Source organism: Cygnus olor, chromosome 19 (assembly GCF_009769625.2).
Source record: "Cygnus olor isolate bCygOlo1 chromosome 19, bCygOlo1.pri.v2, whole genome shotgun sequence".
Taxonomy (NCBI): Eukaryota; Metazoa; Chordata; class Aves; order Anseriformes; family Anatidae; genus Cygnus; species Cygnus olor.
The window spans coordinates 10,987,040-11,123,513 of NC_049187.1; the positions used below are offsets into that span (position 1 = coordinate 10,987,040).

Here is a 136,474-nt window from a genome sequence, read left to right on the forward strand (position 1 = left end):
CTGCATCCATTCAGAGAACCACAGCACGTTACTCCCAATATTTTGAGAGTTGTTTGTCCGCAGGCTGTCTTCTGTAACAGCACAGGGCGCTTCTGATGAAAGGGCCGGGCTCCCACGTTTTGCCACCCTGCTACAGGCAGATGGAGCAATTCAGCCCCGGGATTTAATGCAGCGCCAGAAACACACTTGGCTCTCCCTACGCACCTGGTGCAGACTGTGCAAAAACTTACGGTGTTGTCCCCTATTAACTCCCGCAGCAGCGTGGCAATCCCTTTGCCTCGCACTCTGGGCTTCACTGCCAAGTATTTAACAGGTCACCTACTGCCCCTCTCGACGGGAAAGCACAGCACGAGAATCCCACCCCACACAGCAGTTACACACTTGGCTCCACCACCGCTTGTGTAAGAATGCAGAAACAAAGCGTGCCCCTCACCCTGAACGCTGCACTGAGGGGAGCTCAAAGGGGCAGAGCTGAGGCGAGCTGAGCATTCTGCTTTGTTGTTTCACAGGCGGATACAGAAAAGCTTCTGAAAAACAGCAGATTGCAGCTACAACCCGTTAGATACGGAAGAACACAGAAGAAGTTGGACAAACTGATTTAACTGCAAAGTCGGCCTTGCTCTCAGCACAGCTGCACTGGAGACCTCCTGAGGTACCTTCTGACCTCAACCATTCTGTTTGGAACCGCACCTTGGAGAAGCGCAGCACAGAATTAACAAATTCTCAGCAATGGCTTTAGGATGTTCAGAGGTGTCAGCTGCGAGCCGCGATTCATTTTATCTGTGCAGCTTGGCCAACACGCTGAGAGTCTTCCCTGGGCATGATGCTGCTGCCCAAGCCTGTGGCTTCACCTTAGACTCTCAGTGCCTGGTACTTAAGCTTTCCCCCCCCCCTTTTTTTTTTCCCCTTTCTTTACTGAATGGTAAGCGCCATGTTACCAATCTGTAACCCAACGGCATCAGGCTCCTGGGACAGAAGTGTGCAGATCTGCATCCTCCCAGCGGTCTGCTTGTTTTTCTTCTGGAGGGCCACGCGTGCTGGGGGGAAAGCTCGTGCTTATCCCGAACAGGCTACTGCTGGCCACTGCAGGGTATTCGGAAGCAGGAAGCAAAGCATCTTGTAACGCTGCGCGTATTTAGGTAACGCGTTAGCCTACAGAAGCCACAGCTCAACGCTCCAACCTGGCAGCGTGCTTCAGCAGCCTGGCCCCTTGCAGGGCCTGGGCCAGAGCTGTCAGGCTGCGCCTCCTTCACTGCCAAGTGCATCGTGTTCAGGTCCGCACTAAGCCCTTACTGAAGCTATCACACAGCCAACATTAGCATCACTGTAAAGCTATCCCTCCTAATATCTCAATATATGGGAAATTCACTTTACCACACGTAATTAGACCTCTCTCTGGTTACAATTTGCTTGAGGCTTAAAAATCCTTCAGATCTACGCTGAGTTCAGCGAGCAGAATTAAGATCTTTTCCCTGAACAGAATCTGGATCCAATTGTGTGTGAGGACTCCCCGATGCGTAGAGAATTTCTCATGTTAGAATACATTAGCTATACTAACACAAACCATTACTACATCAATAACGCTTGGACAGCTCTGTGCAACTCTTCACTACATCAGAACCAAAAAAGGCCTTCAGAATCACGACTTTGGGTTCCAAAGAACTGCAGCAAGGGACAGAAAAAGAAATCATTTAACGGGTTCTGTGCCAGCTCCACAGATCTGTACTCATTTACCTGCTCTTCACAGAGAAAAGATAATCGCAAGCTGCAAGTTATGTTAGCATATTCATTACCAATAAAAGTTCAAACAAGTTTTCTGAGAATCCTCTGATTTCTCTCCATAAAGCTGAAGACATCTTTATATAACTGCTACTCAAAAGAACACCACTAACACCTTCCAAACAAAGTTCTATTTAATGAGACATACCCAGGCAATACAGTTAAGAACTTTCAGTACACTGCCGTTTTATGCCTTGATGGCGTATTTCCGGACAGGGTACAAACGTTCTTTTCTCTGCTGTTTTTTGGTCTTCAGATTTTCTTCATGCTTGTTTAACCTGCGCCGCATGGCACGAGTCTTCTTCGGCCGCAGATCCAGAGGCTTATACTTTTTGCCCTATTTTCAAAAACATACAACAGTTGAGTTTTAAAGACTGCAATGCAGAGATCGATGCATGAGCTCACAAAGAGCTGAGGTACCTATAAAAACATTAGCAGCAGTACTTTAGGCTTCTTTGCACTAGAACTATCATCACAGTCTAGAAGCTTACAGCATTTCTCTCCGCTGGGAAGCAGTAGTTGATACTAACTTCTGTACCAGCTCTACTAACCTTCACTCAGGTTAGAGGTAAGTAATTGATCTTATGGGTCCCAATTTCCCAAGACCTTTGGAAATTTTCTTCTCCCATTCTAACCAACCCACACCCCTAACAAGTATTATTCTAAAAACTACAGGAATGTGCTGAGCAAGAGAATTACTCACTCACCTGCAACTTAATAATTAAGATTTAGCAAGCAGAGTATCTGCATTTCTGGGAACTGCACCTTCTAAAAAATATACTAGACTTTCAGAGAAAGGGTGCTGCCCAGAAAACTCCTGGCAAAACATACTCACACTGAACTTACAGAATCCTGGTTAGTCTCTTAACGGTATTTTAAAATGAACCATGACTAGAAAGCTTTAAACTATACATACGTGAACATTTTTTTCCTTAAGTTTAAAGCTTTACAAGTAAGAATCTATAAAGCTAGAATGCTTCTAAAATTTTAGTGTGTCTGAGAATAACCAAAATTACTGTGTAGGAAGTTTGGACTTACTTTGTAAAACTTTCTCAAGTTCTCCTTCTGAGTCTGATTGATCACAGTTAAGACTCTAGCAATAGATTTGCGCACCACACGGCTGCAGGTGGGAAAAAAAAAAAAAGAGGACGTCTCAGAACGCACCAAGGGACAACCACCACGGTTTTAAACAACCAGCATCCCACGGAGAACAGATGACAGGGATACCGGACAACCACGCAGCTCGCACCGCGCCCGCTCCGCGCTGCGGCGCGGCACCACCCAGCAGGCCTCCCCTCAGCGCCTCGGAGCAGAGCCCCACGCACCGAGCCCACACGCTCCCCTCCGCCCCCCAGCGCGGGCAGCAGGGGGCGGCCGGTCCCTGCCGGTCCCTGCGCTCGGCCCCTCACGGCCCCGTTCCCGTCCCGGGCCCCGCTTACATCTTGGAGAGCTTGGAGGCGGCCCCGCCCGTCACCTTGGCCACGCGCAGCTGCGACAGCTCCACCTTGAGGTCCTCCAGCTGCTTCAGCAGCTCCTCCTTCTTCTTCCCCCGCAGGTCCCGGGCCTTGATCTTGGCCTGCGGGCGGCGGGCAGCCGGTCACGGCGCGTCAGGCGGGCGCCGCGCAGCCCCGGCACCCCCCCGCCCGCCCCCGGCCCCGGCCGCCCCCCGGCCCATCCGCCCCCCACCCCCCTCTCCCCCCCGCGGTGAGGCCGGGCCGGGCCCGCAGAGCACGGGGCCGCCGGGCCGAGGCTCGGGGTCCCGGCGCCCGCGCGGATGGCGGCGGATGCTGGCGGATGGCGGCGCGGGGCGCTCACCATGATGGCGGCGGCGGCGCGGCTCGGGCGGAAGGGCCGGAAGCGGCGCGGGCGCGGGGGGGAGGGGCCGCGGCCCGGCGCCTACCAATGGGCGGCGGCGCGGGGGGGGGAGGGCCCTGGGCCGCGCCACACCCCCGCGGGCCGCGCCGTGGTACCGGCCGCGGAGGGCGGGGGGCGGCGGCGGGGCTGGGCGCCGGTACCGGGCTGGCTGGCCGCCCCGCCGCCCCGCCTCGCTGCTGCCCCGGAGCGGAGCCGGCGGTGCGGAGCGGGCCGAGGTGCGGCGGCCTCCGCGTGGGGGCGGCGGGGACGTGACGGCGGGCGGGAGGCGGCCATCGCGGCGGGGCCGGGGCTGAGGCCGGGCGGGACGCGGGGAGGGCCGGCTCCGGTCCCGGCGCGGCGGAGCGGCGTTGGGCCGGCCCCGGGTGGCGCCGCGCCGCCTCCCCGCGCGGTGGCGCCGCCGCCCGGCTCCAGCCTCCCGCCGTGCCCGGCCCCGCGGGGGGGCGAGGCGGGCTCCCGAGTGACGTCCCGCGGGGCCAATCAGGGCGCGCCGCCCCGCCGCCGGCCCGGGCGCTCGCCCAATGGGGGCGGGGGGGCGGGGCGAGGCCGGCCCCGAGCGGCGGCAGGCGGCAGCCGCGCTCCGCGCCCCCGGACCTGGGCGGCCGCGGCCGGAGCCGAGGGGGCTGGGGGCGGAGGCGCCCGCCCGGCACCGGCAGGGGCACGGGCACGGGCACCGACAGCGGCACCGGCACCGGCACGGCCTCCAGGTGCGCGGGGCGGGGCGGGAGGGCAGGAGCGGCGGCGTGGGGCCGGGCAGGGCAGGGCCGGGCCGGCGTCCCCGCGCCCCCCGCCCGCCGCCGGTCCCCGCGGAGAGGCCCCGCCGCAGGCCGAGGACCGGCCCAGGTGAGGCGGCGGCGCCGCGGCAGGTGCGGGGCCGGCCCCGGCGGCGGGTGCGCGCCGCGGCCGTGACAGCGCCGTGACAGCGCCGCGCCCGGTGCCCGGTGCCCCGGCGCTCCCCCGGGGCCGGCGGTGGGCGCTGAGCGGTCCCCGGCCGGCACCTGCCTGCCCCCGGGCCCGGCCGCGCTCCCCCGGGGCTGTCGGTGCGTGGCGGGCTCGCCCCGCGGGAGGCGGTCGGGGTCCGTGCGGGGGGCGCGCGGGGCGGCGGGCGCTGAGAAACCGGGGGCCGGCTGGGGCCGGCCGTGCCCCCCGGGGACCCTCCGGGGACCCTCCGGGGTCCGGCTGTGCCCTCCGGGGGTCCTCCGGGGCCGGCTGGGGCTGGCTGGGGTCTGGCTGTGCCCTCCTGCCCCCAGACGTGCTGCCCATTCCTGCCCGTAAGGGCTCCAGCACCTGACGGCGGCCCCAAAAAAAGGCCGCAGACAGAGGCGGCTGTCAGCTCCCAGGCTCTGCTCCTGCGGCACGTAGAGCGGGGCTCGTTTGTGTCAGCATCTCGGCTGCGCTTTTGTGCCGTAGCGATCGGGCTCCGAGCTCGTGCCGTGTCTCAGTTTGGCAGTTCTAGCCCCCCGCCTGCAGAGCGGATCCGTTATCGTAAAAAAAATGGCCAGGTTTGGAAGAGCTGTCCAAACGCAATCCGTGGTTCTCGGCGTCTCGTCTCAGTGCGGAGCAGCGCTGTCGGACGGTGGGATGATGAAAACGCTGGGCGAAGTGAATCTCCCAGCATGCGCATGCCCTCCCACCATTCCTGCGAGCAACGAAACTGCAGTGGTGGGAGCAGCCGTGGGGATGGCAGGATGGGCCTGCCGGGGCTCTCGCCACGGAAGTTTGCGGCTGCAGTCGCTGCCTGGCGACCCGGGGCGAACCCCGTTGTGTAACGGCCGCGACTCGCCGCGCTCCGGCGGCGCAGGGAGCGGTGAAGAAGCGTGACACCTGCCCCTAAATCGTGTTCTTGCTTCTTTTTGGAGTCGGATAAGTCGGTCTCTTCTAAGATATTTTGATAAACTGGATTATGCTTGTTAAAAAAAAAAAAAAGAGCTGCTTAACGAGAAGCGAAGAATATAATTTGCCAGTCAGTCTGGGCTGCCAAAATAATACAGACAGCGTACACAAACGTGATAGCCAGGTACTTTGCTCCAGAAAATATAAAAGCGATTATTCACAGAAACCATATGTAGAGGAAAAATATATTACTGCTTTATAGAGACAATTGTCGTCATCACTTTATTTTAAAGCGTGTGTACAATGCACAGACAAAAGTCACTTGGTAATCCGTGTCCCTTATGAACGCTGGAGGTTTCTCACAAAGATGGCCGGTTGGGGTGAGCATGTAAGAACATGCTTCCGTTAAGCGTGTAAGATCCATCCAGACAGTAGCACCCTGTTCTTTGTTTGCAGTGGTCACTAGAGAAACTAGATCTACTCGTGATAAAAGGCTGAAAGTCGCCGCTGTGCTCGCCCCGTGCAGCCCGCGAACACTGCACCTTTGCATCGGTTCTACTCTGATTTAGCTTTGCTGGCTTTAAAAGGAGTTGTTGATAAACAGCAGTGTAAATGAATAACGGAGATGAATCTGATCATCTGGACGTGTTGCTTTGGCTTGTCTTTTGCCGTGTATGGTGACTTTGAGGCCAGAAGGAAGAGTTCTGGTGTGAAAGGCTGTTCTGAAGTGATGTTACAGTTAAGTCTTAGCTATTTAGGCAGTATTTGGAAGGGGAAAAAAAAAGCAGAATACAGCCATCGGTTTTATCACAGAAATCTGTGTTGGTGTCTTTTTTTCGCAGAACTCTTCATAGTTCTTTTCATAGAAATGTTTAGTTGGAGCGAGCTGTGCAGGAGGAAAACCAGGACTTGTACAAGCAATTTTTACACTCCTTTTCTTTGGTATTCTTGCCTAAGAACATTCTGCAGGCTTGGCTCTTATAGCCAGGCTGCTCTCTTTAAGCACATAAGCCCTATTCTGGATATGTAGTTTTTAAACAGGCTGGAAACAGAGTTATGGAATGGGGTATGTGTTGCAGCAGAGGAAGGCTGTTTAAAGGAGTGCACGAAGTTGTACGTGGGAGCTGCATGGAGGGTCAAATAGAGGTCTGTTTCTATAAAGTATGTGTGTTAGTTGCCAACACAAATATTACCTAGCAGTTTACATGTGCTGAGAGAGCACAGTACAGTCCTGCAACAGGAATAGAATAGAATAACCATCAGTCTGGTTCCCTCAGGATATCAGTCAAGAAAGGAAGTGTGTGATGCCAAAAAGCCTGGATGGAACAGCAGGTTTGGAGGACTCCTCGCTTGAAGGATTTTTAATTATTGCTATTATTATAATGGAACACAGACTAGAAGCTCAATTTTTTGTATAATTAAGGTAGAAATCAGCAGAGGGATTTCTCTGCCTTGTGGTAGAGTAATGGTCCAGGAGCGGTTTGTGCTCTGCAGGGTGAATTCCCGGAGTGGTGACGCTCTCCGTGCAATTCCCGTGCTTGCTGGCAGCTCACTGCCAAACACCGTCTTGGAGGGAGGAGGAGAACTGAGCTGATCAAAAAGCTTTCCCGAGCTTGCACTGCATTCTTTCTTGTCAGGGTAAGGATCCTGTTGGAAAGCAGCCATTGACACCTTGGCCAAGAATGCTAACAAGATGTAGCATGTGATGAGTCCTGCCCTCCGGGCCGGATGCTGGCCCCAACTGCCATTTGGACTGTCTAGTAAATGGCTTGCCTAAAGAGGTCTCCGAATTCTCTGCACCGCATTAACATCAAGTCCCATTGTATGGCAACCTTACCGTTTTGAATTAGGAGTGTGTATAAAGGAGTTAAAACATTGGTCGTTTTCTGAGTCAAGAAAAAAAAATATCGTGTAGCTCGGATGCTTTTCAGGAACTTGGCCGCTGTAGATGCGAGAGGCATGTGCTTTTCCACACTGCTTTAGGTGATGGCTTAGTTCAAGGGGGCCCAGCTTTGGCTCAGTCAACAGTTGTGTTGGCGTCGTGCCATCGAACGTGCATAAAATGGAGCTGACTGCAACTCCCTGCTCGCTGCAATATGGAGGGGCACCCCGCGCGTCCCGGGGCCGCGGTACGCCTTGCTGCAGGTTGTCCTGGCCGCGGGAGCTACGTGGGGATGCGCAGCCCTGCAGCGCGTGCTGCTCTGCTGTGACTCCGGAGCTGCCTTTGAGTCCCTGGGTTGTATTTTGGTGTCTTGTCATAACTGATGCATTTCAGCCCTTACTGTGCCTGTGCTTCCAAAATCCTCCTCCCTTCTCGCAGTGGCTTACGTGCTTTTCCAGATTTCCAGATGTGCGAGGTTCACGTCTCATTTACAGGCTCTTCCTGTGATTTTGTGGCTTATGCGCGTTGCCACCAAATCAAGATAAAACACAACTGGCATTTTAGCTGCTCCAAGCACATTGTGTGTAAATAAACCACTAAATAGTTGAGCTTGTGAAATGTAAATACACACAGCTCAACCCGCCGCAGCTGATGGTGTTTTTCTCTCTCTCCTCTTCCCCTCCCACCCCTGCCAAGAGTAGGCTAGCCTGATGTTCTTTTTTTCTCGTGCTCTTTCATACAAAGCAAATGACTGCTAAGCATCATGTAGGTGGTATGCAGGCACCACTGCAGAGTCACGATTTGAATTAAACGTGGACGAAAGGAAGTAGGTGCAGCCTCTTCCACGTTGCTTCTGAACCATCTTCTGGGGATTCCTGGACTCTGGCGACCCGGAGGCTCTGCATCAGCCTGACTTCGAGCTTGGGCTCATTTTAAGCTGCAAGCTGGTTAAGTCAGTACAAGAGCAGAGACCCAACTGTGATGGCGTTTTTGGGCTTTGCCCTTTGTTCATCCCGTACACAGAGGGTCGTGAACTGTAGCGAAAGAGGGATCACAGAGGGCACGGAGCGGACAAATGTGGAACGGATTGCGAGTGGCAGGAGCATAAAGAAGAGAAGCAAAAGTTTCGTGTTATGAAGTTAATTGAAAAAGGCCACATATGCATCCCGTGGTGATACTGTGTCGCTCGTATTTAAAGTGAGTCGGCCTGGAGTGAATTCAGGAGAGCCTGCTGGTAAGGCGTGACGTAGACGATCTCTTGCTGTAGCGGACGGGAAGGGCCAGCTTTCTGTTCCCAGGGCATGGTGCTGGTGGGCAGCTCCACGCTGTTCTGGGGGAACGGTGCCAAAGCTGCAGTTCCGGGTACAGGCAGGTGTGCTGGAAGCAATAAAGGGCTTGTAAAAAACGTGGTCCTATAGCCTAGGCACGTATTTGAAACTGAAATAACAAGATTGACCCTCTGTTCTGGGTATTCAAATTCATTTGCCTCCGAGCGGAGCAGAATTTGTGGCGTTGGCTGTTTCCCTGCGGGAGTCTTGAGTCAGTTCCTGCGGAGGGGCGGGAGGCAGCGCGGGGCTGGCAGCCCACGTCCCTGCGGGCTTCGGCGGCTGCTGGCGAGCCGCTGGGTGCCCGGCGGGCCGGGAACGGGCTGCGCGTTCGCGTGAAGGCAGAGCGCTGCCAGCCTGCGGTGGCTGCTGCTTGTGCACCTGTGTGCCTGCTGTCTGCCACGTCCACGTGCTGTAGCGCTGTGGGTCTGGAGACCGCTACGCGTGCGTCCTGTCTTCTCGGGCATCTTCCCTCTCCTCCGCCCCGTGTGGCAAACAAGGCTTGTGCGGTTGCAGTCGGGCCTCCTTCTGCTTCTCCCAGTAACTCTTGGGTCGCTGTCCGATGACACCAGCGTTGCGGGACGAAGGCCCTGACGGTTATCGAGCCAGTCATTTCCACACAGCATGGCGGAGCTCAAGGAGCGGGACACGTTCCGTGCGTCTGAGGGGCAGGACCGGAGGGCGGCCCGTCGGCTGACCGGTGCGCAGGGAGGCGCCGGCCTGGCCCAGCGTGGAGGGCAGCGCCACAGGACTCCTTGGCTTTGTGGCTTTGTTATTTTTTTAACATATCTCACCTCTTGCTTGATTCGCAGAGCTTGCTACTTCTGCAAGTGAGCTGTAAAGTCGGTACATTTTTAGTAGGAAAAATACTTTCCTGGAGAGTTCCCTATTGAGTAGAGCTATTTGCATCTGCAGGTGATTTTCAGTCAGCCACACTGTCGTTTTTTGACAAAATAGAAGTTTTTCACCCTCCTTGCTCGTGCTGCATTTCCCCTTAGTGCCCTTTTGAAGTAACTCAACATCCAGGCACAGAGAACGTGATCTGACCGGCGTTCCGAGCTGAACGAAATAGGTGCTTGCTTCTGTGTCTGAAGTTACATTTTAAGTTGATTGTTCTTGTGGTCAGACAAAACATGTCTCCGCAGGCCGGGCTCTGTGCAAGCCCTGTTCGTTGTGCATCCCGTGGGGGTGCTTTGCGAGCAGCGGGCGCAGCCCATGGGGAGCCTGGCCGGGTGTAGGCCGGGCCCGTCCCGCAGGCTGCAGCCCCCGGCCTGTTGGTGGCCGTGCCCCGGCGCGGGAAGAGCAGGATGGGGCCGGGGAGCTGCAGTCACCGCAGCGCGGGCGTGCCCGGGGGTCAGCAGTGGCTGGGGATGAGAAATGCCTCTGTTTGGTTCCAACTCGTACTACAAACCTTGGAATGATAAGGGAATGTATATTTTTTTTCCTCATATTTCTTTATAAAGTCGCTGTACCTGACGTGCCCGATTCCTCTGCCTGTCAGCCTGTAATGGCTGTGATGGATGCCTGCCCCTCGCCGCTCCCCCCGAAGTGCTGGCGCCAGCGAGCTGTGAAGCTTCTGGCGTGCACGTGTGAATAGGGGCACGTATTTACTGATGTGAAAAGTGGTTCTTGCACAGAACTGAGCGGCGGCTCAGGAATTTGGGGACGGTGGCTCTCAGCAGAGAATTAGGTATTTTGGCAAGAAGAATGAATTTGGGTTCTAATTAATTTTGTGTTGTCTGCAGCTCTGTCAGGACTAGCGCTCTGAGCAGAGTACGTGGAAACACACAGATGGTTTTCCCAAAACGTGCAGCGTAGCTTTGAAAGGAAACACAAGAGGCGAGTATGCCAGTCTGCAGAAGGAAGAGAGAGGCAAATAGCAAAGGTAGACGTCTTGCTTGACAGCAGCAAAAATGCTCATATTTCTCCTAGCCAATGGCAGCAGAGTGGTGCTGGTCCGTCTATTGTAGACCAGTAATTTTTTGTTTGTTTTTCCTTAAAGGATGAAATGGGAAAGAACGATGGCATAATGCAGGGGTGGGATTCTTTTTTTTCTTTTGATGGGTGCTGCTGTCATCTGCAGTGGTTCGGTTTGGTTTTTCAGAAGGAAGTTCTCAGCAGGGGAGGTGCCACAACCAGCTGCTCAGAGTAAAGCATGAGGAAGATTCTTGGCATCTGTCCTTTCTTTTTAACAGGGAGTTAGCGGGCTGTTAGGAGCCCAGCACCATATTCAGTATCATCTAGCGAGAACTTTGAAGCTTTCTGGATACAGAATGGTGCTCCGATCTGATCTGGAAGTAAGGGACAGCTAATCAGACCTTTACTGGTAGAGATTCAAGCTGTGGTGGTACCAGGCTTTGGGTATGAGTGATCAAGAGCTTAGTTTTGTCTGTTACCTATTTCTTATCAGCCGATTAATACCTACTGGGTGTCTGGCTTTATATTGCATTCTCTTTGGCAGTGATGCTGTGGGAGATGTTTCAGGATGAAAAGTGAAAAGAGAGACGCTCTCTCTGACTCAGGGTTTGAAACCTTTCAAGTCCTGACAGATTAGAATGGTTAGAAATAGAATTCCACCAATAGTTTCTGTGGAGAGCAGTTCTAATAATGCCTTAGTCTGGGGAAGTTCCTGTTTCAACAAGATAGATGTAGAAAGTTTATTTGCTTTTGCTTTTTGGTTATTACTTGCATCTCTGTGCAAGGAGTGGGAAGCATTTGAAAAGCAGTTTATATTTCTCTGCTGTGATTTCTTGATTAAAATGGTAAAACTATCCATGAAGCTGTGAATCAGGATGCAACCATAACTTACTCTTATCATTAGCTCACTTGTCTAAGCACATGATTATATTTCCTGCTCAACTCCAGCATTTGAATATTAATCAGAGCCTCAACTGTAAACCCCAGGCCATTTGTATTCGGTGCAAGCAATGAAACTCCAGATCAGCAAGAGTTTAGGACGTGCCGTTCATATGACAGTGTGCTGTTTCATGTTGCATCTGTTGCAGAAATGCAAGTTCTGATTCTCAGGCTAAGGGTTAATCAAGACAGCCAGCCCAGCCTAGCTCGCTGCTTGGTTTGCAGCCTGCTGTCATCAGTTGCGCGGGTGAAAAACGCTAGAGCAGCACTTTTGCCATAAGATGTTACTCTTCTTCTTATTCCTCTTCCCAAGACTGACCACCCCGGGTTGCCATGCTAGACTTGCATCTGCTGTCCTGTTTTGAAGCTCCTGTGGGGGTTATTTAAGGGACAGAGTCGAAACCTCAGTAATCAAAACAGCTGGAGCCTGAAATAAAATACAGATTCTTGTTCTAATTTTCACCACGAAGCTTCCCTGGGTCATATTGATCACTTTTCTGGGTTGTAATAAATGTTTCTCTGCATAGTGTGAATATTCAACGTCCAGACTTAATCTTTGAAAGGCTGAAACTCCCCGGGGATCAGTATTTGTAAGGTGCGTGAAGTCACTTGCTACACGAGCGATGTGTTCTGCTTTTAGGAAGGGCTGCTTCCGAAAGATGTGTTTGTGCCTATACTTAGGAAATATTAGGATTTTGTAATGAAAGTGATGGTTTGAAGTATAAATGCCTAAAGCTTTAGGGCTAAATTCCTCTGATTTGAAGTAAGAAAGACTGGTTGGTTATCACGTATGTGAAGTATCTGCGCTTGTGCTCAGTAATACAGACTTTAATTTCTTAAAATACAGGAGAGATGTGCAGCTAAAGGCTGTGTAATGAGATAGTGCCTCTCCTAGTACAGGATGAGAGTTTTAAGTCTAATGCTGATTGTCTAGTGAGAAGAGTTGCTTTTTCAATTGACCATTTAAATGAAGTAGATAAAGCACTGCTAATGGGCACTCTTGGCTCTTATCCCGTAAACATTTGTGTGAGGAGCTGTGCGGGCTGACTGGAAGGCAGCTGGGCTCCTGAGCCCGCTGCTGAGCAGGAGCGATGGCCTGCCAAAGGAGACATCAGGAGGTCGAGGTGCCACGTCCAGCCCACCCTGCTGGTGCAGCTCCAGGGACCTTCCCTCGTTTGGCGTGCCCGTGCTCAGCAGTTTGCCCAGGTCACGGGCACCATCCTGCTCCAGGATCGCCGCTTGTTCCGCAGCGAGTGTCAGGCGTGAGGCTGTGACCTCCCTCTTCTACCAGACAGATGAATCGCAGGTTACAGTTACCCTGGCTGAGCAATAAATCTGGCTAGGGAGACGTGCACGTAATGCCGTTGTTTAACATATCTGTGCTTGACTTCCGTTGTCAGCTTGGTTTCTGTGAACCAGGGTGTTCTTTCACCATGCACAAAGCATGCCTTGCCTTGCAAGCTTGAGCCTGAGTATAGGGCCGGTTGGGAGCGCGTACCGTTGACTCGAGCAGACTTTTTTTCCCTTCCAACCGAGCCTGGAAAACCTTAGCCAAAAGACAGCAAACCACAGGGAAGTGGAAATGTGTGTGATGTAAGTGACACATAACTTTAAAAACTACTTGCTAGCATCGTGAAGCTTTCATCCGTTTCCCACACAACCCGTCCTCCTCCTACTGCCTTTCAGCTCCAACTGCTCTGCATGGTCTTGGTGTTCTCTGGGATGCCTGTAAGCTCTTCTCTGCTATCCTCCATGCTGCAGTGGGATGCGTTTGCACAATACAACAACGTGTTGTACTGAGCAAACCTGGAATTGTGCATTCTGAGAGCGTGTTGGTAAGAACCTGGCATGTGAAGTGCTGTGTTTGGCTAGCACAATTTTTCTGCCTTGTATAGCCTGAGGAGTTGGCAAAACCTTTGAGAGAATAATAACGTCTGCTGAAAGTCACATTTTTCTGTCTTATTTTAAGTCTTAAATCAATGTTTCAGAGTCTCCTTCAGACTCTAGAGATACCTACCTACCTACCTACCTACATCCACATTTTTATATATATACATATTTTTTCCCAGCAGCATCGTTCTAAAATGTGCTACTTGAATAAAAAACAAGAAATGTGCAGAGCAGCCCAGTGGTTTCTTTTGTGTGAAAAAAAGCAAAAAACATCAAACGCAAGAACAAAAATATAAGTAGGTGATATTTCTAATATAGCCGGGCTTAGAAAACTGGGACAACTGTCTGTCTGCAGAAGAGGAGCACGGATCTGCGGGGTTACTTCTTGAATCGAGGAGGAGAGGTCTACATTGTGGATATACTACTGGTTGCATTTTATTTATTTTTGTCATTTGTAGCTCAGCAGTCCCTGAGGAAACGGCGATGTCAGTAGCTATCTTCCTCCCTTTGCTGTGCCACTTGCTGTTTCTAATAATAATTTTCTCTTCTGTCTGTGATGCTGCTGCATTACAACACAGTCTGTAAGGCAGGGAAGACCTCCTCCTTTCCTGCGCTGCTGTGATCGTAGTTCTTTCTTTGTACAGCACCAAATGCCACCCTCTCTGGTGCATGAGAAGCCAAAACCAGTGCATGAGATAACTAATTTTATTTTTCTTCTTGATTTAAAAAGGAAAAGCCAGCTTCTCCTGTCACTTAACTGCTCATTTTCCTTTTTCTGTCCATCTTCCCTTCCCATCTTCTCTTCATATTCAGGCACATGCTGTGGCTGAGTGAAACTAGGATTTAAATTGCAGCAGTACTCAGCTCGTGCCTGTAACCAAAATGTTGCTTTGAACTTGGGATCTGTGGAAAAAATTACCTTCTAGCAGCTTTTCTAAAGATACCTCACAGATGGAAATTGTCATGCTTCTTACAACTGCACTTATTTTTTCTCTGCTTCTACTTCTTTCTTGGTTGAAATCCTTATTTCTTTTTCCATTATTTTTTCCCTGGAAGGAAGGCTCTGCTTGCCCATTATGTGGCTCAGTCCGAATGTTTTGGTAACGTAACTTCTGTATGGTTGTTTTTATAATCACCGTGAAGATAGGTTTGATGCGCAGTGAGTAAGAAACGTGTCCATCCTGAGCAAGCCTCATCTTACTCCTTAAGCATCTCCTTAAGGAATTTCAGGAGGACTTTCCACTGTACCGTGTCCATCTGTAAATGCACCAGGTGGTTTAGAAGTACTCCAGTTTTCTGAATGCAAGATGTGGCAGAGCCAAAACGTGCCTTTAATTATCCTGCAAGAGAGTGAAACTCGAGCTCATCCACAGGCACCGTCCAGCGGCGATACTTGGGGCGTACTCGTTCCCTCTTCCCACGGAGGTGGTGTGTCTGTTGTGTCTGTTCTGTCCCACGGGCGATTATGTTTGCATCTTCAGGTCTTTGGTGGTTTTGTGACTGTGTGGATAACTACAGTTTTGTTTCATTCTCCTTTTAACTGCGATTTGGCTGTTTCATCATAAAATAACCTAAAACAAACAGGGCACGTTGAGACTTCTGTGTTTAATGTATTATGTACTAATGAAATAGCTTGTTATAAAGGCCTGAGTCCTACCCATTCATTCTGATGTCTTAGACCAACTGTCTTCTGGTCACCTCCCTCCCTCTAAAGCATGAGTAGAAAATGAGATAAGTTCTCGTGCTCGTCTCACGAGGTAATGATTAAGGTTGGGTGAGAGGAATACCCTCAAAATGTTCGACAAATATTAATGAAGTTAGGCTGTGCGTGTCTGAAAAGCTGGCAGATAGGATTTTTTTCCAAGTCGTTCCTAGTTTCTCACAGAGACTTCTGCCCAAAGCCCTGCAGAAGAAGCCTGCCTGCAGCCTCGGGCGCCCTGCGCCGCGGCTGGGAGGGCGGCGTGGCCACCACGCCGTGCTGCTCCGGGAGGCCGGCCGACCTACACGGCGTCTGGATCTTGTGAAACAACAAAATAACAGACTTCAGAACCAGTTTGTTGTCACGGGGGCTGAAAGGCTCTTGGGTAAGGGTGGGTGCTTTTCTGACACTAGGTGGTGGGGGCAGTGGTGGGGGTGCTGTGCTGCTGCGGGTGAGCCTGCCCCTCGCTCCTCGTCCCGGCTTCGCAGTGCCACCACTTAGTCTGGTCTCGGGCTGATGGTTGCCTCGATGCCGCCTGCGTGGCTTGGTTGCAACATGCATTTGTTTTCATTCCTGAACCCCTGTATAGAGGGGGAGAAAAAAATGTTGTGAATGTTGTAGCGGGCTGTCTCCGGGGTGTACTAGTTTTCCAGGTCTGTGTGCAGCGTCAGAGTGTGCTGGAATGCGGTTTGTTTTCTGGGCTCTTTCAGCAGGAGTCTTGGATAAGAAGACAGGTTGTTCCCTGTGCTTTCAGGCATTTTTTTCAATAAGTAGAAAAGGTGCTTTGGCCCTCTGCTTCAATAAGGAGTCCAAAGCCTTATGCCAGTAGCCTTATCATGAAGCTGAACATACAGAATATTCTCCAAAATTTTTTGTTTTCAGCTGGGGAATCTCTTCGTTTCTCCCCCTCCTCCCCCCAACTCCCCTGCAGTTCTTCTGACTTTCCACAAATTAGTTTTATGCTAAATAATTAGGAACTGGCAGGGCTTAGCATAGGCTTTCAAAGTATGTCTTAACTGTCTACAATCTGAAAAGTCTTTTTTTCCTTCCTTCATTCCCATTTTTTGTTCTCCCCCAGCTTTTTATGGTTTCTCTGCAAGTATTTTGTCTGCCGCCTGATACCTTTCAGAGCAGCAGGCAGGGAATTTGCTAGCTTGTCTTTTAGTGATTGCATAAACAGTCCTCTTTGCAGAGGGCCTGGCAACTCTAATGTGAGGACTGTGGTTGGTTTTGCTTGCCTGCTCCAGGGCTAACACAGATTCAGTTGGCCAATGTTAGCAATGGTTGGGGTAGATGAGTAGTGTAATTTAAAGGTAGCATACGATAAAACTGACTGTACCATTAAATTAAATTTGGGGAATGGTATACTGACTGTATGAAACATACTTAGCCATTTAAGCAACCCCTCGTTTTTTAGAAATCTGTCTGAAGTTGCTCTAGAGCGTCCGATCGTCCCCAGCGGAGCGCTGCAGAACCCGGGGGCCTCGCCGCAGGATTTAGGTCAAGCTTGCTGCAGAACACACGGGAGCTGGGGTATCGTCCCTCTTCCTGAAATTCTTGATTCACCTCCTGGCTGCTTCTGACATCTGCTTTTCAGCTCTCATTGTTCCCTTCGATTTCATGTGTTGGTGCTCTGAGTGCTGGCTGTTGTGTTTCATGCTGTGTGATCGCAAACGTAGGGATCTCAGACGTGGGCCGGTGCTTTGCAATATTCACATCCTGCTTTGCTGGCCTCATACCGACAGGTTTCGACATCTGGTTGGTATGTTTGAACTCTTACATGGTCTGGCACCCATACTCACCCATATCGCAGTCTCCTGACAGTGAGCAGAAACTTCCTCTTTTTCTGGAACTCTTCAACAGGCAGCTGGTGCACTGCACCCTGTGCTCTTGCAATAGTGCTCTAGTGCACTGACACGTGGGTGTACAAAACTCAGGTGAATGTGTCTGCATGTTGTCTGCCCTGGGAATCACAGAATTTCTCGGTCAGCAGTGCACACTCACGGCCATCCCCCCAAACTGGAAGGCAAATTCAGAATGTCTTTGTCCAAGTATGAAACTCAAATGTTTATGTTAAAATCCTTTTACTAGCATTTTTGTGTTTGTGAATACAGTCCTCAGTTATTTTATGACTCTTGTGCCAATTCTATTTTTAATTTTGTTCTGTTAGCTAGTGCATTGTGAAGTAATAAGTCCCATGCTTTGATTCTCAGATGTTGCTTTTAATGAGTCTTAAGAAGAGTCACCCAAGGGAGCATTGCATGCTTGTTGTCACCATCCCCGTGGAACATGCATCTAATCTGGGTGAGTTCATAGTAGCCCTCAATTGCTGAGTAATATGTCTATTTTCTTCTTCGTAGGACTGAGTTTGCCCTAAAAGAAATCATGTCATCAGGAGGAGCTGAAGATGATATTCCTCAGGCAGAGAGGAAAACAGTTACAGACTTTTGCTACTTGTTGGATAAATCTAAACAGCTCTTCAATGGCTTAAGGTTAGTGCATTGCATATTTGATAGTATTCCTTCAGAAAAGCATTGGAACACACGCTCGAGTATGTGAGTGAATGTGAAGTAAGACGTACAATTAGCGTTTTAATCTCGAAACCAGCAAGTTTGTTTAGGAGAGAGCAGCGTGCACCTGTGTAGGGGTAGTTTTGGACCATATATGTAAGAACGTCTGTAGAAGTTTGCATGGGCTGTTTGCATGTTGTTCAAGCGCAGATCACAAAGATAGCAGAGTACTTACAGCCATTCTGTCTGTTCTTTAGGGGCAGAGTTAGCGCTTTTATTGGATTACCAGATAAGAGATGTAGTTTTCATGTGCATCCGTGGTACTTTGACAAAAAGAAGCCTTCTTATCCAGACAGAAGATAGGAGGTAACCTTTGGGTGGAATTTGGGCAATAAAAAATAGAGAGATGGGCTTCAGCAGCCAGCTCTCCTGTGTGAAAATAAAAACATCCTAGAGTGGTTAGCTGCCTTTGTCCTTGCTGTAACTTGGCACAGTTAATGTAGGTGCTTCTTGCACCAAACTTCACCGCCATTTCACCTACAAGGCCTGTGATTCCTATGGCTATAGCTGGGTAAAGCAGCGTTCAGGTATCTCGTCTGTTAATGCTTATTCTCTTCTGGATAGTTCACCTGGAAGGGACTTGGCAAGTATCCTGATTCTTAGTCCAGTTGCTTGCTTTTCCTTTTAGCATAATAAATACATTGATACCTGCCTGCCCTCTTCTGTTTTGAAGATGATGGTAGCCTTTGCTGCTGTATTTGATGCCATTCTCTTGTCCCTAACATGTTTCATGGAAAAAAAAAAATGTGGTGGGGGAGGGAGAGGAGAGCAATGATTTCCTTCCCGAAATGTCCTCTGGGCACTTCAGCTACAGGGAACTGAGCCTATAGCTGTGTTGGCAGCTGCTTAGCTATTGCTGCTGCCAAAAATGCAAGGGCTCAGCCTGCCACGTCTTTGTTTCAGTAGCATTTCCTTCCTCTCTTCCCAATACAGATGCCAAATACAGCATTTGAGGAAAACATACGATGATCTGCCAAGGTTGCTGCTCCAAAGTATACTTCATGCTCACACTGCCAGTGATACCGTCCTTTTGTGGCCATACCTACTAGAATAACTTAGAAAAGAGGTTGTCTTCCTAGTATCAATACTTGTTTTTGGACGAGCTATGAGTTATAAACAACTGTTAATGAAGTGTGTTCCAGTTTCTCTTTTTCCTCCTTTCCCCACTCCCACTTGCTTTTCTCATCGAAATGTGGAGAGGGAGTGTGTTACAAAGAAGCTTTTCATGGTGTGCTGTCACCTGTTATCTTCTTTTTGATGCTAAAAAGTGCTTCAGTGTGTTCAGTATCATAGAGAAGCTTGAAACTTAAATGAGGAGACTTTCCACATGTATTGTACTTTCCCAGACTACGAAGTCTTGTTACTCATTGTGTTGGCTGCAAAAATCATGACTGCTGTCCTTTCACGGAAAGAACTGGTAGTATTTAGCTGTTATTTCTCAGACTTGCAGTAAGATGCAAATTGAACCTCTTAGTTTTATGAGATGCTGCTGATTTAGAAACAACAGGGCCCTGCTAGCTTCAGGTAATGCAGCGGGCTGTAGCCCTGTCTCACGCTGGGAAAGGGACTGGCTTCTCACACCAACGGCATCGGTGAGGCGGGCGACTGCGTGCTGTACTGGTGTGCTTACCTTTGTGGGTTGGTAGAGGCCAGGGGGACGCTGTGCTGAAACCCCGTTATCCCACTGCTGTCTAGGTTCTGGGAACAGGAGCCTATAATTACTACAAGCATGTGAACATAAAAGGAAATTGTCCTTTTTATCACCTGTCAAAACTGTGAATGTGTTTGAAGCTCTGAATGTTAAACTTACTGTAACCTTCTTTTTGAATCGAAGTGTGCTGCTGAGCCTCTAGGACTTTCTCAGTGTCTTTGTGTCTCTGTGAGCTATGTCCCTGTGTGACAACTGCCACGAGGTGCTGGCCAAACAAATCTCAGCACCTTTAATTGCTTTCCTGTACTATCTGGCATCTGCCAACAGCACGGATGGAACAAACTTCTGACAGAAAATGAATTACAAGCACAGGAGTAGTGCTGGTCTTTGCTAAAACTATGCAGCAATACTGGATAAAATTCTCTGTGGAATTTACCCACCAGCCACTCCAGTGTGGTAAGGGAACCAGTCTTCTGTGCCCGGGGTGAGAAACCCATCCTTTCACAACACGGGAGTTCTTGTCTTCATGTCCGGTTTGGAATATTGAGACATCAACAAATCAGAAACAGTCTCCGTGTGTTGCTGGAGGCCGATGTGTCTCCATGTGTTGCTGGGGATTGCTTCTTGCTGCCCCTTTGTCCCTCCTCTGAAGCTGATCATGATCAGTAATAGCATGAGTGAGTGCCCCTACCGCTGCTTGGTCCCTACCCAGCGTCCTGAGCCAAGCGCACCCTGGAAGAAGAGGGAGCTGTTGCCTTTTTCTCTATGTATGGCTTTTATCCGTCTCTAGATCTGAAAGCCGCAAAATGTCTTGCTATACTGTAGGTCTTTTGCTTTCAGTTTGGGTGTGTAGTTAATTCTGGATCATATATTCCCTGCCTCCTTCAGTGGGAGAAGCTGTATTAATGATCCACTTTGCAGTCAACCGAGTCTCTAAAATTCTTTTGGGCTATTACTTCTCACCAAATAAGGCAGATCCTCTGGTCTCATTAAAGAAGCCGTGCACTAAATGTCCTCTCTTGCTTATGCCGTCTGCTTTCTCACAGCAAAATTTCTTGATACATGGGAGCAACATGCGTGATCAGAACACAGAACAGCAAATGGGAAGGAAAATGGATGGTAGCAATGGCAGGGCTTGTCTGCAAAAATCCGTGATGGAACCATGGTAATGTATTGTCATAAATGAAGTGTTATTACAGCCATGTCAGAATACTATCAAAAGAACAAGTGCTACTGTCTGTTTCCATGGAGATCTTTCCTGTTCCCTGGGGAGCTGAGGAATCGCATGGTATTGTGCAGCTATGCCAGCTGCAATTAGGCGAGCATAAAGCTTGAGAAATATACGTGTGGACACCCAGCAGTGACCGTGGACAACAGTGGCCAAACATATGTACGCTGCACTAACAGCTTTTTAAAATATCATTGATTTTCACGTATCCCAAACTAATGCAGCACAGTGAGTTGAACTCGGTTTTAGAGGAATGCTCAGGCTTGTATAGAGAGGAAGGTGCAAAATAAGAGGAGTCAGTTGCATGAGGGAAGATGTCAGGTGAGGTACAAAGAACATTTTAGCTTACTGATGTGGGATATATTCGTAAGCATCATCAGCAAACAGATGTTTATTTCTTAATTTGTGCAAATACCTGCTTTTTCCCAGTATTCAAGGGAGGAAGGGTGCATCTTCTTCTCTCCTTATGTCAGACCTCTGCTCAAATGTCCTGAGCAACTTTGCCTAGAAAGCTCAAATTAATACTTGGAGTCAGTTTACTAATTCAGTCATTAAGACAGTGTCATTGAACTTTTTTTTTTATTTTTTTTTAATTTTAAATGATCAGTTTGCATCTTATTTTGTGTTTTTTTTGTTTTTTTTACCCCTTCAAAAAAAACCCCACAAACATTGAAACTTGTGGACATGCTAATTAAATTTAACATTACCTCTTGCTATATCAAAGCTTGCAATATATCTTAGTCATGTATTTGGACAATTTATTAACTTCTTTGTTTAGCTGAAATGTTTGCATTTATTACTACAATATTTTGCATATATTACTACAATAGAAAGTGGTGAATCTTTCATTGCAGTAAGTTATTTAAATGTATGTATTCTGGTATCAATCTGTATTTGGATGAAGACGTATATTGTGTTGGTGCCCTGAAGCACATGCTTATACTCCTGTTTACCCCTCGCTACAACAAAGTATGTTCCAAGATGTTGAGCAGTTTGAGATGATCTTCTTTTTTTTTAAATAAAATGCTACCTTGGCATCTTCATAGAATAGCAGCAGCAGGTACTGGAATGGCTTTTCTGGGTTCGTAAGTGTCATAGCTGATAACAGATTCATTTTGCATATAGTAACTAAGCTAGGTCCCCTCAAGCTGTGTGGGAAGTATAGTTGGCTGATGAGCAAAAGAATATTAATTTACTTTTCTACCCAGGGTGCTGTTAAAGCAATTCCAGCTAGCAAAAATGCACCACGTTTTTTTTCTCTGGAAATTGTGGTGTGGTGCTTTGCCTGTCTTACTCTTCCAGAGGACATGGCGTGGTTTCCAAAAGGTGGTTTGGAATGCTTTTGCAGCAGTCTGGGCATCCCAGGCTTGGAGGTAGAATATGCTGCTTTTGTCTGCAAGTCTGCTGAAGACTGAGGTTTTGCATGGTGTGTGAAGCAGCCGAATGATCTGAGAGAGCATTCCCTGAAGGAATAATTCTGGAATCAAATGACAGATTATGCCATCTTGAACAAGTGATTCCAGTTCCGTGTAGGGTTGTATACCTCCTCTGAATCAGCTTCAGTATACTTAGTAAGCAACATGCATTCAGTGAGACTGATGGGTTTTGGTCTCCTCTGTTGCATTTGTTCCAAGGCTCAAATAACTCCCAGATGAAGGCCTTCTACTAGGATTAAGAGCATGTGTATTTAAAGCTAAGATCCTTAGGACTACGTCATCGTTGTGGGGAGGAGCTGGGGGGAAATACAGCTTGGAACTTGAATGAATGTACGCAAGGAGAGTTAAGTGGCTTGACTAACTTGTCTTTCTGCACTGGAGACCAGTGTGGAAAAGAGTGTCTCGGGTTCCAACCTATCACTAACTGTGAGTTAGAGGGTGACAAATGTTGCTCTGATGATGTAACCTGACCCAGTGAATGTTAGCCGTGAGCATCTGAACTGCTTGCTTGGCCTGGTGACACATGCACAGCTGAGTTATGGATGATGTTATAATAGGGTCTGTTTCTGAAACAGTGAGCAGCCTCATCCATCTAAAAAAGGAAATTTCCTTAATGGGTAGCAAAAAATGTTATCAATCTAAATGAGTCTAAGTGAACTAATTACCATTAGATTATTCTGCTTGCTCTTGGGTAGTGTGGTTTATTTTGTTTTTTTTTTAATTTCTTTTTCTTTTTATTATGGGTAAGAGTCCAGTTTAGCTTTCAGTGCATGTGACCAATGAAAATACTTCTCTTAGCAAGACGGTAAGATGTTTTCAATCACATGTTGAAAAATGCATGTAGGAACATGGTCGTCTGTTCTTTGGGTTGACTGTAGGCCTATTTTTCTAATGTTGTTGAGAACCTGTTAATACTGAGCAGCCTTGATAAAGGCATGTTTATGGGGTTAGCATGGATTCCTTTCTACTCCTTAGACAATGTTTTTGTGCATATCCAATCACTTGACTCATGTGAGCTCGCTCATGGGAGTACTACTTCCATCTGTTGCCATTCTGCGTGTTGGAGTAGCCACTCTGGCATTCCAGGTACATCTGGAGAGAACAGGCGCATGTGTTCAGTGTATCGTATGTTCATAACAAATACGGTATGAATGCATCATAAATATACCGTATGTTTCATAGCTGACTTGAAAGTGAATGTCTACCTGTATAACTGGTGGAAGCTGTGGGACACAACTCACCCCGGACAGTCAGCCTTTCCTAAGGGGTCTGCTGTGTCGGGATTGTTGGCCAGTCTGATTTGTAGCTGGACAGGTGCCCTCAGGTAGGGTGTTAAGGACGGGTGGGTGTTGACTGGTGTTAGACACTAGAATGAGTAGAATAATTCTGCTGTTCTTTGAATAAGTGATTGAATTACAGTTCACACATGAAGGGTGAGTTATTGTCTTAGCAGAAAATTTTACCTCAGACACTTATGGTTAAGCTGCATACCTTCAGTTTAACATGACAGCGTTGTCCTTTTTTGGATGGAATCTGTAAAACCAGGGCAATTTATGACATTGGCTCTCTGTATCCCCAAACAGTGATTACCTTTATGCAATCATTCTGAACATTTGCAAAATGCATGTGACCTTTATTAACACTGACAACTTTAATTCTTTTTTCATTTGAAAAGTGACTAGAGAATTCATCTGGAAGTAGAAAGCCATAGTTAGGAGACAGTACTGAAGAATTTCTTCATGCCCATGCGTGCTTCTTTCTTGTATATATGAGTACACAGTCTTGTATACATGTTAAGTGATTATGCTGCCTGGCTGTTTTGGGGGTAAACGTGTTGGGGATAATATAGTCAGATCTTGATATATGTACTTCCTACAAGCCAAACAGCATTTCCTTGGAGATTCCAGTTAGAACAGGTTTTGAAAAACTATAGGAATCATGCTTCTTGTAGTTCTGGGTGCAGGCAGAATTTGAAAATATTTCAAGTCAATTCTGAACAAAGCTATTCTGACACTGATCCAAATACGCTGCCGTCATGCTGAGTTGACTAGAATCTACTCAGTAACTCTGTGTTTGTCGCTTGTCTGTTGCAGGGATTTACCTCAGTATGGGCAAAAGCAGTGGCAATCCTATTTCGGGCGAACATTCGATGTTTACACCAAACTCTGGAAGTTCCAACAGCAACATCGGTAAGAGAATGTTGTAGACAGCCGTTTTCTATGGATTTAAAGGCAACTTTAATCTCTGGTATTACGGTATGCCTAGGGGCCCCAGTTAAGACTGTGATTTCACTGTTATTCAAGCATGAAGGGAGGGAACAGTCACTTCCTGGAGTGCTCACAGTCTAATGAATTAAAATGTTACAGAGTTTTCATTTTATTTTATTTTTGAACAAAACCTTTTGCTCTACTTGAATGCATGTTGCTTTAATATATTGCCAAGGAGAAGCTGAGATGATGGCTTCTGCGGTGCAGAACCCATCTGGAATGGTGTGAAGCGCCTTGCTGCAGTGTGGGCTCCGATCTTTCACACCTTATGTTGGCTGTGTTGTTGAGTGTTCTCCTGGGAAGTGGTGACCTTTTTGTGTATTTTGTGCAACATACTTATGTCTAGCTCTTGCAAGTTTTTGCAACATAAATGGTCCTTGTTCTGGTGTGTGTATGCAGTGCTGTTGGCTCTGTGAGGGACTGCTACTGGGAATGCCACACCAGGAATGAAAGCTGAATTTGGCCCTACAATGGCTCTTTGTCTTGTCTGGTGTGATGTTCTGAGAAATTCTGGAATGCCTTTTAATCTTTCTTTTCTCTCTTGCGAAATAGACAAGTATTGGACAATCGGTATGGGTTGAAGCGGTGGCAAATTGGGGAAATTGCTTCCAAGATTGGGCAGCTCTATTACCATTATTAGTAAGTAAGCACAGAAAAGGATTCGGTAGGGAAATGCAGCGTTAGTGGCAGTTTCACGCCAGTTATCTGGATACTCAGTCAGGAGCCTGCTGAGGTAGAAATGAATGTCAGTTGAGTTGTGATGTCTGTTTGTGAATGAGAACACACTTGGGACTGCATGGGGGTGCTGCAGAGAAAGGCACCTGTGAGCCTGATGTGATATTGCGAGAGTCACACTGATACTGCCTAAGGAGTTGTCTCCTCCCTCAGAAGTGTCTTTAAGTCTTCCATGTGTGCTACATTTGACTCTTGTGCAAAAGTGTGATTTACAAGTTTGGGAGCTTAATGTTCCTTTAAACGTGAATTAACCTGTCACCTGTACATGTGGGCACAAGATAGGCAGATTTGATTGTTTTCAGAAATGGAATCCAAGCTCTGAAATCTGTATTCCCAGCATGCACAAAGAATGAGAGTCTGGCTTTCATACAATGTTACTTGAGGAGGGAGTTTTGCCATTGATGCACAAGATGGTTGAGGGGGCAGAAAGGGAGGGTCTGGCATGGATTTTCATCTGAAGCAGTGAGCTAATCTGATTTTTCCTCTACAGCTTGCGCACTTCAGAAACCAGCTATCTCAATGAAGCTTTCTCCTTCTATTCGGCAATTAGGCAGAGGTCATACTACTCCCAAGTCAACAAAGAAGACAGGTATGTCTGAATGCATGCACTCCTTTTTTTTCTTTTCTTCCCCAAGGCTAGGACGATGTATGAAAGTAGCAAATAATTATAGACTGTAGGATCAAAACTGAGATGAAATCAATGTTTTTGGAGGAAGTTTCTTTCAACCCTTTTGCAATGATTAAAAACCTCAGGATAAATAAGAGCTTTTCAGGATGACTGGAAGAATATTCTATTGTGTAGTCCTGGCTAGAAAGCTGTTAGCCCAAAGGTTTTTGTCATTTTGAGTCCTGCACAGTGGCAGTGCTGGGACCTAGTATGCTGCACCTGGAAGATAAATCAGTTGGGCTGAAGCAGAGGAACTGTTTGTTTCTAATCAGGCATTTTGAGGGAGCATCGTTTGGTACTGCTGTACAACAGCCCTCTGTAACTATCTGGGACAAGGTCCAAGAGCTTAAGAAGGCATAACATCTTCCTTTGTTGGTATAGTGTCTTGAAGGTGTATTCAAAAGAGGGATGTGTTGTGGCAGTGCCAAGACTGACTGACTGCCAAGAACATAGGTATAAATAAGAATAGCTAGAAAACTCAATTCTGGATCCTGATAATACGTTCTAGAGAGTAAACCTGGGTTCCATTATCAAATTAAAGGTAAAGAAGAAATTATCTGAAGTCATCAAGATAATGCAGGAGGTTTAGTTAGGGACTTTCCTGCAAGGTATTCAAGGATCTCTGGACTTCTTTGCACTTCTGTAGTCTTGCAGATTTCTAAATGTACCTACGTGCCACAAAAAGATGAAGGTTGCTCTGCTCTGGTGTCTGTTGCTCCTATTATCTTCTCTCTTAAAAAATCTCTCAATTTCAGTCTGAGTGCTTGAGCAGTTTCAGACAAGATAGGACTGAGCAAGCATGTTTCTAGATGCTGTCAGGCAATTTTAGAAGTGGTTAAGTAATTACAGGGTATGCTGACTTGCAGGTCTCTTAAGTTGTCCCGGGTGGGTGAACTCTGAGCCAGCTGTGATAATCATCTGATGCAGTGGGGTCAGATACTGCCCATGAACTGTCAAAAGGCTTAAAGACAGCTATTATAACTGATTCCCATGCCTCTTCTCATGTAAGGAGCCTGTGAGGAAAGGGGTTTTCTGATTTTTGTATCTGTATTCAATTCAAATAAACTGAGCCAGGTACCCGTTGATGTCTACACGAATTCAGTTAGAATTCCTAATTTGCAGTGTGTTTGATCTCTTTCTGATCTTAACCTCCTCCTCTCCCTTACCCTGGCTCCATAGTTGCCTATCTATATTGTATTTCAATCTCAAATTTGACTGTGGTGTTCTTGTTGTATTCAGGCCTGAATTAGTGGTTAAGAAGCTGCGTTACTATGCAAGGTTTATAGTGGTTTGTCTCTTGCTCAACAAAATGGATGTTGTAAAGGACCTTGTAAAGGTATGTTAAAATGATGATAAAGGTGATGGGTGGGAGGCTGCTGTTTATTAAAGGCTTTTCTCCTAATTAAGGAATCTATAATTTAGTCTATTTCATCTGAAATATGACTCATTAGATTTATGATGTTTGCTGCTGCTACAACATAGCTTTTCATTTTTTTAAATTTAACTTGATTGTGCTGTTGGATGCCACAAAAGGAAGGAATAATGTGGATTGATCTATGGAAAGATGTCAGTGTGATGTGAACATTCGGCTAGAGAAAAAAAAATACAAATTGATATAGTTACTGGGAATAAACTGTAAGATGCATGTTAGTAATCTGAAAGTGTGGGAATCATCCGGTAGCTCTGAGTACATCTTCATTCTTGTACTTCATTTAAGACATTGCTGAAATCTTCCCCAGAAAGTCTTTATGACACTGTATTGCTGTGAAAGCCAGTATCTCCTAGATTGATATTGGGCTTATTTTTTCTTCTTTCCAAACTGCTGTCACTCTGTCCCATGTCTAGGACACATCCTGAATATACTTTGCACCTTCCAGAGACCCATCAAAATAAAACCTTGCTAAAGGATATAAATATTACTATGAAATTGGAGAGGCTGAGTCTGCATATGCCTCTGCTGTGGGAGTAAAGTACTGACTGCATATAAACTGAAGTCTTTAGGTACAATGAATAAAGTACTGACCAATGTTGATCATTGACTTTCTGGTATATCTGACATCCAACACAATGAATATCCTCTGTGAGTCTGACATTTAATAATGACACTTAATGTTCCAATGATTTGACAGTATTGTTTGAACACCAAGTAAAATATTCTGATAGTTACAACTGAGATTGGGAGGTACCCTTTAACTACACCAAAGGAACAGTATGCTTCTCCTGACAGCATATGTTTCCCAAACCCCTCTAACAACCTTATGCAAGCAACTTCTGGCATTGACAGTTTTGTGTAGGTTGCATTACTGTCTTTTTGTCTAAGCTTACTTGAACTAGCAGTAGCAGCTAAAAAAGCCATACCATTCACTTTCTCAATGTATTTAAAATTGCTTGTAAGCTTAAATTTGAGTCCTCTGTGTCCATAGATTCAGGTAATAACCAGTGACGTAGCTGTATGGGAGTGTGATAGTTACACTTAACTCCAGATATTCTTTGCATTGGGACCTGATGAAAAGACACTTTTCATTGCCAAAGCTCAGTGCAACATTGGCATTCTGTCTCTTGAAAGAGCACACTTTGGCTAGCATGTTAGTCACAAGCGTGCTACATATGTTCTTAAGTAAAATGATTTTTTTTTTTCCTTCTTAAAGGCCAGCACAGCTAACCAAATTGTAACGTTACTGACTGTTAAGTTCTTAGTTTAAGAAGTAACTGTGTCTTTGAACTTTTTACATCAGGAGCTGTCAGATGAAATTGAAGACTACACTCATCGTTTTAATACTGAAGATCAGGTGGAGTGGAACCTGGTTCTTCAGGAAGTGGCAGCTTTTATTGAGGTGAGAATAGCGGTCTCTCTTAGTTGTCAGTTGTTGACTGTTTTTTTTTTTGCTGGCGTTTTGACTGTTTTAAAGTGTACTTTGATTGTTGGAGTACTGGCCTTTTACACAGGCAACACATAAACCGTCGGAAAATATAATGTAATCATGGCAGTTAACTGATAGTGCCTCGTAGCAAAGTTGTAATGTGACCAACTTCTGAAGTTTGTTAAAATAAATGTATTTATTCTATCAAACAAGACAGTGTTCTACTTTCCTCTTTTTGTACAAGACGTCATTGTGTAGCATGATTATGTATTTAAATATTGCCAGAATAGATGGCAGCATTATCATTGATTGACTCATCTCCCTTCCTAGTTCCTTCTAGGAAGGGAAGAAGCAGTAAAATAGTGCATGATTTTTCTGTATTCTAGGAATGTGTAGTTTGTTCTGCATCAATTTGTCAGGTTGTTGATGACATTTGGTTCCTCAGGTGTAGAAAAGCTATAGTATAGGAAGCGGAGTTCGTGTTGTTTGAGGGAATACATTTTTTCTATCTGCTGTACCTTCAAGTACTTGTACCATGTATTTGCTTGAAGTCTCAGAAAGCTGTTTCCTTTCCAAGCACTAAGGCATTGCTGTGTGGTTTGCATGCAAACATCTGCATGGCAAATTAATTTTAAAAATCTGCCTCGGTTATGAAAGGTTTGTTGTAAGTGGCGAGACCTTCGATCTTCTCTCTAACTGTAAATCTGTACATTCCGTTGAATTCCTTATTTATTCTGGTTGTCTTTTTAGGCAGACCCTGTAATGGTTTTAAATGATGACAACACCATTGTAATCACCTCCAACAGGCTTTCTGAAACTGGAGCTCCATTGCTAGAGCAGGGAATGATAGTGGGACAGCTTGCTCTTGCAGATGCACTGATTATTGGGAACTGCAATAACCAGGTAAAAGAGATTGAACTCCAAAGATACAAGCCCAAGGCCTCACAAAGTCCCTCCTCCTGTGATATCCCTTTGGATCATACAGTAGAAACTAGAGATTGCAATAGTGATCACTGAAATATTTTGGAAGTGATGTTTGCAGTGGCAGCAAACATAAGAGGTTCTCAGAAATAAGAGACAGGTTTTTTTAGATATTACACCTGTGGTACTCACCTCATATTGCTTATTATTCATCATGTCAATAAGTAGATACAAATGATTTTTCATATAACAGATCAGTCTTAGTAATGTTCAAGCACGAAGGGCTTGTAGGCTGTCTAGAAAAACCTTGACTTGGGCTTTCATATGATATACCCCAGCTTGTTGCAACAGGAAGGGATTTTCAAAAGATATTCAAGGTCTTGTGTTTTACACGATGATGATAATGAAGTTGTGCAAACGTCATGACTTTTCTCTGAGCTCTTTTTTCAGGTAAGCAAGTTGTATCTAAAGTACAGTTTGTGTATCTTCCAGATTTTGTCTAGATTCACAGTACATAGCAGGTTCCAGCACTTGATTTGTAAACACCTCAGAAAAGTCTAACTTGTGAAGTAGAGACTGCATGACAGTGAACTGGCCTAGAGGACCTTTAATAAATAGACTTTGTCCTCTATGAGCTCTTCTAAGATGTTAATGGGTCTTTAGAGATTCAGAGATGATACTGACAGAAAACAGTCTGTCTGGGATGCAGTTGAAGCTGTTATCTGGGTAATTGTAAAGAAAGACACTGTTTAATTTGTGTCTGGCAGAGTAAACCATTTCACTCTTTTTGCAGGTCAAGTTCAGTGAATTAACAGTTGATATGTTTCGAATGCTACAAGCACTTGAAAGGGAACCAATGAATTTAGCTTCACAGATGAACAAACCTGGAATGCAAGTGAGTTCTATTTCAGTGACAAATCTGACAACAGATCTTAAATAGATTTAAAAGAAAAAAAGGGTGTAATATTTCTGTAGTGTCCCTGTGCAGAGGTTATGCAGGTTATGAAGGGTAGTTCAAACCTCTGGAATTTGACCCAAGTAATCAATTTTTGTTGTTGTTTTCTTGGGGAAACCTTCACTGGTGGGTAAAGTATCCGAAGTGAATATTTGGGCATCATTTCACAAAAGGTTTACACTGGTATAGTTTGAGTACTTCTGAAGGCGTGTAATGGCTATCCTTGTCCATGTACACTCACCCATTGTTTTGTTTTCTCTCTAGCAGTCATGCAGCCACACAAGTTCATCAGCTTGCTAATTCATAGGAAGTTTAAATGTCCCTTCTGAGAAAGCACAAAAAATTATTTATCTGTAGGCAGAATTAAACAGCTAGATTTTAATTTATTCAGGTGACATGGGGAGTGTTTTTTTTTCCATTCTTCTCATGGGTTATGCTTTAGAGAATAAGAAAGATCTAGATAAAATGAGGGATAATATAAAGTTCTGGTGCAAGTACTGTGCATCATACTTTACTATGTAGTAGGAAATGCTGCACAGACAGACCATTTGTATGAAAAATACATTGAAGGTGAGCATTCTAATAAATATAAATTTAGAGGCTTATGAAGCTGCTTCGTAAATATAAAGTTTTTGTTGTTTTTTTTTTTTTTTCAACAGGAGTCAACAGAGAAACCAGCCAGGCGGGAAAACCCCCATAAATATCTACTTTATAAACCAACTTTCAGCCAGCTGTATACGTTTTTAGCAGCATCATTTAAGGTTTGTGAAAGTGGTCATTTCTGGCTGCCTGCATGCTCAGCCTTTTGCAGAAATTAAAAGTTTCTGCTTCCTCATGTGGCCAGTCCGTAGACAGGTGGAAAATAGATTTCTTTTACAGGTCTATACAGGAACCTGGATGTGTTGTGCTTGTTATCCAGCTGAGAAGTTGAAAGGGTCAGGGGGAAGAGGCAGATGTTGCAGACCCTGGGATATTTGGAAACAAAGAATTTCCCTCAGGATCTTGAATTATTTGGGAGTTAGTCTGCATGGATCTTTTGGTTTCCGTTCTGTATCTTGAAAATCCTTTTTTTTTTTTTTTTTAATTGCTGCTTGAACCTCTGATGTCAGCTTAAATGTCAATATGTAAAAAAAAAAAGAAAAAAAAGTGTTAATGTGTCTCCAGTTTACATTTTTGTCTATGTACTCACCTATTTGAAGGGGTGTATGTAGTGGGGCGAAGTATATACACCTAAGAATAATAGAATGAAGGGAAGCTAGAAGCAGAAGTAGCACAATCTTAAATGATGACATTTTTACTAAGGTGATGGTAGTGTATTATAATAAATTTATACATTTTCTCCCTTGCTACTCTTCTCTCTATTTGAATTTCAGGAGCTGCCTGCAAACAGTGTACTGCTGATTTACTTGTCTGCCACGGGCGTGTTCCCATCAGGTCGTTCGGATAGTGAAGGTACAATAAAGGAATGCTCCCTGTCATGAACAGGGCTTGAATTCTCTATGTGTTCCAGGACAAGTGGCCAAGAAAGATGTCACAAAGCTCCTTTTAAAAGACAAGTCAATTTTATTCTCCTGTCCACTTAGTCAGATAGTCTTTTCTTTGCACAAACAGTAGTTAATTCCATGTATTTTAATTAGCGTTCATTAACCTGAGACCTTTTCAGGGGACATAGAGAGTTTTTGATGCATCTGAAGTATTAAAAGCTTCACCAGTTTTGAAGACTAAATGTCTCTACTGATGCATCTGTGCAAAGTTAATAAAATGGCTAAATGGCACTTTGTGATTCTTTCAAATCTCCAGTACCAGGAGAACATATGGTCAGGAAATGGATGGTAAAAGGGCTGAAGCGTCTGCAGGGATTGTTCTATTTGCGTGTTTGTTAATGTGACAATTCAAGCCCTTCTCATGATTTTTTGACAATTCCCCTCACCTCATCCTCCTATTCTTTGCAATCTAGCAGAATATTTGGATGCAGCTGCAGTCTAAAAGTTGAAAACTGGTTGGCTGAAGCAAACAGTCAAAAGATCTGTTTATATAATTTAAGGAAAAAAAATGTTTTTAACATCCTAAATATTGTACACGCCTCATCTGTTTGAGACTTGCATTCCTTTATAAGATGCATGCCTTGTCCATTCTCATGCATGACTTTTGAGCTCCCAAAATGTTAAAGGAAAAAAAATCTCTGTCAACTTCTGATTGTGGCAGTGATTTTTTTTTTAAATGCTTTTAACATTTTATTTTTTGCTATGACTTGGTGGTGGCTTCTAACTGAACTGTGTTCTTTACAGTATTACGTTCACTTCACTGCATGTATTATTTCAGCTTAGTACTTTACCACAGAGCCATCAAGGCTCCTTTTTCTGTAAATCTGCACAGTCAGACTTTAGTTTTTATTAAATGAATCTCATTACAACTGCATTTTTTTAATAAGGTAGTGTAGTCTGCAAAGACCAAAAAGTTCTACCTTATTAAAAAGGAAGAGCAGCTGCAAGCTGCTCTGTTGATTGCCTGTAAGCAGTTTGACAGATCACATTAAACATTTGTAACAGTACTAAATGTATGTTCTGCTCCTAATTTTCTATTCCCAAAGCTTCCCTTAAAATGGAAGGGTGTCTGACATACCCAAGCCTGAAAAAAATGCATTTGGTGGCCAAATACTAGTCTTTCAACTCTGCAAATACATAACAGAATTAGGAAAAACTAATACTGTCTTTTACTAATGTTAATGATGCTTCATAACTGTATCAATGGCAGAAATATTTCTTGGTATTTCTAGTGCTTTTTTTTTTGTAGGGTTTGGTATTTTTATCACTTTCATCTTTGCACTAAATCAAACAGATAGGCAGGTGCTCAGCTGTATAAGATTAGCAGAATCTTTCTTTAGGTTGCTGTAGGAGCACATGTCCAGGGTGTGTGCATTTAAAAACTGTGAATTCTTTATTTGAAATCTTAAAAATAAATCTTTGCTGCAGATTTGAAACCCAGTTAAAATGTTTTTTCCTTCCTAGAAGTATTAAAAGCTTATTAATTCTTTGAGCTTTTTCTTCTCCCCTTTGCAGACTTCTTACTGCAGATATTATATCCATTCTGAGAGGCAAAAGGGTTTTTGACTGATTTAGCATTAGTTTTTGGTCAGATTCTGATTCTAGAATATACTAGCTTACATAGTAATTTAACAGAGGTATTGATTTTCCTGTATGAAACATGTGATGAGTTTTAAACTTCTTGCTATGTAGTATAATGAGAGACAGTATTTGGATCTTTTGTGCTATATTTGTGGATAAATAGTAAGTTAGAAATTACGAAGTTGCATTGTTTTCTTCTATTTGATAGATGCTGAAACTACTAAAATGCATACAATTGAGGTAGTAAAGTCTCTACAGTTACAGTAGTTCAGATTCACTTAGTTCTCTGGGATTTTTGGTTGCTTCTTTCCTTTCATATATTCATTAAGTCCATAACAGAGCTGAGTTACCTCTGCTAATTTTAACTTTTTTTTTTGCCATGTGTAGGTCCATATGATTTTGGTGGTGTTCTGACAAATAGTAACCGGGATGTTATAAATGGAGATGCTATCCACAAGCGAAACCAATCTTACAAGGAGATGCACTGGTAAGTCTCATGAATGTGACAACTGGGAAGAATTTGTCTTTAGTAGAGAAAAATACATCAAAGCCTCTTGAATTCAAACTCGTCATTGTAGAACATCATAAATATAGATTGGCTTGAATTTCAAGAATTATAAATGAATATGCAATTCTGAGTGATGATTTAAGCACTGAAAAGTATTACTGTGACTTAAGGTAAGTTCTTTTTATTGGAAAACTTCAGGTAATGGATGATAAGTTTGCAAGAAGATAAACATCTCTTCTTGGGAAGGAGCTAATAACAAGTCTGGTAGCCCATATTACAGAGAATACCAAATTAATTCTGCAGTTACTTTCTCAGGATGCGCCTGAAGACCAGGGCAAGAGGAATCTGCTTTCTTTTTATCTGGACGTGGGCAGCTGTGTATCTGAGAAACTTCTGCACTGTCACAGCTTTGTAGCGATTCTAGTGCTCTGTGAAGCATCTCTTTCTCTTTTCAGTCTTCACCCTGGAGATCTCTACCCTTTCACAAGAAAGCCTCTCTTTATCATTGTGGATTCGTCAAATAGCGTCGCCTATAAGGTAAGGCTCTTGAATGCAGCTACTTACATGATAGGATACAGTGTCAACCCCTAGTTAGCTTACACTTTTAATGGGCTATTTTTTTAAACACTTTGTATTCAGTCTTTCTTTTCTTTTGAGGTTGTGCATGCTAGTCAGGATCTGATCCTATGAATAGGAACAAGAAGGAGAACCACATGAACAGCCGCTCATTGGAAAGTAATAAATCCTCCTGGAGGGAAAAAAGGTTCAAGATTTCCAAGATCTCTGGTGGGAGGTTTATTTTTGTTATATACCAAAGACAAATCTTGGTGTGTGTGCATGGGGGAGGGAGCTAACTAATCTGCTTTTTCTTTTTCCAGTCGTCCAGCACTCAGTTGCTTTTAACCAACAGAAACGAGTCAAAGCATTGAGCCTGATCTTTTAAAACACGGGGTGTCTGTGTCTGAAAAGTGTCTCAACCAAGGAAATAACAAGACTCAAATTAGCATCCAGTGTTACTGTAGAGTGGTATATGCTTGGACAATGAGTCTCCTTCTAGGGGGCTATCGACTTAAAGTAGAATTACTCCATGCCAAATCACCTTTGGGAATCTGCAGTTCGGGTAATAAAGAAGCAGGCATTTTCAATCTCAGTTGCCAGTTGCATCTGGATAGCATTATGACAATTATTTAATTCCTGAATGGGATATTAAGAATATGCTGTATCTGGGGAAAGTGCCACTTCCTTATGTCTTCCTTTTTTGTAGCTCCATTATTTGCAGTGAGAAAAGTGAACATTCACAGCTGCATTTCTGAAGAGGAATAGGGACGTCTAGTGGCCAGATGAACTTGTTCTTTGTTCAGTATCCATAGTCTGTGTCATTTGTTTTAAAGGCATGTGTTGGCTAACAAGTTACTAAATTAGTGATCAGTATAATTCAGAATCGTCCAGTATTGTATCATAGAATTTTTACCCAATAGTTTTTAAAATGATCTGGCCCTCTCTGTAGGTTTTTCTGCTTGTTGTATTGTAATGCATTTCAAAAGGCTTTTTAACCACTATTGCATTTAACTTCGCTGCACTAGATATCAACACAAATCTGCTTTTTGTTAAATTCCCTTCTCTATTTTAGAATGGTTTCCTTGTCTTTCAGAGAAAATGAGGATTTGGTAGGGATTTATTTTCCTTTGCTCTTTCTTGACATTGATTCTGGTATAACAACAGGGGAGTTTAGGTTTGCTTCAGGGGAAAAAGAGCAGCTTGGGTATGGACTTTTTTCCCCCCCTTTCTCTCTACTAGATTTGCTGAAAGTGGTCAAGTAGATCATCTCTGGAAGAGAGAGTAAGGGATTTCTGGAGATCCTTAGTTCCAATACAGCTCTAGACATAGCTGGCTTCTGTGGATAGCTTAGAGCAAAGGATCTTTTTGAGGTCATGGATTCCCACATGCAGATTTGAACCTGTTTTGAGTATAACTGCCAAGTTTTTTTTCAGTAGCATTCACTTCTTGTACTAAATTTTAAGTTGATAATTGAATTATCTTCAGATTGCAGTGTTTTTTTGTTTTGTTTTGTTTTTGTGGTTTTGGTTTTTTTTGTGGGCACACAGTGTGTAAAAACTTAAGTCTCCAATTTTTTCACCTTGTTCTCTGGTAAACTGACCATCAGTGGTGTAAAATACCCCAGTGCTCCGTCTGTTAAGCACACAGAACAGCTGGTGTAAGAGAGTAGTAGTTCCAGTAGTCCTGTAGTTCCTGCCTTTATTAAGGAGCACAGAAATGCGAATGGTGTGGGTATAATTGTGAGGAATCTAAGAACAGAATGAAAAAAAAAAAAAAGCATAGTCCTCTATGTAAAAAATATATATATATTTAGCATTTAAGAACTTGCACTCACCTTCACAGTCGATTGCCATTGCACCTAGGCAGATGAGTATGTGGGAATGGGTATAAGGTTTTTGTTTTGTTTTCAACTGAAGGTCAGTGACAGAGTTCTTGGTCTTAGTACTTCCTAGCCCTTGTAAATTCCTGTCTGTTGTTCTGCATGTGTTTACATGCTTGGTTTCACATAGCCAGAATATACCGATAGTGTTGTCCTGCGAATACCCTCTGGGTGTGTTACGAGATGCTTTGTAGACTCGAGCACTGGCACAAACAAAGAGGTTCTGTGCAATTGTGTGAAAAGTTGAAGTCAGTGTACTGACTTTTTTTCCACATGGCTGCTCTGATCTTTTCTGATAGGACAGCAGCTATCCTGACATTTAAATGTCACTGCTAGCAATACCGGCAGTAACAGCAACTGCTCGCACATCTTTTTCTAAACCCATTTCTGATCTTCTGCGTGCATTCTCATTCTCACTGTCTTTCCTGAAGGTTTAAATGGTGATGACTGAGAGTCAGTCTTGCCAGGAAGTGATTTGCCAGTTTGCCAAATCAGCAGCACTTACTTGAATAGCTTCCTCCCCTATATATTTAGCTGAAAGTGGAAGAGAACTGCAAATCAAGCATATCGACGTAAAACTTTGAATATTTTTTAAACCTCCATTTAAATATAGATGGCTGTGCTTTTGAAGGTTACCACCGTGTATGTGGATGAAATAATATTTTAAATTCAGTATGTTCTTGTAGCTGTGGTTGTCTAAGATTATGATCAAATCCAAAGGCTTAAAGAGTACTGCTCCAGCTAGTAAGAAAGCGAAGTCTTTGTTGGTGATGTGATATAATACTCAGTAAAACTTACTTGTGAAATGATCTTTTTGGTGTTGACAGGTAGCTCTTTTTTGGAAAGAGATGTTTGTGAGATGTGAAATGTATTTTTAAAAGCAGCAGTGCTTCTTTTGGAAAACTTGAATACTGAAGTCAAAAAAGAGTCAATTTTGAACCAAAAAAAACCACCTTTTTTGAGTTGTCCATGCACTGAAGGGTAGGTTGTTCCTTACCCAGAACTGCTGATAACATCTACCCTACAGGGCTGTTTCTTTCCTGTTTACGTTGCGGTTCTACTCTCTAAATCATGGCTGTAACCTGCTCCTTTTCCTTTGTTGCATGTGTGCACACAACTCTTTTCTGTTGAAGTCAGGGGCTAAGGTGGTGGAGAGTGAATCCTGGCGTTTGCTTGGGCTGTGGCTAGGCAGTTGTGTCCAGGCAAGACCTGGAACAGGTACCTGGGAGCTTGAGAGTCTTATTCTCCTGGATCTACAGTTTAGATGTAGCGACTGGATATAAGCAATCATCTTCCAGAGAGTTGTGAGTTAGGGTAAACCAAGTAGTTTCTCTTCTTTGTAGGATGTAGTTGTTTTGTTGACTTAACCTCTTATGGGACGTTTGTCCAAAATGTTCTCAGATGTTGTCAATGAATAATAGCCTTTTTGAGATACATGAATGACCCTTGGTTTTGCTGTAGGCAGCATTTAATAGCATTGTTATTTTTACTGAGGGAGTGTATGGGAAATCTACTTTGGTCTCTAGCTGCATGATACAAGATTGAATTCAACATGTGAATCTGTTCATGAATCCTAAGCATGTATGTTGCTTGAGAATGTGTGACCTGCCAGTGCCTATTCAGTTCAAACTGGCAATGTTGAGTGACTCCTTCTGGAGTTTTAAACTCCTCCTTCAGTTTTAAGAAAGCTGTTGTTGACAAGAGATATGAGAGGTGATACAGGGAGGTTGTTTAAATGAAAAATGTTTTTTTTTTTTTCCTTAGTAATCATTATTACCAATGAACATACTTCTTAGATACATAGTAGAACTATTACCAGGTCACTGTTGGTGAAACTAGACACGCTTCTTTTGAGGTTTCTGGAGAAATTTCTGTGCCACAGGACACTTGTGCAATATTTAAGATGCTGGTCCAGGAAATGGTTATTTTACAATACGACTTCAGTATAGCAGATGTTAAGGTCATGACCTACTTGTTTTAAAGCAAATGTATTTTAAAACTTTTCTCCATTGATCTCTTCTGTTTCATCAGAAAGAAAAGTGTAAAGAAATCACTTTGACTGGATAGTTCAGTTGGTATTGAGGAAAGACAGTAGATCTGTTTTGACCTGAAAACCATTGGCTTTCATTTTTATTGCAGAAGGTGGTTGGGTTTTTGTTTATTTTTTCAAGTAATATGTTACTACTGAAAGCCGTATTTCTATGAAATCGGTGTCTGCTATCAATAGCAGTGAAATGAGAGAATTAAACATCCTTAAATATGTAATGGGTTATATTCCTTCTGTGCTGTGTTCTAGGAGTAAGTCAATTTGTCAGCCTTACTGTCAATGCTTAACTGTGTGACAGGCGTTAGCGCGTTCTCTGTCATGAATAGTCTTTGTACCCTTAACCTGTTAAATATTCAAAAGCAAGCAGAGTGACAATCAATACTTCAAAATTCTTATCTGTTACAGAATTTCACAAACTTATTTGGACAACCATTGGTGTGCTTGCTTTCTCCAACAGCATATCCAAAAGCATTACAAGGTATGTGTAGTACATTGCATTTCCTAACAAGTTACGGTTGCGTCATTTGTCCATCTCAAACATATGTAGTGTAGATTCTTCAGGAAAAGATATTTTTTTATCATTATGTATTCCCTAAATCATGTTAACATTCTTAAAGTAGTATGATAGAATTGACATAAAGTTTATGGCAAATAATTTACTCTAACAACAGACAGCTTCAATAAGTGCTAAAAGGCAAAGTTGCTCCTACACGAAGACTCAGAATATTGCCTGCTCAGTGTTGGGATTCTAATTATTGTATTAATGTTTATTTATCATTGTTATTATTAGTACTTGGGGTAGTTTTACTAGTACCGGAAAGTCAGCAGAGTCAGTTAAGTTATCAGCTTTTAAATACTAGATGTAGAGCAAAATCTTCTCAGATCTGGTTCTGATTTTGGAGGGTAAGTTTAGGAAAGCTTGGATTTGTATGGCCTGAGAAGGTGGGTTTATAGTAGGAATGGGCAACAAAACATTGTTTTTCTGTCTTTGTGATTACTACAAAATATAAATAATTCCGAACTTCCTTATTGGAATATGTCATGTTAAGGTTACTCTTTGTCACAAAGACAGGTATGAAGATCTAGCTCAAGCCACGTAGAGAGGAGTTAAGCAAGTATCATGATCAAATGTACGAGAAATAGAAGCTTCTCATTTCTTTTAGAACTAGTCCTGTTACTTAGCTGAAACTTGAGTAGAAAGTAAATACTGTAATAATGAATCCCGCTTAAACAAACTCTGAAAAACAGAGCTTAATTCTTTTTCAAATACCAGATGCTTATGTGGTGTTCACTGACCAGTCAGGAATGTCTTGCAGCAGTCCTGCAGATGTGGCACAGTGCACTAGAGCGCCATGCAGAGACTTCTTAGCTGAACCTAACTGAGCCCCTGTGCCAGTGTGGCATTTTATCATGCAGGACCGTGTGCCTGTGTCCTGAAGAAGGAGGAATTGCATCAAAGCGAGTTAGTAAGCCTTGCTGAGGAAGCAGTGTTTGGGAACACGAGGTGCATTACCTTTCTTTTTTTTGGCTTCTCAGTTTATTGAGCTGAAGCTTGGACCCCTGCATATTATGTTGAACTGCATGGAATAAATGGACTTTAAGATATTGCATTGCCCAATAAAAGAGCAACTGTGTAGACTTTTGGGAGGTTGTATAGGTTCAACTGTCTGGTTCTGGGAGTGGAATAAGAATGTCCATGTTTAACTAACAATTCCTCTTAGGGTTTATAATCGGTATCTTCTATCAGTTGTTTACAACTTCTGTGTTCAAGTTGTGTGCACAAAATGATGACACAGGCTTCCTACAGTTCATGGGAGAATCTCATTTTTCTTGGTGTTAATGCACATCTCCAGTGAGCCTTTATTGCTAGTCATGTGCATCACCTTGAGAACAGATCTTCCACAAAAGCAGAATATATGTAACTAACACAAACGAGTAGTTCTGCTGTTAGAGAATTTAGTGGGTGAGTGACTCCATTCTGTGGCAGGGACCTCTTTTCTGTTTCATGTGCCAAATGTATCTCTTTGTCTATTGATTTTTAGATCAGTCTCAGCGGGGTAGCCTCTTCACACTCTTTCTGAACAATCCTTTAATGGCATTCCTATTTGTCTCTGGATTATCGAGCATGCGCAGAGGTTTGTGGGAGAAGTGTCAAGACTACCTTAGAAAAATCAATCGAGATATTGCCCAGCTGCTGACCCACTCCCGCTCCATAGGTATGTGCCTACAGATGTACAACTAAGACTTACTATGCTGCTTCGGGAGATGCTGGTTGTTCTTGCCCAGCCTTTCCAAGGGACAGAACAGTGAATAAAGTGAATGCACAAGTATTTGTGGTGGTTTCCTCCAGGTCTTTTCTTGTTTTTAAAGCCTTTCTAAATTGAGTTTTCTTTGTTGCTTTCCTTTACAGATCAGTCCTTTCTTCAATTTTTTGGGGATGAATTTCTTCGTTTGCTTCTAACAAGATTTATTTTCTGCTCGGCTACTATGAGGATGCACAAAATTTTCCGGGTATGCAGGGATTTCTATGCCTTTGTGAGAGCAACAATTGAGTGCATATAGAACTGCAGGTTGGAAGGGTCTTATGGCTAAGCGTATCATTGTGAGTTTGGAAAGGCAGCTGATTCTCACGTGCTAATGACTTCAGCTTGTATTGAATTTGTGCCTCTGTACCTCTCCAAAGGCATGAAGCCTTTGACTTGCTTCAGTCTTATTTTTCTACATAAGTAGCAGACACCTTCTGATTCACTTATGTCACTCTAAACAGCCTTGTCTGGTAGAAAAATTCCTCTTAATAAGTCAAGGTTATTATTTCTATGCAACTAAAAAGCTGTAAAACAAGAGAATAAGAGGAAGTGGGGAGTAGTGGTACCTTATTGCTGGAATGTATTCTAGCACGAATAGAGTTTGAAAGGTGTTTGAAGTTTGAGTAAACTAAACAGGAAGATGATATTTTCCCTCCCTATTGGTTAGTGCTGTGTCAAAAGTGAAGTCCTACATCATTTTCTGTTTCTAATTGTTGGCATATAAACTGCCTGCTGCATTTTAAACATTAGAGGGGAAAAAAAACAAAAGTCAAAACACAGAAAGGTGCAGTATTCTTCTCGTCTAACTGCAGACATCTATTTGCTTTCCAAACCTAAGTTAATCTACCTTGGCTTCCTTGGTATCGGGGAAAAGTAGGTTATCTCTGAGCGGGGATGGATTCGCCCCCCGTGTCTTAGATATTTGTTTTAGGATGAGATGAATCTCCCAGTGGAGATGCTTAGATGTCTACAATTTCAAGAAATGAACTCCAGCCTAGTAGGTAAGTATATGTCAAGCCTTTTTCAATTATTATTCTATTTGTAAAGCTTCTTTGAACATGAATAAGCATCTTAGATGAATGGGCATTTGTATTGCCGCTACAACCATCTCTGAGTCAATAGGAAAAGAAAACTGAAAGTGGCTTTATTTCTGCTAGAATCTTTTCTCTCTGTGGCATGCTAAACAGATTAGGGTATCTCTTACGTGACACTGACCTTTTGCAATCTTCTTCTGAAAGGCTGTAAAAATAAATGAATGTCTGATTCTCTTTGTTTTCACTGTCATCTAGCAGGAAACACGAAATTATCCAGAATCTTATCCTCAGCTGCCAAGAGATGAAACGGTGGAGAACCCTCACCTCCAAAAGCACATTTTGGAGCTGGCTTCCATACTGGATGTTAGAAATGTTTTCATGGAAAACACTCTCGACGACTATTAAAAGAAACTGTCTTACTGCAAAGGGGTTTCCCTGGCCACAGATTTTGAATGGTGCAGTTTTCTAATGTGAAAATCATAAAAGGAAGTACTTGATTTTATTTTTAAACTTAGGACCATTATTTTAAAAAGTAACAATAAACAGCTGTTAGGTTAGCTGTTCCATTCTGTATGGGGTCAATTTTATAAGCAGAAGTTTTCATGTCTTGTAAATGTTAAACTAAAGAATCACTAGAGGTTTATTTGTGGTCTTGTGGATATCAACCACATTTCCAACAGCTGATCCTAAGCATATACGTATTATTGGTTACCTTTAGCCCACATTTGTGGAAATTCTTTATTTTTATACAAATTTTAAGAAATTGGAAAAAAATCAATAGGGAAAAAAAACCACAGTATTTTATCCCCAAAGAGTCTGGATTTGAAATGGTAAAGGTGGAACAACACAGTGCAAACCAACAATAGCAATAATACAGAGTCCTTCATAACAAATATATTTTTTCAGTCTTAGGCGAGTAAGTAGACAAAACTGTGGAAGATTAAGTTGTACTTGGAGGCAGCAGGTTTGAAATGAAGTTGTAAAGAAATCAATGCTCCCTTTAAATTCGACACAGCAATTTATATGTAAATTTGTACTGCTGACCAAGAACACAATTTCCACTCTGCCTGGCTGGGTAGGTGGTTAGCAGGTTAATAAATTAGAAACTAAGAAAGCTAGCCCCCTTCTCTCAATGTAATAAGGATCATCTTGCCACTTGTATTGCTGCCATGATTTTCTAGGAGAGGGGATTCTTCATTTTGAGATACTAGACAGAAATCTTTAAATTTTCAGCAGGTGTGTTACCCTATTTTCTTTGTGTGGATGAAATGCGAGGCTCCCACAGTGTTACTAGTCCCTGGTTGGAGTTGAAAGAATGCCCCAAAAAGCACTGAATACAAACAATCCCTTCCTGTCACTCACTTATCAGACCAGTCTGTGCTGGATCCCAGTGCCCAAGGAGAGATGCGGGTGCTCCTCTCGCAGGTTAAACAAAGTGGGTGCTGCCATAAAGCCCTGTTGATGTTTTGAGTGCCCATCATTGCATCTCGGTCCTTTCTTTGAACCAGTAAAACTGGGGGGCTGTAGTTACGTTTGGCAGAACTATGGGCTCCCTCAGACTTGGTGTGTTAAGGAGTACAGTGGCCTTTGCAAAGGCACTTGCTGGAGAAGGCTGTTCTGGCTGCTGGGAAAAGTTACTGCCTGCCTCATTTGGACTGTACCGCCTTCTTTGCAAAGCTAGAGCACCTCTTGCAACTCCTGACAGTGAAGGCATGATCAGAGGGAAGGAAATGAAAATATTTTAGTTAAATAAGCCAATGTTCACTGTTCCATATACTAGAAAGGAAGTGAAAGAACAAGTCTGATCAGTTCTTTTAATGTTGAACCCCAGCCAGGCCTCCATTTTTGTTGGGAAAAATAAAATAAAATTGGTGACTACCTGACTACCATAGTTACTACAGTAGACCTGTTTGTAGTGCTGTCATACGAGGTATGATGTACTCAGCTGGAATAGTGCAGGGCAGCAGGTCAGCACTGATACATCCTCATTCAGCTGAAGAGAGCACAGTATAGAATAGCAAGAATTGCTGGAGTGTAGGTTGGAGTTGAAGTTTGTATGAGGGTTCTCTGTATCTGGGCTGTAGCTGATGCAACCCGTTCTTTAATTTCCCAAGTGTTAAAAAAGAAAAAACGTGTTTGTTCTAAGCAGTCTTGAAGCTATTATGTTGCCGCCACCATCACTTGGTGCTGCTCTTCTTGGACTATGGCAGGACTTTGTTACATGGAATGTGGAGTTTATTTTAAAGAGTGTGTGTTTGTGTGTGTGCATGTGTATTCTAGGCGTTTGTGTGTATATGTACAATACGCATACATCTACTGGCTGGTGTAAATTGTAAATATGTATATATGTATAGGTACTTGTATATGTATTAAAAAGTATGAAACAGTACAATGTCTATATACAAAATTTATATATACACACATACGCCATTCTGGGTGCATTCCGCAAAGTATACCAGATCATTTGTGGTTGTAGTAAAGGTTATTGCTCTTCTGCCATTGTAATTCTCTGTTTTCATGGACTTGCACTTGGTCCTTGAAGAATTCAGATCTGATTTCAGGTACAGGAGGCCTCAGTTAGCCAGGGGGAATGAGTACTCCTGTATGTATGACAGTGATTAGATTCATAGATTCTTAACTGTGAAGCTGATGATCTGCCTTTTCTTCTGGTAGGAGGTCCCCAGATATTAAAACGTGGGATTGTATGTGGAAGCTGAAAATAGTGAAAGCCTTTAATGCAGCAGCAAGGGATAGATACGCATTATCTGTTACCCCGTCTGCTGTTCCTCCTCCAGCAGTGTTCAGCTTGCACGGGAGAGGGGAATTCAGGTTTCCCCAGCTCACTCCCTTCCAGTCAAATGCTTTTGTTTTGCTTTAGCTTTTGCTTTGATGAAGCTGCTTTCATTTTGGCTCCGTGTATCTGGACAATAGTATGCTAATTCTAAGCATGGGAGTGATGATTCCATCAGCGTGGGCTGGTGACCCTCTGTGGGATGTTGCGTGTTACCTGACTGGGGAAGCCTTGGCAGACTGCGAGTCTTCACTTTAGCTGGGCTGAAGCGAGGAGTCCTTGCTTGTGATCTGGGAGGCTTCTAATTCACTGTGCAGCCCTGAGAAGAGGTTTTGTTTGCTTGTTACCAACGTAGATCTAATCAGAGGAGAATGCGCTTTTTTAAAAAAACAAAGCAAAGATGAAGAAGCGAGAATACATGAGGAGAATTTAAGTCTTTGGAAATTAGTTCAGAAGTTGAACTTCTTAACAGCGTTGACTGTCCAAGTCAAAAATTCATTCTGGAAGTCCCTCATTCTCTTCTTAACCTCCTGACCTTTGCTTCAGAAGGTTTGCTGCTGACAAGAGTATTCAAAGATACTGATTTTACTCCTGTTGTGTTAGTAGGAGTACAAAATTGTACTTTGTAAGAAAAAGGCTGATACCTTCTGTCTGCTGTAGCTGTAGATAGGATGAGTATCTGATCTTGGATTTTGAGCCAGCCCCCTCCCTTCTGGCCCAAAACAACTGCTTTCAAGATGAAAATATTGCTATTTTCCCTCCTTGTCTTGTTTGAACTTACTAAGTCATTCTGAACTTGTGCTACTGTGTGCTGTGTGCCGTGGTTGTAGGTACCTTCTCTATGTATGCTTGTATGTACTGAAGAAAAAAAATTGGTTTGTGTATCTAGCAGTCCTCACTGGAAACGAAGGAAAGACTGAGCCATTTTTAAGTGAGAAGAGAACAGATCCTTTTCTTCTCAGGCCTAATGCCTTCCCTCTTGTCTCATTAACCCTTTCTTCACATATAACTATATTGCATATGTTAGTGGATAAGACTAGTCACCACCAAGCAATACTGAACTACGAGGGTAAATTTTGTATGTAATACACTAAGAGAGGAAAATGTGAGCTGTACTGAATGTCTCTGTGTCGGGCTCCTTCTGCCTAGCTCCCTACTTACTGCATGTGATACATTCAAATTAATCCTACTTCCACAGGAGGCACCTCTATTCCTACTCCTCTGTTCAAACTGGCTTTAGAACATCTAGGTTAGTGTTGTTGCCTTCTGTTTTTCCCGTTTGACTTCTCAGAATAACAATGAGAGGGGAAGAGAGGGTCATGAATCTTTACAGCTCTGTTTTTAACTACTCTTGGGATGTCATGTATCATTTTCTCCATGCACAGCTAAATGGAGCACTAGCTTCTGTGGGCTGTGTGAACTGGAGTTGCTCCCTGGAGTGCTTTCTGGAAAAGTTTCAGGACTTTGTTTGGGTAATTTGTCAAAACAGTATCTGCAAGGTTGTGACTTGTTAAAACTCTCATGACAGGGAGATGTGCAGAGATGTCTTTTAAAGACCATATGAAATAGATGAGGAAAGGGAATTAGACTTAAGGTAATCATCTTCAAAAGCTGCAACTTGAGTAGCTTTGGTCAGGCTTCCCTTCTAAGGATGGAAGTATTGCTCCATCATTCATCCATAGGCATGCTGTTGTGAAGTGCCTCCCCCTGCTTTGCCTTCTTCCTTGCGCTGTAACTCCATGCTATGCCTGAAATCTGCTTTTGTCTGAAAGCTAAAAAAAAAAAAAAGCTTGGAATCTGCCTGAACAACTTTTCCCCCCCCCCCCCTCTTGAGGCTTCTTTTGTAAGATCTTTAGCTACATTAGATTCTTCAGTAGATGTTCTTACTACAGATCACTAATGATGGCAGTGGCACAGCCCTCGTTTAGTCCTGCCCATTACAGGCCCAGAGGCTGCTTCGGTGTCGGCAGCTGATCTGCGACGGCTGCTGCAGTTCCTGTGACTGAGGGAGCTCTGCAGATGGTGACAGTAAGGGAATCTTACCAGCAAGGGGAAAAGCTAACGTACGGAGCTGGAAGCTCTTCTGTACACCTTGCTGACATGAGCCTGGTGTCAGCCTCAGCGTGAGGGATACTGGTGCAGAGGACGGGGCAAAAATCCGCGGAGTAGAGAAAATACATGTTCCTGAGATGGCTCTTGTGTTTTCTAGTATCTTTGAATTCTAGAGCAACTTTGTTACTGTGACCAAATCTATTGCAAGTGCTTTCAAGATTCAGATGTCTACAAATAGAACCAGGAAGGAATACATCAAACAAATTTGTCTGCTTTATATTCAAGAACGAAAGTAAAGCTACTTTTTTTTTTTTTTACTTTTTTTTACTTTTTTTTTTTTTTTTACCTTAACACCAAACCATTCCTCAACCAAGACAGAAAAGACTAAGTTTGAGATTTCTGAATTTGACAGATCTTTTGGAAAATCAAGGACTGTCTCTGCATTCTGATTGCTACATTAATGAGCCAGCTGCCCTGGACATGCATAGATGTTTCTCTTAAAGATCCTGGTTTCATGTTTAGAGCAGATTTCAACTGCTACTTGCTGGTCCAAAGGAGTTCTTTAGCTATTTAGATCTTTCTAGATCTAGCAGCAGCTCTTTGTTCAAGAATAAAAGCCTGGTTTGAATATCTGCCCCCTTGACTTCGCAGATTTCTTTTGGCATGTGTTTATTATCACTTCTCAGTTGTAACCGGTTTCTTAGGAGCAGGATTCTGCATCGTGCAGCCTAAAAAGCAGACGTTGCTTGTGCCCCAGCCCCAGGCTCAGCCAGGACCAGGGAGGTGCGGATGGGAGAGCGAGGGGCAGGGTTCTGCAAAAGCAGAACGGGGAGGGAAGAGGAGCTGGGCCTCGGCCCGTCCGCCCGCAAAGGTAAAAGGAGCGTTTTGCCTCTGAGAACCAGATGATTTGTTACGCAAAGTAATTTTATAGTGAATTGGTTTAAAGTTATTTTACAGCCATGTGCCTGTATATCATATTTTGGTAAAAAACAGATATTTTACTTTAAAATATAAAGCTATATCAATAAACATTTTTTTGGAGCAAACAGCCTTTCTTTGCCAGGGATCTGTAATACCAGAGCCTATCCTGCCCTTGCTTTCGGCGGCTGCGGGAGGAAAGAAGCGCGTTCGTGCGGCTGCGGCCCCCGTCAGGGAGCAGCCAGGGCCCCGCCTGAGGCGCGCCGCGCTGCCTCCCCGCCCGCCGCCGCGTTCGCTGTCAATAAACCGTGGCAAGTGCTCGTGGGCGACCAGGCGGCTGCTGCTGCGCCGGGGGCGGGCGGGGAGCGGGGCCGGGGCCGAGGGGGGCCGGGGCCGGGCGTGGGGGCTGGGCCGGGCCCGGCTGTGGGCAGGGGCCGGGGCCCGCCGTGGCGCCGCCCGCCCACGGCGCGTGCGCAGCGTCCCGCGGCGCTTCCGGCCCGCGCGGCGCTTCCGGGTCGGCGTCGCCAGGGGAGCGGCGGCGGCGGCCGCGGGGTCCCGGCGGCGGTGGCGGGCGGGGCGGGGCGGGGCGAGGCCACGGGCGGCGGGGCCGGGGACCGGGGGGCCGGGGAGGCAGGCGGCGGGGCCGGGCCGCGGGGCTGACGCGGGGCTGACGCGGTGTCCGCGGGCCCGCGGCTGCCTGGGAGCCGGGCGGGGGCGGCGGGGCCGGGCGGCGCCGAGCTCCGGCCTCCCGCACAGCCCCGGGGCCGCTCGGCGGGGGGGGCCGCGGGGGGGCCGCGGGCCCCTCGGTGTCCGCGCGCGGCCCGCGGCCGCCCCGCGCGGTGCGAGCCCCCCGGCTGTACCCTGCGGGCGCTGCCGGGCCGCGGGGCTCCCATGGGCCGAGAGGCGCCGTGACGGCGGGCGGGGCTCGGGGCTGAAGCCCGGCGGCGGGAGGCCGTGCGCGGAGCCCCGGAGCGTCCCCCGGGCGGGGCGCGGCGGCCGGTGGGAGCACGCGGCCGTTGCGGCGGCGGCGCGGAGGGTAAGATGTTCGCGAAGCTGAAGAAGAAGATCGCGGAAGAGGCGGCCGTGGCTCCCAGAGCAGGGGGCGCCGCCAGGATCCCCAGGTCCGTCAGCAAGGAGTCGATAACGTCCGTGGGGGCGGACTCGGGAGACGACTTCGTGAGTCGCGCCTCGCTCCGGATTTTGCTTTCTTCCGCGGCCCTTCTGTCGCGGCTTCGCGGGCCGCAAGCTCTGGGTCTGCCGCGCGCGTTGCGTGCGTGTTGTGTCCCTGTAGGCGTGCGCCTTAGTGCGCGGAGGAGTCGTTACTTTGAGGCAACTCAAATACGGATGAGAAAATATTTGTGTGTTTGCCACAGTGCTTAGTGGCTTGCTCACGTAAACGTGAGTTACGGAGCGGTCTCAGTACAGAGCGTTGCTGAGCGGTTAGAAAACTGAACAAACGTTAAACGAACGAACACGTAAGATACCTGCTCGCGAAGTTAATTCCTTGAAGCAGTAGGAAAGCGAGCTGGGTGCTGGTTAGCTGTGATCTCGCCGTGCGCCTGCATTTGCCTCCTGACCAGCCAGCACGTTGTGTAACTGCTGAGAGCGCGCGTTGGGTATGGTTGCACCCAGGGCACTGTAGCACCTCCCATGTTATGCACAAGCTGTCTTTTGTTATACAACGTTGCTTAAGCAATCTGCATAATTCCAGGTGTGAAGGGATTAAATGAGTGCTGCAATGCTCTGGCACCTCTGCCCCTTGATGGCCATTGTGTTTTTCAACCCCCAGATTAAGACGCAGGGTAACATTGCTATAGTTAGTGCCTGCGGTATTTGTTGCATTCGTACAGCAGGTCACTTCTGTGCTTCCATTTTGCTGTCTGCAAAGTTGAGATGTTATTTACCCAGTGGAGTTTTAACTCGTTGCTCTGAAGCTCACGTAGTTGAAATGCAAGTTCCGTTGTGCAGAAAGTTGCAATTCCTGATGTTTAAATACACTTTCCAATGGAAATATATATTAGCCTTTTATTTTTCTGGTTTCTGTTCTGCACTTAACAGATTCTCAAATGGAATTTTCATTTACTGAAATTGAAGGAAAGCTCATTCTTGTGAGTTTAGAGCACAGAGAATGAGTAAAAGTGAAAAAGTCTATGATGCCATCTCCTCAGCGATCAGTTTGAACAAACGGTTTTCAGCTATAGCTTTGTTTAAAAGCATTATATTTCATGGAACAGGCCAGTGTTGCACAGCTGACTGTTTTAACTCCTTACCGTTCTTCTTTAACATTTTCTGGGCATTCTGCTGTGCTAGTACAGCTCCCCCCCCTTTACGTGAAAAACTGAAGCATCGTTCCTTGGTGGAACAGTGTTTATCATCGTAGAGTTAGTATATGACAGGATCATTTTGTCTATATTTATACGTTACAAAAGTGTTCTTCTGTCAAGGCTTCTGATGGAAGCAGCTCTAGAGAGGATCTTTCATCCCAGTTGTTCAGAAGAAATGAACAAATAAGAAAGCTGGAGATCAAGCTGTCTGGTATGTGTCTTGATGCATATAAAATCCTATTAGAAACTATTTTCCTTTCAACTTAAGTGTTTAAATTTATTTAAAATGTACGTTCGGTTTGAACATTGATGGATGACTCTTCTACTGATTCCTCAATGCATTTATGTGATCCTTTTGAACAGCATTTATATACTCCTTTTTGGGGTAGCTTTCTCTCCCCGTGCCTCAAACAGTGTTTCCCACTTTTTTTAATATATATTTTTATGTGATAGTTCATGTTTCTCAGTATCTAAGACATGTGGTGTTGACAGTAACACAGTTGAAGTGAAGAAAAAGCAGAGAATTGAGCATAAAACAGTCTTGAGGCTGTTTTTCTTTCTAAGATGGTACCTTGATCTGTGGAGCTGTTGGAAGGGCTCTGCTCAAGACTGTTTCCATTCCTGTTGCATGGAGTGGGTCAGAGACCAGGATGAGCTGTTGTGCAGCTCCTTCCCGAAGGTCAGAGATGGCCTTGGGAAATAAGGAGAGGTTATAGCCAGATGAAGATAGTTTTTTTATAGCCAGATGTGGGGATAGTTTGCCATTCTCTGGTACTGCCCTTTTTTTGAGTAACTAGCGTGCCTGGGACAGGTCCCTCCTGTTTGTACCGGTCGTTTTCCCTATGGACAGTGTAGAATTAGTTGCTTGTGTTCATTGTTACGGTCACCCGAGTTTTCCTCAGCAGGAATGATTTTCTGGTTGAGAAAATCATTGTCATTTTCCACTCATCCTTTTTTCTTTTTTTTTTTCCCTTATTCTTTTTTTTTTTTCTCTTTGATTTCCTTCCCTAATGTCTGTCCATTCCTGGTCTGTGCTTCTCCCTCCTCACACAAGATTATGCTGATCAGATCCGAAACTTGCAGAAGATAAAAGAGAAGCTTGAGAATGCATTAGAAAAGCATCAGGATTGTACGTATTTTTCTCTCTCTCCTTTTTTTTTTTTTTTGTTGAAAACCGCTATGATTTAAATACAGCTGAAAAGAAACAATTTTGATGTATAGTTGTTTTAAACATTTCTTTTCAAACTGTGCACCTGTGGGTTGCAAGAAGTAGAACCCAAGTTCTTGCCCTATTTACAGCATGATAAGCAGCAGTAGTTTATTGGCTGATGAATGAAATTGTTAATACACTCTTTTTGGGAAAATTTGGGGCTATCGTGCAGGAGAGACTTTTGAAACCTACAGCTTTGTTATAATCCTGTGAGGAACAATACTTGTATCTTTGTTACTTCTGGAACTTGTTTCATGTGCAAGCAGCGTGATGTAAATGACAGAAATTTCAGAAGCCGTTGGTGGGTTTTTAACACAGCTGGTGATTCTCTGTTGATAGCCTCCATGAGGAAGTTTCAAGAGCAGAATGAAGCTCACCAGGCCAACCGAGCCAAGATGGCTGAGGGAATGGCTTTGGCCTTAGAAAAAAAGGACCAGGTAACGGAGCTTGAACAGCTCGGGTTTTGACTGGCTGTGGAGACCTGAGTGCATGACTTTGATGTTTTAAACAGGTGTCGCCATTAATTAAAGTAGTTGTTCTGCATCGTGTTATTAGTGTGCCAAAGTTTAAAAAAAAAAAATTAATTAAAATGGTGTAGTACTTATCATTTTTCTGAGTCTTCTTCGTGTTTTTAATAAGAGCCCACAAAACTTTCTAATGTCAAGTTCACACTTGTAAGATTCCACTGTAGTAGACCTCCTGTCATTTTTGTTTTATTTTACTTGAATAATGCTTATATATGCAGGTAACATAAATTATTCCACGGTTTTTATATATTGAAATATTACCTGTTATTTTTTGGTGATTATTGTGTGTTTTTTTATTATTTCCACAACTTATCAGTGTCAGTACAAATTCTTTTCTTTTTTTTTTAACCATAATTGCTCTCCTTTAAAGTCTGCAGCTGGGTTTTGATTTTTCTTCTTTCTTTCTTGTTCAGGAGTGGATGGAAAAATTGGGTCAAGTTGAAAAGGTAATTAAGCTTTTCTTTTGTTTTGTATTTTTAAACAGCACCCACATGCGTTCTACAGCTCAGCTCTGTTCAGCTCTTTTTAATATTTGATCATCATTCGGTGGGTGGGGCCAGGGATTTACCAGCTCCAGTGCTTCATGAAATATTTCTGGAATTAATTTTCAATGCGGAAAAAAAAGAACGATGGGTTGCAAGAGGAAAAATCTTACTGAGGAGGCAGCTGGGATGTAGAAAGAGGTAGTGACTTAGTCTGAGGTCTTGTAGTGGGTCATCTGTTTCATAAAAGAAATAAACCTATTTTTTTAGTATGGGAGTTCAGTTTTGCTGTAGTTCTGGCCGTTTAACTTAGTCTATTTTAAAGTACCTCTGACTATGAAGACATTAAACATGTTACTATTTGCTGGCAGTTTTTTAGAGTTGCGTTTTCATTGACTGCATTGTAATGAAGACAATTTTTAAAAAAAGATTTTTGAAGTTCAGTAATTTGCTCCACATTGCCTAGTGCAACACAAATTTGAAGAGGTTCTAGTTCTATATGTAGCACTGTCAGAGCGCCTTGGGGATGCCAGAAAAGATTTCTTTCCCAGAGAATTTAACTAAACTCATATTGACTTCAAATTAGCATTCAGATCTTCTCAGATTCTTTTTTTTTTGTTTTGTTTATCAGGAAAAAAAAATGCTTGAAAAGCAGTTACGAGAAATGAGAGAGCAGAGTTTGAACCTTTTTCAAAAGAGAGATGAAATTGATGAACTGGAAGGCTTTCAACAGCAGGAAATGGCCAAAGTTAAACACATGGTAAGATTGTTTTAAACATGACTTTTTGCTAAAATTTCTGTTAGGATACCTACTCAGTGGTAGCACTGCGTTATTTTTAGCCCTAATGCTTATATACAGTCTTGTTCAGTGTCCAAGTCCTATCAGTAGGTATGTGCATACAGTACTGTATAGAGTATTACAACAGTGACTTTTCTGGGAGTTATTTCATTTAATTCAGCTCATAACTTAGTAAGGGAGACAGGTTTAAATGAGAAGACTCTGTCAGCATTACCAGTTCATATATATTGTTAAAGATAACGTTCTGGTGTCCAGCTTTTGAAAAAGGAAGAATCTCTGAGCAAAGCAGAGCAGGAACTAGAGGCACGCACTCAAGAGCTAGCCCACACTAAGGAGGTGCTTCAGGAGGCAAGCGGTGAGTCATCAGGCCTACGAAAAGATCTTCAGGAGTTGCAGCAGCAGTTCTCGGAGCTAGAAGCACAGAGGTACGGATGTTGTATTTCATGATGGGTGTATTCATTTCCCCTATACCTTTGTGCCCAAGTCTGTCTTTTTTGGAAGAGTTTATATATGCAATGAACAATAATTGCATTAACTGAATAATTGCTTCTAGTGTGCCAGTGTGGATGCAAATGCCAAATTTATATATCTTGATTTTCAAGCCAATTAAAGCAGTGCTGGTTTAGGATTTTGTAAGAATGTTACAATTTTTGTGTGCGTAGTTTGAATACTTAATCATTACCTCTTTGGGAAGTGTATAATCAAGATGGTGGCTGGTTTGAAGGCAAGAAAATGTTGTTCATGTTGCTTAGTCCATTTTCATAAGAAGCAGAATTATCTTCCAAAGGTAGTTATTCTAGAATGCTATATCACTTTTTTTTGCCCTCTTTCTGTGAAGAGATGAACTAAGGACAGCTGAGACAAATGCAGAAAATAAGATCACTGCTCTGGAGTTACGAGAACAGGAACTACAAACTGTCATTCAGCAGCTTTCTGTAGACTTGCAAAATGTAAGTTTCAGATAAGTGAGGTTTGATTCAAAGAGCTCGCTGTTTACAGAAGTTGTATTTGATATCAGTTTTGTGTTTTTGGAAATCTAAGGTTCAAAGCAAGTCATTTCTCTAAATTTCTAGGCTCAAGTTGCTGGTTCTGGTTGTGAGAAGAGACTGGAAATGTTACAGGTGGAGCATGAATCTCTGAAGGTGGAATATGAACAACACAAGCTAAAGGTTAAGAGTTTTCAGATGCATCTTTTGTTGCCTGGTGTGAAGGTGTATACTTTGGAAACGCACTGTTAGTCTGAAATTTGGTGTTCATGAAGTGTTTGAACATTGTATTGTCTTTTCAAATAGAACTTTTCTCTTTCTAGTGGCATTTTTTCAAGTCAAACTACAATGGATTGGATGAAAGTGTGGCTACAAAAAAAAAATAAAAATGATTTCGTGTTCCCACAGATGACTTTTGAATTTGCTGAGAGAAATAAACTTACCGAACAGCTGCAGGAAAAAGTGTCCTCTTTGGAAAAGAAGCTAGAAAGAAACCTCTCAGGGGATGAACATGTGCAGGAACTGCTCAAGGAGGTAGTTTTACATTTATAGACTGCTTAAAAGTGCAATCTTAAGGAGATTTTTTTAGAACATACATTGTTTACTACATATGGAAAGAATATATGATGATGTAATGCAGGCATGTTTGTTCCTCTAGTGTATACTGGCACGCTGTGCTGGACACGCTTGTGTGGATGACTACATTGGGCCTATTTATGTACTTTTTGCACAGATGTCTGCATTGGTCTTTCTGAATTGTCTGTTCAGGCGATGTATCTATCTCTTTCGAAGGGAAAGAAGAGCTTTTTAACATGCCCACAAAAGGTGGAGCAACTGGAAAGTTATATTGTTTAATCCTTACAGGGAACAGTGTGCACTTTTTCTTAGTCTTCATTTTTTATTGTCATGAATGGCAAAGCATTAAGATGGGAGTGGGAAACTTTTTTTTTGCATGTGGGTCCATTTTAGTATTGTTTTATTAATGAAATGCAAAGACAAATCTTAATTAAAATCCTCTTTCTGTGTGTCCTCCTGTTCTTCAACCCAATATAATCTTCAGAAAGCTGCTCTCGAGCTAAAACTGGATGAAACCAGACAGCAGATACTAACAGACAGAATGCATCACACTGATACTGTGAACCAGTTGGAAACACAGGTAAATATTTTTTTCCTACAAATTCCCACTATTTCCATCCTCTTTATACACAATACCTCTTCTTCTCACTGTATTTGTGCTCTTGACCAAAGGTGAGGCTGTGTGTCCCATTTAGTCTTGAAAGGAAAGTTTAATTGATCCGTGGCTCTGGTCATCTCCCCACCTACAGTGATGGAGAGGTGCCTAGTGGTTCTGAAGTTGAGAGTTTTCAAGCATATCTTTCCTACCCGAAGAAACAAGTAGCTGAAGTGCAAGCATTGCTGAGGAAGGGCTAGGATGGTGAAGAGTTTTTAAAGAAAGCTGCATGTGTCAAGTAGACTTTCTCTCTGAACTATGTGGTTTCATTGTTTTGATATTTACTGGATCATCCCACGTTCTGTGTGTTACTATTTTTTTCTAGTAATGTAGACACCAATGGATAAGGAAGTTACTGTATTGTTATGTTTTAGAATAGAGAACTGGAACAAAAACTGCAGATCACAACAGAAACGTTGAAAAAGATCAAAGAAGCAGCTGGTGAGCAAGATCTGAAGATCCAGAAGTTGGTGAGTATGCTGCATAATATTTTCATGACCAGTAGCGAATCAGTTTTCAGCATCTCCAGTGGCACTGTTTTCCCTGTGTTCAATTCGTTGCTCCAGTGTTTTCTTGCTGTTTGTCTCCTAAACTAATAATGTCTGTATGAGAGTGCATGGCACTGCTGCCAAAGAAAAAGTGTTAATTCAGTTTGAGTATATGTCACATGAAATGATGTCCAATTCTTATCAGAGAATAATACAATTAATAAAATACCGTTTTATTACTCAGTGGTCTTTATTTCTCTTAAGCAAACAGATCTGGAAAATGAAAGAAATAAACTGCAGCAGCAGATATCAAGTGAGAAACATCAATATGACGAGAAAGTTACTGAGCTGGAGTCTCAAATTGCTGCTCTTGAAACAGCTTGGGAATTTGATAAAACATCTACTCGGCACAAGATAGTAAGTACACATACTGTTCAGGGGGCACCTGAGTCTTCACAATTATTTTAACGAAGCTAGTAGATACTCATGTTGTCTGAATGTGCTTACTTAGAGCTCCTAAGCATTCCAATAGATGATCTAATACTTTGAGAAACTAAATATGGACAGGGCAACTCACTAGATGTGTTTAAACAAAGCATTGGAATACTTGTGCTTAGTACTTAAGCAATCTTTATTTTACAGAGCCAGTTGGAGAAGGAAAATGAACATCTTAATGAAAGCAGAGAAAAGTACGAGAGTTCTTTAAAAAATCAAGAGTCTGAACTAAACAGGCTAAAGGTAAGGGCTCAATTGGTTAGTGATACTGGTTAAATGTTGTGCTTAGTTCGAGAAACCGTTCCTGGCAAAGTGTGTTACCTTCTCAATACTTGGAATCAGATTGCATTTAGGTTCTGTGTACTTAAAGCTGTAAATCATCTCTGGTCCTCAGTAGAAACGCATTTGAGGAGCATTACAAATGGGTGATCCTTTCCTGAAACAGAATGCTTGTATCTGCCTAAATCATGCAGAAATAATACATTCCCATATTGTCAGGCATGAAGAGCTTTTAAATCTTGTTGGCAGCAATGAACGCAGAGTAGTTCAACATCAATTCCACTTGTAGCATTCAAAAAAAGCAGTCATAAACATAAGTGGAACTTCGTTAGGTATTTACAGCTTATACTTAGTCTTCTGACTAATTTTAGATTGTTGAAAGTTTTTTTTTTCTGTAGCTACTGTTAGATGCTTAATTAAATTTAAAGATAGTTGTAGGAAGGAGCCACCACTTTGTAATAGATACTTCAAGCTAATAAAAGATCTTTTAAGTGTTGGATGTGTTTGGGGTCTTTTATCAGTTCTGTACTGCTCCTACGTGTGCAGGTGTCAGTAGTACAGTCAAACAAAACAGTGGTTTGCAATTGGAAATAAATGTAAATCATAGTGTATTAGAACACCGATAAATTGTAGTTGCTAATGGATTTGGTTTTAAAGATGAGACACTGACCTGATTTTAGTTGTCTCAAGTAACATCTGAATTACCTTTGTTTTGCAGAAGGAATTAAGCAGCAGAGAGACTGTCAGCACTGAAATTGCCAAAGCACTGGAAGAAACACGAAAACAGAGGGAGGAATTACAACAGCAGGTTGGTCAATACCAATAGTCTAAAATATGTTCAGGTGCACAGATCAGATGAGACTTGGACGTAATGTTCCTGACTTATGTTAATTGATTGGAATCATCTTCAGCATGCAAGACAGCGAGGGTTGCCTCAGTAAACTTGAAAGTTGGGGTGAATATGTAAGTGCTTGCACAGGAATCTTATCAACTTATGCAAGTTGTTCCAGTGGGAAAATGTAAAATGCTGCTAGCTGCAAAGTTGGAGATATTTGTAAGTTCGTAGGCTCAAGAATTAGGGCAGGTTGTGACATTTACTATAAAAAAACTGAGGGGAAGACCAGTTGGTAGCAAACGAACACATTTGCTCAGAACAAAGATGATTATTTCAGACCCCTTTAATCTGTAAGATGGCGTGTAGTCCCAGTGGGCCAGTCATCCTGAGACACTGGCTAGCTGACTTTTTTTTTTTTTTTAATCATTCTGTTGTTCCTTTCAGTGCTTGTATCACATCTTTGTCCCTCTTAAGCACAGCAGTTCTAGAATCCTAAGTTTCCTTTCAGGGAGGAGTTTATATGCAGTAACCAAATGTAAACTCTAGGTAGTCTTATTTTGTTCTGTTTGTTCAAAGCAATGTAGTGGATAATGGGAACTCCTGCTTTCTTAAGCTGGGAACTGTCAGCCGAGCAAGTTTGAATTTAGTTTGATCTTGATCTTTCGGCTTCTTCATGCTTCTAGATCAGTTGTAGATAATGTGCTTGCTCGATCCAGCTGTAGAAGGGGTACAGTGATCTCTGGTTTTGCACAGTGGCTGTTTTACAGCTGCCACCTGCTGGTTATGAGGCAAGCTGTAGTTGTGACATGGAGCTTGTTAGAAGTGGAAGTGTGGTTTTAGCTCCGGCAGCGCATTGACTTCAGTGCTTTCTAAATGAGGACAGTGTGGAGGTGATGCCTTCTGTGAGTCTTGGGACAGATCACAGACATCCAGGTTGTATTATCTGTAACACTAATGCTGCACAAACTACTTCTTAAGGTGCTGTATTGCCTAGCACAGAGCTCAGGCAGCCCCTGCCTAGTTGTAGATGCCAGCCGCTACCTTCCACTGATAGGAGAATTCTTCTCCAGTCCTCCCCCCTCGCCACCACCCCCCCCCCCCAAATTCTGAACCTGAGATATGTTGAAATCTTTCCATAGCCTCTTCTGGTTGCATGTCTTTAATGAATTCTGTTTGTTTGACTGCTTTGAAGGTTTCACATCTGGCTTCCTTAATAAAGGAAAAAGACCGACTTATTGGTGAAAAATCTGATGTGTTTCTGAAACAGAAGGAAGAACTAAACCAACTCAGACAAGGTTAGATCAAACGAGCTTACTGTATTCCAGACAGCTTCATCTGAGTACAGTCTTGCTGTACTTTCTGTAGGCAAACGTATTGTGCAAAACACGTGAAATAAAGAATTGCAGTTCAAAAACTGCTACTTTGTTGTACCACTTTCAAAACTGCACTTGCATGAAATACATTATTTACATTCTTAAAGAGCAGTTGTAGGCCGATATTCCACAATTATACTAAAAGATGAAGTGCAGTCATCTTCATTCAATTCCAGACACTCTGTGTTTCTCTTGTGTGTTGTCATTATTTAGAAAGGGAACAAAACTTTAGCCTCTTGTTGCACTATTCCGTTGGCTAGCCATCTGTGCCAGCTAGCCATTTGTGCTTGCAGCTCAGCCCCATGTGTTCCTGCATGGTCAGAACACAAGTTGCAGACTTCTGGTGGAGGTCCGTGTTCTTTTAGAACAGGTATAATTTATAATTATACTTTTAAGTATTAAAATCACCCTGACTTTTAAACAGCTAGAGTGCTCCTCTGCAAAAATATGTGCATGAGCTTGGGTGGCTTAAATTTCATTGTCTTCTGTCTTTGTGACAGAGCAGAACAAAAAGGTCAGGGTTTACTGTCAGTGTATCTTGCTTTGTCTAAGAAAAATAATTAAAAAAAAAAATCCCATTTGATTCAGAAGACTGATACTAAGCAGATTTCTCCTTCCTCAGATCATGAAGCTGTCTTGCTGCAAATGCACCAGCTGCAATCTGAGATAGAGGCATGTAATAGCCAAGCAGTGGAGAAAGAAGAAACGGCAAGAAAGGAAATAGATGAGTTGAAGTTGCAGGTACAGGAATGCATGTTGGCCAGAGAACATGAGAAAAATGTGAGTGCAATTGCAAAGCTACTCTGTTCTGACTTTTGGGGAAAATAAGTAGTTGTGCAAGAGATCCTGCTTCTTTCATGCCTTGGTTATACACCATTATTTGTTGCTCCTTCTCTTCCTAAAGGAAGCTGTTTGCTGTCAGATCTGTGACTGGTTCATGAAGGACACCACCTTATTTTATTTGACTTACCCAATCCCCTCAAGACATTTTATGAGGCAGAGACCCAAAAGCTCCGAAGAGGCCACTGAGAGATGATGTAGCCAACTCGATTGTCACTAACGCTTTGTGGTTTAAAAGAACACCCACACACAAAAAGAAAACCGCTGCCACCCACACACACAAGCAAACAAGCAAAAACAACAAAAAAACAAAACAAAAAAACTCCAGAAGTAGGAAAGTCCAGCTCTCTCCCTGAAGAGTGATTATGGGCTGCAAATACCATGGTATCTCTGCAATTCACTGTTTTCATTTTTACAGGTTTCAGATCTAGAAGAATCAGCAGGAGCCTTGAACGATGAGCATTTACATCCTCCAGAAAACCGTGTGATGGAACAGAATGGAGAGATAGCAGCTGCAGATGTCATTCAACTTCAGAAGGATAACAGAGAGCTGGAACAGCAAATTGCTGAGAAAAACAAGGTAAACTGAAACAGGAGAAACAGCTGTTAGTCTTTCCCATTTTAATTAGGAAGCCTAATAATTGGAGCTACCTGTGCCACAGCCTTAGAAAGACAGGCCTAAGCAGGCTTCCCCAAATGAGAGATCCGATCTGGATCCAATGTTCTATGAGTAATTTTTTCCCCTCTGGATTGTGTAAGGGTATCGTAACAGTAAATGAAAACTGCAGCCAGAATTTTAAGGAAATCTCTGCTTGTGGCATGTTCTGCTCCTTATCTGTTGTGGAGGAAAGAAGCACCAAATGATACCACGTACAGCTTTCCTGCAGAGCCCTTTTGTTTGAATTCATTGAATTAATTTCCGTTGTGCTGTCACATTAAAACCCAAGTATCCTATTGCATGCCTGTGAATGTGTGCCGCTAGAAAGGCAAGACATTCAGGTTGCTTCTTTGGAGCTGTCCGTGTTTAATTATTGTTCTGTTCCTTACACTTACTTGTCATGGGTTTTTACGTATACCTGTGGGTCAAAATGTGTCCTAACAGTGAATGCTATGTTAGCGCTGTCTTTGCTCTGTTTATAGATGATAAAGCAGCTGCAGCAAAGAATGACGGAACTGAAAAAAACCCTCCAAAAAGAACTGGTAAGGGTCGTGTTTCTCAGTCTCTCTCCAGCTGCCACTTGCTGACAGTTACTTGAACTAGTAGTTCCAAAAACTTGACTGCTAGCTACAGTGTAATTTTTTTTCTACTGGGAATGCTTGCAGTTTCCTTGCATTTTAGGCAAGTTCTGTGAACCCTTAACTTAAGAAATACGTCATCCTAGGTCGTTATTTATTGAATGGATGGTGTGACAGGTAGCCATCACCACTGAGCTATTGCAACGCCAAATTTTAGCTATAGATGACCTGTGTTTGGTAGTGTCCAGCATCCAGTACATTTCTGTGGAGCAATTGGCTGAGGTTTGGTTGCTACTTAGCTGCCATTCATTGAAGTTTTCCCATGGGAGTGATGTCAGCCCTCAGGGAAAGCTCTTCTTTAATCCCTTGTACAATGGCTTTTCTCTCTGAGAAGAAGTTCTATTTTAAACATTTTAAAAGCAATTTTTAAATATTCCGATGATGTGATTTTTGTTCTGAGCTTGAGAATTGTTTGGAGAAAGCCCTCATTTGAAAAGCATAGAGCAGATGAGTGGTGAAAGATGACGACCAGATGACAGTTTCTAGGCTGAAGCCAATTCTGCTGGTTTGTGTCATGTAGACATAACACTAACAGCAACTAGCTTCTGTCCTAGAGTCTAGGGAGAGGTGAAGACGCCACTCTGCTATGATCCCATGAAGGATGAGAAGCTCATCCTATTGATGCCAAGGTTTTACCCACCTTGTGGATACAAGCCCTCTGCGTTAGATATTTCAGACGCAAACCTTCTCCCAGTGCCAAACTGACACAGTCCACAATGTATTTCTCTTTTCCTTTTCAGAAAATAAGGCCTGACAGTGAGGTACCTGAAGTACGTGAAAAAACAAATTCTGAAGTGCCTAATACTTCTGTGACTGTCACAAACAATTCTGATTTAAATGACTCAAGGGAGATAAACTTTGAATACCTTAAACACGTTGTGCTAAAATTCATGTCCTGCCGGGAGTCTGAGGTAAAAATGTATGCTTGTCTTTTAAGTCTTTCATTCTCTAGAAACTGGCACCCGCTAAGGATACTTCTGTGCCAGTTCCGTACTTTTGCACTTAAAAAGTAATTGACTGATTCAGCACAGTAACACAAACTAGCTAACAGTAGTATGTTTGGAAGTACAGATTTTTAGGAACTAAATGGAAGGTAGGAGGTAGTTATGTCTGGAAGTTAAAGATCTGAAGCCACAAGACGTTCTCTCTGCACTGTTCTTAAAAAGCATATATGCAATTAGTGTAAAGTGGCTGTGTATTTAAGACAGCAACAAAAAAGGACGACATAAAGCACTTGCTATTAAGGTGATATTTATGAGGTGCAATTCTGTGTGCACTGGGGCTCCTTTATACTCTCCACATTATGTTGGAAAAAATATAGGTAAAAGTCATGACAAAATACACTTTTCTTATTTGCAAGTCAGACAGTAGGTAAGATCAAGGAAATAATAGTGCAGCTCCATGGTATCTTGACTGCTTGACTCCTTTACTAGTTCTCCATGATGTGTCACATTTAGAATACTAGTACTATGCAGTTAATACACCTACGTGTGTATTAAAACACCATGATTCTTACCTGCCTGCATGCTGGCTTGGTCAACTTTTCAAAGCTTAAAAAAACTAGGATGCCACAGGAGCCAGGCTTCTTTATTCTTACTAACTAGGCTCCCCATTTGTCTTTTTTCCCCCAAATATGCAAACCACTGTTAAAGAACAGAAAGCCAGGAAACGCAAACAGAAGAAATAAGGTACAGGCTGTCCTAGTCTATTGGAATTGGGGATAACGGAAAGCTGTTGCTCTTCCTCTCACTGCTGTGACTAAAATGTCTGTGACTAAACCTACAGAAAAACGGTGCTGCACTGTAGTCCAAAATGTGGAGCCTGAGAGCATCATAAGCAGCAAAACTCTGTGGTTTCTTTTAGGCATTCCATCTAATTAAAGCTGTATCTGTGTTACTGAATTTTTCGCAAGAGGAAGAAAATATGCTTAAAGAAACTTTGGAATACAAGGTAAGGATTCCGTTCCACTTGTAATCTCTAACTGGATTCCGAGCAAAAGGCATGAATGTTCTTAGATGCTAGGAGATCACGAAAAATATCTTCTCCAAATGTTAGGTACCATAAGACGTAACTTATTGTTAAAATGTTAGCTGGTCGCATAGATACGTGTTGGAAATAGTCTGTCAGTGAGGGAAATACAGAGCAACTTTCTAGTGCTGCAGAGGAGTGAGAGCACAGTTCTGCCCAGTGGACTTAGTCCATGACAGGAAGGAAGCTAGAAGCAACTTGAGTAGTCAAATGTTTAAGAGGAAACTGAATTCTTGGTCTTGTCATTTTGACATTAGGCTTAGACTCCTAGATCTGTTTCTCCTTTTGCCTTGCATAAAACGAGATCTGCTGTATGCCCCTGGCTATGTCATTGTTAGTGGATGTTCATAAACGAGTGCCGCCTCAGTTTCTCCAATGTGCCCTGCATTTATTTCTGCTGACTTGGTAGGTTGAACGCATTCAGCCTACGTACCCCTTGCCATCTTGTTCAGAGAGCAGCTTAATACTAGATTGGCTACAGGTACCGTTTAAAGGACTGTAGGTTTGTTATTACTTTAAAGAATACATGTAAGTGTACTCTTCAGTAATCTTCACTTGTGAAAACAGGATGCTGTTCCTTCCAGGTTTGGTTATGTGAAACTCTTTTCAGTTTCTTAATCTGAAGCGCGCAGTGTTGTTTTGTAAATAGCTCTTTCCCTCAAATGATAGGGAGATACATAGGTACTGTATTCATTTTTAGGTCTTCAGCTTGTTAAAAGTGTGTACCTAGCATAATGCGTGTTGTGCTTTCCTGTCCTAGATGTCGTGGTTTGGGTCAAAGCCATCTCCTAAAGGCAGTATCCGGCCATCTATCTCGAGCCCAAGGACACTGTGGTCTTAAGGGAACCTGAAAATGGGCGTTCAGCATCTAGCCACTTTTTTTTCTGTGAAAAGAACACTGAACACACCACTTCAGGTGTGTCTTAATCACTGTCATTGCAGTATTTTGTACAAGAACGTTGAAGCTGTTTACAAAAGTAATACTGTGCAAGGAGAAATTTTCACTACAAACTGAAACACCTCTGCTGGGTTGGATTCGGGGACCATTGTCTCGATGGTCTTTCAAAGGAAGTCAGCTCCTTGTGCTCGTCAATCTGGTTTTCTTGGCACCAAAGGGTAACGTTAACCTCACTAACACCGGTGCTGGCAGTTCAAGCTTCTAACACGTGCATCTGTTATGAGGGTGGCTCCGGCTTCTGTCATGGAGTGCTAGAGTTGAGTAACTCTAGGCACAGTAAAGCTTCCTTGTCTCGCTGTGGAAAGCAAGCAATGGAAGAAAAATGTTGGCAATACTGTACTGAACTTTTGACAGTTTGAGAAGGCTTTCAGAGAACAGGAGCAGGAGCTTTAACCAAAAAAAGAAATTTGCCTTGCCTTGTTATACTGACATAACTAATAATTTGCATCTTTTCATATCACTGTGTAATTTGAGGTGCATATATCCTGGCCTGCAGTCCTGAAGGCTGCATGTTGATGACGATTATTTAATTTGAGAGCACAACTTTAGAGTTGTCTGATTTTACTTTTCTTAAAGAAAAATAATATTTAAAATGGTCTTAATTATAGTCCTAATACTCAGTCGCCTTTAAAACTAATCTATTAGTATGTACTATAGGTTGTTAGCATTGGGAAGAAGGGGTGGTAAACTATTTTAAATTTTTAAAGCTGAATTCCAGGTATTGTAAATGCACACTGAAAATAGCTTTTATTTAAAAAAGAAAAAAAAGAAGAAAAAAAAGGTGAAGAATATTGGTACTAATCTTTTTTCCTTTCCAAGTCTGATAGTGACAAAATTTCATAACCAGTCTCCACCTCTCTTGTTGTGGTTTTGTATAGTTCAGATACTGATGCTTAAAAACTGCTATGAACATGTAGTGGGCTGTTAACTGTGTCCAAGCTACATGGTAAAAGGAACGCTGCTTATGAGGTTTTTGGTTTTGAGGGCAAAATTCAACTCTTAATAGATCTTGGTCCCAGCAGGTTGCTTTCTTCTGCCGTAGGAAGAAGGGACCAGGCTGGCACAGACTGGAAGCACAATTTTGCCCTTTAGTTACAGCACCACCACACGCTCTAGATGAAAATAGGAAGCAGCAATCAGTCTGGCTCCTTAAAATTTGGATATATTTTCAAAAAAACTATGCATGTATGGAATTTGAGCAGGCTGCAATTCTGGTAATTCTCTTACACTGAGGTTTGTGTTACTAACAATGTTAAATGCAGTCAAGAAAATTCCACCTGTCCTTAGTGGAAATATGGTCACTGTTCAGAATTTTAACTTTGCTTTGCTAACAGGGGTCTGAATGACCGTGGTGGTGGCAGTCAAGATGTAGTGTTGAGTTTCAGCACGTGAACTGCTCCCATGCACACGGACGCTGTGGTGAAGATGAAAGTATCCTACATGAGGTCAAGTTGATAGAGCAGTAAATCTGCTGCAAATCTTCAGTTTTGGTTAAGTAGCCATATACAAGACATAGGTACTCACAGTAGCTATTACCTCGGCACAGGTGACACTCCTCAGTTTAGAGCTAGGCTCTATTTAAGTTTAGTAAAACCAACAGGACTTTTTAGTACATTAAACTTGTCAAAACAGAGTCTTTAGCAACTTTTGATCTGTGGCACTTAACTGTACAGAGTAGGGAAGTTTAGGGGAAGAGTACAACTCTAATAATGAAAACAGACAATCAAAAGGTATATTTCTATCAGCTGCTCCTGTATTGAAACAAAGTGGGGGCAGGCCGATAACCCCATTGTTTCTGGGAAGGGCCTTCTTTAGCATGTCCCCTTGCCCTGTTTCTGTGGGACCCAAGGCCATGGGACAGGATTCTCTCATGCTGATGCCTGCTTAATGACAAATTGTTTTAAGTTGAGCCTGGGTTGAAAAGTTACTGCTGAATAGTAACAAATGCAGTACAGGTACCCTAGAAGAAAGCGTGATACGTGTCTTAGATAACAGACTGACTAACACTTTGATTTAAGATCTCAAAGCTCATACAGGATCAACTTACCATAAGAACTAGTTCTTAAGTGTTGAATTTTCTTCAGATACCAGAGCAAGAATGGTGTGTGTGTGTGTGGTGTACTAAAAAAAAAAAAACTAATGCACTTTCCCTTGTATAAAACCAGTGGTATACACAATCCTTTCTATGGCCAATGGATTTCTTTCCTTCTATGCTGTAAATATGGATTGTATTGAAACACTATGAAATTTGTGGTGCAATACATTTTGGATTAAAACTCTAATCTCGATTTATCTTTATAGTCCTGGTTATGTCCCCTGGGATGCTGTAGCTAATTAAAATTGGGAGTTTTAAAGCATGAAACAACACTTATCATCTGCCCATCATAAGAAGGGGTAGTTAGGTAATCAAGGCCTCTATTTCTCGTAGAGAATTAGGTCAGGAATGGGGCAGAGTGCCTAAAATCATCTCACCAGGGACAGCTGCTACTGCACTTTTAGGAGCTGATAAAGAAGGGAGTACCGCCTCCCTTCACAGCTGCTTCAGGTGGAGCACACAGGGCTGTGCCAAAAGAAGCAAGGCCCAGACTCTGCCTGCACTGCAAACTGAGCCCCTAGGGGCCCTACAAACGGAGCGCTCTTACCTAGGCTGCTTGTAACTGATGCTGGAGACAACGCTGGTTTGAACAGCTGCATCTTTATTAATTTAATGACAGAATTTATAGGGAAGTGGAGATCAGAGCGCTCTTGTAGAGGCGGGCCCTTAGCTTAGAAGTGCTGTATTGTTTTTGAATGTGTCATACTTAGGATTAAGCCAAAAATACATTACTAAACTTGTATGATCCAAGAACTTTATTAACGCGGCAGGCACTTTACAATGAAACCAACCCCATAGCCCAACTAGTCCTTTGACCATATGTATATATATGTACACACACACATATATATATGTATGTATACACACAAAACCATCTTTCTAATAAACACTTCTCCCATTCATAAGCTGTCAGAATCTTGCATTCGCTAAGGCCCTCTTAAATAAGCAGTACAGACAGGATCTGCTATCACCACAGCTAGATTAAGCAGCATCTGCGAACACCTGTTCACTTACAGTAACAGGAGGCAGGAGGTTGCCTTCCCTCTGCCTTTTTAAAGTGATCAGGAGGATGTCTTGGCTCCTGTACGTGGTAGTCAGAATATACAGGAATACCTTGGCTCTTTCCCCACCTTAAGGTTAAAAGCATTCCAAGAGGAGGCTCCCGTAGTAGTTCAGTAGATTGCAATCTCTAATGAGGATGGACTGGTGTCGTTTCAGCTAATTCCTTCTTCTGGGTCCAAAACTGATCGTCATCTCGGTTCGTTAATAGTCTTTAAACAGACTTTCTTGCAGTAAGAACTCTTACTATGGCACCTAGTCCACCTACTGCTAATGCCTGTGGGGATGGGAAAAGGAGAGAGGTGTTACTCCCAGTCACACACAGCCAGCCGCCGCGCCGTGCCCGAACGGTATCGTAAAGGAACAAGTGTGTGTTTAGTAACCGAGGCGTAGATGGCTCTTCTCCATAAAACTGCTTTTCACAGACGGGCAGGTTGCACCTCATTCTACCCTTTTTTGCTTTCAGCTCTTTAAAACAGTTATTTGGGGAAAAGCTATTTGTTTTCTCTAGACTATGCAGGCATTCCAGACATTTTAAAGTTTCACTCAGACACCAAACCGCATCGTTCTCGACAGCCTGCCAGGCTGGGCAGCGGTTCTCTCGGTGCAGCTGTTCCATCACACAAAGGGTGCGCGTCTGTCGCTCAACTCCCGCAGCTGCCTCCAGTCTGAGCAAGCCACCTCTTACCTGTACTGCCGCAACGCAGGACAAAGGCAAAGTTTTAAATACTGCCCAGCCTGCTTCTGACCCGCCTTGTTCCTTTCAAAACAACAAGGAAGAGATGCTTACATGCGGCCACGTGCTCTGAATGCAGACGTCTTTCCAGTCAGGACAGTCTTGTGCAATGTTACGCACTGGGAGCGCCAACCCACGGTTACCCAAAAAGTCTCCGGTAGTAAGAACAACAACAAAAAACAAGTCAAGCAGAAACCTGTTCCTTCCTGAGAACTTTCCTCTTCCTCCTCCTCACCTGGCAACGTTCTGCAAGGTTGTGACAGCTGCTAATAGCTGGAGCCACTACTACACCACTTCTGTCAGAACGTACCGCGGGAAAGCAGCACGCTTTTGGGAAATGACACCGGCCTCAGCAGCAGGCTGCAGTGCCACGGCGCAGGCAGCTCCCTGAACTGCAGCGTTCCCGCCGGTCCTTTTTCCTAGGAGAGGCGCTGGCAGCCGGTGCTGCGGTTAAAAACCTGTGCAGCTGGGGGAGTCTGCAGTCGTTTCAGTAGCATTCCCACCGGGCAGCGGTGGCACAGAACACTTGCTTCACCTGCCTCGCCCCAGCACAAAAACCAGTCAGCTGATGAGCACAAGCACACCTGTCCTCTCCGTACCCTCCCCTACCCGGCTACGAGCAACTCACGGGAACTCCAGGCAGCACCGCTGCAGCTGCCACCGGAATCCTTCCAGAGCTGGCAGAAGCCCTCGCCGTGCAAACTAAGCAGGCTCACGAAATCCCGTTGAGCTGGGTCCCAGCGTGCTGAAAGCACCTGGCTGATGGGAAGCGTCAGACCCGAGCCCCCCACTAGGCAAACACTCAGCTACAACAAACCAACAAAACACCTCTCAGCCAGTTACATCCCTGCTCCCAGTCCTCTCTCCTTGGTGGGCGAAACCACCGCACACATTAGTCAGAACGTGCAACGCCTCCTGCAGCAGTCGCTGCCCTGCCACAAGTCTCACCTCTTCCCCCTGGCTGAGGAAAGCTCTGAAATCAGGCAAACGCTTCAAAAGTCCGAGCCCGAAGAGACCAAAGGTAAAACGCGAGACCAAGGACTGCGCTCCTCAGGGAGGGATCTCCTGCCCTCACATACTTCTCCTCCTCAGGGAGGGATCTCCTGCCCTCACATACTTCTCCTCCTCAGGGAGGGATCTCCTGCCCTCACATACTTCTCCTCCCAGGGGCTCTCCTGGCGGTGCCAAGAGGGCAGCGGAGGGGACACCTACCTTTTCGTGCCATTGAAGTAATATTGCACTGCTATTTTCTGTTGGCTTTTCAAATCCTTTATAAATATACTTCATTAACAAGTCAATGCCGTTTCCGTCTAAGGAGTTCACCGCTTGTTCTATCTCACTGCTTTTAAAAGACGTGAGGACTTTAAGCATGGTTCCCTGGGCCTGCTCCTGCAAAGGGACGGAAAACAACGACATCAGAGCCCGCAGAGCTGGAAGCGACCCCCGGGCCCGCGCTGGACAAAGCGTGCTCAGAGGCCAGCGGCTGCGCCAGAGGGCGGTTTGTTTGCTGAGCCCAGCCGGCTGTCGGCCTTCGCTTCAGGCGGGGAGAAGACAGAAGCGGAGCTCCTTCAGCGTGGGCTTTCTGACGCCTCCTTCCCGGAGCCGCTGTCCGAAGAGAACTGCCCGCTGGGCTGCCGCAAACCCCGCGCTTCGAGCCCCACCTCCCCGCCCCGAAGCGCGCTGCGGGCCCCGCGCAGGCGTCACCGGGGCGTTTCCGCCTCCCCCCGGCGCCGCCGGTGCCTCCTGCGGGCGCGCACAGCCCCGCCTCCGCTCGGCCGCGCCGCGCCGCCCCCCCTCACCTTGGCGTCCGGGCCGGCGGCGAGGCGCGGGGCGCTGCGCAGGGCGGCCTGCAGGGCCCGCACCGCGTCCCCCCTGCGGCGCTGCGAGTCAAGGACCCCAACGGCAGCGGCACCGCCCCCCGCCCCCCGCGCCGCCCCCCGGGCCGCCCCCAAGGATACTGCCGCAGCAGCGCCTCCGCCTCGGGGCCGGGCTCGGGCTCCGCCGGCGGCGCCTCCTCGGGCTCGTCCTCGAAGCGGCTCCCGTCGAAGCGCTCCACGTCCAGGCGGCGGAAGCGCGACGAGAGCGTGCTCCGCGCCATGCCGGAACCGGAAGCGGGACCCGCCGGAACCGGAACCCGCCCGTCGGAGACGGGACCGCCCCCTGGAACCGGCATCCGGAACCGCAACCGGAACCCGGCCCCGGCCCCGGCCCGCCCCCGGTCCCGCCCCGCCCCGGGCAGCGCCGCGGTAACGCCCGCACCGCGGCCCCGGCGGCCCCGGCAGGGCCTTTGCTGCTGAAAGGCCCCGGAGCTCCCCCGGCCGGCGGGGCCGGGCCCGGCAGCGAGGGGGGGGCCCCGCGGCCTCGGGCGAGGACTCCGCGATTAACCGGGGGAAGGGGGAAACTCGCCGCAGGCTGCGCAACACGCAGCAACTTTCGGCAGCTGGTCAATAACGCAGGCAGGAGGCAGCGCGTCAGCAGCAAAGTGCTCAATAAAAATGTATTGCGCTGGGCAGTAAGTGCGGGGCGCGGGGCGCTCAGAGGAAGTACGGCGTGGTCGTCCGGGGCGGGATGACGCGCTCCGAGTCTGGCACGGCGCGGAACAGCTTTGGTTCTCTCGTGTTTACGTCCTTAAAGACCATGATGGAGGCGATGTTCCCACAGCGGTAGCAGTAGTTGGGAGCGGACCACACCGTTACCAGCTTCTCGTCGAACATGAACTTGTAGCCCTCATGAACCAGCTGGTGCGCTCTGCAGATGAGCTTCAAGTTGTTGATGTGAACGAACTGCGGAGGGAAAGGAACCTAAGTGCTCCGCACGCCGCCGCGCCCGGCGCCCACGGCCAGCCCCCTCCCGGCAGGAGCCGCCTCCCGGCCCCCAGCTGCAGCCCTGCCTGGTGAACCCGCCCCGAGGCCCCGCTCTTTCCCGGCCCTCTGTCACGTTCAGGCTGCGCGGACGCCCCCGGCCAGCCCGGCGCACGGGTCCCCCTGCGGCCGGAGGCAGCGGCAGCAGCGGGGTCTGGCCCTCCAGGCGCGGCCGGGGCAGCGCAGCGCCAGCGGTGCCACGAGCGAACCTCTCCTCTGGGAGCACGCTGAGGGCACGCTGGGGTTTTGAACCCTCAGCGGTGCAAACCGCTCGTTTCAGAGGCGGTCGGGATGCCTCAGGCTGCGCTGTCAGAGGTGTCAGTCCTTCCTCTGTAGAAGGACCTCAGAGAACAAGGGGCAGCACGAGGCTTTTGTGACGTCGCTGGCTCAGAAGCCTGGGAACATCGACATGTCTTAGCCTCGAGAAGTCTGCTCGCTGTTTTGCAGAGTAACAAAAATTAAGTGAAGAATTGTTCAGGAAATGGTATTTTTGTCTTCTCCCGACTCCTCAGCCAAGTACCCTACGCACTCCCCAGCAACACCGGTTAGTCGCACTGCACTACGCTTCTTAAAAGCGAGATCACTGTTCTCTCCTTTGGCAGTTTTATCCGCGCCTTTAGGGTGAAACAGCTTGTTCTTTTCAAGTGGGCTCGAAGGGACAACAATAAGGCACGAGCAAACCTCCTGCTCCTCCTCCACAGCTTCCTTGCAGCTCCCCCACGAGGACAAGCTCCTCTCGCAGTGCCCCAGTCCACTCACCGCTCGGGTAAATGCCAACGTTGTCACCGAGCCCCGTATCTCGTACCCGCAGTTGCCGCGCGTGCCACGCGGCAGCGCCCTCACCTCGTTGGTCACCTTGGCTCCGAACAGCCAGCCTGCTCCCCGCGGGCTGATGGCCCACGTGTCCACGTCCTCTGGGTCCGACCACACCAGGTCGCAGAAGGCGCCTTTGTGAGGAATTTCTTGATTGCGTTCAATGGTTCGAATCTGATCGAGCGTCTTGATGTCCGGAGACAGACCGCCGTGCACGCAGAGGATCTGCTCGTCTATTAACTGGGGAAAAGACACGCAAAACGTTCAGTATTTCAGTCAGACCCAGAGCGTTGCTGGTGTGGCCCCTAACGGCCTGTTCTGGAGGTCGCATTTAGACAATCTACTCGTGGTTTTACTGCGGCGTTTACACTTACAGCTGCTATTGTGAGCATGTCAAAGACTTTGGTGCAGTACCTCCAGGCGTTAGCATTCCCGTATTTGGTTTGGCACTCATCTGTTAAACAGAGAAGTTTTTCCTTCTCAACGGATCAGAACAAGTTCAGGCAGTAAGATCAGAGGCAACACAACAGAACTTGAAAAGTCAGGTGTATAATAAAAAAGCAACACAAAAAACCCACACAACCAGCCACCAAGCAAACACAACCCCGGTCGGGAGCAGCAGCGAGCAGCGGGTGGGAGCCGCCCCTCCCTGGTGCTCGGGCCCACCAGCAGGGAGCAGACCCCGGTGCCTGCAGCTCTGCTTACAGAGCAACACGCACAGACATCGGGGTCCCCTGCAGCCGATGCTTTCCCTGCTTCCCACAGACCCCTCGGCGCGAGGGCAGCTCTGGTTAAAGCTGTACAAGCGTGACGCTGAAGCTGACAGACAAACGTCTCTTTTGAGCTCGGCTGACCCGCGAACGTTTACTCGTGCTCTTGGTGACGGTTACCCAGAAGGACGCACGTCGCAGACTGTGCTCGCTGCTGCAGGCGTTACGATACTTCCCAGGGTTTGCTCAGATTTTATCGAAGCCTCACACCGAGGGAAAAATAAGTTCCCAAGCAACTTAATTCCCCCAGATTTCGGAGCAGTCATTCTGCTGCTCACTTCTTGTCAGGGGCATTCTCCCAAATGGGAACTGCTGGCAATAAACGGCCCCCAAAGCACAGACATCTACACACAGACGTTTTTGGTCATACCTAAGGAGAACTGCAGTAACAGCAGCGTTTGGTGTAGGACCTTTCATTCAAAGACACCCAAGCACGTTGCCGAGCAGAAGCACAAACAGAAAACACAGACACTGGAGGAAAGGACGGGCGAGGTCTGGACTAAAACACCTTTACTTCACGAGCACAACAACCGCGTTGACAACGTTAACGTTTAAGTTTTATTGAGTCCATTTCCCCCCCACTTCTGGAAAAGCCCCACGCAGTTCAAAGCGGGCTTCCCAAGGGAGAGGTGAGGCACTCGCTCACTGCACGCTAACCCCCAGTCAGAAAGCGTTGGGATGAGGACTTACCGTAAAATCCATACACTTGCGTTATCTGCCTGCTCTCATGATTGCCCCGTAACAGTGTGATACGATCAGGCCACTTAGCTTTTAGCGCAAGAAGGTAAGTGAAAGTCTCAAGACTATAATAACCTCTATCTACAAAGTCACCCTGCAAGTCAAAAAAACATCGGTGAATGGACAAACAGAGAGGCGAGGGAGGCAGCGCGGGAACTCCCCGGTGCGCGAGGCACCCAGCGCCCGAGGGACGCGCCCGGGGGGAAGGGGCTCCGGTCACTGGGCTCGCGCCGGGGCCGACGTGCCTTCAGCGGCACCGGGGCGCTGGGACCCGCCGCATCCCTGCGGGGCCGGGCACGCTGCGGGCGGCTCCGGGGCAGCGCTGCGGGGCCCGGCGGCGGGAGGGGAGGGGAGGGGAGGGGCGGCGGGGCGGTGGGGGAGGGCCGCACGTACCATGAAGATGTAGTTGGTGTCCGGGACCTGCCCGCCGGTCCGGAACAGCTCGCACAGGTCGTAGAACTGCGGGGAGGGCGCGGGCTCAGCGCGGGCGGGCGGCACCGGGCGCCGAGGCCGGCGCCGGGCGCCGAGGCGCGGCCGTTACCTGCCCGTGGATGTCGCCGCAGACGGTGACGGGCGTGCAGACGGGCTGCACGTTGGACTCCTCCAGCAGCAGGTCGCACACGTAGTCACACAGCCGCTGCGGGGCGACGACAGCGGGTCGCGTCAGCAGCGCCGCCGCCGCCGCCCCCCGGTGCCCGCCCCCCCCCGCCCCGGTGCCGGTGCCGGTGCCGGTTCCCCGCCGCACCTTGAGGTCGTTCTCGGGCAGGTACTTGCAGAGCCGCGCGATCTCCACGTACTTGTCCAGGTCCAGCGGCGCCATCTTGGGACGGCGGCTCGGGGCCGGAAGCGGAGCGCGGCACTTCCGGGCAGCGGCGCGAGCGGTACGAGCGGCAGCGGAAGCGGAAGCGGAGGGCGGCGCGCTTCCGGCGGCGGCCCCGGGAGGGCGGTGAGGCGGGGCCCGGCTCGGCCCCGCCATGGGGCCGCCGCTGCCGCCGCTGGAGCCGGGGCGGCGCCCGCAGCCCGGCGCGTGGTGAGCGCTGCCCCCGGCACCCCCCGGTCCCTCCCGGCACCCCCCGGTCCCTCCCCCCCGCCCCGCTACTGAGCGCCGCCTCCCCGCAGGTACCGGCTGCGGCCGCGCGGTGCGGGGCCCAGCGGGCGCGTGGGCCACGGCTGCCTCCCGGTGCCGGGCGGGCCCGGCCGCGTCCTGCTGCTGGGCGGCGCAGACCCCGACGGCGCCTTCGCGGACGCGCACGTCCTGGAGCTGGGTGAGCGCCGGCGGCGGGCGGGGCGGGGGCGCGGGGCCCTCGCGGGGCCCTCGCGGCGCCCTCACGGCGCCCTCACGGCGCTGACGCCGCCGGCGGTGCCCGCAGGGTCCCTGCGCTGGGCCCAGGCCGGCTGGAGCGGGCTGCGGCCGCGCTACGAGCACGCCACCTTCCTGCCCGCCCGCCGCCCCCCGCGCCTCTGGGTCTTCGGCGGCGCCCACCGGGCCGGGAACAGGAGCTGCGTCCAGGCGCTGGACCCCGGTGAGTGCCCGGCCCCGGCCCCGGCAGGGCGGGTGGGGGCCCGGGGCCGTGGGCTGGTGGCAGCGGGCAGCCCCGGCAGCCCCCCCGGCTCAGGCCCGGGGGTGTTCTGCGTTCCCACCCGACTGCCGTGTTGCCTTCTTAACGAAACGTCTCGATTAGAAACAGGAACCTGGGAGAGTCCCGCGGTGGCTGGCACCCCGCCGCTGCCCAGGACGTTCCACACATCCTCGGCAGCTGTCGGGGACCGGCTGTACGTCTTCGGAGGGGGAGACAAGGGAGCAGAGCCGGTCCAAGACCAGCAGCTTCACGTGTTCGACACAGGTACCTCTGGGTCGTTGTCAAAGGTTGGAAACGAGCACCCGCCAGGCTGCAGGTCTGCGTTCTGAGCTCGTCAGGGACACACAGATACCGGGCCCCCGCCTCGGCTGCCAGCTTAACTGGGTGGACGCGGGCGGTTTGCTGCTGGCGCCCGCTCATCCTCATACTGTAACGGGGAACGTGGACCGAGGTGGCAGTGGGATGGCAACGCCACGGGTGTTCTCGCCCAGTGTCGTTATTGCTCCGTTCATTCCCCGGCCCCGCATGCAGCAAAGGGAAGCATCGGCGAGGCTGTGGGACCGCTGCTTTGGGGAGCCCCAGAGCCGTTCCCTCATAGGGCCGTGCCCCATTGCAGCCACCTGTACCTGGTCCCAGCCAGACACCCGCGGTGATCCCCCGTCCCCCCGGCACGGGCACGTCGTGGTTGCAGTCGGGACCAAACTTCTCGTACACGGAGGTTTGGCCGGCGATGTTTTCTACAATGACCTGTTCTGCATCGATACAAGTAAGTATGGGTACAGGCTCCTTGGAGCAAGAGCTGCGGCGGTGCGGTTTGCTTTCAGGGAGGCCTTTTTACTAAAAGATCAGCTCTGAAGTGTAGTGGACAGGGAAAGCAAGGCCCGCGTGCTGCCGCATCTTGCTCAGCTTGGCTCTGCTGCTGTTTGCAGCTGCCTTTGCTTTCTCTTTTAAACATTTATTCCCTGAGCTCAGAAAAGCAGAACCCTACAGGAACCCTTTTTAAAATAAAGGAAACATGATTTTGGGTAGTTGCCGTGAAATACTTCAGTCATGCTAAGCGTGACTAGTTTTGCGTTGCGGTTTTTTTTAATACCGTGCACCCGTAGATGTGTTGTTTTCCTCCCACAGACGACCTGACGTGGGTTAAGATACCAGCCAGCGGTGACGTCCCGGGAGGACGGGCGTCCCACGCCTCAGCGGTGTTTAGGGACCACCTGTACATCTTCGGGGGGATAGGCCCGGCCGGGACCCTCGACACCGCGCACAAGTACCACATCGGTAGGGAGAGCCCTCGGGACGTAGCGGTAAACACCGGTCTGTCTGAAAACGTTAACGCCTTCCGTTCCCGGGCTTCGTCTTCGTAGCGGTCGGTGTCGTTGCCCTGGGACTACACCAGCACAAGACTAAATGCTGCGGCTGCTTCTCTCTGCTGCTTTTTTAAGGCTGTATGATGTTGCCAGCTAGTCGGTGGTGATGGCACCGCTCCAGCACGCTTCTCTGAGTCGGACGCGCTGTTTGTAGATGTGAACGCGTCTCTTTGCACTGCAGGGGAGCAGCGGTGGACGCTCCTGCAGTTCGACGCCCCTCTGCCCGCGGGGAGGCTGGACCACGCCATGTGCGTCGTTCCCTGGCGGGCCGGTGGGAGCGGTGGCGCTGCGGCGGGCGCTGCGGAAGAGGAAGCTGAGGGGGAGCCGGCCGCACCAGCTGGTGGCGAGGCCGACCTCCTCCAGGGGAGCCAGGACGAGGAGGGGTGCGGCGAGGACCCAGCGACGCATCTGCTGTTCGTGTTTGGGGGCATGGACACGCAAGGGGAGATATTCAGGGACTGCCTCGTAACTGTGATCGAGTAGCCCGCGGGCGGTCCTTTCTGGGAAGGGGTTGTAGCGGCGTCTGATCACGTTCCTGCCTTCCAATAAACAAGCTGTGGCTGCCAGACGGGTGGCACCGCGCCCGCCCCGGGTACACCCGCTCGTTCTGCGCAGTCACGCCTCGCGTCCCTTTGCAAGGCTGCGGCAGAGCTTCAGCAGCGAACTCCGGGAACACCGCGCTGGACGGCGGGGAGGGAGAGGCCTGCGCATCGCTTCTGGGCAGCTTTCTCCCTAAAGCAGCTCCCAGGGTCCTGCTCGGCCACAGGAACCTGCAGAGCGCTACTGTTAGCTACAGCTTCCTGAAGGATAATTGAAGGGGGTTAATTAAAGGGGCTCAGCTGCCCGTACTGTGGAAGTGAGCGAGAGGCACAGGGCCACCTGTCCCCCACACCAGGGAGAGCCCCCCAGGCAGGGAGCAGGTACAAGAGCTGGACTCTGCTCCTCTAGGGCGAGAGGCTTTGTCACGCCCTAGGACTGAGCTTTCAGAGCGCTGCAGCGGGGTTCAGTCCTTGTGAGCTTAGGCTCCCTCACGTGCTTACGCAGCCGCACTGCGCCAGCACCGGGTGCTGAGCGTGAGGAGCCTCAGCCAGCCGAGGGCAGGAGCTGTCAGGCTCCTGGAGGTGTTTGCCAGACGCTTCCCCACCCCTGGAACAGGCGGCTCCTGCACAGAAGGAGAGGCCTGAAGCCAGCTTTCAGCACCCGCCAGCAGCCTGGTCGCAGCTCTCAAGCCAGCACCTCTCCTGGGCAGCTTTCTTTGTATCAAACTCAAGTTCTGCAGCAGAGCTGCTACACCTCACACGCTCCCAGGGCAGCGTTACCCTGAGGAAGAACGGTGTCAGCGGTTACCCAGCCGCAGCACTTAGGGCCCCTCCCCTTCCTCAGTAGAAGGAGCAGCTGCTGCTAGGCGGCAGAAGTACAAGCTACAACAATCCAGTGTAAATAACAAATTTATTGTGGTCACTTCAGGTAGAAAAGTTCTCCACCAGCTTCACATGACCGACTTGTTAAATAGAACGCTTCCATGGCCAGTACTTCTACGCCCCTGTTCTCATTTACACGCCCCCCCGCTGCCCTTCCCTCCCCAGACATCAAGCACCTGCTAACGAAAAGCAGTAAACAGCCACTTCGGGCTAGCATTTCCAGCTCCACTCACGAGTGAAGATTCAGTTACATTCCAAATTAAGAGTCCAATATTTTAAACAAGTGTTCCTGAGTCCAATATATACACACACCACATTCAGGGATGCCAGTATCTACAACTCATCCTTTTCTGCTGTTTCTTCTTCACCCGAGGGAGGGGGGCCTGCACTTCCGTAGAGCTTGCTAACAATGGGCTGAACAACTTCCTCTAGCTCCTTCTTCTTTGATTTGAAGTCTTCGATATCCGCATCCTGGTGGCTTTCAAGCCACTCAATCTTTTCCTCCACCGCCTTCTCTATTGTTTCTTTGTCTTCAGATGACAGCTTGCCACCCAGCTTCTCTTTGTCCCCGATCTGATTCTTCAGAGAATAGGCATAGCTCTCCAGCTCGTTGCGGGCATCAATACGTTCCTTAAGCTTTTTGTCTTCCTCTGCAAACTTCTCAGCATCATTAACCATCCTCTCGATCTCTTCGGGTGTTAGCCGATTCTGATCGTTTGTAATTGTGATCTTGTTTTTGTTCCCAGTGCCCTTGTCTTCAGCTGTGACACGGAGGATTCCATTTACATCTATTTCAAAGGTAACTTCGATCTGTGGGACACCACGAGGAGCAGGAGGGATTCCCGTCAGATCGAAAGTTCCCAGAAGATGATTATCCTTGGTGAGGGGACGCTCACCTAGAAGACACGATTACGCAATTAGATGCTTTTCCTTCGCTACCCGTGGTTTGCACTTTTTGCAAAACCAGTAGCTTTAAGCTACATGCTTTTCAAAGCTGAGGTTTTAAATTCCACCTCTACATTGATCTTGATGCCTACAGTATCACCTCTTACTCTGAAGAGAAGCTCTTCAGAATGCAACCATGGCATAACCATGTTTGAGAGCCGATCTTTTGGGAACTGATCTGCAGAACAGCCGTTGATGCTGCTCAGAGCTGCCTCAGTCTCGTAACAGCCAGAGCCAGAGATAGGCGTAAGCGTGAGAGTACCTACAGCTGTCTGACTGGTACCAAGTATGAGTCTCCAGGAGATTCCAGCTGCTGCAGGGGACAGAGGAGCACTCACCTTCATAGACCTTGATCGTCACAGTCGGCTGGTTGTCAGAAGCTGTAGAGAAAATCTGAGACTTCTTTGTGGGAACAACAGTATTTCTTGGGATCAGTTTAGTCATCACCCCGCCAACGGTCTCAATACCAAGTGTCAGAGGACACACGTCAAGCAGTACCAAGTCACCTGTAACAGACAGGTCAAGGGGCAGAACGTGAGCGACTTCAGCTCCTCTTTGACAGAGTGCGCCACTGTGAAGAGCAATCTGAGGCAGATACAAAGTGTGAGTGAAGATGTAGTTACCTGTATCTTGGTCCCCAGAGAGAACACCAGCCTGAACAGCTGCACCGTAGGCTACAGCCTCGTCCGGATTAATGCCACGAGAAGGCTCCTTCCCATTAAAGAACTCTTTAACGAGTTGTTGTATTTTGGGGATGCGAGTAGAGCCACCGACAAGAACAATCTCATCAATATCAGACTTCTTCAGGTCAGAGTCTTCCAGAACTTTCTGGACAGGCTTCATCGTAGAACGGAACAGGTCCTGAAAAGACAAGAGTTAGGACAGTGAGACTGTATTCCCACACGCCTAGTCCCCAAGTTACGCAGGCTTAGGGTACTAAGAACTACCGAGTCAGATCATCAACAAGGCTTGTGTTCAGCCTCGATGAGACCTCAGCTGTCAGTAACACGTGCAGCCCCAGATGCCCGAGGAAGCAATGGCTTTCTACTTTTTAGTTCAAGTAGCAAGTTATTTAAATTCTAAGTTACTTATATTCTGCTGAAGTGTAACGAAGGCACAATGTGAAGTCCTGTGCATTCACCAGCAGCAGTTTTGGGAGGGGCTGAGGAAGTTTACCGTTAGTTTTCTAAGCTTACCATGTTCAGTTCTTCAAACTTGGCTCGAGTAAGCGTCTCAGAGAAGTCTTCTCCCTCAAAAAAGGATTCTATTTCAATTCTAGCTTGATGCTGAGATGACAAGGCTCGCTTTGCTTTCTCCACTTCCCGTCTCAGTTTCTGCACAGCTCTATTATCCTTCCTGACATCTTTCCCAGTTTTCTTTTTGTAGAGTTTGATGAAGTGTTCCATAACACGTTGGTCAAAGTCTTCTCCACCCAGGTGAGTGTCTCCATTAGTAGCCACAACTTCGAAGACTCCATTGTCAATTGTGAGGAGGGAGACATCAAAAGTCCCACCACCCAAGTCAAACACGAGGATATTCTTCTCACCCTCTCTCTTGTCCAATCCATAAGCAATAGCAGCAGCTGTTCTGTTTAGGGAGTAACAAATTCAGGAGACTGATCACAAGACCCCACCCCGAGCCAACCAGCAGGCAAAGTGGTTTAGGCTACTTACGGCTCGTTGATGATCCGCATCACATTCAGCCCAGCAATAGTACCAGCATCCTTTGTGGCCTGACGCTGAGCGTCATTGAAGTAGGCTGGCACAGTAACAACAGCATGAGTAACCTGCAGAAGTAGCGAGAGAAGATTATCAGAAAAATAAAGGAAAGGCTACACACCTTAGAAATGAGTGCAGCAATGCCTGGAACGAGTAGCCCATTGTTCCTTATGTACTAGTAAAACCCCACAATCAGCTGAGCCACCTAAGCACTGAACAAAGTTTATGACAGCAAGCTTAATCCTCAGATTCTGCCCAGTTATCTTTAGTTTTGTAAGGCAGCTGCTGCTTTAAGTTCTTGTTAGTAGCACTCAACTCACCTTCTTCCCCAGGTAAGCCTCTGCGGTTTCCTTCATCTTTGTCAGGACCATAGCAGAAATTTCTTCAGGAGCAAACGTTTTTGTCTGTCCACCACCAACATCAACTTGAATATGGGGCTTGGCTTTCTTTTCAACAACCTGAGAAGAAAAGGACAATGTCATATTCCAGCAATTCCTAAAGTTATTCCTAACTGTCAGATTGCTTCCTTCTCTCTGATAATTCAGTAAATCCTTTAAAACAGTTGATCTGAAAGGAGGGCTATAAAAGCCACAGGGTTGCTCATAGAAACGCTGATTTAATGGCCTTGCTTTTCTCAGGCAAGAGAGAAAGCAAGCAGCAACTGCAGCTTGTTCTCCTGCCCCCCCCCCCCCATACCGTAACCAGGCACACCTTGAACGGCAAGTACTTGATGTCCTGCTGCACCGAGGGGTCGTTCCAGGTGCGGCCTATGAGCCGCTTGGCATCGAACACGGTGTTCTCGGGGTTGGACGTCAGCTGGTTCTTGGCGGCATCACCGATCAAACGCTCCCCCTCGGGCGTGAACGCCACGTAGGACGGGGTGATGCGGTTCCCCTGGTCGTTGGCAATGATTTCCACCCGGCCATTCTTGAAAACGCCCACGCTGCGAGAGAAGCGGAGCCGTCAGGCGGCACAAGGGCCTGCCCCCCTTCCCCCCCGCCAAGTTCCGCTTCTCCCTTGCCCCTCCCCGTGCTCCACCGATTCCCCCCCCCCCCGCAACCGCTCTCCCAGGCCCCCAGCCGGGCCCCCAGCCCGCAGCCAGCCCCCTGCCCGGCCCCCCACGCACCAGGAGTAGGTGGTGCCGAGGTCGATGCCCACCACCGTGCCCACGTCCTCTTTCTTCTCCTCGTCGTCCGCCCGCGCGGCGCCCAGCACCAGCAGCGCCCACAGGAGGTGCCTCATACCGGCCGCTCGCCCCTCGCCGCCCTGTCGGGGAGCCAAGGGTCACAAAATGGAGGCGCCACGTGCGGGGTGCGGCGGCCCCAGCCCCCAGCGAAACCCCCCGGCCCCCCGCCCCTGCCCCCCCCACCAGGCCCGATGCAGGCGCAGGCCCAGGCCCAGGCCCCCCTCCCCTTCCCTTCCCGTCTGTACCGTGACACCGACCGCGCCGCCAACTGCCGCTAAGCGCCCAGGCCGCGCCGCCCGCCCTTATATACCCTCCGTTACTCCTGCGTGGAGGCTCGCCATTGGCTGCAGAGCCCTCGCTGGAGCGCGCCCATTGGTCGGCTGCCACTAAGCTGGCCTTCCTCGATTGGCGACGATCGCGCGGCCGCTCTGACACACCGGGCGCGCGCCCCTCCCGCCACGCGATTGGTTCGTGCCCTGGCGCCGCGGGCCTATCAGCGGAGAAGCGTGAGCCAAGCGGAGGGCGCCCATTGGTCGCGGGAAGCCGTCACGGCGGGGCCGGGGCAGGGCCGGGGGGGACGTTCTGGAAGTTTCCATGGTGACCGCGCGGCCCCGCCCCGCCCGCCGCGCCTCGCGCCTTAGGGACGGGACCGGGCGGAACGGGGCGGGTGGGGGCACGGCCCCGCGCACCCCCGAGCTCCCGTCCCGGAGCCCAGCGGCAGGGCCGGGCCGGGCCGGGCCGGGCCGGGGGCTCGGGCGGTGTCACGGGGCCGCGAGGTTGCTGGTTCCCCTTGGGCCGTGCCGGGGCCGAGCCGTGAGGGAGCGGCTGGGGGCGATGCACGGAGCCGCGGGGAGCGGGGCCGGCAGCGGCCTGCGGGCAGGGCTCGCCTCGGAGCCGCCCCGTGTGCGGGGGGGATGGTTCCTAAAGTTCGTCGGTGAGCGATGCTCAGCCCGTGGAAGAGGGCAGCGTCAGCCCGGCCGTGTGTCCGAGAGCTGTAAATAACCCGTTTGGGTTCCCAGGAGGCCTCGTGCAGGCAAGGGGACAGCTGCGTGCTGCTAGGCCTTAGGCTCATTGCTGTCAGCTTTCCTGGGGGAGTAACGCCATAAACGCCCCTGGTGTCCTGTGGCGCTGCTGGAAGCAATGCTGACAGCCGGCTGCCTGGTACCAGGCGCAGCAGTTGGCTGACGCGTTGTGTGGTCACGCTCGATAAACGTTTTCTTGTTGTATTTCAGTTTGCCACGGTTGTTTCTAAAACGTCAGTTGGCTTTTTAGAAATCAATTACACACGGCGTTCTCTTTCATCAGAGGAGAAAATGCAAGACGGTACCTGTGCCAGTAAGGAAGAGGCACACACGTAATAGTCCAGAGAATAACAGATATAAAGCGTAAATGGGTGGCTCTTGTGCTGAGCTGGCCCTTGGAGGAGCTTTACAGACGATTTAGGCATAGAAAGAGCAGCTGCAGTGACTCAGGGACTTGCTTTCCTACCTAAGCCACCACCGGCCCCCGTGCTGAGGCCTGGATGCCCTGTCCTTACCCACAGGGCACCTGGGAGTCTGTCAGCTCTGGGGATTCGCAGCACCAGGGACGTTAGGAGCCGTGGAGCACAGCTGTCACTGCGCGCCGCGACGAGGTGCTGTGCCCAGGTGAACTCCCTGCGAGTCTGCAGCGGTTACGCTGCACATGGCACCGCTGACACGTCCGCGATTACCTCCGGTTTTTCTTCTTAGGGAATAAGCTTCTTAAATCCTCTGTCGGGACAAATTCTCACATAATAAGTGACATCCAACTCTTCAGTTTTCCTCAGCATTCCTGCAAGCACAAGCCGGGAGGTACGCGCGTTGGGAGGAGCAGCCGTGTCGGCTGGGCTGGCAGTCCCGGCGCTGGACTCGATGCCCGTCCACGCCGTGACCTCGGCGGTCGTCGGGCCGCGAAGTCGTGCGAGGCCCCACGGCGCCCAGCCAGCAGCTCCGTGCTCCCTGGGGACGGCGTGCCAGGCGAGGAGGACGGGCAGAGTAAGAGTCCCGCTGCGCGCGTCGCTTGTTAGGTCAGCTGTCCGGGCCGCGCTGCTCCGTGCGGGGCAGGCTTGCCGCGCCTCTCCCGTGCTTTCGCGGCGCGCTGATGGCTCCGCTCGCCGTCGGCCCCCGGTCCGAGCGGCCCCGGCGTCGGGACTACAAGTCCCAGGGCCCCCGGGTCCCAGGAGCGCGGCGTCGCCGCCCGCCGCCTGCGCAGTGCCGCGCCGGGCTCGGGGCCGCAGCGGGAGCCGGGCGGCGGCGGAGCCGGGGCGCTGGCCGGGTAGGGGCGCGCTGCGGGGGCCGCCGGGCGGGGGGGAGGAGGAGGAGGAGGAGGAGGAGGAGGAGGAAGAGGAAAGGGGAGGAAGGGAGGGGAGGGGAAGGGGAAGGGGAGAGGAAGAGGAAGGGCAGCGGCAGGGCAGGAAGGCGGCAGCCCGGGCCTGGCCGAGCTCTGCCCGTTCCCGGGAGCCGAGCGGGAGGAAGGCTGCGCGCCGAGCGGGAGGTGCCGTCTCGCTTCGTCCCCGGGGCAGGGGCAGGGGCAGCGCGGCCGGGCTGGCCCCGAGGGGGGCGGCTGGAGCCCGGCCCCCGGCCCCCGGCGTGGCTCGGGGCTGCCCCGCGGCCCTCCCTGCTCGCCGCGGCGGGGGCAGCGGGCAGGCAGCGGGCGGCCCGGCAGCGCGGCTCCGCGGCGCCTTTCGCGTTCCGGAGCTTTACAACTTGCAAGTTGCAGAGCGCCGTGACTTCCTTCTTCTTCTTTTTCTTTTTTTTTTTTTTTTTTTTAATTCTTTCTAGTAGGGTCTTAACGCTGGAGAACTCGACCGAGCGAGCGTCTGTGTTTTTTCTTGCAAAGTCATGATACTGTGCTGCGAGGGAAGCACCGTCCGTGCCGTTGAGATTAGGCTCTCACCCGGAGCGTGCGATGCTCTACTTAGCGATAGGTAGAAGGCTATTTTTGTGGACGATGCAGCTGACTCACGAGTGGAAGCTGCAGTTTGAAGATGATGGAGGGGGGCATGGCACAGACAATACGTGAAATCCAATATGGTGCGCTTCCAAAAAATGGGCAGCAGACAGGACGGTGATTTTAGGAAACGCTCCTAGGAGCTGCTCCTCCTGGGGAGGGTTCCAGAGTGCTTGAGGTGCTGTACGTGAAGGTTTCAGAGTGTGATGTGTCAGGTCCCGGAGCGTGCAGGCTGTGCTGAACAGCAGTCAGTCCCCCTTTACGGTGGATTGCAGCGTTGGGACGTTTCGAGGTGAAGATAGGAACTGGTCTCGAGAAAGGAGGCTGGGAACAGGTTGTTTTTGTCAGTGACTTCAAGTTCTGCGCTTCGTATGACTGAAAGTTAATTAGTGTGACTCATTATGTAAGGGGAACCCCTCTTTCTAACAGCACAGGCAGCCAGAGTGCATTTTAGCCTAGCTGCATGCTCCTGTGGATTTTTGCGCAATGCAATCATACCACAATTGACAGCTCAGGAGCCAGCTGAGCCTGAGCATTCCTGATAAGTCCTGTTAAGGGGCATGAGAAATGAGGAGCTTGTTGCACGTAGATCTCATTGCATAGGCGCTATGCTGTGTGTTGGCTGCAGAGCAGCCACTTCCAAACAAAGACACAAACTTGAAGAAGGAGTTTCAGCTTAATATTGACCGCCAAATTATAGCAGATTGAAATGCGTTTTGCATGTTGGACGTGTTTTGAGATGGTGGGTATTGTAACGTGAGAGTTCAGCGGGTAAATCCGAGGTCATGGTGAACTATCCTGCTGAAAAATGGGTTTTTGTTTGTTTTTGCTCAAAGTTGGGAGATAAGTTGTTAGCTTGTATAAAGAAGGCTTGTTAGTTGTTACTATAAATATTACCGAAGAGAGAGAGATTTTCATCTGGGTAAACTAGCATGGAAGTTATTCAGCCCTGCTTTGGAATTCTTTTTCAGTAAGATGGAGTGATTTCAGCTTTGCCTTGCCCTGCCCTGCCCTGCCTACATTAGATCTGCCCAAACTTGCTTTGGAAGCTGAGTCTTGCGTAGCTAGACTCAGGAGGAGCAAATAACCTTGAGCAGGAAGCGTTGGAGGAGGGAGAATTTGGTGTACTGGCAGTATCTGTGGCTTTGCTTAATCTCTCTTCTGTCAACTGGATCGCAGAAATATTTAATGGAGGTGTCGCTCGTTTCTGTATGCCACGGTACCAAACCACATACTCTGTAAGTTCAGTACCTGAAGATTTATGAGAGTGTTTTCCAGGAATTCTAAACATGGGAAGCAATCCCATGGTTAGTCCCATATTTATCAAAGGCAGAGATTGTCTTGGGTTCTAATAAACTTGGGTTGTGCTGGTGGCAGGACAAAACATCTTAGAAGCTGTCGGGTCACACAATCTTTGTGGTTTTGTTGGAGCATCACAAAGCGGAATTGCTTGAATTGCTGTGAGAAGTTTTTCATACTGTGCCACAGCTTTTAGTAGCTTTCTGAGCAGCCTTACGAATTATGAAGTGTTTTCCTATCAAAATGAGATTACTGGGATTGAAAAATAGCTGGCAGATAGCAGGAGTTATTTAGTACCTGTTGTTTCTTCAGAAACATCAGATTGCCAGATACCTGAATTTCCTAAACTCTCTTTTACACAACTACGTACGGACACCTCTCATTTCAAGTTTGATGAATGATAGTTTTAAACTAGATAACTGGGTAATTATGGACAGCTTTTTTATTTGTGAGAAACTGATAAGGCGATCTGATAAACAACTTTCTGGAATTAGTACCAGCTGAAGCTGCTGCCGCTCTGTCTGTCTAACATTGCCTTCTGCAGTGCGTTACCGAGTACGTAAGCGTGGCTAATTGCTTTTTAAAGCTCTTGTCCTGAGCGCTGGCATGGAGTGAATGTTGTGAAGCGTGGGAAGGTCAGAGAATACAGCTGTTGTCCTGTTATACCGATTGTAAAGGGAAGAGGTTTTCTGAGGGGAGCAGTACACTGTATAGGTGTATTCATGGTAGAAGAGTTTCCCCTTTCAGGTTAGGCTGTGTTCGTATCAGTATCCAAACAGAGTAATAGCATCTGCGTCTCGCTTAAGTAGGTTTTGGGGATTTTTAAATTTTTTTCTTTGACTGTGCTGCATGTTTTCTTTAGAGCCAGCCCGAAGCCTGCTGAAGCGCCGTATGTGTCAAACTACCAGCGTTACAGCTCTGGTGTTCTCAGACGTCGGCCAGACGCTGAAGGTGAAGACAAAGTTTTTTGCACTGTTACTTTCTATGCTTGTGCGATTTCAAAATAATTAACTTGTAAGAACTGGTAATAAGAACGAATGAGACATTCCTCATCTGCAGAGGTGTATTTCAGCAGCAGTCGTTAGCTGTCAACACGTTTAAGTTTTTGGGAGGACTGTAAAGCCACGGAAGCTGCTGCTCCCTTTTTCTCGTACCCAGGGCACGGAGCGGTGTCGTGCGGTCAGCTTCCTGCCCTCTGGATTTTCACAGCTCCTGACAAAATGGTGGCACTTGCTAACCTCCCACGGTTCGATTTCAGATCGGTTCTCCTCTTTCGTTATATTTGGTGTTCTGCAGTAGCAATGGGTAAGAGACACGTGGGCCCTGGCAAATTGATAGGATGTTAGCGAGCGGTCCTGGCACCAGGATGTTTAGAAGTGCCACTGCAGGTGCTAGCAGTCTTCGGAGCTGTGTGCTGTTCGGGGCCTGAGGTTTGCTGTGGTGATTTGGAGAAGTAAAAAAACCTGCACAGCAACGTGAAACTTGCCACGGTTACTCAGTGCTTACATGTCTCTGCTTATTTAATGGCTGTGGTACTGTATCACGCGGAGATGCCCAGCTCCTTTGTATGTTAGGTGGTATTTCTGCAAGACCCACACTGTTTGGTTAGTTTTTTGTTTGTTTGTTTTTCAGGCAGCATTACAAACGATAACAGCGTTGTTCTGTGGTAGTCTGGTCTTCCCTAAAGTTGCTCTTTTTGCTTGCTGAACAGAGACAGGTTATATGTGTGTGTGTTAGGACTCCAGACTGGGTGGGAGTCTTACTTGCTTTCTGAGCATTAACTATATATCTATTTTGACTGATTGCCCTCAGCTTCAGAAAAAGTAATGGGCAATGTAACTGCTGTATTGAGAACTGTAACTTACTAGAAATAGTATGTTCTTTCCAGGCCACCTTTGTCTTTTTCGCTGACTGGAATTTTGGAGTTCGCTCCCACCTGTGGGCAAGGGGAGAAAAGAACAGTCTTTCCTTCGAGGGTGAAAGCTTTCAGAGTACTTAGCCCATCCCTGATGCTGAAAACATCTTCTCTGTTTAAAAAAAAAAAAAAAAGTGGCAGTGAAACTCTCTGTGAGAGAAATAACTTTACTAGTAAGTATACGAGACATCTCAGAAGCAGGTTAATCAGCATGTCCATTGTTAAATGTTTTTATAATGAGTGACGCAAATAGAAACCAGTTGGGAAATTTGGCAAGGCAAAGGCACAGGAACGCAGGCTCTTCATGAGGGTCCTCCCTGCAGTCCCCTGTTCCTTCCCAAAACTTGCTCATAAGTGGGAGAACAACTTAAAATGGAAAGCGTCAACTAAAACCATTACGGTTTGGTAAACTGTGAGCAACTTTTAAGTCCAGCCCTATGGCGGAAAGCATGTGAAAAGGCAGAAGATGGTTCTGCAGATTTCAGAGTAGGTATATTTATACACATGCAGCTTTTTTTTTCGGTTGATATCAACAGCTGGTAGTCTAATAACAAGTTTTTACTCTCTTTACAGACAATATCAAGCTTGATGCTATTTTTCTGCAAGCCCTAAAATTCTGTGGCTAAAAATAAAATTGTTGCAAAAAGTTGGTATTTGTTTCTCAAAGAACTTTGGCAGTAATGTCAGTGTTTCTTTTTACTAATCGTTTGTCTGAGACTGCCCTAGGTAGAACATCAGAACTACCGCATCCTTGAAGTTCCTCGCTTAATTCCATCTCCTGATAGGAAATATGCATGACCTCTAACTGGTTAGGGTTGCTGGTTTGGGCTTTTGTTTGCTTGCTTGCTTTTTGTTTTTAAGGAGAGTTTTGTATACGTGTTTGTCTATATTTGCTTAGAACATCCTTTAAACCACCAGGTGTAATAACACTACGCTTTTTTATGCATAAAGACTTGTGACAACATCTCTTTCCATCTCTGCTAGGGTTTTTGTTGTCAGGTAAAAAACCATAGATGAAAGAACTTTATTGTGTGCTCAAGGAGTAGTGATGGTTGTCGGTGCACCTGGTTAGCAGGCTTTCTCCATTCACCGGGGAAAAAACAAAAACAAAAAAGCCAACCCCGCCAACGAATGTAAAACCTGGGCCTAATCTGTATTCTGTAATCTATGTGTGTAGAGAGGATCGTCTGCTAGCTATGAGGAGCAGTGAGCCACAGGTCTTTAAAACAGCAAAGAGAGGGAGCATTAGACTGGTGGCTGGTAAACGTTTTGTAGTTGTTCAAGCGTGGAATAAACGGTCTTGTGAAGCAGGGTGCCTCTTATGAGGAGTAAATCTTTTGTTTCACTGCAGCGTGGTTTTGAAGGATTCTCCCTAAGATCCCTTGACAGCTCTGACATCCATCCGTTACCAGGATGTCCGACAGGTAGCTGTTAGGTCTGGATCAAAGCCCTTCTCTTCCCAAATTACCTAGCATGGCTCTTAATGCTGCTGGTGAAGAAGCCTTGGAGCAGTTAATGATTAATGCTATGGAGACGTGATCTGATCTATGTGGTTCTACCCCTTCCCTTGTCAGCATTAATGCAATTGATGTTTGTTTGGTTGTTTTTTTTTGTCCGTGGAGTTAATTTTTAGATGGATTAGCTGCTTGAACTTGCTGTGAGTGGTATGGTACTCTGTGTTTATGTAACTGTTAACTAGTAACTAAGATTTAGTATAAGCTCTGACTTCATAAGGAGAAGATGTTGAGACAGAACAGTGGCTAGTGTTGACCTCTTTTTGTCACTGGCGTATTAGGAAAACCTTTGGTTGTTTCAGGTTTTTCTCTTTTTAAAAAAAAAAATTTTTTTTTTTTTGGATCATGCCCCCCCCCACACCCCCCCCAATACTCTTCTGAGTGGAAATATTTGAGGAACGTTTTCTGGGTGAGTTGTACCATTGAGAAGCATCTCCAGACTTACTTCCAACTTCTGCCTTCCCTAGGTAGTGGTAATACTTCTTTTTTTTTTTTTCTTTGTTAGTTAGCAGAAAAGTCCAATTAATATATTGAGAGCTTGGTGCCCCTTATACACAGGGTCTCCTTTTTAGGGGACAGCTTTTTGCTCTTTTAATGGACCAGAGGTAACTACCCCCAGATACCTGCACGGTGCTGTGTTATGTGGGCATGCTTTAGAGCAAAGAAGCAAGCACAAAACTCTTTTTCCATGCTCACCAGACAGTAGTCAGAATTGGACTCCTCTTCATCTCCCGAGCTCGTGGCATCGAAGCGGCAGGAATGTCTGCCCCTCTCCAGGTAGTGGCCGGTTTCTCACCCTGCCTGCTGGAGGTGCGGTGTAAGAGGGCTGTGGGTACTGCGTTGCTGGTTCAGGTGATGTGCGAGTTGAAGATGCCGCTCACTGCTGTGCGAGTGTCCCTGATGTGCTGACGTGTCAAGGGGTTAATGAAACCGGCTGTTAGGAAAGCTTACATTAAGGCAGGATGGGCACGGAAATATTTACTGCTGAGCTTGCAGCCTTCTTACTGCTTCATCGGGGCCAACAAAACTAGTTCCTGGAAGTGTTGGAATTCACCTTTTTTTTCCCCTTTTCTTTCAGTGAGTGCTGTGTAGTCCACTGTCAAAGATGGTGAAGCTGGATATACACACGCTGGCTCATCACCTCAAGCAGGAACGACTGTATGTGAACTCAGAAAAGCAACTGATTCAGAGGCTCAATGCGGATGTACTGAAGACAGCTGAAAAGCTGTACCGCACAGCATGGATTTCCAAGCAGCAAAGAATTAATTTGGACAGACTGATCATAACAAGGTGACTAGGAGGGGTGGTAGTGGAGAATCTGTGGGGAGAAAAAACTCTAAACTTCTGTGAATTGCAGCAAATCTATCAGATTTTTCACCCTTATTATCTCGAGTCCTTTGCTGTGCTGACTATCAAAATAGCGAAGTTTTAAAACAAATCTAAACTAGGGTATCTGACTCACCTGAGGCTTGCTTGTTGTCTGTTTAAGCTACCCCCATTTCGTATGTGTATTTGTTTTACTTCTGTTCAGAGTTTATGGGAGCAAACTGTCCTTGTCCCCGAATATGGCAATCGTTTGGGTTAACTGTATGGGAAGGCTTTTTGCCTTGGTGTACCCTTGTTAACAGATTGACCCAGTGATGCCTTCAGGTAAATTTGTTTGCTTACGAGTTACACTGTTTCTGTGTTTTTCCTTAAAGTGCTGAGGCTTCTCCTGCTGAATGCTGTCAGCATGCAAAAATCCTGGAGGACACGCAGTTTGTGGATGGATACAAGCAGTTGGGATTTCAGGAGACTGCTTATGGAGAATTCCTAAACAGACTGAGAGAGAACCCTAGGCTTATTGCATCCTGTCTGGTTGCCGGAGAGAAGCTCAACCAGGACAACACGCAGGGCGTCATCCACACAGTCTTCACCTCCATTTACGGCAACTGCATCATGCAGGAGGACGAGAGCTACCTCCTCCAGGTCCTTCGCTACTTGATCGAATTTGAGCTTAAGGAAAGTGACAACCCTAGGCGGCTGCTGAGACGAGGTACTTGTGCGTTCAGCATCTTATTCAAACTTTTTTCTGAAGGACTTTTTTCTGCAAAACTTTTTCTTACTGCAACTTTACACGAGCCAATCATGCAGCTTCTGGTTGAAGACGAAGACCACCTGGAAACTGATCCAAACAAATTAATTGAGAGATTCTCTCCAGTACAACAGGAAAAGTTGTTTGGAGAGAAAGGCACGGAAAAGTTCAAGCAAAGAGTTCAAGAGATGGTCGACTCCAATGAGGCCAAACTGGTGACCTTGGTGAACAAATTCATAGGCTATCTCAAACAAAACACGTACTGTTTTCCACACAGCTTGCGATGGATCGTGTCACAAATGTACAAAACGCTCTCATGCGTAGACAGGCTGGAGGTCGGAGAGGTCAGAGCAATGTGCACGGATCTCCTTCTAGCATGTTTCATCTGTCCTGCGATTGTTAACCCAGAACAGTACGGGATAATTTCTGATGCTCCTATAAACGAGGTGGCAAGATTTAATCTGATGCAGGTATGACTCCTCCTAAGCTAATCTAAAAAAAATTTTGAAAGAAATGTCCTTGGCTTTTTTTTCCTCTACTGCAACAGGGTGGTACTGTGTTAAAGAGTGCTCTACCTCCGGTCTACAAGATAAATGCTAATACAGTATTTATTGTTGCTGAGAAGGCATGTTCTAAAGTTTATCTGCTTGTTTGCTTAAAATATTCACTTTAAAAATGTTACAGGGTGTATTCCTTTCTCTCTTACAAGAGCTGCAAATGTACTTAGCTTCCATTCTTCATAGTAGCTTTTATAAAGTGTAAATGTGACTGTAAGATGAATTCTGGAATGTATGTAAACTAATGCAGTGCTGTTCTTTCTGATGTTAAGTATTATGCCAGGTATTTAACAAAATAATGAAATATTTTTCTGACAAAAAAACCTCTTGTCAAGCAGTAGTGACCACTATGTAGCTGTGTAGCTGTCTACTCTTTTATTAGAGTATTCCCCAGCCCTCACGGCAAATTTTTGTCTGTGCGAATACTTGGACAATTTAATGCTAGTATATAGAGCCTGTGGGTATTAAATGAGGCTCATTTGGCTGAGGATATGCCCCACACAAGTAACAAAACTTTTTTTAAACGTCTACGAAGTGGACAGTGATCCCCACAGAAAATCATTCCTGTGAATTTTACTCACTACACTTTTACCGCCAGGGCCTAGCATTGGTTTTCAGATACGTTAGCAGTCCTGTCCAGGATCGCTGCTTGCGTGTTGCAGCAGAGGTTGCAGTTGTTGACTCTTTAAAACTGAGAGTAGGTTGCAGTTGGTGATTTATAACGAGTATATTCTCTGATCAAGAGTTGGACCTTTTCCTGGTTTGTTTTTCTCCCCACTTACACTTAGTAAAGTACATACAGCCTTTTAAAATCTCTAGCTTTGAGATAATCGGAATTGAGAGTTGAATCTAGGTCATGTTGTAAAAACAAGCATGCTTTGTTCCTGCGAAGGAAGTATGGATACTCATGGCATACTGTGCATGCAGATTTTCTTATTAAATGCGATGACTGCTTTTTTTTAATATGCTTGCATTTTTTCTGCCCTAAAAGCAAATACAAAACTATCCAATCAGCCAAAAGTATTTATAGTGTTAAATTAAAATGAACGTAGAACGGAGGAGTTGCCTTAACTAATTTTTATAACAGGGTCCATCATGATGATGTTTTGCAGTATTTATTCCTCATAGTTCTTCTCATTTCAGGTCGGGAGACTTCTGCAGCAATTGGCAATGACAGGTTCCGAAGAGGGGGATCCACGTATGAAGAACAACCTTGCTAAATTTGACAAAGTAAGAGTCCAGACTTCAAAAAACCAAGACTCCTGTGTATGCTTCATCCTTCTGCAGCCTCTTTTTTCTGACATTGCAAATGACTTGCTGAGCAGTTAACTTAGGATTTCCGTGTACTGAAAAGCAGATTAAATCCTGCACAGAGCTGGGAACAAAATCTTGAGTACTAGAATTAAGGCTCAGGGATTCTCACTTGTACTTTGACATCATACTTCTTAAAAGAAAATGCAGAAAAGAAATTAAAGCAAGTTACCTTTTAAACTGAAATGCTGAATTACTGTCTGTTTTTTACTGATGTGAAAGAAAACACTTAGATCTGCAGGCAACTTTTCTATGAAATCTAGCGTTTAAAAAGTCATTTGTTGGCACAAGGAACTTCTGTTCGGTTTTTTTTTTTGCTTTTTTGTTTGCCTTTTCCTGTGTTAGTATGACTCCTCCATAGCAATTAGCTTCATCAGAACAATGAAACTAATGATTTTTTATGTACAGCCATATAGTAAAAACAAACAAACAAAAAAACCCCATACACTTAATTTGCTTGTGTAACTTCCAGGTTTTGGTTAATTAAAAGTGCTCTTCAGTCATCATACGAAGTTGCACATCTATTGTACAGGTAATGTTCAGTCAGATTAGAAAGCGATACTGTGTGTTACTTCCTTGTTTCACTTTTAATCTGTGCTCAGCAGATCCTTCAGGAAGGGGCAGCTTATTTGCCATAAACAGTTTAATTCATATTTAAGATCTGAAACTGCTGCTCTGCAATGAAACACTTTAAAAACTGTAAGAACACTTAAGTAGCACTTTTAAATGCAGAAAAGGATTGCAGGAAGTACTAAAACTAACTGCAGACTTTCCTAACCTGTCTTTCAGTGGGTTTAATAATGCATGGTATTTTATCCTAAGATGTTAGAAGTAGGAAGCAAAACTTAATGTTATTATGTAAACTATTTAGCTCTTGTCATAACTTACGTTCTTTTCAACCGCTGGTAAATGGTCTGTCGTTTCAAAACTTCTTCCCTTGCAGAGCTGTGTTGCTGCTTTCCTGGACGTAGTTATTGATGGGCGTGCAGTTGAAACTCCTCCAATGTCTTCAGTTAATCTCCTGGAGGGGCTGAGTAGAACAGTGGTTTACATGACATACAGCCAGCTAACTAGTCTGGTAATATTTTAAGTTCCTAAATAGAATTAATATAAACTTGCACCCATGCATTTACAGATCGGGTAAACAGGGCTGATGATTCACACTGCAATTCTTACCCACCCTACTTCTAAACTTGTAGGTTGGTTTTATGCGGAATGTGATGTCAAGTGATCAACTTAAGGAAGATCGGATGGCTTTGGAAAACTTGCTAGCAAACTTGCCCCAGAACAAACCAGGAAAAAGCAGCAGCCTTGAAATGACTCCGTATAATACCCCACAGCTCTCTCCTGCAACCACTCCAGCTAACAAAAAAAATCGCTTACCAATAGGTAAGGACAGCAAACAGACTTCCTGCATGATTTCTGATACCATGATATATATATATATATTATTTTTTTTTTTACCTTTTTTTAATCATCTTCTTAGGATTATTCTTTGGCTACACCTTCAGGTCCTACTTTTTAGTCTGTAGATGATAGAGAATTTTCTTTTGCATAGATAGCCAGGTATCTTTATTACTTTCTGGTATGAGTGTCGTGAGCTTCCCCACTCTGGACTGAACTGGAGAAGAATGCTGGAGTAGTTGTTAGGCTAATGCAAGGATAGTAAAGGGAAAGTTTGAAGATGGGAAGCAGATCTAGGAGGGAAGATTGCTTAGGAAAGTGGTAAGATGGAAGCTATGACACTTAAATAGTGGGGCAAAATAAGTTTAAAATGATTGTATCATAGAAGGGAGCAAATGTGGAGGAGGAAGAAAAAGAGTAGAACTTTGAGTATGTGTTGAGAAGAGAATCTCGCTTTGTTCTCCATCATTTGTCCAATCTAGTTTCAGTAGTGAAGATACTGTAATGCAATTTTATGTTTTTTTTCCTGTTTTTGAATAGGTTTTCCGAATCTTGAACTTTTCCATTTCAGTAATATTTTCTCTTAATATAAGAAGTGTGGTACTCTTCGTCACTGTGTATTTATGCGGATATGACCAAATGGGATATTTCTGTTCATTTGAGACATTTGGTGTTAGTTTGTAGTAGGATCAAAATACATACAGACAGATAAGTGGCACAGAAAAACAAACCCCAAAACAAACCTATCCCATGTTGTTTTAACTCTGCTGCTGAATGGTTCTGGTCTTAGGCCTATAAAGTAGTGACACAACAAGATTTATTTTATGATACAAAATAGTTTTGTTACTCAAAGTTTTGATTTCTTTTGTTTTACTTTAATGCTTTCGAAATCCAGGACAGCAATTGGCAGCCATTACTGCCTGGGATACTTCTGCTACCAATCTTTCAGCTCATATAACTCTAGTAACCCCTTTTGGTGGGTAATGCCCTCTTTCCGTTCTTTTCTGTGAAACTTACTTATAACACAACTGTCATACTTAAGCATGCTTTTGGTTTACTTTGGCAATCAGTTCTTTTTCAGATTTGGTAATTGATTTCTATATGAAACTCATTCGTTATGTATGTGTAGTTTTTAAGAATACCGTATGTGTATTTGTGGATGATTTTAAAATCAAAATTTGGCTGTTAGTTCTGCATACTTGCCTTGTTTTCCATGGATCAAATAAATAAATAATTGGTGTCACGTTGCCATACTTAGCAATGTTAATTCCCTGTGGGTGTTTTTCCTTCCACAGTGTCAAACATGAAAATGAGGCTAATTGAAAAGACTAATAAATAGTCACCAAATAATCAGAATAAAACACCTGATGTTGAATTTGTGGATCTGCATTTGAGACACATACTAGAATAAATTTTCTCTACTTAGAAGTTTTTCCTCCTAAAATGCAAATTAATTAAACATCGTTTATAAGCCACAGGAACCTAGACCTTTTTTGTTGGTAACAGACTTCCTAATGTTATCAACCAATTTATTAAGGGTCTTTCTGTGATTGGAACACACGATTTTACAAAGGCAGAATCTGTTTTTCAAGAGATCTTTTTGTTTCTCTTTGGGTGCTTTTTAAACTTTGCCTATTACTAGATCAGTGGCAATCTCTTCTAAGGATAGATGTTTTTTCTAGGTTGTGTGGGCATGTATGACTACTATTTAAAGAGGGAAGAAATAGCACATGGTTCTTAAAATATTTCAAACATAAGTATCTTCCTCAATTCCTTTGAATTATATGGATGGAGTAGTCTTTTTAACAAAATGAGTGCAGACATCGTTTTCCCACCTCCAAGCGTATATAGTTGGGGAGCTCCTCTGCAGCTACCACCACATCAAATTCACTGTTACTACTTGGTTGCATTTTTGATTTCACATGTCAAAACTCTGGACCCTTTAAAGTTACTGAAATTTGTGCTCATCTTTGGTGTAAAAATTTGTGCAGGTAAACAGGATGTGACATACGTTGTTTCTCTCAATTTTTATGTTATTTCCTTTTTCACAGTTCAGTACTCAATGTTAAACACTGGTTCCATCTCTCAAATTCTATTAAGACTTGGCATTTTATAAATTTATTAGTATGCATGTTATTAATTTGAAACATTGCAGTTCTGTATCTCCATTGTATTGTCTTTTTTTCTCCCTAAACAAGGAACAGCTTTCTAATGTTGATATTTCAAAACACTTTCTTAGCAACTCGTAGCAGAAGTAGATCAAATATTCTGATGGATCAGCATGGGGATCACGAAGGATCCTCGCAGGAGACTATCCCAGAAGTTCAGCCGGAAGAAGTGCTGGTGATTTCTTTGGGAACAGGTCCACAGATTACTCCAGGAATGATGTCAGAAAATGAGGTATGCAAAATCTATTACAGCTTAGATATTTTGAAAAATACAGCCTCTGTGTTCTTTAATAGCAGAACAATGAAGTTGTGGTGCTTGAATTCAGATAATACATTCAAAACAGTGATTAAAATCTTCACTTGTTTGTTTGTTTTACTGAACTTGGGTATTTTAGCTTTCCAATTTCCACGTGTTAGAAGTTTTTTCTCCTCCCTTAGCATATCTGCAAGTTGTGAAAAACAGTATATTAACACAGGAAAAATGAGGCTGGCAGTTTTATGAAGAGGCTTTGTCATCTAACACGCTTAACAAACTGGGGCTGTTTCTTCTGAGCATGAATAAATTAATTCTATTACCTCCCTGTGTGCTTTGTCCTCTGCATCAAGTGACGTATGTGAATAACAGCACAGGAACGCTGATCCTGATGTTTTTGGCAGCTCAGACTTGAATCACACAAGCCCAGCTTCTTGTGAGGGTGGAGCTGTGGTCGCGTTGCCATGAATGGCTTCAAAATATGTCACTTAGGTTAGGGCTGGTTTTCTAGCCTGTTCTTTCATCGGGCATAGAACAGCATTCTGCTTTCATCTTCGCTGCTTTGCTTGATAGTTGGGATTATCTCCTTCTGCAGCCTTGTGTAACCATCAGTTTCCATATTACATCAGACTGATGGAGTAAGGAGGGAGCTGGTGGGCCTGCTATTAGCAGGGTTTGCCCTATGTTCATATCTTGGTTACCTTACATTTCCTCCAGGCTCTAACTTTGGAGATAAATGTGTTTTTTTCAAATGGAATGTTAGGAGTTTGATTGTACCATTGACATCTACAAAAAAAAGTACAAAAAGCACGTGCAAGTTTTTGTTCACTGTGTAATTATCTGGAAAATAGATTATGTTAAGAAAGTCTTGTTTATTTCCCCCCCAACTCTCCAGGTCTTAAACATGCAGCTCGCAGATGGCGGACAAGGAGATGTCCCTGTTGATGAAAACAAACTCCATGGTAAACCTGATAAAACCTTGCGCTTTTCCCTCTGCAGTGATAATCTGGAAGGAATATCTGAAGGTGAAGGGTTACTTAAGTCTTGAAGAAGCTTTGTCACTTTTTTTCCCCTTATCTGTAAAAGAAACTTCTGTTAAATATAGAATGTCATCTCTGCTGTTTTAAAGATCAAGCTAAGAGCTTGTCTTTTCTGTTAGCCATTCAAAGAAAAAAGTCTGGAACTGAACTTTGACCTGCAAAGGCATAACTTAGTCTGAGAATTATGACCAAAAACAGTAAGTGTATTTAGAAGAAGAAAACAGCGTTTTTGTTGTTGTTGTTTTTTTAATTAAATGCACAACTAATTATTAAAGATAATCTAACTTTCCTCTAAACTTAGAGTTCTCAGACTTTTTTTTTTCATAATGTTTTAATAAACTATTACATATCTCGGAATGGTTTCTGGACTCAGGACAACTCCTTTATATTAACCTCAGACACAACAAAGCAGAAGTTTATCTGTGGTGTCGAAGAGGTCTGTACAAATTATTTAGTGTGCTTTATTTTTTATAACTTCTGTAATGTAGTTCTTGCTCTCTTTCTTCTCAAATAAACAATAATTAAATAAAAGACAAAGGCTTTATTGACTTTCAGTTGAAGTATGGCGATGGTGAGATTCTAGATATCTCTGGTAACCTATTTGTAGGTTATGATAGTCAGTATGGTCCTTCATACATGTGAAGTATAAATCATAGTGCAGATTAAGAATCTACAGAGTAGGGATCAAGAGTAGCAAAACACTTTGTTCATCAGTTCAGTATTTTGTATTGGAACAACTACTTAATTTCTCTTAATTGTTGTTGTTAATTGTGTCCTGGATTGTTAATCCTGTATATTTGGAAACTGTTATTCAAATTAGATTTATGGTAAAATGTATTTTCACAGGTCCTTCAAATCGCTCCAACTCTGTATCATCTTTGGATTTAGAAGGAGAGTCTGTATCAGAGCTTGGTGCAGGCCCCTCTGGGAGCAATGGTGTTGAAGCCCTGCAGCTGTTAGAGCATGAACAAGGCAGGTGCTAATTCTCTGAAACAAGTGCATGAGGTGCTGTAGATGCTAAAGCCAAAGTTCTGTGGAAAAAGGTTGAGAAATTTACTAGTTTGGGGAAAAAATAAGGAAATGTTCACCCTGTGCAATCAGTCTTGCATTTATTTCTGTGGCGTTTTTGTTTTTCCTCCTAGAAATATTTCTTGCAGTCCACAGGAAAAGAAAATTGCATGGAATTTTGAGACTTAAGTCCTTTATAGGAAACTGCTTGTAAAGTTTTGTTTGATACTTAATTTCCCTTTAAGGGAATAAGGTGGTCTAGCTTGGAGTAGTCTTAAAGCAGCTGAATAGCTTTCTGTTTAACATAAATTTGTGAAACACTGGAACGGGTTGCCCAGAGAGGTTTTGGAGCCTCCAACCTTGGCGATTTTCAAAACATGACCATGAGCAACCTGCTGTAATTGACCATGTTTTGAACAGGGGGTTTGGACTTGAATGATCTCTGGAGGTCCCTTCCAGCTTCAACAATTCTGTGTTAAGTTTTTTATTGGAATTGTATAAGTTTCTTGGTAATGTGTTAAATTTTATCCATTACTTTATCTGTCAGTTTGGTTGATAGGTCACCATGTGTTTTTTAAGATTCTTCTTACATCTCAGATGTACTTAAACATTGCTTTCAGGGAGCATCTCTTGAATTGTATAATAGTGCTTTACAGGCCTTACTTGTAAACACTATCTTATGTGACAGAATTAGTGTTTGTGCTTTTTTTTTCCCCCTTTAATGTACTCTTACAGATTTTCAATTAGAAGTAATCAGAGAAGCCTTTCAAAAAATTCAGAACTTTTTATTTTTATATAGCCACAACTCAGGATAATCTTGATGACAAGCTCCGTAAATTTGAAATCCGTGATATGATGGGGTTGACTGATGACAGAGATATATCAGAAACTGTCAGCGAAACTTGGAGTACAGATGTCTTGGGTAGCGACTTTGATCCAAATATTGATGAAGACCATTTGCAAGAAATTGCAGGTAACTCAGTCGTGCATCTGGTATGTTAAAATGCTTCATGCTTGCTGTGAAATGGTGAAGCTCCAGAACCCTTCTCTCTTTCTAAATAGGTGTTTTCATTGATTAAAGTGGAGCTGCTCTGTAGGAGGATTTTGTGTGCATGACTTGTATTGTGTTTGGTTGCCCATTTTTATCTTTGTAACATTGTCTTCATTATTAGTTTATTAAGGACACTTACAAGAGAAAAATAAGAACACGTTGTGTTAGACTTATCTTCAGAAAGTATACATCTAGTTATACATTTCTGCTTTACTTTTGCAGGTGCAGCTGCAGAGAACATGCTAGGCAGCTTGCTGTGTTTACCAGGTTCAGGATCTGTGTTGCTTGATCCTTGCACAGGTTCAACCATATCAGAAACCACAAGCGAGGCCTGGAGTGTGGAAGTATTACCAAGTGACTCAGGTCAGAATTACGTAGCTTGTATTTATTACTTTAGTGTGAACCAGAGGCATATAATTCAAAGCAACAACCTCTTCCTCTGTTTCCTCAAGAAACTCTTGTTGTAAGCTTAAGTTAATATTTGTGAATACTTCTAGTATTAGAAGGATGTATTATTCCTAGGCAGAGAGAAGATAAAAAGTGTTGTAAGACTTACTGTTACTTAATAAATTCTTAAGGGCTGAAAAAGGAGAGAAGGGAATGCAAAGCAAAATTGTTTGGTCTTTTTTATAGTGATGTTTAGTAGTGCTATATTTGATCACGATTTACTTTGGTTGTTTTGGCTGTATACTGTTGTCTCTAAGTAATACAATACTTAAACTGATAAGAACTTGTCAAAATGCCTATGCAAATAGGGCATTGCTATCTGTGCAGAGTCCTGCCTTCTATGTATGGAGAAAACTTGCTGAAGTGGTTCAGTTAGCTTAAAAATTAATATTCCAAATCAAGCCTCACACTCTTCTTTTTGTATGTGAATTTTAAGGGAGCCTAGCATTGAGTAATGATGCTTTTCCTCTCTTCTCTATGTTGTCTCCCTTTTTAGAGGCCCCAGACCTAAAACAGGAAGAAAGACTGCAAGAACTGGAAAGCTGTTCTGGGCTGGGTAGCACATCTGATGACACAGATGTAAGGGAGGTCAGCTCTCGACCCAGTACACCAGGCCTCAGCGTTGTATCAGGTGTGTTTAATTGTGTCTGAAAACACATTGGTATATTAGAACATAGTCAGCATCTGCTCTGCTGCATTTGCTTTAGTTTCATGAGCAAAAAATTATGTATAACTTTTTGTACTCATTCTGGGATTTTCAAAGCTGTAATTCTTTATTTAACTTAGAAAATTAAAAAAAAAAGTAGCAATGCATAGAATACTGTGTGGTACAGTAGTAATGGTTAGTAGTGGAGCATTGATTTAGAGGAAACTCCTAACTTTCTTGTATTTAGTTTATTATCATAACTTTAAGTAAATCGGCATACATGTACTTAGTTAGAGTTCCTAGTTTTCCACAAAGTATTTATCAGAGTGAAATATCTTTCTAATGCACGTTTTCAAAGTGTATTCGTGGGTATGTTAAAACCATTGAATATGTAAAGCAGAAATATAAAATCTTATTTTACAGTTATGGAAATTTGGAATGCTTTTAAGTGCTGCTGTCAGTTAGAACTTGATTATTGCATTGTTCACCAAACATTTTAACAGCTTCAGGATTTTACATCCTTTTTGTCTGGAAGAGTATTTAAGGTGCTTCTTTTGTTATATGTAAGGTATTAGTGCAACATCTGAAGATATTCCTAATAAGATTGAGGATCTCAGGTCTGAATGTAGCTCTGACTTTGGGGGAAAAGATTCTGTGACAAGTCCTGACATGGATGAAACAGCCCATGGTAAGTAAGATACCAGTAAATGAGAAGTAAAAACTCTGATAACTGAGGTCTCACAACATTAGTAAAAGTGATGTATTTATAGTGGATATTGAGAATCCCCAAATTTTTACGTTGTAGTAGGAACACAGTAGAAGCTTAGAGAATACTCCTTCTCTCCTAGTTTTTTCCCTGTTTCAAAGATCTGGTGGCTGAGAAGTTCAGTATTTTCCTTATTTCTAGCATTGTATTTGTTTGGCAAAGAGATGCCGGTATTTTATAGCACTAGAGCTTGATCCTTCGATCTAAGATTGCCTTTTGCTAATTCTGTTCGATTGCATTGATTGTTTTCTTGCACTTTGGAATTGGTCTGCTCCTCAAGATTTTCCCCATTTTTGTGATGCAGTTCTTTGATCATTTGGGCACATTAGACAGGAATCTTTCCGTATCAGAATATCTTTAATGATTTTTTAGAACATAAGTTCTGTGAACTGTTAGTGAGGGCTGTTTTTTCAATGTCCCTCACATGCAAGTGGTTCTTTGAACAATGCTAACTTTTTTTTAACCTGTGTTTCAGGAGCTAGTCAGTTGACATCTCCTCCTTCTCAGACAGATTCTTTGCTTGCATTGTTTGACCCTCTGTCATCAAATGAGGGTAAGTGGTAAAGAATAAGCTTTGTTAATAAAAATTGCCATTCAATACTTCTATGTTAGTATCAGCTAATTTGGATGAATATTAACAGAAATGTGTGTGGCTTCTTTTATGTTTATTACCTCAGGTGTATCAGCTGTAGTAAGGCCTAAAGTACACTATGCAAGACCATCTCACCCACCACCAGATCCACCGATTTTGGAAGGAGCTATGGGAGGTAATGAGGCCCGATTGCCAAACTTTGGGTCTCACGCTTTAATTCCAACTGATCTAGAAGCGTTCAAGCAGAGGCATTCTTACCCAGAAAGGCTAGTCCGCAGCAGGAGTTCAGATATAGTGTCATCAGTTCGGAGACCTATGAGCGATCCTGGGTGGAACAGACGTCCTGGTAACGAGGAGAGGGAACTTCCAATGCCAACCACCAACACTGGGACAGCCGTTCTGGTGGCTGCATCTCAGTCGTCGTCTTCATCTCCCAGTAAAGACTCCTCTAGGGGAGAGGTGAGGTTCCTGTTTATCATTTTGTGTTGTTGTTTGTTTTTTTTCCTAGCGTGCCCACTATCATTATGCTTCTCATGCCAGAAAGCTGTTAGTAAATGTTTTTAACCAAGGAATTACAATGTATTGTGGGTACTTCTTAAAAATTGGCCAATGATTTGCAAACTAAAACTACAGGCGTTCAGATTGACTTAAACCTACCTGCTTCCTCTTAAATTTACTGGATAAGCTTTACTTGACTTGGTAGGACTTCAGAAATAGTTCTGTTGTATTGCTAAAATGGAAAATGCTGCAGCTTCCTGAAAAGCAATTGATTAAAAAAAATAAATTATTTTCACAGCATTTGTGTTGTATTCTTGGCTGTCCTCCTCAGGAGGGGTATTTCTAACTTAACCTGCTCTGGCTTTCTGTACTCTGCCATAGTTCTGTTTTTACAGTTGATAAAGCATAACCTGTAGCTGTTGAGGAGAAATTCTGTCTTTACACGTGATGTGGTAATGTACTAAAATACATATTCCATCCCTCTACAGATTGAAGAGCGAAAAGACAGTGATGATGAGAAGTCTGACAGAAACAAGCCATGGTGGAGAAAACGTTTTGTGTCTGCCATGCCCAAAGGTAGGATCATGTCTGTCTGGTTTTGGTGCTTTAGCACATGATGCCTTTTTATTTTATCTTTAGTCACTTCCATAGAATTTTTTACTGTTTCATAACATAATCCTCACAGCATCAATGTGTGACTATAAATAACAATATCAGTGTTTTAATATTGCTTTATTTGGTCTTCTGTTTCACAATGTATTGTCTTTACATCTTCCCCCTGGACTTAATAATGGGAAGGAGTTGCCAGAAAAGATTCTTGTCATTACAACCAATATTTGAGTTATGACTGTTGGCTAAATTAAAGTACAAATTAAAAATAAATAGAAATGGAAACCAACATGACTCCTAATAATTTCACAGAATGTACTGGAAGGCAAAGCTGTTTTTAAAAAATAAAAAAAAATAAAAAAAAAAAAAAGGAGCGCTCTGCCTGGCTCTTGGTAGTATTTTTGTTAACGGTAGAGCTTACTGCATATGGTGATAATACAGTTTAGCTCCACCTCACAGATAGGCTTTTGATGATGTTTATTTGGTGACAAATTTCCTCGTTAGCCATTTTTTTAAAGTTTCTTCAGTCTGGATTTTATCTCAGCATAGTCCCTGATAAGCTACCTTGCATTTTCAGCTCCAATTCCATTTAGAAAGAAAGAAAAACAGGAAAAAGACAAAGATGACATGGTGCCTGACAGATACTCAACACTTCAAGGTATGTGAATAATATCATCATAGAAATTTTTGCTTGTAACATCCCCTTTAAAATTCCAGAGTGCCCATTAGGTGTCCAATACCAGAAAGAAATGCACTATTATAGTTAATGTTCACAACTGGCTTTCTGAATAAGGAAGTGGATAAAGACTTGTTTCCTTGAAGACTGATTTTTAAATTGTCATGATGCTTCTGTCAATAGTACTGGAACCTTGGCTCAAGTCTTCTTTTTTTTTTTTTTTTTTTTTGTCTCCATTAAAAGGCTTGCGTCCTTATCATAGCTGAGCTGTAAGGCTAGCTGCAGACGCATTCCTGTGATAATTTCTTCAGTGCTAAATTTAAACATAATTTGGACCTGGGTGTTGAGTTTTCTATTTGCCTAGTCATTTCTAGAAGTCTTCAAATAGACAAGAACTGTTTGTGTATACAGTATAAATATGCCAAGGATTTGACTTCATTTGCTCGCTTTCATTGCACTTTATTTTTTTTCCTGCTTTTGCTTCAGACCTCATAAATGTATTTGAATTGTGGTTTTATGCAACACAAGCAGCTATTTGTTTTGGCTAAGGCAGAGTCCAGATGCGTGGGTCTAAATTTTTGTATTTAGCTTTCAGTTGTCACAATATAAGGTTAACTCCTTTTGTTTTTAATGGTCTTTTCAGATGATCCCAGCCCAAGGCTCAGTGCACAGGCGCAAGCTGCAGAAGATATTCTGGATAAATACAGGAATGCAATTAAGCGAACCAGTCCTAGTGAAGGAGCTTTAGTAAACTATGACAGTGGAGGTGAGAACCTGGCTTTTATAGTCATCACTGACATAGTTTTTCCTCCTTAAAGATAAAAAACACTTCAGTGTTCTAGACAAATGTTAGTGCTAACACCTGAACAATGTGAGCTTTAAAACAGGAACGTTTTCTCATATAACCTGTAGAGTAGTTTGTCTGAGAATTAAATTAGTATTCCCAAGGGCAACTCTTCTATGTTGCCATTGAGGTGGCTGTTTAAAAAAAGCAAACTGGCAAGAGATGTGCTATTAAGAAACGGATACTGAAGAAGTATATTGTCTTTGAAAACTGTTGCAATTTCTTCTTAGTAACTTGCAGATTGCGTATTATTCAATATAGGTCTTCCACTTATTCAGAACAAGTTATTTTATTTGCTGTCTTTGTTTCTCCTAGAGTATTAGTCTAGGTTCTTCTTCGGACTCCTTCACTCATGTGTAACTTTTTATTTTCATAGAGACTACAGGGGATGGTGAGAGCGTGCATGACTCTCCACGTGATGAGGCTTTGCAAAACATGTCTGCAGATGATCTACCAGACTCTGCAAGTCAAGTAGCCCAGCCACAAAGTTCTGCTTTCTCCTATAGGTAAACATATTTGCGAGTTTAATCGTAACCACAAAGCAGAAGTAAAAGCTGAAGCCATGTGATTGATTCCCACAAATATCAGTGTGGATAATGGTGTCTTCCTTAATTGTATATTTCTATGTGCTTTTAGTTTTGAGCATCTCAGACTGTTCTATTTCCACTGAGGTAGTGAGGGATGTTGTAATTTGAGAGGAGAGAGCAATTCATTGGAAAAACTCATGTGAAACTGGTCTAGGTGGTATATCAAAAGAACTGATACTCGAAAGTCTTGACAACATAGGTGTATTAAAATTATGTTAAATAACACTTAGTAAGTTTAAAATAAAACAACAAAAACAAAAAACATAGACTGCTTAATGAAGAAGCTGTGTTTGCATTTAAGAAAATACTTTTCCTCTTTAAGGGATGCAAAGAAGAAATTGAGGTTGGCTCTTTGTTCAGCAGATTCTGTTGCCTTTCCAATGTTGACACATTCAACAAGGAATGGTCTACCAGATCACACAGACCCTGAAGGTAAATTTTCTTTATGCATTCCAGTGTTTTGTACTGTATTCATCTCCTCTCTTCTGCTGTCTAATGACGCCTGTACTGCAGGTTATAGGTTTATTTGCAGACAGGTCAATCTGTCTTCTTGTCTGGTCCTCTTCACATTTCAGAATAATTCTAAATAGTAAGTAAGGTGGTGATATGAAGACTTACCCCTTGATACCTGGGAAGTTCAGAAATACTTAACACTCATTGCGTCATGTACAGAAGTTTTGGTTTAAACTACTGCATGCGTGTCTCCCATATTCAAGAGCGTTGTTCCATTTTCATTATGCCTACATCCTTTTCCTTAATAATTTTTCTTTTTTCTTTATTAGATAATGAAATAGTGTGCTTCTTGAAAGTTCAGCTAGCTGAAGCTATTAACCTTCAAGACAAGAACTTGATGGCCCAGCTGCAAGAAACAATGCGATGTGTAAGCCGCTTTGATAACAGGACCTGTCGAAAGCTGCTGGCCTCTATTGCAGAGGACTATAGGTTTGTTCTGTATCTCATTATTAGTGGGTTTATGAATTCATATACTTACTCACTAACAGATTGGAAAGATCCATTTTGATTTAAATTGTACTTTACCAAATCAAGTATTATATTTCTGCTTTCCCACAAAATGATGAAATTTTCTCCTATTTCTGGGAATGGCTTAAAGTTTGGACCTTAAGTCAGTTCTGGTAGAAATAAACTTGAATTAAATCAGTTTGTGGCTAATGTTCAGCTCTTAACACACAAAAGAGGCAGTTTAGAATTTGCTTTTGTCTTGCATTCTGGAGTGCTGCATGGGCAGTGAATTCAAGCAGAGAAGTCTGTGTAAGACTGAATTTCCTAATTCAGGTGTTACTTTGTTTTAAAAACAGCAGGTTGGAGATTATTCTTGCACTACAGCTCAACAGTTTATAAAGCTATTATTTTCTATCTTCTCTGTGAATCTAATGTAGAACACTTCTTTTAGGAAAAGAGCTCCATATATCGCTTATTTAACTCGGTGTCGCCAAGGTCTGCAAACAACACAAGCACACTTGGAAAGGCTGTTGCAAAGAGTTTTGCGAGATAAAGAAGTGGCCAACAGATACTTCACTACAGTATGTGTGAGGTTACTGCTCGAGAGCAAAGAAAAGAAAATAAGGGAGTTTATTCAAGGTAAGATTAATGCAGACTGTGGATTGTTTATATTCCTTCACTCTGTATTTATGTACCGTCTTGGGTTAATATTTTAAAGTATAACTTCTGATCTGAGGAGTGGATTCCTAAAACAGTCTTCATTTCAGCTAGTGAATTAATGGCTCAAATGTACAGACTACTGTGATTCAACATTGTGTTGTGTCAGCTGAGCTGTGGTAACTGTCTGTGTTTTTCATGGGCTAGAATGAAAGTAATTTCACCTCACCTGGCCTTAAAAGTGATGCTAAGTCATATTATCTAGCATCTGCTCCAAGCAAGAACACTGTTAAGCAATTAAGATCAACTGACTAATTATGAAATGATAAATTAAGTTGCAGCATTTAGTCATCAGTACAGATCCTGTAGTTGTATCTTAGAAGATGTGGAGAACAGTAGTAATTTGAATGAGATGAATCAAAGATACAAAAATGTCATAGCATAAGGAATATAGGCACAGGAAGACAACTCTCAAAACAGGGCCTCTTAGAACAAACTATTTCTGTTATATATGCACATACCTGACTTAATGAAGCACATAAGAAATTTGGAGTCAGTTCTTGTTCCTGGAGCAGATAGTGCTGTATATTAAATCTGTCTGAATAGGCTGGTATTAGTATAAGAATTTATATCTACCGGGATTAAATTCTGGTAACAAGATTCAGTGACCCAGAAAAGGAGTTAAGCCCTTTCATTGGACAGAAAGAAGGCAGCTATTTCTGGATGATCTAAAAGAGAAATTGGCAACTGTGGCATTTAGGCTGCTGGCAGATGTGAGTGGCAGTTGTCTTCTGATCCAGAATGCTATAAATACGATGCTTATGAATGGCCAGTGATTTGGTCACGCTGCATTAACTTGGCTGCATCACTCGTTCTGTATTTTGTAGATAAATGTGAACGTTGCAACTATGCATACTTAATAAAGGTAGGGGTAGAAAATAGTACACACGGGTTTTCTTGATTTTATTTATTTTTCCCTCTCCCTGACAACTTTGTGTGCACTCATTCCAACCAGTTCTAGTGATTGTTCTGTGTTATCTCTGTGGGTGGCGAGAAAGAAAGTACAAGAATTGGTACTGCAGAGGAAGTGATTGATACATTATCAAGTATTTTGTCTGTATGCTTTGCTAAATATGGTCTATATGCTTTTCCTTTAATTCCTTTGCTTAATTCAGGTGTTCTTGCCTGAATTTCCCTGACCAGGGTGTGGGCAAAACAGAGCCCCAGTGTTGCCTAGCGAGAAGTCTGAAATGTATTCTGAGCTCTTCTTTCCAGAAAAATTTCTAGGAAATGTTTTTGTTTGTTTGTTTGTTTTTTAAACTTTAACTGAATGTGCTTTTTTTGCTTTTTATCAGATTTCCAGAAACTTACGGCAGCAGATGATAAAACAGCCCAAGTTGAAGATTTTCTTCAGTTCTTATACGGGGCGATGGCTCAGGATGCCATATGGCAGAATGCCAGTGAAGAACAGCTTCAGGATGCACAATTAGCTATAGAGCGCAGCGTGATGAATCGCATTTTCAAACTTGCATTCTACCCTAATCAGGATGGAGATATTTTGCGCGACCAGTAAGTTACTGCAATTTGAAGTACCTGGTTTCTCTTTTGCAGTTGGTGCAGAAGGAAGCTCTGCGGTCTTCATGTGACAAACTTGATTGTCGTAAGGCCATCATGCCATACAAACTTGTTTTCTTTTAGAACATTTTGTACAAAACCAAAGAAGTACTTTAGCATCACATGCAAAAGTTTGTGTTTGCAGCAAACAGCTAGAATGAAATAAAATTTTAAGTATAATGACTTGAGATACAGACTTTCAGCTCTGCAGGTGTGTATGCTGAGAATAATTGAAATCTGCTTCCGGACTTGCTCTTTCCATTTTCTGTTTTAGTACAGCACTCTCCATGCATTTAGGTGTTTTGCCGCTTTTTAGAACATGTTTTTTGAATGCTTTACTGGCTGCATAATTGAACGTGATTGTATGGCAAAATCCTGCGTGTCACTTACTGACCTAATGTCCATTAGCCGGGACCACCGTGATATACATTCCTGAAGATCTTTCTTACAGTATACCAAACCTGAAACTAGTGGGAAACCCCAGGGGACTACTGGCTGGCTGCTGCTTACCTCTTACTCTTATTTTTTGTGTTTGTTTTTAGGGTCCTTCATGAACATATACAAAGGCTATCTAAAGTAGTGACTGCAAACCACAAAGCACTTCAGATACCTGAGGTAACAACTCCTTTCCTTTGCTTTGTGCGTTGAGGTTCTTGGGTTTTGATTTTGGTGTTTGTGATGAGGGGAGGATTGTTTTGCTTTACATCTAGAAACATTGTTTTTCTATCTGTGCCAGCTGTAATCCCCTGCAGGAAAAACACTGCGCCAATACTAAGATGCAGTAACTTTCTGATAGTTTCCTTCAAAAGACAAGACTTCAACCCTTTATATTTCTAATGTGATTCATAGGCTATAGCTGTGGTTTGCAGTTACCAAGTTAGCTTTCAGAACTAGCCATCATTAACAGAACCTTGACACATCTCTGAATTTGCACAGCATTTTCAATTTTCTCATGGTTAATAAGGTAACTAAAAGCAGGTTGGTAGGCTTAAGAAGTCTGCGAGAGGCTGAATGTTTGCAGCCTTCCTAGTTCAGTGCTTGAGCTGTGTGACTCCAAACAGTGAGCATTCATAAAGCTGCTCATAGGGAAGACAGAGACATACAGCTCTACCTTCTTTCAAAATAGTGTACTGGAGAAGGCAGTAATAAGTACAGGCTAATTATGTTAATTGCACATACAGCATTGTCTCCTTGTAGTTTTTCATTATAATACAGCAGGAAGCGACCTTTTTTCTGAGTGTAATGCAACCATCTTGACCTAGAGCTTCCTGCTAGTCTGGAGCCTTGCTCCTGCCTGCAAGTCTGTGGTACCTCAGATCCTTTGTGGCGCACATTAGTAGCTTGGACAAATGAGAACAGGCAATGTGTTTCTTTTTCCTAGGTATATCTCCGGGAGGCACCGTGGCCATCTGCACAGTCTGAAATCCGCACAATAAGCGCTTACAAAACCCCCCGAGACAAAGTACAGTGTATCCTGCGAATGTGTTCAACAATCATGAACCTGCTTAGTCTGGCAAATGAAGATTCAGTACCTGGGGCAGATGATTTTGTTCCTGTTCTGGTCTTTGTTCTCATAAAGGTGAGTTCTTCTGCAAAGATCACAAACTTCAATTAATTCTTTTAATAAGCAAGCACACATTAGGAAGAAAAATAATTCATTTGGGTAACTGGAAGCATGCTAAACTTAAAACAAACAAACAAACAAATTCAGCATGTTTAAATAGAAACATCAGAAATGTGATCACAGTTACGGTTTTTGAATCCAAGCAAACTTTGCTAGTTGGAACCAAGGAAATTGGGGCCAGGCATTGTTGGAGTGATGCTGATGGTTCTTTTTTGTAGTTGTTGTTTTGGGCGGTGTTTTTTTTTTTTTGTGTCCATCAGCCTCTGTTATCTGTGCATGCTTAATGTTGTCCTCTTCGACAACCAAGGTCCACATTAGTAATGACTTGCATTTTTTTGAAGCATGAGGGTTTGGAGAATGGTCTGTGATGTATAAAATTCTAAAATAATAGGCTATTCCATGTGTTGAAATCTGTGATGGCTTTTATAGATTCTGCCTTTGTTGTTCTTTCTCTTGGCCTGTTAGTTGTTTTTCCTTGTTGGAAAAATGCTCCTTTCACCAAGTCAGATGTCTTCTGAGGATGTGAAAAGGGGGTGGTCTGGATAAGCAGTCACTATCCTACGGATGTATTGCATAATCACGTACATATTTGTGAGGATCACTGCAGAAATAGAATTGTACTACTATGTATCTTACAATTCTCTACAGTTAGCTTTGCAAACAAACTATCTTTTTCTTCTTTAACCCTCAGGCAAATCCACCTTGCTTGCTGTCCACTGTTCAGTACATTAGTAGTTTCTATGCCAACTGTTTATCTGGAGAAGAATCTTACTGGTGGATGCAGTTCACAGCAGCAGTTGAATTCATTAAGACTATTGATGATCGCAAGTAACTCAAACAGCACATACACGGGCAGACTGTTAGCAGAAGAGTCTATAAGAATGTACAACAGCTGCAAAAGCTAAGAAGAAACTTTCCTTGTATATAATATTGTACAGAATTGCGGCATTTTAAAACACACCTTTACTAATCAAATTAATTTAACAGGTTTTCCTCTTCTCTTTTGGTTGCGTTTTTCTCCCCTGTAGATACTGGCACTGTAAAAGGGACCACAGTTTTCAGGTATTTTGGAATCTCAAAATATGCAGAAAAGTCTCCATGTTCTTTTTCATCACCCCTTTTCCTGAATTCTCACTCACGTGAATAATTCACTTCATTTCTAATGGAATACTGAAGCAAGAAGAATCAGGGCAACCACTTAGTATACTTTCTAGCTTAATACACCTTTTATTAATAAAACACCAGCCACACTGCAAGTTTGTAGTAGGTGACATTAGTTACCAATTGTATTTCACCTAAATTTAAAATCTGAGAGGACAATGTAAATATTATATAACTATATTTAATGCATTGCAATTATCTTTGGACTCATTATCCTTTAAATAAACAAGCAAAAGCCTCTCTGACCTCTAACAGGTTGTTAAGCACTGTGTTTTGGTAAATGAAAGGACTTTCTCAAAAGGAGAGATCTCAAGATTAAAAAAGGACAAACTAAACTATTTATTAAAATGTAATTACTGAAATTTCTGAAACTGGAATTTATAATAGACAGGGCTTAATTGATAGCTAAACGCTTTTTGGCTAGGGCATTAGGGTGTTATAAAGGTTTGAATATATAGAGGAGAGGGACTGTAAGTTACAATAGATAAGTCTAATATAAAAAGGAGTAATAATACCTTACTGTAATATTTTTTTCTGAAATATTGTGTATACTGTACAAACCCCAAACAGAGATCCTTAACAAAACCTTGGGCTGTAATATATATTTTGATTAGTGACGTTAAATACATATGCCAGGGGTTTCAGTGAATGTTTTTACTAAATGTTCTTCATGTTGTCTGCTATGCAGCAGTGCAAGTTTTACTGTTCATATAAAATATTTTAAAATATAACACTGTTCTTTATGAAACATATCATGACATCAGGTCAGGGTGTTTTATAGATTTCTCACCCCACCTTTCCCTTAAACTGGTAATTATGAATTCAAAGACGTTTTTATGCACAACACCCCATAAATTTTTCATGAATGAAATGGTCTGAGTGATGGCCAGTGGTTGTCACCTGTATATAAGCAATTGCTGTTCTTTTTTAGTTAGAATTACGCTGAAAAAGGACAGTGAGCATTTAACTTTTTCATGTCAGTATTATTCCTTGCTCTTCCTGGAGTGTTCGGTGCACTTCTGACAGAGGGATGTGTTAAGACTTGGTGTCTGTGACTGGTAAAGGAAACAAAATCTTTCTCAACATTCTTTACAAAATATGTTCTTTTTGTTGTTGTTGTTTTGCTTTTTTTGTTGGGTTTTGTGTGCGTGTTTGTGTGTGTGCATTTTGATGATTAAAACCTGTAAGGAACTAGTACTTAAAATCACTTGGTTAACTGAAATTAGAACAATTTATGTAAAGTATCAAGTGCTTGATTTGGCTGTGCTGCTTGTCAAGGCATAATTAAAGAAACTTATTTTCTAGGGCTCTATATGTAATTCAGTATAGCATTTTTGCCAAGCTAATCACAGGTGAAAGAGTGGAATGGTAACTTTTTTTTTAATAGTCTTTCTCCTTTATTAGAGACTTGATTGTGTGGAGGAGCAACACTCAATAGAAATGGAATTCTTCTGATCTGCCTTACTGTGGAAACTCAGTGTGTGTACCACTGCAACATTCTGGTTATTTAGCCTTGATGGGTTTTTGGTGCTGAACATGTAACTTAATATTGCAAGCACAGCCCTGACTGATAACACACAGCAGTGAAGCACAAATATGCCCTCGAAAAAGATATGGCCAGATCATATCTAAAAGCAATATAAATTTATTTATATTGAAGTGTCCTATAATACATAATTATTACTTGAATATCTGAGATGTTAAGACCAGTGTATGAAAATTCTTTTACTCCTGAAGTTTGGGTTTTAGTTGAGGATAATATTTGATCCTTAAATCAGTCTTTTTCTAAATCTTACTAGTTTAAAAGATGGCACAACGACACCTAAGCTGGTGATGACCCCGTGCATTGCGTCCCGTTTGCAAGCTTGGCAAACAGAGTTTGATCAGCATCATCTGGTCTTTCAGATTTGCTTTCCTTCATGGAAGTGGCAAGAACCATTTTCTTCATTATTTTTATTAATTTGCTTTTCTGTGTAGAAAAATGATTAGAAGAACTGGAGTAATTTTTTAAAAACATTTTTAAACCGGGAAGTGTTTCGGTGAGCCCCGGATTAGCTGAGAGTATGCATTGCAAGATGGTCCTTTGCCTTTTTTTTTTACCTGCTCTGAAAGTCCATTATATAGTATTGCTAGGTGTAGTTAGAGAATTAGGCTTTCCAAAGAATTAAAAACCTTGTAATGTCATCTTAATATTTTCCCCTGGTGTCCCATAACATTTTGTTTTAAAATGATAAATTACGTGTATAGGAAGTGATGTTGTTAGATTTTGGTGTGCAATAGTAAATGTGAAAAGAGTGCATAAAGGACCAAAAGTAACAGAACTGTTGCCAAAAGGTGCCAGCCAACCATGTACACCTGTTTCTGTAAACTTGGTGCTTTCTGTTAAAATTACTTCAACCACTGAAGAATGAATGGAACACCCTGAGGGAAAGGGGCTGGGGGGAGGTCATTAGCAGTAAGTAGATTGCATTCATGGACTTGGGGTTTGGTCATTGACTTCAGCATTGGGTGTTAGCGTGTCTGGAGAAACTGCCAAATTAAACAATGACTACGCCTGTTAATTTTTGCAAAGGTGGTGTTTTCCTTTTTTGGGGGGTAGCAGAGTGAAAGAAAAGGGCTGGTTCTTTCATCCCCAGGAGATTCCTTTTTTGCTCCTAACTCTACAGGAGTTTTCTCTTTAAGGCTTTTTTTAGATCCTCTTTAAGGAGAATTGGAATGTGTATGACCTATTAATCATTTAGGTTTAAAGGTTTTTGTTTTAAAGACCTTATATTACCAAATGCTGAATGTAACTGCCATAAATTTCAGGAAAAAAAGCCACTATCGTGATCCCCTTTCCTGTAGGTGGGTTTCTGGCGAGCACAGTGTTGGTTTGTATCCCTTGAAAACATCGGTGTTCTGTAAGCAAAATTCCAGCAGAGGTTTGAGAACTCACCGCCGCGGTAGAGCCGAGTGGCGTGTAGGGGAAGGCTGGTGGGCCGGAGAAGGAGCAGCAGGAGAAGGCAGACCTGTTTAGCCGCAAAGCTTCAAGCAAGTGAAGCATGTGTGTGTGAAATCGAGTGTAACGTATGTGGCCGTGCTGCTGTACCCACTGCGCAGCCTGAGGCTGGCAGCATGACGGGAGAGCTGGAGCAGCAGGCAAACGGCGGACAAGGAGGGGGAAGGATGCTCTGATTCGGGTAACAGCTGGTAACCTGGTTGAGCCTGTACTACTTGAGAATTAATCTCTGCTGCGTTAGTAATGTGTGTTCTGTACCTTTTAATTGTGCTTTACCTCTATTTAAAAGCTTTGTACTGCCTCTCCTCTTTGAGACTGGTAAAGCCTTTATAAATCTAAATTAATGAGCTTGCACAATCTTGTACACAGGAAACCCATCTTGTCTCTAACATGGTTATTAATGTACTGTTCTGTAAAAAACTGATTAAAAGGAGAGCAGTTTACCTGACTAGGCTTCCTCTTTCTGCATCGCTCCCCGGAGCAGCGGCAGTGCCGCAGGTACCATCGCACGAGGACCGGGCGGCACCGGGGAGGCGCCGCTCTCCTCCCGCTTCAGCCAGCCTTTCCCTTCGCTTCCTCGGTCACACGGCGGGGCCCTGCGAAAGGGCTCCGCTGCGGGAGGGCCGGGGCTCCCTGCCCCTGCCGAGCGGGCGCCCCGCCTGCCCCGGCGGTACCGGGCCGCCCCCCGGGCCCCCGCCGCCGGCCCTCGCCCGCCCCCTGGCGGCCGCGCGAGGCGCCTGCAGCGCCGGGCCGGGCCCCGGTCCCGGTCCCGCCCCGCCCCGCCCCGGGGCGCCGAGCAGCGGGGCCGGTTCCGCCGCCCGGCCGCGGCCGCCCTCCGCTGGGTCCCCGCAGCGTTATTGACCTTGATTCTCTCTCATTTGCATCCGGCATTTTTCATCCTCTGGAATATGGCGTTTGGGGACCTTTCCATCATTAAGTGGATTTACAGCAATTTCCTTATGTGTTTTCTCCAAGGGATTCTGTTATGAGAGGCACATTAAATCTCCATTAATACCTCATTATCCAACTGATAAGATTACCATGATAATGAGGCAGAAATTCTAATTGTTTCACTTCTTATTGTGCCTTTCATTAAATCATATACCTGGAAGTTGCCAGCGCAGAGGGGAGCTCCGGGCCCTGGGAGGGGAGCCCGTCCCCATGTGCTGGTCGCGTCCCGCGGCCCTCGAGGGGTGCTGGTACTGCGGGGATGCCGTGGCCTTTCCCCTGGCTGCTACTCCCACTTGGCCTTGCCGTGGGAGGGCTGCCTGGCCGAGAGCCGGGCTGGTGCCTGTGCTGGGGCTGCCTGCTGTGGGGCCGCGAGGGCTGGTTGCCACTACGCGGCCGAGTCCCAGGAGCTCAGCGCCGCGCTCCTCCCTGCCAGCGCTCTTCTGTCGCAGCAACGCCCGCGCCTTTGCTCTGGCAGAGGCCAAGGCCTGGACCCTGCCCCTGGGCATTAACCTCTAACAGGCGGCCCTGCACGGGCCTTGGCGCCCGCTGGTGTGGCAGTGCCATGGTTTCATGCCACGGCTCTTTCCTGAGGGCTTTTAAGCGCAGGGGTGTACAGTGCGTTAGCGGCCTCCTTCGGAGCTGTTACAGCCCATCAGGTCAATGATCCATGAACTAAAAAGTCTCTAAGCAGGAGCAATTATTGTCTATCATGTGTCAAAGGCACCCGTATTGACCCCGATAGATGGAGCCATTATGGCCTGTTGAGTCAACGATCCATGAACCACACGTTCCTGGGAGCAGAGGTCTCCACCAGCGCCTGTCCTGTCCGCCGCCTCCGCCCTGTCGCCCGCGGAGGGCTGGGGGAGGCCCGGGATGGAGGTGGCTTTGTGCTGCAGGGCTGCTGCCAGCCCCTTTCCTCAGTAAGAGCCCCAGGAGCAGAAGCTGCCCTGACCTGGCCAGGCGCCCGTGGCTGACTGCATCAGGAAACACTACGGGAGCCCCGCTTGGCACTGGAACCATCTCCAGCTCCTGCAGCTCCTTATGGCAGGGCCACGAGCCCTCTGTGTGGCCACGTCCCTTCCTTGGGCTCGCTTCGTGGCCACGCAGAGCGTGGTGCCAGGCTCGCAGTGGCCGTGGGCACGAGGGGCAGGAGATGGAGCAGGGGCCCATCTGTGCCCCCACCTGTGTTCCTTGCATCCGGATCTGCAGCAGCAAATAACATTATCCTGCACAAGTGGACTTCGTTAAGCTCCTCCTGTGCTAACGAGGCGACGTCTCCATAGTAACTGGCACATTTGGAGGGCAGGAGGCTCACGGGACTGGGAGACAAAGCCTGTGCAGGAGTGGAGGCAGAGCCCGCCGGCGGCCCCGCAGCCCCGCTCAGGCGGAGCAGAGGCGATGCCTCCTCGCTGCGGCACCGCTGCAGCCCCTCGGCTTCCCACGAGGAGCTGGGTCCGGCAGCGGCAGTCCTGGTGCTTGCCCCAGCCACGCAGCAGCAGGGACACGGCCGCTGTGCCAGGGCAGTTTTTGGCACTGACCTGCAGCGCCGGAGCCGCCCGTGTGCCCAGGCTGGGGCGGCCGCGGGTCCGGCTGTGCTGCAGCAGCTGGGCCGGGCAGATGCGCTGGGGCAGCGGGTGCCCGGCCCTGCCCTGCCCTGCCCTGCCCTGCCAGCAGCGCGGCCACTTACCCGCGTCGCCAGCGGAGTCGTTGGGCTGGGGTTAATCAACATTCATTCATGTTTCCAAGTGTAAATTGAGCATTTGTTTAATTATGTGTAAGTAGCAATACATTCTGGCCATTATCTAAATCACTATTTTATTTCCTGGATGTGGTTTCATAATGCTGGGTTTGTACTCCAGCCTCTGCATCATTAACAGAGAAGAGTTAATGAATATAAAAGCGTAAAGGCTAATTACACTTTAATTTACAATCGTGGTCTCATTTTGGGACCACATGAAATCTGTTTTGAAAACAATTAAAAAAAAAAAAAAGCCCAGTGAAGGTCTGGTGACTGGAAGGGTTTTGGCACAAAGCGAACGGTGCCGGTGGCCACTGGGCCCATGGCAGCGCGGCCACACGGCGCTGGTGGAGCCTGGGCTGCCCGCGGCTCCCGGGAGGCCAGCAGGTCCCTCATGGCCCCATCCCCAAGGGCAGCCAAAGGCGGTGGGGTCGGGGCTGGGAGCTGCTGTGGGTGACTGTGCCGAAGGATGTAAATGGGAGCCTGAGTGGAGAGCACAGTTCACCTGAAGGAGACAAAGATTTATAGGGCTGCAGATGTTGAAAGCAAAATTCAGCAAGACTGCTGACTCGAGCACTTTACAATATTTACAATTACTGGAGATATAATGGCATGCTTTCCAGCGAGCAGGACTTGTGCAGGAGCAGATATTGGTGCCCACTTATTATGGGGTGACGGTATCTGAAATCGAAGCTCACAGTGGGAGAGGTGAAGGCGAGCGGTTTAAGGCTCCTGTTCTGCTGTGACGTCTGCAGGGGGATCGCTCTGAGCAGCAGAAATTTGATAATCTCAGATGTGGTGTTTGGGTACCTTGGTTGCTCCCTGCAGGCTGCGGTGTGGGGGAGCCTGGGGGCTCTGTCCCTGACCGTGGGCGATCACCCAGGGCAGAGCTCACAGCCTCCTCCGAGGACCTCCACGTCCACGGGGGCTTATCCTTGTCCACGTGCAGCCTCCGTGTGGTGCTCAGCACTGAAAGCAGGAGCGGCAGCATCTGCGGTCAGGTGCAGAGCTTGCTGGCACAGAGGAGACATCAGCCTCGCTGCCTTCTGCTTGGTGGCCGCCAGTGAGTGCCGGCATGGGGTGAAGCAAAGCATTTGGTGAGCGGCTGCTGGGCTTTGCTGCCAGGGCGGCTGTGCCCCGCAGCAGCACGGGGCCAGGGAGACTGCCCCAGGCACGGGGCAGCGCTGGGGACTGGAGGTGCTCCCTTGTAACTCAGCACAAGCCGAGTTTGGGTTGTTGGTATTTAAAATACTGTAACAGCTGGCTCTGCTTTAGCCCAAATCATGCTGCCACGGTCAGTTCTGTAACTGCTCTGCACGCACCAGGTCAGTGCATCGCCCCCTTCCCACTAACTGCCCCTGGGGGCTGGCTAACAGTGTTTTGTACCCAACAATAGGGTAGCAGGAACCCACCTTGGGAAGACAAATCACGGTGATTCAGTCCCCATCCTGCCCAGCGTGGGCACTGGGCACTGCTGGTGTGGTGGAGGGCAGGACCCGCGGCAGAAGCTGGAGCACGTGGCTCCTGGCAGTGTGCGTGTGTACGTGCACTCATGTGCACACCTCCACCCGCTAGTGTTGAGCGAATATCTGCTTATATTTCCTTTATTGTTCTGATTCCCTCAAAAATGAGATAAAAACCAAGTGCTGACTTCAGGAGGGAGCAGTGGCCTCGGAGCAAAAGGCTTATTCTCTCCGCTGGGCTGGCTGCCTGCATCCAGCAGCGGAAATAAATCTCCCTGAGAAAACCACTTTGCTCACACAATTTCAATCCAGCAGGGCATAGTGGCATCACTCACTTCTTGTTTTATTTAGCTGATAATCTTTTATTGGGCCAGCAGAGCCCTGTGAAAGCACAGCGCCGTTGCAGGGCTGTTGCGGGTGCTGCGGCTGGGTGCGTGGCTAAGCCCCGCTGTCTGCTGAGGGCGGCGGTGCCCAGAGGGTAAATCTGCACCGCAGGCTGAGCTCGGGCAGCGCTGCAGCCCTGCCAGGGCTGTGCAGCCCCCTGCCCACGGGCAGGGATGGGACAAGTCCTTCTGCTCCCCAGGTGCCTCTGGAGGTGACTCAGGGCCATCTGCTCAGGCAGGATTTTGAGGACTCAGCATTTGCGGTGGCCCCAGAGGCTCTGCAAATGCCTCTGCTGGTGATGGATGTGCTGAGACCCAGGCAGAGGGGGCTCCTCCACCAGCCTGCACCCGTCAGGGCACCGGTTCACCCTCACCAGGCTGTGGGTGCGGGGCTGCTCTGCCGCCGGCGCTGCCATCGTGCACAGTCCCGCGGGGTCCGTCCGCCCAGCGGTGGGAGTGTGTCCCCGCGCCACTGCAGGCACCCGGGGAAGCTCAGCTTCCCTCTCCCTCTGCTAGTGCAAGAGCTTTGCCACAGCTGAAGCCCTTACGAGTCCCTCAGACAGGTTTGTCATCCCACTTGTCACTGGGCCGCAAGGCCATGTCACTAATGAACACATCCAGCACTCCGAGTGCCTGCAGTCGCTAATTGAAAGCATTCGCAATTGGGAATTAATGCGGGTTAGACACATTCACTGCACTAATAAAGATTTGCCTTTCAAAAATCTCCGTCTGCTGAAGGCCAGCGGAGGGATGGTGCCTCGGCCGCTCCTGCGGTGCAGGGGCTGGGACGGCATCGGCACGGGGCACGGTGCTGGCACGCGTGTACCCTCCATCCCCCGAAATCCTGTCTGCTCAGGCGATGCACAGGAGCTGTGTGGGACAGGACGTGGGCAGTGCCCTCACTGCCGGCACGCCGGAGCAGCTCGGTGCAGAGCGGCTGCTGAGACACGATGTGAGTCCTCCCGGCCTGCCGCTCCAGCAGAGGTGGCTGCTGCTCTTCACAGCGCAGAGCTGGAGGGACGAAACGGCTCTATCAGCAGCAGGTTTTCCTTCTGTTAAGCTGCTGTAAGAAACGGGGTGCCCAGATCTTCAGTCGAGGTGGAGGCTGGCACCACGCAGGGGCTGGGTGCTGCGGTGAGAGGGGCTGAGGAGGTGTCGGGTGTGAGGCTCCTGCAGGGCCATTGCGGTGGCACCAGCTGTGTCCCTTGGTGGCTGGAAACGGGCCCGGGGGCTGTCGGGCAGCTGGCTGAGCCCTGACTTCTCAGCACCACTGCTGCGTCCCTGAGGGGCCCTGGGGACCAGCAGGCTGTGCCCCAGGGGGTGCAGATCCAGCGCCCCATTGCCCCTGCCCTGGTGCTCGGGGCAAAGCGATGCTCCAGGTGGAACCAGACGGAGACATGCCGGTCATTCAATTCACTGCACTGCCAGTGCTGTTCCTTCACTGCCCCCTTCCCCTGCCCCCCCCATGAACAATTCCCGCTCACTGGTGCGTGGCCAGGCTGCAGCACCCAGCAAACCCTGCCCCACACAGCTCGGGGCCGGCCTGTGCCTCCCAAAACCGCTCCGGCCGGGCAGGACTTGTGTGCTGCTCAGGGACCCCCACCCAGGGCTGCCTGGTGCCCCCGGCCCCCAGGAGGTGCCTCCAAGGGGCTGGTGCACAGGGCAGTGGCCCTGCCGCCCCCCCCGACGTTGCCGGTTTCACCTCCCCTGTCCTTGTCATCGCAAGTCGTGTCGGCAGTGATTTCATATTTACTTCCAGATCGTGGATGAAAATGTTGAATATCTTCATTCGGTGATGATTCCCCATTGACAACTACTTTTTGAGACCTGTCAGTCAGCCAATTCTTAATCCTTTTAATGTGTGCTCTATTGATATTATATAGAGCTAATTTTTTAATCAAAACGTCATGTACTATTAAATCAAACGCCTAACAGAAACTTAAGTATACCACAGCTTCCCAGTTACTTTCATTAGTTAAACTTTTAAATTAAAAGAATGAAACCAAATTTTTTGACAAGACCTACTTTCCATAAAGCTGTGCTAACTGGCACTAATTACATTCCCTTTCTGTACCAATTGGATCTGTTTTGAGCTCTTCAGCTGCTTTCTGCGGGACTGATGTTGGACTAAGGGGATTAGCCGTGCCCGTCAAACACTGGCGCAGCGCTGAGTGCGCTCAGGAGCTGCTCGGTTGTCCTCAGAGCTGCAGGCACAGCTTCACGTGCCATGGGCTTGTCCTGCTCTGTGTGACCAACTGTTCCGAGTAGGATTTTACAAATCAGACGGGTCCCACGACAGCTGGTGGTGGTGGAGGGTCCCCGTGGCAGACAGGGAGGTGCCTGGCGGTGCCCGGTGCGTGGCTGGCTTGGGCTCTGCCCTGGGGACAGGATGGGGACACGCGTGCCCCCAGCGCCCCACGGGGTGTGGGGCCGGGGGTGGCGGCACAGCCCCACTCTGCCCACACCAGGGCCCAGGAGCGGGGCCAGGCCACGTCACGGTTAACGGCTTGGTGGGGAAATGGGAATTTTCCTCTTATGCTGGCTGCAGCCCCTGACCTGAAAACAACCAATCCAGCCTCTCCCGGGCGCAGCGCAAGAGGAGGCGTGCAAATGCGATATGACAGCCCAAGGCACACCCGTATGGCTACCAGCTGTCCGGCTGCCACGGCTGCGCTGGCCGGGAGGCGATGCCCAGCCGCGGGTGCAGCCGGGCGCAGGGAGGCGCGGGCAGGCCCTCGCTGCCCGGCTCCACGTGCGGGGCCGGCTCCACCACTGCCAAGACCTTGACGGGGCCACCCCAGCATGGGTCCCTGGCATCACAACAGCCTCATGGAAAGCTCTGCTGTTCCCGGGGGGCTGGCAAAGGGCTGTCCTGTGCCAGGTGGCCTGGCCATCTCTGTCCCCTTCAGATCAAGCAACTCTTTGTAAATCTAAATTAATAAGGTTGCCCGGCTATAGACACAGGAACACGTACTGTATCTTGTCTTTGTCGATCAATGCATTATATCATCCCATAAAACTGATTAAAAAGCAGAGCAGTTCATCTCACCAGGTTCCACGTCTCAACATTATAAATTTCATATTATGGTTAATGATTGTCAGTGCAGACGGAGTACATGCAAGCTGATCAGTATTGTAGTTTATAATTAATTATTGGAGCGTTGCTGCAGAGGACACCGAGGAGGGGGTGGCAGCTGATTAGCAATTTATTCTCTCTAAAACACCAAAGGAGCCATGGGGAAGGGAGTGTGTGTGTGTGTGGCTGTGGGTGTGGGTGTGTGTGTGTGTCTGACACTGCCCGTGACCGAGCCTCGCTGCTGGTGGAGTGGTCCCTGGCTGGCACGCGGCACAGCATCAGGCCCTGCCAGCACCACCGGCTCCACACAGGGCCCCGCCGTGCCAGCCCAGCCCCGTGGCCAAGAGCACACTGCCGGCACCTCCTGCCCAATCCTGCTCCCACCACACGCCACTGCCTGCCCTGCCACATCCCGACGGTGTAGTGGTGCTGGCTGATCCGACGGCAGCGTGTTGCACGTGCCGTGTCCCTGCCAGGTGGTGCGGTGTGACCGCTTGTGTTCAGAGAACGCGAGCAAGCCCTGGCACCAGGGCACGCGCAGAGCCCGTGAGCCAGCCGGGACCCCCGCAACCGCTCGCACCGGCCCTGGGCTTCACTCCGTGGCCCCAGCACAGCCCCACCGTGCCCTGGGCTGCTCGGCACAGAGACCTCTGCCCTGGGGCGGGATGGAGCCGGCACGCGGGCCCCTCAGGCCTGGCGGTGACCCAGCTGCTGGCCCCGGCAGAGCCACCGCCGCACTCTTCCTGCAGCTGGCACTGCTTTGTCGTCCGGAGCAGAGAACCGCAGGAAATTCTGCAGGAGAAGAAAAAAAACAACCCCAAAGTCCCATTAAAAGAGAACAAACATTGGCAAGTGCGGAGCTGTAATTGGATTAGGTCTTTATCAGATCTTCCCATTTGCGGAGGCGCGAGCAGTCCCGGGGCTGCGCAGAGTCAATCAGCGAGGCCAGGGGGGGCCGTCTGTTCCTCCGCAGGGGTGCTGGCTTATCGAGGGGATTTAACTTTTATTGACTAATAATAATGTTTTACAAAGGAAGAACCAGGGCCCTGCGCCAAAGGAAAGTGTCTGAGCCCCAAGAAGCGACCGGCTCACAGCGACGTTTTTTTGTTTGTTTATTTTGCATTCCAGGGTTTAGCACGGTGATGATTTTAATCCCCCAGCAGCGAAGCAATGAGAAGCATCAAACTGAAATGCAAATGGCTTCCAAGAAGATGGTTTTCTGTGCAATTGAAGCTTCCCAAACGGCATGGCAGGAGAGCGGGGCTTGGGAGGTGCTGGGGAAGAGGAGCTGTGGAAGAGGGACATCTGCGGCAGGGAGCGTTCCCGGTGGCAGAGCAGCAGTCCCTGTCCTTTGTCCTTTGTTAGAGGTTTGTGCTACCTATTTGTCCAGAACACTTTTTACCTCGTTCACCAGAAATCACGGAATTGCTACCACATGCAGAGTTTTTTTAATACATTTCATTGCCTGTGTGAAAACACCCAATTGCTCAGCACCACAGTGCCATGAGTGTTCGGGTGCCTGGTGGCACTAGCATGGCCCCTTGTCCCCAGCCGCAGTGCAGTGCTGATGGCACAGCAGGGTGGCTGCTGCTCCTCCGCTGCCATCCTGCACACCTCGATCCCCTCTTTCCTCTGGGCAGGCCTTTTTATCCCACATGTAAAGAGCAGTGCCTTAAAATAGTCAAGTACTCAGGAATGCTGAAACTTTAATGTATGTTAAAAGGATATTAAAGTCTAAAACAAGATTTACATGGAAATATATTAAAATATTTTAGCTCTCAGGAACCCAGAGACTTATATTTTACAATACAGACAAATTTTATCATTTTGAAAAGAATTAGCATTGAAATATTTCTTATGCATGCCTGTCGCATAACGTGCGGCAACACGAGCGCTGCGGGGCGGCACGGCACGGACGGGCACCGCGCTGCCGGCAGCTCCTGGTGCAGGAGCCTGTCCTGTGCCGCCACAGCGGGGTGCCGTGCTGCTGCTGGGCGAGGGGCTTCCTGGTGTCCTGGGAGCACGGCGGGACAGTGCCCCCTCGGCTGCCAGGGACAAGATGGGAGATTTTTTTTAACTGAGCCAGTGAGGCTTCTTCTCCAGAAGTAAGACACGTCATCCTATGGGAAGTCTCTGTCCATTTCTCTGGGACAGCGCTCCGTAACAGGCCAGCTCTCCTGTCTGGCCCCAAGTCTCTGTGAATGCCAGGGCTGGCTCCTGCCACGCTGACCAACCCCCCCCCCCCCCCCAAACTTCCCTTCCCCAGGCCGAACAGCAGCGGGGACATCCCAAAGGCGCTCTGCTTGCACACTTTCAATGCTTTCCCACCAGCACTGATGCCCTGGGCACCACCGCAGGCGCATCCCACCCGTGCCACCACTGCTCTGCAGCATGGGATGGGGAAGGGGTCTGGGACAGGCGAGCACGGGGGGCTCCCCGCAGCCCTCACGGCTCCTCGTGCTGCTGGGGCAGAGCAGCCGCCGGCCCCGTGCGGGGGTGCTGGGGTCCCCACTTCCCCGGGCAGAGCCACCCCGGACGTGGGAACATGGCCAGGACAGGGACAGGGAGTGTGGCGGCGGTGGTGGGCGCGCAGCCGGTGCGGCGCCGGAGGGCTCCTGTCAGCGGCCTCAAGATGGCACGCTAGGAGTGGGAACTGCGCCGCAGAACAAAGGCAGCTCTGCACAGAGCCCAGCCTGCAGCTCCTGTCCTGCACCTCGTCCTGCCTCCCTTCCTGCAGCCCCATCCCGCAGCCCCATCCCGGCTTTGGGGCAGGGGCACGGTGCAGCGTTGGTGGCCAAACACCGCGATTATCCGAATGGATGAGTCACAAACGAGATCCCTGGCAATGAGCGCCTGGTGCACAAGGAGCTGGGTGGCGCTGCCGGTGGCAACACCAGTGCCAGGCCATCAGCTCACGGCCGCTTTTCCTCCGGCACCAGCATCAGTGCCACGACAGCGCCGAGCACCAGCCTGCCCTGTGTGCATCAGCACCGACTCTCAGTCAGGCCGCGCAGGACGCTGAGCTGTTCTCTCTGTGAAGACGCCCTGGTTCTGCTGTTCCTGGCGGGCCCACAGGCTCCCGGCGGGGCAGCAGCCAGGCCTGCCTGCGTCAGCAGCACTGGTGCTGGCTCCGAGGCGGCCAAGTTTTGCCCGTCCCATTATGATCTTCTTCAGAGGGAGATGAAAACAACTTGTCTGGCTGACAGGAGAAGGGACTAAGTGCTGCTGCTTCGATTTCTTTCCCTTTTCTTCTCTGCTGTCAAGGAGACAAGCTGCTCTTTCTCCCAGCCCGGGAACTTCACGATGCGACTGGCAAAACCTCAGGATTAATTAGCGGCAGTGGAGCAGGGAGGGCAGCGGGCGGGGAGCAGCACCGGGGCAGCGGCACCCCCAGGGGGGGCGAGGGCAGGGCGAGGGGCGCACGCAGCCCCCACGACGGGAGCTGGCTGCAAACCTCCTGGCGTGGAGGCTCCCCGCTGCCGTGCCTGGTGTCATGGGGGGGCTCCTCACGCCGGCTTGCGTCAGCCACGGCGCTCAGGACGTGTCAGGGCTGACGCTCGGTGTCACAACACCCGGTGTCTGCGGGGACTGGGGGCCGCCGGCTCCAGCAGGGTGCTGCTGCGCGGTGCCCGCGGGGCTGATGCCAGGGTGGTGGCTCGGCGCCCTGGCAGCCCCACAGTGCCACCGCGCCGTGCCAGCCACCACGGCCAGCATCCCGCGCGAGCTGCGCCGCCGCCCCGCAGCAGGGGCACGGGGGCGAGGTGCCCATCCTGCTAATTAGCGCGTGCTGAGGAGGAACTCTCTCAGTTCTGTCTGCCTTGACATTAAGACCTAAATTTGCTGTAAAACCAAATGGATACGCACACCCACATCTACAAGGCTTTTAGTTCAGCAACAAGTGAATCCATCAAAGCCCAGCACCTAATTTAATAGCAATAATGAAAGGTGTGCGTCACTATTAATTTAAGCACTCCAACATTAGCCTTGCACTTAGAAACCAGCAAGGCAAAGCTATTTACAAATGAATGTACCAGGGCAATAAATTGAAAGTACTGGTTTGACCTGTGGTGGCTGCTTTTTTCATTTATACATAGATATATTTCTTTAGATGCATTTACTCCCATCTCTTTAGCAAGGCCTCCCTAATTAAGTTGAAGCGGCAGTGAAAGTGTGGCAGTAAGTGTGGAAAGAAGCTGCTAAAAACATATTTAATTCATTATAAATAATCTTTGATACCATAAGGTTGGATAAAGGTTTGCAGTATCAGAGCAGGCCGCCAAGAAGGCCAAGGAGATTGCTTATAAGCAGCAAAAGCATTTGCATTACGCGATTTAACCTCCTCACACCCAGGGAAGGGAGAGCATGGTGGGTGCGGGAGAGCCTGGCTGCATGGTGGGGTGTGGGGTGCTGGCACCAGCACCGACACCAGCACCGGCACCGGCACCGGCACCGGCACCAGGGGCAGGCGGGAGGCAGGCAGGGTGTGGGGGCAATGTGCCAGTGCGGCCGGCTGCAGCACAGGGTGCTGGATCCATGCTGCTGCGTGCCGCGTGTGCCCCCAGGATGATAATGTATGTTAAGAGAAAGGTGTATGTCACCCACATTAAAGGAGTTTAATGTGCTTGGAGTCACATTATTGTACCCTTGTAGAATACATTATCTGTCATGCTGCCTTTACAGGCTGTCACCTCGCAGAAAGGCTACAGTGTTCCTGGAAACCATTATCAGACTCTAATGATATTATCAAAATTGGAGTGCGCTGCGTGGTGGGGGCCAGGAGGAGGCACCACAGCGGCTGGTGCTTCCTCTGCCGGAGATGCGTCTCCTGTGTCCCTTGCAGGGCAGCTGGAGCTGTGGGACGGGGCTGCTGCACTGCAGAGCATCCTCTGGAGCAGGTCAGGCACCTGCGTGTGGGTGTGCTGCTGGGTGCCGGTGTGCCATGCATCTGAGCGTGGTCCGGGGAGCCTTCGCAGGGGCCGTGCTGGCACCTTGTGCCTGTGCCTGCACAGGAGACACCCGGCACATGGACACCATCCTCACTACGTCCTGCCCTGGGCTTGCCCTTCCCGTGGCGATGCCTGGCGGGTGCAGCGGCGCTGGACGCTCTCTCAGCAGCTGGCAGAGGGCACGAGCTCAGCTCTGCCTCGGCCGGTGAGCGCTGCTGGAGCTCTGCTTCCAGGAACTGCTCCGTGCGGACAGACTAATGGCCTGGCAGTCGATCAGCGCGGAGCCGGCTGCAGCCGCCCCGGCACTTACGGACCGGGAATCTGCAGAGCAAAGAATGGCTCCGGGGCCACTCGTTCCCTGCCAGTGCCCAGGGGCACGGCTGGCACGTGGGAGCACCTGCACCCACTCCTGGTGGGGTGGGACAGGGGTGGGTGAGGGCGTGCACTGGGGAAGGAGAGGGGCTGCAGGCAGGGCGCGTCACCAGGGGATGCTCAGCCAGTGCCCTGCCCTGGCACGGTTTGGACGTGAGGCTGTGGGACGGCACCACCCTCATGCAAGGCAAGGCAGCAGCCGCTTGTCCTGGTGAGGCAAAACTCAGCAATTCTGAAGCCTGGGCTGGGTGCTCTGGGTGCCCCTGGCGCTGGGGCTGCTCTCGCCACTGTGCTGTGAGGCAGCTTGGTGCAGCTCAGCACAGCACAGCACAGGCCAGTGAAACACCAGGGCCAGGGAATGTGTCGGCCTCTAAATATTGCTCTTCCTTTTCCCTGTCAGGTGAAATTAAAAAAAAAGGGAGCCTTCTTTTTTGGAGTGTAATCTTCTACCTGCGACAAGAAGCCACGTAAACTGATAAATTGCAGATTAAACGAGTGCCACGCTCCACTTCAGTCCCTGGCTGTTAATTCCCCTGTTGTGCAATTCCCTGCTTTCAGGGCCTGTCAATTCCACCTAATCGCAGGAGGCACTAAAACACCCTGCCCTGACAGCCCCAGATCACGAAACCCCTGACTCCTCACTCAGGTGGATTGCATGCATCACTTATGCACAAATCAGCAATATGCCAGCAGGGAGGAATTATGTCAGATGACAGCCCAGACACGAGGTACAGATTGCAGCACCGCGCAGCCCCAGCCGCCGTGACAGATTGCAGCGCGGGGCCGCACACTGGTGGGGGGCTGCACCGAGCTGGGGCGCGAGGCAGGGGCACCTCGCGGGTGCCGCTGCCGGAGGAGTACCCCCAGCCGTCTCCACGCCACATGAAGGCGTCCGCAGGGCTCACTCACAGGGCAGGGCCTCGGGGGAGGTGAGGGCGCGGGGCTGGGAAGGCCGCTGTGGGCTGGGTGCCCGCAGGACGAGGACGGTGCCAGGTCTGTTCGGGCAGTGGGCCTGGGGTGGCCCCGCATGTTCCTGCCTCTGACCACCCTGTCCTGCTGTAGCATTTAGCTTGCCTTAGCCTGTGATCCTGAAAAGCTTAAATTAATGACAGCCTTGCAGTTGCTCATTAATAATTGCTTCATTACTGTATGCGATTGCATTCTCCTGACAATAATGGTGTTTGCTGGTATATTTCTAATTATCTGGCATTTCGGCTCCCTAATAGAGCCCCAGTGTTCCTTGGTGTGAAAGTTGCCCCGGCGGGTGCGTGGCCCAGCCGCCAGCCTGCTCGGCTCTCACGCAGGACACCGGTGTCACTGCGCCAGCCGGGAGCGGAGAGCGGCTGCTCCCAGGCCATGCCGACCGCTTCCCTCCTTGCACAGAGCATGTGAGGGCATGGGGATGTCTCGACCTGCAGCCCTGCTCCTCGGAAACAGCAGGGCTCCTCGGAAACCTTCCTCAGGCGCTGGGCACTGATGGCAGCGGCCTGGCGCTGGCCGCGCAGGTGCAGCCGCTTGCAGTGGGTCGCGGCACCGCCAGCTCAGTGCCCGCTGCGGTGCGGCACGGCGGGCGCTGACCCCCTGCGCTCCCCACCTGGGGAGGGTGCTCATTTGTAGTTAAAAATCTATTGTGACTTGTCAGAAAAATGAATAAATGAGCACATTATTTTTTCATTTTGGAGCTCAGCATCTGTTTGTCTAATCAAGAAAGAGAACTGGGAAAGTCAACCAGGGCTGACGCACACATTTTATTTAACTTTTCCTCTGTCAAAGGAGTTTAAATGTGTAATGAACAGGCCATGGTGATTTGAAATATAATCCCATTACTCTGATGAGATTACCAAGGCTGTGAGAGTTCACAAATCATGCTTAGGGTTTTTAGAGTGAACAACACCCTGTTGAGATTTTTTTTCCCATCTTTTTTTTTTTTTTTTTTTTTTTGCATTTAAGAAGAGGTGTGTGGGGAGAATGAAATGTGACCATGCGTAACCCTTCGTACAGTGGCAGCATGGGGCTGCACACGGCCCTGCCCACGCCCCGGCTGCTGGCGGTGGATATGAGCAATGCTGCGGGGCTGGCACCGAGTGGGGCGCGGGACAGTGCTGCCACCACGCAGCCCCTGCAGCCATCGCACCCGCATGTCTCCATCCCCATCCCACCATCGCACGCGGGAGGCCGCTCCGGGATGTGATTTAAGGGTGTTAATTTTAGCAGCAGCAGCGGCACCCAATGCCACACGCTGCCACAGCAGCGCGTTTCCATGAAATTCATGCGCCCATTACAAACACGTCTCCATAAATAACCCCCCCCCCCCATTAAACTCAGGGCCGCACCCAGGACTGCGCAGTGCCTTCTGCCCTGCCCCTGGTGTGGGGTGGGAGCCGCCACGCTCCTGTCAGTGCCCCGGCCCCAGCACTGCTGCTGCAGAGCCCTCGGGTGCTCTGGTGCTGCCACCAGCCCCAGCATGAGGGGAACCTCTGCTCAGTTCGCTCCTGGAGACCACAGCAAACCAGGGCAGAGCCCGTGGAGAGCCCGGGCCAGGTCTGCGGCCTCGCCTGGGACACCAGCACGTGCCTGGGTCAGAGGTGCTGGTGTGCCCCTCTCTGGGGCAGCCTCCGCAGGCAGGCTGATAGGCACGAGGGTGCTCGAGGCCCCGTGCCCAGCTCACAGCACTCGCTGTGGCTGCAGAGCGCGGGGCTGGGTGCAGCCGTCCCCACAGAGAGAAGGCCGCCATCCCCTCGGCAAGGAGGTCAGCCCGCCCAGCAGCACGGGTTGTTTCTGCTCAGGAGAAGTGAGAGCTGTGCAGGCAGGAATTTATCTCTCTTGGAATGGCCTGGAAGGGCAGCTGAAATGCCTCTAATTTTTGCCTGATTTGAAAGTACAGAAAGGTATCAACCCAGTTTGAAACAGAGGCTGCATTGGCTGCATTAAGTGAAGAGACTTTTGGCATGAAGCAGAAATCGCAGAGGTATAATACATTGCTTTGAGTTATCAGTGGCCATGTTATCCAGCCCAGGGGGTGTTGTCCTGGCACCGTGTCCCGGAGGTTGCAGCACGGCTGGGACAGGTGGGCAGCAGGGACAGGGCTCTCGGATCTGTTCTGGCCTTTCACGCCCCTCCCGGGGCAGTGCCTGGCCCCCCCCAGCACTCCCACCACAAAGGCCATGGGACCACAGGCGGTGTCGGGACCAGGCGTGGACACCAGTGGCCGTGCTGCGCTCCTCTTGCTGGCCGGTGGTGGGCTGGGTCACCTGCAAGCGGGCTGGGTCAGCCCTGGGAGCCCGTGCTGGATTTGGGACATTTTTGTGCAAAACCAGGCAAGACAGGCAGCGGTGGCTGTGAGTCGCACCAGCGGCTGCGAGCACCCGGGCTGCAATCAGCACCCACGTCCCAGGGCTCCTGGTGCTGCAGGAGGAGAGCAGCCCCCGCTGTTGGCTCACTCTGTGTACTCCCCAAGTCACTGGGTTTTGGTGGTGATTTTTGTGGCATATATTTCGACACACGAGGTGCAATCAATGACAAAGCTTCAGGTGCACAAACAAGGCAGGTCCCTGCCTGTTGAAGCAGAAAAAGAGAAAATTCAGAAAAACTCAGATGCTTCCTGTACAGACTGATGCACTTCAGGGAGAAGTCATCCTTGTTACGTGAGACGGCAACCACCCTCTCCTGCTGAAGCCTAGTAACAAGGCATGGAAGGAACAGCTTGCTTTGCTGACCCAGTTGAATGCCCATCTGAATCAATTAAATCTACAACTACCGGGGAAAGACCAGCCCGTGATGGATTTTTGTTCGGCTGTGCACAGATTGCAACCATGAGCTCTGGTTTAACTCTTCCAGCAAACACAAAACAGTAGAAACATTTTCTCCACTCTGCGTATTCAAGCAGATCTGGGTTTTGAAAGTAAATTTGTTTCTTAACTGTGAATGAACATTTTGAAGCGACCTCGTTCCCCTGCTCCCCAGCTCGCCCGTTCCCCACCAAGCCCCCGGGGCACACGGGAGGGCAGTGTCCCTGCCTCCCTGCCCCGCTCACTCGGCTGTGCTGTGAGCATCCCTGCTCCCCCGCAGGCTGTGTTAAAAATAAAGCAGGTGGAAGGGGTTTAAGAGGCTGTAAATGCACGTGCAACGCAGCACCAATCCAGGCAAGTGACCATGCGCCCACAAACACTACCACAGTTTAGATAAAGTTTTCTTTTTTTTTCTTTTTTTCTTTTTTTATTATGTCAACCTTAAGGCTTTCCTGAAAGAAAAATACTGCACATATTGAATATCTACTTAGAATAAATAAACCTAAGTGGGTGGCACAGCATTATGGCCATGAAAACAAGTAGGAGACTTGCGTAACTTTTGATACCAAAGTAGGCAACTTTTTTAGTTCAGTTAAAAAGAATTGAAACTAGGTGGCAAAAGAACATTCACATAACAACTTTAATGTTAAATAGTTCACAAAGCTGATTAAAGGAGTCATGTACATTGCATCATTTGAAGGGGCTTTCCCCATTGCATCTGTGCTGCATTTGTGCATATAAAATATTTAAAAATTTAATATCGTACTATAAAATATTGTTTCTCTTGTTTATCCTTTGCAGAGAAAGAGTCACGGAAGACTGCACACAGAGACCCGTGCGGTGCAGGCAGGGCCCCCCCGGATGCCCCAGCTCTGGCTCCAGGAGGGCGGCACTCGCGTGCTTCCAAAGCTAAACCTTTTTGAAACTGAGAACTTAAATGCGACAGACAACTGACAAATAACCTCTCTGCCTGAGCGCTTACTCCTAAACTTCGTGTTAAGGCTCAGAAAGTATTTTTTGTACAAAAGCAAGGTAGGAAAGTGTCCGAGGTGGCATTGCAGCGGGCAAGCAGACGGCCAGGAGGGCGCTCACCCTGCCCCAAGCAGCTGGCGTGCCGCAGCCTGCCAGCGTCAGCTGGGCTCTAAACGGCCTCTCAGAATGGGAGGCATTTTCTTGATACAAAACCCACTGCAGCAGCACAGAGAGCTCCAGCTTCAGTGGCTTTGAGAGATTTATGAAAGACACCTCTGGTGAACTGAACCAAAAATGCAGCTCTGGTTCCCCATAATCCCATTCACATGTTCCCTGATGTGTTAGACAGACAAGGCCAGAATAGTTACAAATCCCAGTACAAAGTAGGTCTTTGTTTTTATTTTTAAAGAATAATTCTGAGGAAAGGTGGAGGCATTTCCCAGTGCCCAGGTGCCAGCTGTCTGGCTGAGTGCAGACCCTGCATGGCCGCGGGTCTGTGGCCCTACGGCGCTGACCCCGCCGCTCCCAGGGGCAGGGCGGTGCTCTCCTTTTAGCTGCAGAGACGCTGCCTTGGTTTTCAAAACATCCTGCTGACTACAGCAAATAATGTTCCATACAATGTATGCGAAGCTGAAAAGCACAGTTAAAGAAAAATATTTTTGAAAAAAAATGAAGCAAAAGAGACCTGACTGTCTCAACATTTCTTCACAGATCAGATCCCCTGCAATGGCTGCTGTTCCCTGGCTCACGGTTGCCTCCTGCACTTCAGCAACAGAAGTGTAACCATCTGGGACTGCAGCCTCCCCCCAAAAGAACTGTGCATCATATGGACCTTGAAAAAGATTACATCTGTTTATTAATAGTAAAAATGGATACATTTGTCCTACATTTTGTTTTTAGAAATTTGATCATGTCACAAGCAATACCTGTGTGTATGTGGGTGTATTACAGATGTATATAATTTATTTTAACCAGGCTGTGAAATAATATGTAATCACATCTCTTCTTGTGATTGTACATAATACAGTAATTAAATGATGCCAGTCTACGTCATTCTCTTATTTCTAATCAAAGGAACCTGAAGCGTAACAGTCTTCTTTCCGGCTGATATGGCTCTTTATTTTTGTCACAGGGGAGACTTCCCATCACCAAAGAGGGATAATCTTCCAACTGTGAGAGATGGGATAATTCAGATTTCTTTCCTGGCTGCTCCTGCCTGTTGGCAGCCGGAGCACCGCAGTCCTGGCTCCCACCTTCCCGGGCTGCATGGAGCGTCTCCTCCTCCGAATTCAGCAGACAGGCGTTCCTCACGGCCAGGTGTTACTGCTGTCCTGATTTCTTCTCCTTCTGGAAGCTAAAGCTTGTTCTCCTGCTCAGTTTTCTTTGTTTCTGAGCAAAATAATCTGCTCTGGCTGTACTTGCTCGTGACTCTAGAATATAGTTAACCTGCAAGACACGAAGTGATGTTTCATTTCTTTGCTGTTTCAGTGGAGCAGCCCAGGGAGGGCATAGACCCTCATACCTCTGGACAAGGCATTAGTAAAAATGGCAAAAATACAGCAGAAACTGCTCGGAGCTTCAGGAGAAGCCCCCTGCTGCATGGGGCCGCGTCCTGGCCCTTCCTCCTGGGCTCCTTGGGTGGGTGCAGTGTGGCCTGGGCTGGGGGCTGGGTGCTGAGCACCCCTCTCTGCTCACCCAACCCTCCTTACCAAGCCTCCAGATGAACGCAGCAAGTCATGAAGACCCACAATGCTGGTCTAATATAGTAATGGGCTTCAATAAAAGATTTTATCAGCTTTAATAAAAATAATACTTTCATTATGATGTTTGCATACTCAGCTAATCTCATAGTTTCCCTGTATTTTGGCACATTTTACTTGATGAAAGCATTTTTAAATGATATTTAACAAGCCTGCTATTCCCTAAATTTATTATCTCCAGTGCTTTGTGATAATCACATAGATAATTTTAATGGAAGGTTAATGCAAGAATCAAAAAGATAAAAATGCCCTTTGGTCTGCCATTAGCTGGTTAATATGCTGTGGCTTAAAACTTGCACAATTTTATGCACTGTAGAGTGTTTCACTTTCATTGCATATTACAGCTGAAGGCATAAAAATATAGGGAATTTTCATGGTCAATAAAGTCTCAGTCTTTCTCACTTGATCATGTAAAAAGCCTAATTTGAAAAGTCTGATTTCTCTGCATCTCTTAATGCTGATGGAATTGAAAATAAACTGGTAACTTATGCACGAAACCAGAAAATATTCTCTATAAACAATTTGCGAGTTAAGAAAAAAAGTACTGTTCAATAATATTTCTCTCTTGAATATTCATGCTATTCACAGCAAAACTTCTTTAGACTTCTTATAGGAACAGTCTCAGACCTGTCAAGTGTTCTGAAGACTGCAACAGTTTATTTAGGGTTAAGTAGGAACAAAAGAATTTGGCCTAACAATCCATGAAGTAGTAAGAGCAAATGAACATTCACCTGTGTTATTAATAAAAAATATTTTGTCATATGTCAGTTATTTAGCAGTCCTCCGAACTTCACACAGAAGATAAAAGCAAACATAACAGACAGATTGCAAAAACTACTATTTTAAAAATTCTGAATTGCTAAAAAATCCTAGATTGCAGAAAATTAAATTTAATCTTCCAATAGTGTTATGAAAAATTGTTTCAGAAAGTAAATCAGTATGTCTCTGCACTGAGCCACAAGAAAAGCAAACAACTCTGATAAAGGATCGGGGCGGGAGGAATAACCCGTCTGCCTTGTACAAAGTGCCATCCTGGGAAACTCCTGCCCTCTGCTTGAGCCGGCGCTGACGCCATAAACCCCACATCAGCCGGCGGCCTTGAGGATTACTTCAGCGCACCGCTCCGCGGGAGCCCTCCGACCGCTGAGCAGCACCGGCACTGGCTGCCAAGACCCAGCGCCGGCCCTCGGGGGGCCCGGCAGGGTGGCCCACAGACCTGGACACGTGTCTGAAGGTGCAGAGTACCCAGACACAATGGAATTTGGTAGCTTCCGATAAAACTCAGCCAAAGATTGGCATCTCTTAACTGAAACTGAGTCCAAGAGGCAGCCCCGTACACAAAACAGGTAGTCTCTTGCACAGCTGCCTGAAAAGTGAGTAACAGACACTGGGCATGCTCTGGTAAGTGAGATGCACCTTAGTGCTCCTCAGGCACTGCACCATCCGTGTATTTCTAGAACCTCCTGAAATACTTTCATGTCTAACAAGTGGTAAAACACTCAGAATTTTGGGTCACGTTAAAATTTAATACTCACCTTCAGTACAATTTCATTGACAGTAGCAGCATCTGATTCAAAGTAAAGGTGTTTGTAGTCATGATTGCTTAGATATGTAAGTTTAAATATTGCATGACCTGCAAAGATAAGAAAAAAATGTTCAGAATATTCCTCTAAAGTTTCCGCAGAGCTTGTGTGCCTGACAGAAGAAAAACACAGATGGTGATCTTAGCATACCATCAGCACAACAGAAGGAAGTAATGAAACGCTGACAGGCTTCTCATGTCATTTCAATTTAAGGCAAGTGGTGGCTTACAGGAGCAGCTGAACTCTATTCAATAAAGTTCATTTTCCCATCACATCCCCACTGCAGGAAATGCAAAAATCTATCAAATGGCTAGTTAGCTCCCATTCAGCCCAAGACCATATTTCAGTTAAACTACCACATTAGAACTACTTTATGTAACTATTCACTGTATAATCATCAAATGTAGAAGATAAGTGTTATATTTAAAATAAAAGGTCAATTAACCCCAGAATTATCACTCTAAAATCCTCTCCCCAAAACAACACCCAAACCTACTCAAGTTGCTTAAGGCAAAGGAAAAATGTCACTGTAAAATACAAAAAGGATGCAGCGACGATACTACGAAACTAAGCATCTCTCCTCCTACAAGCAGAACACTCAAAATTAAAGTAGAACTGTAATTTTTATCTGTGTAGCGCTTTGCTGGCAGGCTTCACTGCTCAGTCCCAAATGGAGGTTTTAAGTGATTAAATGGACTCGATCTGATGACAGCCAGGCCAGCCTCCGTGGCTGCCTTTGGAGAATGGCATAGAAACTGGTGACCTTTACCAGCACTGCAGGCAGGACAGGAGGCACGGCTTTAGCATAAAGCTCTGTATGCAAAACATGTAGGAAGGCAAAATATCCTTCACTTGTTCAGACGTTCATGGCTTCAAAAATTAAAATTAAGCATATTCTATACATTATACTTTTCCATCAGTTTTCACATAATTTATTCAGTTCAAAGGTCAAAGTTAGTAATCCATAAAATAACAGCCACATTACTGTAAATTCACATCTTTCATGAAGGAAAGCTAATTTGAAATCTTATTTACATTATCTAATTCTCCAGATTTCCAAAAAATGACTGATATATGCCCCAGATCCGTGGCCAGAAAATTTGAGACGTGCGTA

At 46.4% G+C, this 136,474-nt stretch overlaps 9 protein-coding genes across 32 annotated transcripts in view; 4 read left to right on the plus strand and 5 right to left on the minus strand.

Annotated features, from left to right (window-relative positions):
- Positions 1-1,895: 1,895 nt before the first annotated feature.
- On the minus strand, positions 1,896-3,659 carry RPL35 (ribosomal protein L35). Its single transcript, XM_040531350.1, has 4 exons — positions 3,595-3,659; positions 3,219-3,355; positions 2,818-2,899; positions 1,896-2,116 (listed from the first exon to the last, which is right to left on the minus strand). The coding sequence occupies exons 1-4, from the start codon at positions 3,595-3,597 to the stop codon at positions 1,967-1,969; spliced, it is 372 nt and encodes a 123-aa protein (XP_040387284.1). The 5' UTR covers positions 3,598-3,659; the 3' UTR covers positions 1,896-1,966.
- Positions 3,230-47,359, plus strand: SCAI (suppressor of cancer cell invasion). 6 transcript variants are annotated; one of them, XM_040531349.1, is made up of 18 exons: positions 3,230-3,354; positions 3,594-3,869; positions 17,497-17,628; positions 24,115-24,210; positions 24,841-24,927; positions 25,514-25,612; positions 26,930-27,026; positions 28,426-28,524; positions 29,302-29,454; positions 30,266-30,367; positions 31,087-31,188; positions 31,801-31,879; positions 33,940-34,039; positions 34,516-34,597; positions 38,950-39,022; positions 40,587-40,760; positions 40,955-41,055; positions 42,140-47,359. In XM_040531349.1, the coding sequence occupies exons 2-18, from the start codon at positions 3,682-3,684 to the stop codon at positions 42,287-42,289; spliced, it is 1,914 nt and encodes a 637-aa protein (XP_040387283.1). In that variant the 5' UTR covers positions 3,230-3,354; positions 3,594-3,681; the 3' UTR covers positions 42,290-47,359. The 6 variants fall into 6 exon arrangements, with proteins under 6 accessions (XP_040387283.1, XP_040387278.1, XP_040387282.1 ...); XM_040531348.1 differs by lacking the exon at positions 3,230-3,354 and adding an exon at positions 16,554-16,669 and having other exon boundaries at positions 3,785-3,869; XM_040531346.1 differs by lacking the exons at positions 3,230-3,354; positions 3,594-3,869 and adding exons at positions 4,270-4,358; positions 16,554-16,669.
- A 1,231-nt stretch (positions 47,360-48,590) lies between these two features.
- GOLGA1 (golgin A1) lies at positions 48,591-66,078 on the plus strand. 2 transcript variants are annotated; one of them, XM_040531351.1, is made up of 22 exons: positions 48,592-48,821; positions 50,090-50,180; positions 51,024-51,098; positions 51,519-51,616; positions 52,120-52,152; positions 52,820-52,948; positions 53,243-53,412; positions 53,826-53,937; positions 54,061-54,156; positions 54,382-54,507; positions 55,034-55,129; positions 55,579-55,674; positions 55,957-56,109; positions 56,335-56,430; positions 57,185-57,274; positions 58,494-58,596; positions 59,297-59,454; positions 59,933-60,094; positions 60,655-60,714; positions 61,551-61,721; positions 62,674-62,760; positions 63,599-66,078. In XM_040531351.1, exons 1-22 carry the CDS (start codon positions 48,687-48,689, stop codon positions 63,677-63,679), a joined length of 2,418 nt encoding a protein of 805 aa, XP_040387285.1. In that variant the 5' UTR covers positions 48,592-48,686; the 3' UTR covers positions 63,680-66,078. The 2 variants fall into 2 exon arrangements, with proteins under 2 accessions (XP_040387286.1, XP_040387285.1); XM_040531352.1 differs by lacking the exons at positions 62,674-62,760; positions 63,599-66,078 and adding an exon at positions 62,463-62,642 and having other exon boundaries at positions 48,591-48,821.
- Positions 66,079-66,628: 550 nt separating this feature from the next.
- ARPC5L (actin related protein 2/3 complex subunit 5 like) lies at positions 66,629-69,836 on the minus strand. Of its 2 annotated transcripts, none has more exons than XM_040531354.1 (4): positions 69,645-69,824; positions 69,486-69,558; positions 68,899-69,075; positions 66,629-67,227 (listed from the first exon to the last, which is right to left on the minus strand). In XM_040531354.1, the coding sequence occupies exons 1-4, from the start codon at positions 69,782-69,784 to the stop codon at positions 67,165-67,167; spliced, it is 453 nt and encodes a 150-aa protein (XP_040387288.1). In that variant the 5' UTR covers positions 69,785-69,824; the 3' UTR covers positions 66,629-67,164. The 2 variants fall into 2 exon arrangements, with proteins under 2 accessions (XP_040387288.1, XP_040387287.1); XM_040531353.1 differs by lacking the exon at positions 66,629-67,227 and adding an exon at positions 68,129-68,751 and having other exon boundaries at positions 68,836-69,075; positions 69,645-69,836.
- A 324-nt stretch (positions 69,837-70,160) lies between these two features.
- On the minus strand, positions 70,161-73,860 carry PPP6C (protein phosphatase 6 catalytic subunit). 2 transcript variants are annotated; one of them, XM_040531369.1, is made up of 7 exons: positions 73,614-73,860; positions 73,410-73,505; positions 73,262-73,327; positions 72,821-72,962; positions 71,735-71,814; positions 71,391-71,600; positions 70,161-70,469 (listed from the first exon to the last, which is right to left on the minus strand). In XM_040531369.1, the coding sequence occupies exons 1-7, from the start codon at positions 73,842-73,844 to the stop codon at positions 70,221-70,223; spliced, it is 1,074 nt and encodes a 357-aa protein (XP_040387303.1). In that variant the 5' UTR covers positions 73,845-73,860; the 3' UTR covers positions 70,161-70,220. The 2 variants fall into 2 exon arrangements, with proteins under 2 accessions (XP_040387303.1, XP_040387302.1); XM_040531368.1 differs by having other exon boundaries at positions 73,410-73,703.
- RABEPK (Rab9 effector protein with kelch motifs) lies at positions 73,828-76,410 on the plus strand. 3 transcript variants are annotated; one of them, XM_040531370.1, is made up of 7 exons: positions 73,828-73,898; positions 73,988-74,133; positions 74,239-74,391; positions 74,551-74,712; positions 75,065-75,214; positions 75,577-75,726; positions 75,997-76,410. In XM_040531370.1, the coding sequence occupies exons 1-7, from the start codon at positions 73,843-73,845 to the stop codon at positions 76,296-76,298; spliced, it is 1,119 nt and encodes a 372-aa protein (XP_040387304.1). In that variant the 5' UTR covers positions 73,828-73,842; the 3' UTR covers positions 76,299-76,410. The 3 variants fall into 3 exon arrangements, with proteins under 3 accessions (XP_040387304.1, XP_040387306.1, XP_040387307.1); XM_040531372.1 differs by lacking the exon at positions 75,577-75,726; XM_040531373.1 differs by lacking the exon at positions 75,065-75,214.
- Positions 76,411-77,249: 839 nt separating this feature from the next.
- Positions 77,250-81,487, minus strand: HSPA5 (heat shock protein family A (Hsp70) member 5). Of its 2 annotated transcripts, XM_040531367.1 has the most exons (9): positions 81,331-81,487; positions 81,026-81,165; positions 80,611-80,842; positions 80,220-80,357; positions 79,855-79,967; positions 79,378-79,768; positions 78,805-79,042; positions 78,520-78,687; positions 77,250-78,132 (listed from the first exon to the last, which is right to left on the minus strand). In XM_040531367.1, the coding sequence occupies exons 2-9, from the start codon at positions 81,139-81,141 to the stop codon at positions 77,570-77,572; spliced, it is 1,959 nt and encodes a 652-aa protein (XP_040387301.1). In that variant the 5' UTR covers positions 81,142-81,165; positions 81,331-81,487; the 3' UTR covers positions 77,250-77,569. The 2 variants fall into 2 exon arrangements, with proteins under 2 accessions (XP_040387301.1, XP_040387300.1); XM_040531366.1 differs by having other exon boundaries at positions 78,520-79,042; positions 81,331-81,483.
- Positions 81,488-81,804: 317 nt separating this feature from the next.
- Positions 81,805-114,776, plus strand: GAPVD1 (GTPase activating protein and VPS9 domains 1). Of its 10 annotated transcripts, XM_040531357.1 has the most exons (29): positions 81,805-82,731; positions 82,883-83,100; positions 86,217-86,305; positions 89,862-90,073; positions 90,484-91,327; positions 92,558-92,644; positions 93,669-93,803; positions 93,925-94,114; positions 95,025-95,105; positions 96,369-96,529; positions 97,446-97,575; positions 98,437-98,562; positions 99,398-99,571; positions 99,872-100,012; positions 100,593-100,727; positions 101,311-101,430; positions 101,984-102,061; positions 102,186-102,559; positions 103,087-103,174; positions 103,785-103,865; positions 104,527-104,649; positions 105,104-105,233; positions 105,637-105,746; positions 106,097-106,256; positions 106,726-106,913; positions 108,287-108,500; positions 109,088-109,160; positions 109,927-110,124; positions 110,861-114,776. In XM_040531357.1, the coding sequence occupies exons 4-29, from the start codon at positions 89,889-89,891 to the stop codon at positions 110,999-111,001; spliced, it is 4,467 nt and encodes a 1,488-aa protein (XP_040387291.1). In that variant the 5' UTR covers positions 81,805-82,731; positions 82,883-83,100; positions 86,217-86,305; positions 89,862-89,888; the 3' UTR covers positions 111,002-114,776. The 10 variants fall into 10 exon arrangements, with proteins under 10 accessions (XP_040387291.1, XP_040387289.1, XP_040387294.1 ...); XM_040531355.1 differs by lacking the exons at positions 81,805-82,731; positions 82,883-83,100 and adding an exon at positions 83,317-83,380; XM_040531360.1 differs by lacking the exons at positions 81,805-82,731; positions 82,883-83,100 and adding an exon at positions 83,317-83,380 and having other exon boundaries at positions 97,446-97,512.
- Positions 114,777-132,846: 18,070 nt separating this feature from the next.
- The window catches only part of MAPKAP1 (MAPK associated protein 1), a 105,943-nt gene continuing 102,315 nt past the window's right edge, over positions 132,847-136,474 (minus strand). For all 4 annotated transcript variants that reach the window (XM_040531580.1, XM_040531581.1, XM_040531582.1 and 1 more), the window contains 2 exons: positions 135,313-135,410; positions 132,847-133,463 (listed from right to left, as the gene is read on the minus strand). In XM_040531580.1, the coding sequence (XP_040387514.1) occupies positions 133,338-133,463; positions 135,313-135,410 (224 nt within the window). In that variant the 3' untranslated portion in view covers positions 132,847-133,337. The remainder of the gene's footprint in view (positions 133,464-135,312; positions 135,411-136,474) is intronic.

What these genes read in the sequence shown, in the direction of transcription:
- ARPC5L (XM_040531353.1), bottom strand. Translation starts at nt 69,784, where the DNA reads ATGGCGCGGAGCACGCTCTCGTCGCGCTTCCGCCGCCTGGACGTGGAG. An exon ending in GCGGAGGCGCTGCTGCGGCA is followed by an intron (nt 69,559 to 69,644) that starts GTATCCTTGGGG and finishes GCAGCGCCGCAG; the next exon opens with GGGGGACGCGGTGCGGGCCC. An exon ending in CCGCCGGCCCGGACGCCAAG is followed by an intron (nt 69,076 to 69,485) that starts GTGAGGGGGGGC and finishes GTCCCTTTGCAG; the next exon opens with GAGCAGGCCCAGGGAACCAT.
- PPP6C (XM_040531369.1), bottom strand. Translation starts at nt 73,844, where the DNA reads ATGGCGGGGCCGAGCCGGGCCCCGCCTCACCGCCCTCCCGGGGCCGCC. An exon ending in TGCCCGAGAACGACCTCAAG is followed by an intron (nt 73,506 to 73,613) that starts GTGCGGCGGGGA and finishes GTCGCCCCGCAG; the next exon opens with CGGCTGTGTGACTACGTGTG. An exon ending in ACACCAACTACATCTTCATG is followed by an intron (nt 72,963 to 73,261) that starts GTACGTGCGGCC and finishes TTTGACTTGCAG; the next exon opens with GGTGACTTTGTAGATAGAGG.
- SCAI (XM_040531349.1), top strand. Translation starts at nt 3,682, where the DNA reads ATGGGCGGCGGCGCGGGGGGGGGAGGGCCCTGGGCCGCGCCACACCCC. An exon ending in TTGGGAACTGCAATAACCAG is followed by an intron (nt 29,455 to 30,265) that starts GTAAAAGAGATT and finishes CTCTTTTTGCAG; the next exon opens with GTCAAGTTCAGTGAATTAAC. An exon ending in AGGTCGTTCGGATAGTGAAG is followed by an intron (nt 31,880 to 33,939) that starts GTACAATAAAGG and finishes TGCCATGTGTAG; the next exon opens with GTCCATATGATTTTGGTGGT.
- GOLGA1 (XM_040531351.1), top strand. Translation starts at nt 48,687, where the DNA reads ATGTTCGCGAAGCTGAAGAAGAAGATCGCGGAAGAGGCGGCCGTGGCT. An exon ending in CGGACTCGGGAGACGACTTC is followed by an intron (nt 48,822 to 50,089) that starts GTGAGTCGCGCC and finishes TCTTCTGTCAAG; the next exon opens with GCTTCTGATGGAAGCAGCTC. An exon ending in GGGAGGAATTACAACAGCAG is followed by an intron (nt 57,275 to 58,493) that starts GTTGGTCAATAC and finishes ACTGCTTTGAAG; the next exon opens with GTTTCACATCTGGCTTCCTT.
- RABEPK (XM_040531370.1), top strand. Translation starts at nt 73,843, where the DNA reads ATGGGGCCGCCGCTGCCGCCGCTGGAGCCGGGGCGGCGCCCGCAGCCC. An exon ending in CGCCCGCAGCCCGGCGCGTG is followed by an intron (nt 73,899 to 73,987) that starts GTGAGCGCTGCC and finishes GCCTCCCCGCAG; the next exon opens with GTACCGGCTGCGGCCGCGCG. An exon ending in CCTGTTCTGCATCGATACAA is followed by an intron (nt 75,215 to 75,576) that starts GTAAGTATGGGT and finishes TTCCTCCCACAG; the next exon opens with ACGACCTGACGTGGGTTAAG.
- GAPVD1 (XM_040531357.1), top strand. Translation starts at nt 89,889, where the DNA reads ATGGTGAAGCTGGATATACACACGCTGGCTCATCACCTCAAGCAGGAA. An exon ending in GACAGACTGATCATAACAAG is followed by an intron (nt 90,074 to 90,483) that starts GTGACTAGGAGG and finishes TTTTCCTTAAAG; the next exon opens with TGCTGAGGCTTCTCCTGCTG. An exon ending in CAGATACTCAACACTTCAAG is followed by an intron (nt 103,866 to 104,526) that starts GTATGTGAATAA and finishes TGGTCTTTTCAG; the next exon opens with ATGATCCCAGCCCAAGGCTC.
- RPL35 (XM_040531350.1), bottom strand. An exon ending in GCCTCCAAGCTCTCCAAGAT is followed by an intron (nt 2,900 to 3,218) that starts GTAAGCGGGGCC and finishes TCCCACCTGCAG; the next exon opens with CCGTGTGGTGCGCAAATCTA. An exon ending in ACTTGAGAAAGTTTTACAAA is followed by an intron (nt 2,117 to 2,817) that starts GTAAGTCCAAAC and finishes TTTTGAAAATAG; the next exon opens with GGCAAAAAGTATAAGCCTCT.
- HSPA5 (XM_040531366.1), bottom strand. Translation starts at nt 81,141, where the DNA reads ATGAGGCACCTCCTGTGGGCGCTGCTGGTGCTGGGCGCCGCGCGGGCG. An exon ending in TCAAGTACTTGCCGTTCAAG is followed by an intron (nt 80,358 to 80,610) that starts GTGTGCCTGGTT and finishes TTTTCTTCTCAG; the next exon opens with GTTGTTGAAAAGAAAGCCAA. An exon ending in ATGCGGATCATCAACGAGCC is followed by an intron (nt 79,769 to 79,854) that starts GTAAGTAGCCTA and finishes CTCCCTAAACAG; the next exon opens with AACAGCTGCTGCTATTGCTT.